The sequence below is a fragment of the Lepus europaeus genome, chromosome 20, assembly GCF_033115175.1.
Source record: "Lepus europaeus isolate LE1 chromosome 20, mLepTim1.pri, whole genome shotgun sequence".
NCBI classification, from domain to species: domain Eukaryota; kingdom Metazoa; phylum Chordata; class Mammalia; order Lagomorpha; family Leporidae; genus Lepus; species Lepus europaeus.
In genome coordinates, this window is record NC_084846.1 from 59,208,837 (window position 1) to 59,335,446 (window position 126,610).

Consider the following 126,610-nt stretch of genomic DNA (forward strand, 5'->3'; position numbering starts at 1 on the left):
TTCAGTCGTTTAAAACAACGGGCAGGTTCGCTTCAGAACTGACCAGACCTCAGACCCTCGCGGGAAGGGCGCCCCGGGCCTCTCCCCAGGTGGGGCGGCTTACTCACTCACGCTCCGGGATGCGGGGCAGTCAGCCCGCAGCCGGCCAGCACGCCCACGCCCGCGTGGCGCGGGATGAGTCGGCGGCCGAGCCGCCCTTGCTCCGCAGGGGCGGCCGCCTCACTCGCACGCTCTCCGGGAAGCCCGCCCATTGCGCAAGCCCCGGGCAATCAGCGCGCGAGCCGGCGAGCAGCGGCCCCGCGCGGCGCGGCTGATTGGCTGAGCGGGCGGGCGCCGGGCGGGGAGCGCACGCCCGCCTCGCCCGGCCGGGAGCCCCGGGCGGCCGCGCGCAGTCGAGGAGCGGCTCCGCGAAGCTCCGGGAGCCGGCCGCCGCGGTCCCTCCCCGCCGGCTGTTCGCCCTTCGCCAAGGCTGAGTGTCTTCCTGGCGGACGCGGGTCTCGGGGGCGACGTTCCCCCGCGGAAGGCTGAGGTAGCGGCGCGCGGCGCGGGGCGCCGGCGTCCCGAGCGTGGGTCCCCGCGGCTCCCTCAGGGCGGATGCGGGGTGAGGGAGCGGTCTCTGCCCAGGTCCGCGGCGGCCGCGGTCACTCAGGGGCCGCCGAGGGCTGCGTCCTGCGCGGAGCTGGGGGCGCCGGCTGCGCGCCCCGGGCTGGACTCGGCGGGCTGCGGGCGAGGTGCGGGAGCGGCTGGAGGCGCGGGGCAGCCCGGGCACGCAGTCGCCTTCGCCCGGCTCCCTCCCGCACGGTGGGCTTTCACCACTGAGCTTCGCTGTCCCCTCAGGTCACCATGGACTTCGAAGGGGACCGCAATGGACGACTCGGGAAGAACATGTACAAACTGAACAAGAAAAGGTGAGCTGCGGGGCGCAGCTTTGTAGTCGGCGTGGCGGCAGGGGTTGGCGGCGACCTTTCTGGAGCCCCAGTGGTGGTGGTGATTGTGGTGATGGTGGTGGTGGTGGTGACGTCAGGCCTTTCCCACCGCAGCCCGCGTCTGCAAGGTGGCCTTGGTGCGGCCTCAAGAGCGGGCCAAGGCTCACATCCTTTTTTGGTGCAGAACCTTTGCTCCCCTGAGCCCCACGGTGCTTGTGGTCGGCCCTGTGGTCCAGGCTCTTGCTTCCGGGTAAACAGCTACATCACCCCTGCGTGTCTGTGGCAAGGCACCTGGGACCTTGATTTTTTAATTTTATTTTAGCTCACAGTGAATGTCCGTATCTGAAATTGGTACTGGAACGACGTAGAGAAAATAATTGTCTTAAGGAAATTTTCACCACTGTGGAAGTTTATTTTATTCATTTATTTATGGATAATGAAAGGTAGACAGCTCTTTGGCTGTCTCCAGATGCTGTACAAGCCAGGGTTGAACACTGAGTTGGGGTCTTTCACGAGGGTGGTAGAGACTCTTGTACTTAAGCCATCACCTGCTGCCTCCCGTGGTGTAACTTAGCAGGGAGCTGGAATCAGGAGCCCACTTGGCACTCAGACCCAGGCAGTCCAGTAGGGGATACTGGCATCCCAAGTAGTGTATTAATTGTTAGTAGTGAATGTAATATGAACTTTACACTGAAGTTACTTGGTGAAAACATTATTGCTGTTAGAAATCAAGCTTTCAGTGTAAGAAAAAATACAAATGGGGAATCAAATATCTTTTTAAGCAATAATGTTACATTTGAGTTGGAAATTTTAGTATGAAGTCATGAACTTGTAGTATTTCGTTTTCCACTCCATTGAAAGCAGGTAACATGTGAGCATGCTTTGTACCAGCTCTTGGTTTCTAAATACCTTTCCTCACTAAAAGGAACAAGCACCCTATAGAAAAATAACAAATTACAGCCAGGCCTGGGCATCTGTGGTGCCAGGGAAAAAGGAAGTCAAGTTTAACATAATAATAATGGTTTAATCTGGATAAATTACATCCTTATAAGATGTCCTTTCAATTTTCAGATAAACAGAAAAAGACTCCCTAGAACAGAGGGAGGATATTCCACTTTGGATTTTAACTTTTGGTTTTTTCCCCTTGGTAGTGTAGAGTTACATACTGATGACATAAGGAATGGCTGAGGGCATCAAGGGGGAAATAGTAAAGAAAAAGGTTTGATCACATGTGTGTCTTCATTTTATTATTGGTTGTTATCATGGCCTGCAAATTCCTTCACACCAAGAATCCGTTTTTAGTTTAGGTGTTGCCATTACTCTCGTCACCACTGATGAGCAGTGTGCTAGTGTGTGCTGTGTAAGCTGTGTGCTTGTGCCAATGAGGACAGTGAGTAGTCCGGTAAGGGTGAGAGTTTGTATGGAACTGCATTTCTGCGAAACATGCTAGCAGAAGGCTGAGGCACACGGTAGTCTTGGTGGTCATCACATTGCGGTTTAAATACTGACTTTGTTCCAGTTGTCAGACCTTGGAAGAGTTAAATTAACTCCTCCCTCTTGTGCAGTTTTCTCATATCCAAATGAAAGGACAAAAATGTGCTTTCCTCATGGAGTTGTTTACAAATTGTGTATGGGAAGTTCTTAGTGCCTGGAACATTGTAAGTACAGTGTTGAGTCTGAAAAAATAAATACAAAGCTTAGAGCTAAAACTCAACTATTTAGGCTTTTTCTCCTCTCATCCTGATTCCAAGGATACTTGAAACCATACCCTTACTGGGAATGGGATGGGAACCAACCTGAAGAGTTATATTTGTGTGTTTAACTTGTTTTTATGTCCATCTAACAGAATTCCAAAGCCAAATAGAGGCAAACTCCAGATTTTTTAGAAGTGTCTAAACTGTTTTCACCTCTTTTGACCTCACTTAGTGTAAAGAGAAAAGACAAAGGTGAATTTACTTTTTGAATTTAAAACATTATGCAAAAGCAATTCTTTTCCCTGATGGTCTTTTTTAAATTTTTTTTTAATTTTTTTTTTTGACAGCAGAGTTAGACAGTGAGAGAGAGAGAGAGAGACAGAGAGTTATGGACAGCGAGAGAGAGACAGAAAGGTCTTCCTTCCATTGGTTCACTCCCCTAATGGTCTTTTATACATAGAAAAATAGATGAAGATAAGGCTGGTTTGTCATGGTTTGTCGGCCTTTGTGTCCTAGGTGGCAGTTACATACTATGAAAAACAAGCAAGCAGAATTAGATTCACTTGAATCTGGGCTCAAAATAGTATCTGACCTTTTATGCCTGAGGACAGCCTTTGACAGTTCACAGAACATTTTTGGCTGTAGTTTCTAGATTGCATTTATTTTTATAATGATTCATTTAGAGCTCTAGACATCCTTTCAGAATTAGATTTGCTTAGAGAGCACCCCCCTCCCTTTAGGCTGGTTACATCCAGCATCTGATGGTCAGAGCTGTCTGTTAGTAAAGGGAATGATTAAGAATAATACCTGGGTATTAGAGTATTTACTGCTAGAATCACTGGATGGTCACTGAGAAGATTAATTTCAGAGAGCATAAGTGATTTTCTGATTAGAATAGGATCAAGAAACTTCCCTTTTTAATAGATATTTTTTCCTGACCGAAAACATGTCTGTGTATTTGTCATAGAAAAATTAGGAAATGCCAAGGTCAAAAGGAAAAAAATATTTTTATATGAATACCATTACCCAGTGATAAATAACACTTGTAAATATTTCTATTTAAACTTCATAAACTATACTATTATTAACCTGCTTTTTACTAAAAACATAGACAATTTCTTTGTCCTATTTCTAGTTAACTATAAGATATATAAATTGATAGTTTTAAATATTTGAGTACTAAAGCAATGAGTAAGTGAAATTGATGTCTTTTGATTTGATTATAACCTTTGTATTCATGTGGAACAGCGGTCCGCTTACTTTAAAAAAAAAAAAGATTTGTGTAATTTTTAAAGTTTGTCATTCCATTGCTGTTTTTCAGTAAAAAAGAGAAGGAAAAGAGGCCAACTGTCAGCACATTTGCAATGGTGAGTTTTGAATCTGTTCGTTATTGGACATTTATTGGAAGTTCAGCTTCTCCTGACATAGGTGTTATTTCATCAGGTGTAGTATTTTCTTGCAGCGTATGTTTGTGGAAAGGCAAAACAAATTGGTTTGAGTTAGCTCATTGGGAACCCTGACTGCAGCTTGCCGTGTGCATTGTTCCTCAACAACCTTCCTGGCCTGCATTTCAGTTCTCTCATTGGTGAAACGTTGCATTGCCAGTGATCTACCTGCACAAACACTTCTCCTGGTGATAGCCTTTGCCATCTGGAAAGAGGAAGCCAGCCCAGGGAGTGCTGGCTTTAATGACTTTTCAATCCTGTCAGGTCAAAGTCCCCAGCACCTCTAATAACAGAAGGTAACAGTGGGCCGTGATGACTGTGACTTGGCTGTGCCACTAGTTCTCAGTGCTGAAAGCCTAGAATGTGAAAAACTGAATAAACCTTGTTACTCCTTTTTTTTAAGTTTTATTTATGTATTTGAAAGGCAGAGTTACAGAGAAAGAGATCTATGTACCATCTGCTGGTTTACTCCCCAAGTGACGGCAACAGCCTGGGTTGTGCCAGGCCAAAGCCAGGAGCTTCATCTGAGTCTTTCACCTTGGTTCAGGGGCCCAAGCACTTGGGCCATCTTCCATTGCTTTCTCAGGTGCATTAGCAGGGAGCTGGATTGGAAAAGGAGCAGCCAGGATTTGAACTGGCACCCATATGGGTTGCCAGTGCTGCAGATGGCAGCTTAAGCCACTTTGCCACAGCTTGTTACTCTTTTTACTGGCTGCATGGTAGTCATATAGAAGCTTTTCTTTAGTCACTCTTGGAGTAAGGCAGGGATTTGATCTGTTTGGCTGGTTGATGACCTGTCTACTTGGATTTTTTTTAAAAGGATTTGTTTTATTTATTTGAAAGGCAGAGACAGAGAAAGTGGTTTTCCATCTGCTGGTTCACTCCCCAAGTAGCCATAACAACCGGGGCTGGGCCAGGCTGAAGCCAGGATCCCGGAACTCTGTCTGGGTCTTCCACATTGATGGCAGGGCCCCAAGTGCCTGCTGTCCCAGGCACGTTACCAGGGAAAGATTGTAAACTTAGATGAACTCAGGTGAACTGTTAGATGAACTGTTCCAGGGTTTAGAACCTGGAAGATGGCTAAATCAATCAAGTCTTAATTCACTAAAGACACACTAGGCATTTGTTAAGTAGTGGGGAAGTTGTAAAATGGGATCTTAGTAAACTGGGTATAAAAATAGTTGTAGGTTGAAAAGCAGTCATATAACTTTTACATCAGTGACTCTGTAGTTTTCTTTTTAGATGTTTTTAAAATTTTTATTTGAGAGGCAGCAAGCCAGCAAGCAAGAGTGCTTCCCTATCTTCTGTTTCACTCCCCCAGATGGTCACAACAGCTGAGGATGGGCCAAGCTGAAGCCAGGCAGTCAGTCCAGGTCTCCCTTGTGTGTGGCAGGAACCCAAGGACCTGAGCCCTTAGTACTGCCTCCCAGAGTCTTGAGTTGATGGGAGCTGAGAATCGAACCCAGGCGCTCCAGTGGACTTCTCAACCGCTAGGCTCACTGTCCTCTCCTGTGTGGTCATCTTATGTGATCTCCATCTTGCTGTGCTACAGTTGCCCTTGTATGGCTTGTCCTTTTGTTCTGTCTTCACTCTTAAGAACTTTGGGGAAATAAGACTGTATTTCTCAGTCATTGCACTTGATCAACCAAGTGATAGTTTTGTTTTAGATTTGACTCTCGCATTCTTATATGAAAAGAAGCTTTTGTGTTAAAGTTAGGTTTATGCCCAAGGTTGTTGTTGTTTTTTTTTTTTTTGACAGGCAGAGTGGACAGAGGGAGACAGAGAGAAAGGCCTTCCTTTTTGCCGTTGGTTCACCCTCCAATGGCCACCGCGCTGGCATGCTGCGGCTGGCGCACCGCGCTGTTCCGATGGCAGGAGCCAGGTGCTTATCCTGGTCTCCCATGGGGTGCAGGGCCCAAGCACTTGGGCCATCCTCCACTGCACTCCCTGGCCACAGCAGAGAGCTGGCCTGGAAGAGGGGCAACCGGGACAGGATCGGTGCCACCCGACCGGGACTAGAACCCGGTGTGCTGGCGCCGCAAGGTGGAGGATTAGCCTGTTGAGCCACGGCGCCAGCCCTATGCCCAAGGTTTAATTGCAGTTCTCTCATTTGAAGACCACAACAATTCTGTCCTTTAAAGTTTAGTTTTCATTTTGGTTTAAGTTTTTTAAAAACCCTACAAGTCTTATAGTTTAGAAAAGTTAACAAACCTGTTATATAGAGGGGTAATCCCAATACTCAATCTGAGCTATAAAAGAACAAATGCCTGGAGTTTGAATGTGAAGTAATGACACACATAGAATATTATGTTCCTGTTTTCTTTAAAGATTTAATTTATTTATTTGAGAGGTAGAGTTACAGAGAGAGGGAGAGACAGAGAGAAAGGTCTTCCATCCACTGGTTCACTCCCCAAATGGCTGCAATGGCTGGAGCTGAGCTGACCTGAGGCCAGAAACTTCTTTGGGTCTCCCATGCAGCTGTAGGGGTACTTGGGCCATCTTCTACTGCCTTCTAGGTAGTAGCAAGGAGCTGGACCGGAAGAGGAGCAGCTGAACCACAAACCAGTGCCCATGTGGGAAGCCGGCACCACAGGTGGAGGCCTAGCCACAGCGCCAGCCCCACCTGGTGGTGTTCTGAATAGTTTGTATGAACTTGTTTAATCCTTGCAGCTACCTTTCTGATAGTGGATAGATAGACTGATTGATGGATGGATCAGTCATGGTAGTCGGGGGAAGGACAGCTGCTGGGTCTTAGTCCACCCGTACAAGGATGGACTGGGTCCGAGGAAAGGTAAGTGCGCCGCTTGCCCGTTCCCCAGCCTCCCGATCCCGGAGACAATCAGACGCAGCGGGGAGCCAAGTCTAGCAAGGACTCATTTACTTCGTGCAAAACAGAACCTTTTATAGCACAAAACTGCAGAGTCATTGGGGCAGGGCTAAGGACCAACCAATCACTTAAACGGTCATTTTCCGGGGGGATTTCTATAGGACTAGCCATATGTCTATACACTTGTTACTAGTTTTGTTACCTCCCCTGATGTTGCACAGCCAATTAGTTTTAGTGGTAAACAACTTTGGATTCTGCCCACCTTACTTCCTTTTTTTTTTTTTTTTTTTTTTTTTTTTTTTTTTTTAATTTTTGACAGGCAGAGTGGATAGTGAGAGAGAGAGAGACAGAGAGAAAGGTCTTCCTTTTGCCGTTGGTTCACCCTCCAATGGCCGCCGCGGTAGCGCGCTGCGGCCAGCGCACCGCGCTGTTCCGATTGCAGGAGCCAGGTGCTTCTCCTGGTCTCCCATGGGGTGCAGGGCCCAAACACTTGGGCCATCCTCCACTGCACTCCCTGGCCACAGCAGAGAGCTGGCCTGGAAGAGGGGCAACCGGGACAGGATCGGTGCCCCGACCGGGACTAGAACCCGGTATGCCGGCGCCGCAAGGCGGAGGATTAGCCTAGTGAGCCGCGGCGCCGGCCCACCTTACTTCCTTTGGGCACCATCATGTAACTAATTTCCCCACAGACAGCCGTGGTAAGAGGTATTTGGGAGCAGTTTAGAATAACCTGGCCCATGGCCGGCGCCGCGGCTCAATAGGCTAATCCTCCGCCTGCAGTGCCGGCGCACCGGGTTCTAGTCCCGGTCGGGGTGCCGGATTCTGGTTGCCCCCCTTCCAGGCCAGCTCTCTGCTGTGGCCCGGGAGTGCAGTGGAGGATGGCCCAAGTGCTTGGGCCCTGCACCCCATGGGAGACCAGGAGAAGCACCTGGCTTCTGCCTTCAGATCAGCGCGGTGCGCCAGCCGCAGCGTGCTGGCTGCGGCTGCCATTGGAGGGTGAACCAACAGTAAAGGAAGACCTTTCTCTCTGTCTCTCTCTCTCTCACTGTCCACTCTGCCTGTCAGAAAAAAAAGGAACCTGGCCCAGGCTTCTGTAGTACTGTTCCAGTGGAGTCCCACAGCTCACACTTAATTTCTGCCTACGACGAGTTTGTCAGTATATTGGAATGCTACATAGCAGAAAAAGGTGCTTGACTTTATAAGTACGTCCAAGATTCTTACTGGAGGCTGAGCATGTAGGCACCCTTCCCCTAGCATGTACCAAAATTGCAGACTCACAGCAGGATGGCAGGTACTCAGCATAAACCTCAGCATTTATGGCCGTACGTAGATTGGTGCTAACTCCTAAAATCCAGTATCTGGATGCCAGCCAGGGGCCAACCTTGTGCAGAGGCCTTTGTAAACATGGCCACCTCAGTTAACTCTCTTCTGCACACAATGTCTCTTAACTCACAGGGATTTCTTCCATGAGAGACTTCTTAGCAGTCTTGAGCAAGTAATGAAAAAAGGAAGAAATAGGTCTTCATTTTTTACCAGCCTTTATTATATCATATTTGTAAGTTTCAACATTTATAAAAATGCAAAAATAGAATAAGAGCAACGAGGAAGTGGGCAAAGGGAAATAAGGGCGGGAAGATTCCAAGTTGGTCTACAGGTCCTGCATGGTCCTACACACGGGGCCCTCCCTGATGACCATGTGCTCCAGCCAGCAGTGCTGCACATGCAGCTGTGAGCATGGACTGCAGGCATCTCTGCTCGCGTCTCACTGAGCCATTCATTTCTGTCTAAATAGCTAATAGCTAAATGTGATGAATGTTTCCACTGAACCAGGCGTTTGTGTAACAACCCGCATGTACCAAGTTACTTCAGAAAGCTTACAGAAAAGTGGAATTAAAAGGAACTTCATTTTGTTGCAAAGTTGTTTTTAAATCCATGACTGATTTTCCTATAGTGAGTACTTTCCATCAACTCTTCGAAGGTCCATCACATGCATGAGTTCCAAAATTTTTCTGCAGCAAAGTGTACTTATCTTTTAATTCCGTTTTCCACGAAGTCTTTGAAGTGCCCTCGTGTTGTTCAACTTAGTTCTCACAGTAGCACTGAGACGTGGGAACTTGGGTTATCCTCAGGTTCTAAATGAAGCAGTGGACCCAGAAATTAAGCAGCACATTCAAATGCCGAGTCATCCGGCTCCTAAGGTGGGCAGGCCTGGATCTCACCCAGAGTTGCCCGGTTGTTTTGGGAACTGCTGCACTCTGAGTTCATGATTGAACGGTGTATGCCCAGGACTGAAGGGCCCTCTGCTGATGCTGTTATCTTCTGATAACCTGGGTACTAAAGGTATTGCCACTCGGTTAACTGTCACCCTTTGTATTCTCAGTGCTCCTGCCAGCCTGGGTGACTTTTATGATTGCTTGAATAACCACTCCTTGACCTTCACAGCAGCAGTAATCTTATAGACCTACCTGTATCTGGATCTGTTCGCTCCTCCTCTCTGTTACAGCAGAGGAGACATGCAGTGAACTTTGGCTGCCAACTACTGTGTCTGCTCAAGGACCTGACGTTGTTGTCCTTCTTTGCCTTTTTCAGTCTCTGAAGTGGGTGTGTTCATTTTCATGGGCATGGCAGGTGTCTTTCATTGCCTTTTTGTCCTTCTTGGAGCCGTTTCCTTCCACCTTTCCTTAACATACAGGAGTTGCCTGTGTTTCTTTCTTGGTTTTGTCTTCCAGTCATTTCTCTTTCTTTTGTAGTTTGGCTTCTCTTTCCATCACTCACTAAATTCAGTGTTGTTGTTGTTTTTTTTAAATAGGTTTTGAAATGCAGAGTTGCAGAGCAAATGAGATAGAGATCTTCCATCCACTGGGTCATTCCCTGAGTGCCTGCAACAGCCAGGGCTGGGCCAGGCTGAAGCCAGGAGCCAGGAACTCTACACTCCCACTTGGGCACCAGGGAACAAAACACATGAGCCATCACCCACCAACTCCAAGAGTGCTCATTAGCAGGAAACTAGGTTAGAGGTGGAAGCAGGATTTGATCTCAGGCACTCCATCAGGTGGGATAATGCGATCCCTAGCTGCAGCTTAGCCCAGGGTGTCACAGTGCCCACCTGCAGTGGATATTTTCAAATGCCATGTAAACCTCTCAGTAGCACTTGGCACTGTCTGTCATGTGGTTTGTTCTGTTTGCTTCTGTGATATCACAGTCTGCCAATACTGACTCCCAGATCTTTGGCTTTTTCTTGTGTTGCCTTTGCCTGCCAAGTGAGCTCCTTGACCCCTGTCTCTGGAGTCAACAGTGGTGTTCACATCCCTCTGCTTCCACAGTCATTTCTAAGCAATTTTTTCATCGTCATGTGAAAGCTCCTGTTCACTTGAGTTTTGCTCTGCAAACTTATGCTATCTTCTGTCCTTTTTGAGTGTGGTATACTTTACCAGTTTACAATTGCTAGTTATTATTCCTTCTTTCAGGGCTTTGACATTGGATTGCCTCTGCTGTTCTTGATAGTATTTTTGGTAACTTTATAAATAAGCCCAAGGTTCAACATTCTTTGCTTTGTTTCCAACAACTCCACCCATACCGCACCTTGGGAAATTACACGTGTGGGCGAGAACCTGGGCTTAGCTTCTGGGAGAGCTTTCATCTATGAAATGTGAACTCACAGATGTATCAGTCTTTGACCGCAACTTCTGATTGCTTCCAGCTGTGCCCTTCCTCTTTATTATCCCTCTTTGGACCCTGCATATTCATTTCTTACTGATGCTGTAGGAAAATGCCACCAGCTTAGTGGCTTCAAACAATGCAAACTTAGTACCTTACAGTTCTGGAGTCTGAGTTCTCACTGGGTGACATCAAGGTGTCCCAAGGACTGGGCTCCTCCTGGAAGCTCAAGGGGAGAATCTTCTTCCCTCCCCTTTTCAGGTTTTGGAGTTTCCTGGCCTCCTAGCCCCTTGTGTGTGTCACTGCAACCTCCTCCTTCAGCCACCACATCTACTACTCCTGCCTCCCTCTTTGAAACACCTTTGTGAGCAAACTGGGTCCAGTGGAGAACAGGAAAATCTGCCCATCTCAAGATCCTTGACATCTGCAGAGTCCAGTCCCACTCACTATATAAAGAGACACACGCCCAGGTAGGCTTACTGGAGGGGCCTTGACTGCACCCACCCTGCCAGCCTTGACTTTCCTGCTGTTCTTTCTTCCTAGTACCCCTCTTTCCATTTGCCCTTCCAAATGTCTACCCATAGCAGCCACATCACTGCACCTGAGTTCCTTCCTTCAAGTGTTGACATGCCTCTCCCTTCTCCGTGCCTGGGAAGTTGAGAGTCAAAGCCAAACCACTTCCTCTGACAGTAGGGCCCACATAGTCTGACCTCTGTCACCCCTGGGACTTCCCCGCAGACACGTCTTCCCCCTTGTCCTGCTTATTTTTTTGGGTCCTCCAGACACATGCAAAGGCCTTGTATTTGCTTCTCCTGCCTGCAGTGCTCTGTCCCCGGATCGTCCCATGATGAATGTACCCTTCCCATTGCCGCAGTCTCACCGCAGGTGTGACCTCCTCCTCAGAGAGATGTTCCTGCACTGTCGCTGGGGCCCGTGCCCCTGGGTGATACTTCTCCTTAGTGCCTACCTCTGTCTGGCTGCTTGTTCACACTTCTTGGTCTTCGGATGCAAGCCCTGTGGGGATGGAGTTTTTATATGTTTTGAACACGACTACATCCCAAGTGCCCAGAGCAGTGCCTGGGACTTTGCCAGGAGCTGAGATGCTGAATGTGTGTTGTGTGGATCTCTGCCTCTCCTACCTGCACTGGAGTGTAAGCTTCCTGAGAACAGGTGGCCTGCCTCATTCAGTGTCCATGCCAGTACCTGACACCAAGCCTGGCCCTTACTAGGCACTCAGTAAGTAACGCAGTGTTGAATGAATGAGCTGACCTCACTCTCCAGCCCAGGCACCACAGTCAAGTTATGTCCCCACCCAGCCTGCTGAGTGGTACCTGCACCAATGCCCTGCCCTCCTCCTCTACCTCTGTGCCCTTGGCCTTCAGCACTGGTCAGCTCCTCTCTCTTCCCTGTCAGCCTCTTACTGAACACTCTCCACTTTTTTTTTTTCCTAAAAGGCTGTAATTATAATTATTTTATACCTTTCTTCAGTTTCACCTGATGTTTTGCAGTTGTTTTTTGGTCAGCTGCTGCTTGGCTCTTAAGAGCCTGGAAAGTCTTACTAATGATTACATTTGCAAAACCAATGACAAGAACTGCTTACTTAGCATGTTTTGCAGGGTATGCTTATTAAAAGTTTCTTGGATCGTCTGCGCATTATCCTCTTGCTTTGTAAGATTGTCTCTCCCCATGGATGTTTCACTCATCCAGTAACTGGAATTTGAGGCTTCAGGTTTAAGAGGGATTTTCCTCTTAAAGTCACTCCTTGCTGGGAAGCCATAGAACCAGGACATTGATGGCAGCTTTTACCCTTCTCAGTGTTGCAGTTCCACTCTCCTCAGAGCTTCTCACCTCTCCAGAAATCAGTCTCACTTCATGTCAGAAGGAACCGTGAGGTTCTGGCCTCTGCCAGCTGTCTGTATCCCTGGAAACGTATCTGTATCAGTACATACTCTTACCTTGTTTCTTGTGGTTTGATAAAGAGACACCTTGGCCTGTTTGAGAACTATCCTTTTTTTCCACCAACTTAGTATCATGAAAACGTTCAGACTCATAAAATTCACATTCACATATGGGTTGTTTGTAGCCAGTAATTAACATTTTACCACGTTTCATCTGAAATTGCATACATAACTACCTCAATGTATATCTCAAAAAGTTTTCTGCAAAACGTTTTCCTAGTGTGCACATTTAGCCTGGGAGTTAAGATGCCTGCCTACCCACATCACAGTGCCTGGATTCAAAGCCTGGCTGCGATCCTGACTCCAGCTTCCTGCTAATGTAGACCCGGGGAGGCGGCAGTGATGGCTCAAGTAATTAGATTGCTGCCACTCACTGGGAGACTTAGATTGAGTTCCTGGCTCACAGCTTCTTCCTGGCCCAGTGCTTGCTGTGGTGTGCATTTGGAGTATTAACCAACAGATGGGAACTCTCACTTTCTTTGTGTTATTTTCTCTCTGCTACTCAAAAAATAAATAATAAACCAATTTTTCTATAAAACACAATATAGTGATGACATTTAACAAAGTAAATAATTTCTTAATATTATGTGATACTCAGCTCATATTCAAATTTTTTCAATTATTTCTGGCATGTCTTTTATGATTGACTGATTGTCAGTCAGTGCATTTGAATGTTATGTCTCCTGAGTCTAGAGCAGGTGCCTCCTCTTTTAAAATGAAACTGACATGTTAAAAACACTGGGTCGGTTGTCCTGTAGAATGTCTTACCTTTCGGACTATTTTGAGTGTTTCCTTGTGTTGTCAGCTGGTTTTCCACACTTTGTGGTTATTACATGCTGAAAGTTAGAGCTAAAGGTTTGATTACATTCAGATGAAACATTTTGGTAAGAAAATTGCATAGGGAATGCTGTGTATTTCATGTCTTCTCATATCTGGAAATACCAAATGTCAAAATACTCCAGTTGATGATGTTAAGTTTGATCACTGGGTTAAGGTGGTGACAGACCGGATCCCTTCATTGCAGAGGGAGCTCTACCCTCTTCCAGCACTGAAGGCAGCTTGGAGCATCTCTCGAATATCTTGCTTCACCTGCTATGTTGAGCTTCCACTGTGGATCCCTTGACCCTGGTTCTTGAAATAACTACTTCCTTTACTGTCTAGGACGTTGTTTCAGTTTGCTTCCTGTATTTTCACCTGTTTTTTGTCTTCTTGATTGATTTATCTGTAAGCATGACTTCATTAACTAGACCACCCTTGACCTTGCAACCCTCTCTTGTAACTATCCTTTCTCTTTTTCCTTTTGCTCCAGGGTCATCAAGAGGGCAGTAGCGTGCTAACTCTTAATTATTCTTAATCCCACACATTCCTTATCTCCTGGATAACTTTGTCTACACCTGCGGCTTCTGCTACATGTGCTAGAGTGGTAAAACTCTCTCAAACTTTGGATTCTTTCTGTGACTTCCAGGATGAACATCCGAATTGGACTGGATGAGATTTCTCTGCCCTATTTCCCCTGGAAACCTTATCTCTTCTGCCTTGCTCTGGCATAGTGAAGGGGGCCTCTTGGTCAATATGCTTTCCTCCTGCTTCCACAGTTCCCACCTGGAGCCCCACAGACCCCTGGCTCCTCTGAGAATGTCGTCATCTTTCTTGCCTCTGCGTATTGTGCCTTCTGGCTGGAACGCCTTCCTTATTAGCTAACTTGTGGATTGGTTCGTCTCCTTGGGAAATACGGGTAAGCTCCAAAACCTTGCTGTTGTGTACCACTGTGTCTTTCATGCTGCGTGATCTGTGCTCCTCGCCTGGTTTTGTATTGTTTGCCTTGACCTGAGGCTTCTTCCTCAGTTGCTTCTCTGGATTGCAGTCCTGATGCCCACAGAGGTGTGGGGCATCCACATGACGGCCCCGGCCCTGGGGTTTATGCACAGATGCCTGCACCAGGCTTGATCCTGTTTCCACTTCTGTTTTTTGTTTCATTTGACTTTCTTCAATCTGAGTGTGGTTCCTTGAGTTATGCTGGAGAGGTAGCAATTTCTCCCCAGGTAGGCCCTGGGTTGGTTCCTCCTAATATGTCCTCTTCCATCATTTTCTGGGTCCAGAGAAAACTACCTCTCCTTCCTGTGGCTCATCTGTAGTTGAATCAGTAATCAGATGTGCACTGATCATCCATGATGGCTGTGTTCTGACTTCGCAGGAAGCATGATCCATGAGAAGCATGCCTCTGACTCGTGTCTTTCCTCCTCCTCAGTATTCAGGCCTAACTATGTCAAAATTATTTTATGCTCATGCAAATTCTGTTATGTAACAAATCTTTAAGCCAGGGCACTTTCTTCAAGCAGCAAAACGTATCCTCATGGGCCCTTTGGCTTTCACATTTTTTTCCCATGAGCAGAAAAATAGCTTCTATCCTGAGAAACTGTAGCAACAAATACTTTATTCATATTATTGTACAATTAAAGACTTATGTGAGAAAAGAAGACAGGCAGAGTCCACAAATGAAGAATTAGGCCAGAACGCAATAGAAGGATCAAATGCACATTTCTGTTGGGACCCTTACAGTAGTTTAGTGAAGGCAGAGTGGCTTAGACTAGAGTGTTGGCAGTGGTAGTCTGAAAAATGTTTGGATTTTGTATATATTTTAAAGATGGGGCAATCCATCTATGAAATTGCCACTTTTGCCTGAATTCTGATTCTCTTTTTTTTCAGTTTCGCTATTCAAATTGGCTTGATAAATTGTACATGGTGCTGGGGACCTTGGCTGCCATCATCCATGGAGCTGCACTGCCCCTCATGATGCTGGTATTTGGAGACATGACGGACAGCTTTTCAAACGCAGGAAACATGATTCCAGCAAACATCAGTAATCTTACCATTAGTAAGTACTGTGTCTGAAACGGATCATGTTGGGAACTCGCAGGAAAACCAACAGCCTGGGTATTTGTGGGCCCATACTAAGCACACACTGGTGCGATTAGTGCTATGATTAGGTGTATGTTTGTCAGGAGTTTAACGAGATAATAAACATGAGGATGCACAGCAGAGAGCTGACAGAGATGTATAAGAAAAGAGAGTGTGGTGAAGTCATAAGTGTCCTAGAAAGCTTCAGGAAGAAATACAGGAACCTAAGTAGGACTCAGCTATGAGATTTCCTGGCACATTGGATATGGGCTTGAGAGAGGAATCCAGGATGGCTCTCAAGTTTTTAGCCCGTGATACTGGAAATATGAAATGTTGTCAACTGAGGTGAGAAAGGCAGAGGAGAGCCTGGGCAGTAAATACCAGGAATCTGATTTTGGACATAGTCTTGGGTTGGACCCTGAGTAAACAGATGCAGAAATGGAGAACCGGAGCTAAGAGTGTGTTTTAGGATGGAGAAAATGATGTATGTTAATGGAAAGAATGCAAAATGGAGAAAGAGTGAGGTGGTCTTTGACAGAGAGAAGGAAGAGGTTGGTAGAGTGAAGTCCTTGAGAAGAGATGGAATCGATTCAATGCTCAGGGGAAAGGTTTGCTTTAGCCAGGAACAAGGGGAGTTTGCCTACAGTAACAGGTAGGAAGAGAGAGTGTTTGACTGTCAACAGGTGGGTGAGAATTATCTAAGTGAGGCAGGAGCAAAGACCTTTGGATAATTATAAAAGAAGATGTAAAACAGCCCTGTACAAGAGTGGAAAAGTGAATAGACTGTTGACATGGTTTGAGTGTAGCACACACACACTCACATGCACTCAAATTCACACGAGTGATTGGGGATAGGCACGTTGACAGCTCTGAGCTTTCTGGGAACCTCCTGTCAAGCATAGATTATTTAAACTACTCAAAGCCTTATAACTCAGTTTGCACTCAGGTGGTAAAAATGTTTAAAATGCCTGCTTGTGAATTCACTTGGAAATTTAGTGGTGTTTCTTAGCTTAAAGTGACTTTTACTTTTGGCCCTTTGAAGCTCTGAATCATTTCCCCAGAAGGGAGGACAAAAATGTCCCTACTTACCTGGGATGCGCATAAAACAATTTTTTTAAAATTTATTTGAAAGGCAGAGATAGAGAGACAGAGAGAAAGGTCTTCCATCTACTGGTTCACTCCCCAAATGGCTGCAGCAGCCAGGTCTCCCATATATGTGCAGGGGCCCAAACACTTGGGCCATACTCTGCTGCTTTCCCAGGTGAATTAGCAGGGAGCTGGATTGGAAGTGGAGCATCCTGAACCAGCACATTTAGGATGCCAGCATCACAGGTGGTGGCTTAACCTGCTACACCGCAACACTGGCCCCCTCCCACTTTTTCAAACGAATTTATTTATTTGAAAGGCAGAGTGACAGACTTATGAAACTCTTTAAAAAATATTATTTATTTATTTGAAAGTGTGAGAGAGATATTTCTATCTGCTGGTTCGTTCGTTCCTTTTTTTTTTTTGGTTAAGATTTATTTATTTATTTGTAAGAGTTACACAGAGAGAGGAGAGGCAGAAAGAGAGAGAGGTCTTCCATCTGCTGGCTCACTCCTCAGTTGACTGCAATGGCCGGAGCTGCACTGATCTGAAGCCAGGAGCTTCTTCCGGGTTTCCCACATGGGTGCAGGGGCCCAAGGACTTGGTCCATCTTCTACTGCTTTCCCAGGCCATATCAGAGAGCTGGGTCAGAAGTGGAGCAGCTGGGACATGAACGAGTGCCCATATGGGATACTGCCAGAGCAGGCAGAGGCTTTACCCACTACGCCATAGCTCCGGCCCCTAGAAAAATTTTTAAGGCTAAATTTTTGGAAAATTGAATACCAAATAATTGAAAACAGTACTTCATATTGTATTGTTTAGTTTTGGCAGTTCATTTTTTAAGTTTGCATTAAAGTGTACAACATGATTGATTTTTCTAGAATAATATAAGCATGCTTTAAAAAGTTTGTGGGAAATTTATATTTAAAAATGTATGAATTTTGGGCTGGTGCTGTGGCTCACTTGGTTAATCCTCTGCCTGCGGCACTGGCATCCCAAATGGGCACCAGGTTCTAGTCCCGGTTGCTCCTCTTCCAGTCCAGCTCTCTGCTGTGGCCCGAGAAGTCAGTGGAGGATGGCCCAAGTGCTTGGGCACCTGCACTTGTGTGGGAGACCAGGAAGAAGCACCTGGCTCTTGGCTTCGGATCGGCTCAGCGCTGGCTGTAGCGGCCATTTGGGGAGTGAACCAACGGAAGGAAGACCTTTCTCTCTGTTTTACTCTCTCACTGTCTATAGCTCTACCTGTCAAATTAAAAAAAAAAGTATGAATTTCAAAATTTTGGTACCAAGATAAACTTATTTTTTAATTCCATTTTCCATGAAGGTTTCGAAGTATAATTTATCATCATCAGATTTGGGGGACAGGATTATTATTGGGGGGACGGCTCTTTCAAGCCAAGAAGTAGAGTAGTCATAATGTAATCTTTGCAGTGTGTTATTATAAATAGTGAGAAACAATACAGCACAGACAGTATGGGGCCCATTGTACCTGCTTAAGAAATGGAATGCAGGCCGGCGCCGCAGCTCAATAGGCTAATCCTCCGCCTTGCGGCGCCGGCACACCGGGTTCTAGTCCCGGTCTGGGCACCGAATTCTGTCCCGGTTGCTCCTCTTCCAGGCCAGCTCTCTGCTGTGGCCCGGGAGTGCAGTGGAGGATGGCCCAAGTGCTTGGGCCCTGCACCCCATGGGAGACCAGAAGAAGCACCTGGCTCCCGGCTTCGGATCAGCGTGGTGCAGTGGCCATTGGAGGGTGAACCAACGGTAAAGGAAGACCTTTCTCTCTGTCTCTCTCTCTCTCTCACTGTCCACTCTGCCTGTCAAAAAAAAAAAAAAAAAAAAAAGCATAAATCAAAGACTGAAATCTTAGAATTTTGTAGGTGAAAAAGAGACCAGGCATTATTTGGTGCAAACACTGCCATTTGCAGATGGAGGAACCACACCCAGCACATTGAAGAAATGTGGCCTCGTTGGGTCTGTTTGCTGATTGGCAGAGCTGAGGTCCTTGTATTATTTTTTTCCCACTCTACAAATGGTTTGCAAATTCTGCCTCAAGTGGAAGCAAGTCTCAGACATTTTCACTTGGTCTTTGTTTTCCTGTGGTTTGCTTTGGTGTGCTAGGCAGGTCAGCTCTTCAGGGTGGAAGTGTGACAGAGCCCATGTGAGGAGGTTGGGGACCCTGTAGTCATCTCTATCACCTGCAGTAAGCCCACCTCACAATGCCAGACGTACTGGGCATCCAGCAGGGCTCCAAAACCCTTTTCTTCCAGGGGCCATTTGGATATTTATATCATAGTTCTCAGGTCATACAAAGTTACCAGCTTAAAAAACTTGCCATGGGACTCCAAATCCCATTAAGTTGGCAGGTACCAATGCCATCTTACTAGTTAAAGTGATCAGTTTAAGTTCATAACTGATCATGAAGAAGGATTAAGTGTCAAAGGGATCACATAAACAAGACCAGGGTCTGCTAATAATAACTGATAGAATTAAAAAGGAGAGAACGATCCAACGTGGGAAGCAGGACACACAGCAGACTCATAGAATGACAAATGCCCTAAACAGCACTCTGGTCTCAGAATCAGCCCTTAAGGCATTCAGAACTGATTAAAAAGCCCATGAGAACATTTCAGGCATGGAAAGCCAAGACACTCTGGCAAAAAAAAAAATGATCTATATGAAGGATCTCTGTGAGAGAGATCCCGGTGGAAAGAAGGGGCCATCAAAGAAGGAGGTACTTTTCTCTGAAGGGAGGAGAGAACTTCCACTTTGACTATGGCCTTTTCTAAATAAGGTCGGAGTTTGTGAACTCAGGAGGCCTCCATAGCCTTGGCCGCTCATGACAAGAGCCTTGGGTGATCACTGACGTCATAAATAAGAGCAACAGCTGTTAAGTCAACAACAGGAGTCACTGTGCACTTGCTCCCCATGTAGGACCTCTGTCCTTAATGTGTTGTACTATGAGAATTAATGGTAAAACTGGTCTTCAAACAGTCCTTTATATTTTGTGTGTTTGTGTGGATGCAAACTGTTGAAATCTTTACTTAGTATAGAGTTGATCTTCTGTTTGTAAAGATAATTACAAATGAATCTTAATGAAGAATGGGATGGGAGAAGGAGTAGGAGGTGTGATGGTTTTGGGGTGGGAGGGCGGGTATAAGTTGTACTTATGAAATTTATATTTATTAAATAAAAGCTTTCTATAAAAGAAAGAAATAAAGGAATGAAAAAAAATTACCAGCTTAAAAATTAGTCTGCTATAGATTTATTGAATTTCAAGTTCTGCCTGTGGTTGACTGGGGAGGGCCAGACCAGATAATTTTGCAGGCCTCAGACAGCCCGGGAGCTGGATGGACAGTTCCCACCCCGGATCTAGGCAAGAGGCTTGATGCCTTTTGCTTGTGATGGGTGCAGCTTCCTGAACAAGGAGACTGGAAAAATTGGAATCACGGTGTTCTTGAGCCAGGAAAGGCCTTATGGATCATTTATTTGAGAGGTTTCCTGATTTGTGTGATTGGACAAGCTCCCACCTACATGACATCTGTTGTAAGAACTTACCAGGGCCGGCGCCGTGGCTCAACAGGATAATCCTCTACCTTGCGGCGCCAGCACACCGGGTTCTAGTCCCTGTTGGGGCGCCGGATTCTATCCCGGTCGCCCCTCTTCCAGGCCAGCTCTCTACTGTGGCCAGGGAGTGCAGTGGAGGATGGCCCAAGTGCTTGGGCCCTGCACCCCATGGGAGACCAGGAGAAGCACCTGGCTCCTGCCTTCGGATCAGCGTGGTGCGCCTGCCACAGCATGCTGGCCGCAGCGGCCATTGGAAGGTGAACCAACGGCAAAGGAAGACCTTTCTCTCTGTTTCTCTCTCTCACTGTCCACTCTGCCTGTCAAAAACAAAAAATAAAAAAATAAAAATAAAAAAAATAAACTTACCAGGAAAAAAGTCCCAAAGAAGCTGCCCTGGTGGGGATGTAGAGGAGGGGGTCAGAGGGCCGGGGCCTCTCCTGCCACCCAGCAGCCATGCTGACGTCACCCTTCAGGTTCCCCCAGTGTGTGTCTCCAGGTACTGCCCGTATCCAGAGCCATGCTTATACAACTCTGACTACCCAGCTGCTCACCCTGCTTCCATTCTTGCCCACATATGAACAGTCTCCTCATGCTGTCAATGTGACCTTCTACAAACCTAGTCAAGATCATCTCTCTCTTATTGGGTAGTTTTCCAAGGCAAAGAATACATGCAGATTTTTTTTCAAGATGTATTTATTTATTTGAAAGGCAGAGGTCTGTGTAGAGAGGGGGAGGTAAAGAGATCTTCTATCCACTGATTTACTCCCCAAATGACCAAAATGGTGTGGCTAGGCCAGGCTGAAGCCAGGAACCAGGAGCTTCCTCTGGGTCTCCTACTTGGCAGGAGCCCAAGCACTTGGGCCATCCTCCACTGCTTTTCCCAGGCCATTAACAGGGAGCTAGATAGGAAGTGGAGCAGCTGGGACACGAACTAGTACCCATATGGGATGCTGGCATCGCAGATGGTGGTTTCACCTGCTGCAACACGACGCTGTCCCCTGCATACAGACTCTTCCCAGTGGCCTCTGTGGTTCCCCATGGCCCTGTCAGTTCCATTACTGTTGCCTGCTCAATGTAGTGGGCTAGCACGGGCTACCTTTCTATTGCTAGAACACCTCGGTCGTCTTCTTGGAGACCAGGAACAGTCGAAGGTCTGGGCGGTTTCTCCTGCCCCAACCCTTGTTATCAGTTGCTGGTTATCGTACAGTTTTGGCTTGGAAAGGCCTTGTGTCCCCAGGCCATCTCAGAGTCACTGTAGCATATGGATTCTGTTTACTTAACTAGAGTCATTACTATAAAGTTACGTTGTTGGCTTATGGATTTACTTTTTTGTTACAGGCTCTGGAATGGGGAGAACAGCATAGGTTTAAGAGAGGGAAAAAAAAAATTCCTGGACAGAATTGTCCTGGGTGGATCAGTTATGTTAGCTTGCGATGTGAGGTCTGGGGCCTGAAAGTCAAAGGATTTTCTGCTTGACCTGAAACCCAGTGTGATCAGAAATGGTGGCTCTCGGTCCAGGTTGTCCCTGTGGTGCCCCATGGAAGATGATTTCTAAAGCACCCTTTTAATATAATCTGTTTACTAGTTAGGATATCACCAGTATATGCATGCCACATGCTCTTAATTCGTAGCTTCCCTAAGTGCTGAGTAGGTAATGTTACCAGGCATTCTTAGGCTTGTGGGTCACATGAAAATGCAGCATGCCATGACCCTCCTGTGATGTGGGGCGTTCAGGCAGTGGTGCTGGGCACAGCCTCAGGGTCAGCCCCTTTGAAGTCATGGTTGACCTTTCCAAGCAGTGTAGCGCCCGCTCGTTCGCTCTCTCTCTCTCTGTAATCTCATAATTTGTGAGAATTTACAGGCAAAACAGGAGAATAATTGGGTGGGGTATTTTGATAGTCTGGCCTGGGTGGTGGCTCTGTGCAGCTCTTTGTAAATCTTCAGGACAAATATGACTTCTGGCAGAGGAGCTGAGTGCTGGGGACACAAAGATAAAGAGAGCATAGTCCAGCTTTCTTGGCACTCACGTCATTGGGGATGGGAAGAGGAGATAGATACAACAGGCAATCAGGCTTTCTCTTCTAGCCTTGAAATCGAGAGAGAGTAAGAAGGAAGAAAGTCAGAATAGTTCGGAACAGCAAAGACCCCTTGGTGTACTTCCAGTTGGGAATTCAGGCAGATGGGGATTCTGGTTGAGGTGAGGAAGTGGCGTGAGAGAGGCGGGAAAGGTATGAAGACCCAGTGTGCAAAAAGCCTCCCTTTTTTTTTTTTTTTTTTTTTTAATGTGACAGCATCATCTCATTTTTTAGTTCCTCTTCAGCTGTTGTAGCAGAAACCCCATCTGAGTTCCTTCAGGGTGGTCCACCTTTGCGTGGAGGTGTGCCTGGGAGGCCAGCAGGGTCCCGGTCAGCATCCATTCTGTGCCCACGTCCCCTGAAATGCTCTTGTCCTTTGTCCTTGGAGCATTGGGATCATTCTGTGTCTTTTTTAAGTGCCAGGAGACTCCGGGAAGCTGTCCTGAGACCACCTGCTAAACTCACTGTGTGGTCATTCATTCCTTTTCAGCCATCTACTTCAGGAAGAGGACACAGGGCTCATCTTCCCTGGGCTGTCCAGAGCCCATACTGTCCTCTGCTCTTACCCGAAACTCTTTCTCAGCATGCAGAGGGTATTTGTTAGTCTAAGAGGGTGGAGCTCAGTCTGATGAAACTGAAGAGAAATATTTTTTCATGCTTGGTTCCCTTTCCAGCGCTGAAGGGCATAAGCTTCAGGAACACAAAAGCCAAGAAGAAACTTGCACACTCCTTTTTTTTTTTTTTTTTTTCCCTTCATATTTCAGCAGCCCTCCTTGGAGATTGCGTAGTGCCATGGCTGCTGGAATGAGGAGAAAGATGTGGGAATGAAGAATGTATCTGTAAACAGTTGGTTGCTGTTTCAAAAACATTTCACCCTGGCCGGCGCCGTAGCTTAACAGGCTAATCCTCCACCTTGCGGCGCCGGCACACCGGGTTCTAGTCCCGGTTGGGGCGCCGGATTCTATCCCGGTTGCCCCTCTTCCAGGCCAGCTCTCTGCTATGGCCCGGGAGTGCAGTGGAGGATGGCCCAAGTGCTTGGGCCCTGCACCCGCATGGGAGACCAGGAGAAGTACCTGGCAACTGGCTTTGGATCAGCGTGGTGCGCCGGCCACAGCGGCCATTGGAGGGTAAACCAACGGCAAAAAGGAAGACCTTTCTCTCTGTCTCTCTCTCACTATCCACTCTGCCTGTCAAAAAAATTAAAAAAAAACAAAAACAAAAACATTTCATCCTGTGTATGGTGGCAGGATTGCAAAGGGACCTGCGTGACTGGGGTGGATCTTGGACTTTGCCCTTTATGCAGTTGTTGAGGATCACACATGGCAGCACCAGGATTCCATTGTTGTTCCCACAGATGATCAAACATGGCAGCACCAGGATTCCATTGTTGTCCCCACAGATGATCAAACATGGCAGCACCAGGATTCCATTGTTGTCCCCACAGATGATCAAACATGGCAGCACCAGGATTCCATTGTTGTCCCCACAGATGATCAAACATGGCAGCACCAGGATTCCATTGTTGTCCCCACAGATGATCAAACATGGCAGCACCAGGATTCCATTGTTGTTCCCACAGATAAAATCTGGCGGCCATGTGAAGACCTGATTGCAGTAGAAAGGCAGTGAGGAGATTCTTGTTGCTATTCAGGGAGAGATAATGGAGACCTGAACCTGAGCATTCCTGAGGGAAGAGAGGATTTGAATGGCTCCGGGTATAGATTGTGAGTCACTGAGGCTGAGAGGCTGGCTGAGGTCCTCCTGGGAGTGTAGGTGAAATTCTAGGAAACAGCAGCAGGTAGCGAGAGGGAGACCGGATGGCACTAGGTACCTGTGAGCGAGACTAAAGGAAGAGGCAGTGTTGGAAGAATCAGGACGATGATGTTCTGGAAGCCAAAAGACAGAGTAGCCAAGGACCGAGCAAGCATTTCATTAAAATAAATGCTCTGCAAAAACTGCTGGCTCTGCTTACACCAGCCCCCCCCCCCTTGCTGTTTTCCTGCCGCTTAATAATACCCTTGGGTTTAATAGCTCTGTTAATTGCCCTCCCTTACAGCCTTTCCCTGTCCTTCCTGTTCCAATGGCCTAAAAATGATTCCTTTAACATTAGTATGGCCTATACCATTTTACCGGCAAATTGGACTGGTAGCTGTGCATATGCTATGCTTCTGCCCAATGTAGACATTATTAGTGGAGATACCCCTGTCCCGATTCCTTCCTTCGATTATATTGCAGGAAGACAAAAACGAGCTGTACAATTCATTCCTATATTGGCTACGTTGGGAATTTCCACAGCTATGGTTACAGGATCCACAGGACTGGGAGTTGCGGTCCAAAACTATAAAGATTTGTCCCAACAACTTATTAATGATGTACAATCCCTATCCTCCACCCTTCAGGACCTCCAAGACCAAATCGATTCCCTAGCGGAAGTGGTCTTACAAAACTGTAGGGGCTTAGACTTGCTTGCCTCCGAACAAGGAGGTATTTGTTTGGCTTTGTAGGAAAGGTGCTGTTTTTATGCTAACAAGTCCGGCATGGTTCGCGACATCTGGAGCGTCCCGCCATGCCATGGCTAAAAACCCCCTGTGGACAGGATTCAATGGACTGCTTCCTTACTTGCTACCACTTCTAGGCCCCATTGCTGGTTTGCTTGTTACACTATCTGTGGGTCCTTGTATTCTTAATAAGCTGATGTGGTTTGTTCGTGAACGCCTTTCAACCGTTCAGGCTCAGAGCGCTAAAAACCGCGGAATCTAGCCTGTAAATTTTAGGATTAAAATTTGTACAAAAACAAAAAGTGGGGAATGAAGGACTTCTGAAAATTTACCTGCTAAAAAACTAGGAAGTTTCAAGAAAGGTTAGTTTCTGGGAAACTGCAACTTAGCAGATAACAGGGAATAGCAGTTTGGAAACCCCCCTTGTGCAATGGTTAAGATAAGTAAAACTGATGTGTACTGAGATAAGCAGGAATGCTGTATACTAAGATAAGTGAAATTACTGTCAACAAAAACCCCCTTCCCCTTTGTATTCACTTGCTTAAGGTAACTTTGTGGTTTTTGCCTTTAAATACTGCCTGTAACCCTTGTCCAGGACCTCACTCTCTCAGGAGGGAGGGGTCCGTTTTGCGCAAAATGTAAATAAAGCCACCTCTTGCATTTGCAAAAAATAAATAAATAAATAAATAAATGCTCTGCAGAGCTTCTCTATACTGATAATTTCACTGTCAGTGCTGTATAGCCCATGGAGTTTCTGATTCTTCCCACTGAAAGACAATTTTAATTCCATTTGAATTCATTTTCTATGAACTTTTAGTGTACCCTTGCATGATCTCTAGGGTCCTTTCTGCTCAAAAGTTTGGATTCTGTGGAAACATTTTATCTTTTTAATATTTATTTATTTGAAAGAGTTACACAGCGAGGAGGCAGAGAGAGAGAGGTCTTCGATCCGATGGTTCACTCCCCAGTTGACCACAATGGCCAGAGCTGCATCGATCCTAAGCCGGGATCCAGGAGCTTCTTGGGTCTCCCACGTGGGTGCAGGGACCCAAGGACTTGGGCCATCTTCTATTGCTATCCCAGGCTATAGCAGAGAGCTGGATCGAAAGAGGAGCAGCCGGGACTAGAACCAGCGCCCATATGGGATGCTGGCGCTTCAGGCCAGGGCGTTAACCCGCTGCGCCACAGCGCCGGCCCCAGAAATGCATTTTAAGAGAAGAATTTTGTGAGGGCTTCAATAGAGGAGGGGAAAAAAATTTCTGATTCAGATACCTTTTAATGAATAATGGTTGATCAGCAGGAGTGTAAAGAACAGTGGGTTTGAATGCCCATTTCCTGTTCTAACTGATATCTTTTGACTGCAGAAGCAAAAATGCAAGGAACTTGTTGCTGTAATTTCTGGTGAATGAAACTATATGAAGGGGCCTCAAAAAGGCCCTGGGAAAATAGAATTAAAAGATAAGATTATTTTGATTAAAAATTTTTTGCGTTCATAATATGCATTTTCCATGAACTTTTTTTTTTTAAGATGTTTATTTATATATGTTTGAAAGAGTTACAGAGAGAGGGAGAGACTGAAAGAGATCTTCCATTCACTGGTTCACTCCCCAAATGGGCACAACAGCCAGGGCTGAGCCAGGCCAAAGTCAGGAGCCAGGAGCTTCATCCTGGTCTCCCACATAGGTGGCAAGGGCCCAAATGCTTGAGCCACATTCTGCTGCTTTCCCAGGCCATAGCAGTGAGCTGGATCGGAGGTGAAGCAGCCGGATACAAACCATGCTCATATAGGATGCTGGTGTTGCAGGAGGTGACTTGACTTTCTACACTACAACACTAACCTCATTTTCCTGTGAACTTTCTGAAGTACACATACATGTGAAATAGTTACAAATATAATGGAGCCAATTTTGACTTGAACATAATTTTCTACTTTTTGAAATGTAAAAAAAATGACAGTAGACTTAAAAGCTACTATTGCCCAAAAAATATATGTTTAAGTTCTCTTGGTTTCTGCTTTTTGGAGTTGAGAAAATTGGACAGGTTGAGCATTTGTAATTTGAAAACCCCAAAATTGAAATGCGGCTAAATCTGAAACTTTTTGAATATAAACACACCACTCAAAAGTTTCAGATTTTGGATCTTTGAATTCCAGATTCTCAACCAGCAAAGTTCATGCAGACATTCCAAAATTCAAAAAATTCTGAAATCTGAAATATTTCCAGTGCCAAGCATTTTGAATAAAGGTTATTTAGCTCATAGTAGTAATGAGGAGAAAACAGATACTTAGACTTGAAAATTGATCTTGATTTGGTGGTAATGCATACCAGTGACAGTTAGTAGTATCTAGAAACTAATTCCTTGACTAGATGGGAAAGAAAATGCATAATGAGAGATTTTCTAAAATTAATTTGGAGAAAAACTTACTTCACCAGATGAGAGTCAATATTCTATTGTGTTTTTAAAAATGTGGAGGAGAAGGCCGGCACCGCGGCTCAATAGGCTAATCCTTCGCCTGCGGCGCCGGCACACGAGGTTCTAGTCCCGGTCGCTCCTCTTCCTGTCCAGCTTTCTGCTGTGGCCCAGGAGTGCAGTGGAGGATGGCCCAAGTCCTTGGGCCCTGCATCCGCATGGGAGACCAGGAGAAGTACCTGGCTCCTGGCTTCAGATCATCGCAGTGTGCCAGCTGCAGCGGTCATTGGGGAGTGAACCAACGGACAAAGGAGGACCTTTCTCTCTCTCTCTCTCTCTCTCTCACTGTCCACTCAGCCTGTGGGGAAAAAAAAATGTGGAGGAGAAGAAATTGGTGCCTGCTTTTCTATGTCTCTGCATGGCTTCCTTTTCTGCCGTGTCCCTTAGTGTGGTTTCCCCAGAGTTCAGTGCATGTCTGGCTGTTTTGTCCTTTTCTGCCCTCCTGTCCTTACCCTCCAATCCTCTGAGTTTAGCTGTGCTCTGTAATGAGTGACTCCTAAGCCTCTTTGAACACAAACTGTCTCCAGAACTAGATAGCCATAGTGTGAATACTTACTGGGCATTTTCAAGTAAATATCCCAGGCACTACACAATAAAGGTGTTCAGGATAAGACTAAAAATCTCCCCTCATCTGAGCAGACCAGCTTTCTGCACTGACTTCTTATCTGCCTACCATGATACCACCAATCTTCAGATACTTACGCTTGAGCTCTGGACTGTTCTTTATTGTCTTTCTCTTCTGGTATCCCATCAGTTGCTAACCCCTGCAACTTCTTCCTCTGTGAATCTTTTGAGTTATTTGCTTCTTTGCTCACATAGACCCTTGTCCCTGCATCATTGCAGTTGTTCAAGTCCCTTAGTCTCTCCTTATTCCAGTTAATTTTATACATTGCTGGCAGCTAAGTCTGCTGAGACCATGCAGCTCGTTATATCCTGGCTGCAAACCATCAAATGACTGCTAGTCAGTTTTAGTATCCCATACTTGCAGGGCCCAGACCATCCTTCCAGCCATCTGTCCATCTCCACATCCATAACCAGGCCAAACATGCCGTAGTCTTTTGTCCATGTTGTCCACTTTGTGAAAAGTATGTTTCCTCCCCTTTCCCACACCTGTCAAGGTCAGACTCATGACAGTTCGGCCCTCTCATGTTGGAACGTGACTGCAGACTGCAGGCTTGAAAGTATGCCACCCCTTTGATCACCTAGTCCTGATTGTGGCAATTCATCCTGTAAAACAGTTACTATACATACGTATCTGACACGAGGGCTCTTGATAAACATTCATGGAAATGTGTGTTATGAAAAGGCTATGCATGGGGGCCGGTGCTGTGGTGCAACAGGTTATTGCTCTGGCCTGAAGCGCTGGCATCCCATATGGGCGCTGGTTCTAGTCCCGGCTGCACTACTTCCCATCCAGCTCTATGCTATGGCCTAGGAAAGCAGTAGAGGATGGCCCAAGTCCTTGGGCCCCTGCACCCACGTGGGAGACCTGAAGAAACTCCTGGTTCCTGGCTTCAGATCGGTGTGTCTCCTGCTGTTGTGGCCATCTGGGGAGTGTACCAGCAGATGGAAGACCTCCCTCTCTGTAACTCTTTCAAATAAATAAAATAAATCTTTAAAAAAAAAAAAAGGAAAAGCTATGCATGGATTACATAATTTTTATACCAAAATAAACTAAAAATTGTATTTGCTATGAACTTAAAAAAACTTCTAAATTTGTGTTTTTAAATTTTATTTACTTATTTTTATTTTATTTGAAAGGCAGATATATACACACAGATCTTCTATCTGCTAGGTCATACTCTAAATGCCTACAAAAGCCATGGCTGAGCCAGGCTGAAGCCAGGAGCCTGGAACTCAATTTAGGTCTCCTTTGTGGGTGGTAGGGACGCAAGTATTTGAGCCATTGTCTGCGGCCTCCCAGGGTGTTTAGGAAGCTGGATTGGAAGCAGAGAAACCAGGATTCAAATTAGACATGCCAGTATTGGATGCAGTTGTCCCAAGCAGTGACTTAACTACTCTGCCACACGCCCTCACCTCCAGGAACTTTTTGAAGTACCCTTGTATGTGTAAGATTATTTTAATGCAATAGAGCTTATAAGATACTAGAAATAACTGAACAAAATGCAAGTTAAAAAATAGATGACACATATACAGATATGCTAACATAGAAAATTGGCCGCTGAATGTATATTGTGATTTTAAAAAAATGTAGGTATATACATATTTGTGTGTTTATCCATGTGGACATAAAAAAGTGTGAAAACATGTACATAAAGATGTTGAACAGTTATTTGTGTGGGGGGGAATTTGCAAGGAACTTTTATAAATTATTTTGTCCAAAAATGATACTACTTTGCTAATAATGGGTGATAAGCTTACTGGTGTTTATTATATGATTATTTGTGATTGATATTTAAAAAAACTAAAAATGGATTTTATGAGATTAGTGTTAGAATTTAAATGTATCTTAATGTCAAGTATTTATCAGGACAAGGATGCTGTAAAACTGGTATTCCATAAAATATTTTCATTCAAGGGCAAGAACATTTCCCCTGACAGACAACTTAGTTCTTCCTAAATGTGGGTTTCTGTTGCATATAAGCTTCCTTGAATTCACACAGCCAGCAGGAAAGTGTTGGGATGAATACCATGCTGCATACACAAAATCAAAACTGAGTCAGTTGGACCTGTGTTGTACGAAGTGAGTGTCATTCTTCTTTATATGCTTTTTTAAATGCATACCAAGAGACGTAAATCATGTATGTTCATTCTAGGTAACATCAGCACTTCTGAGATCTACGAACGTCTGGAGCAAGAAATGACCACGTAATTAGACTTTTTTTTTTTCTGCTAAGCTTTTCTCCATCGATCTAGTTGTAGCAATGTTTAAAATTACCCATAAACATAGTGAAACCTCGCCAGTTTATTTTCCAAAAGGACACAGCATAGAATTTTTTTAATGGAAAGAACTTGCTGTATAAGATGTACCGAAGTTAAAGTTAAGCCTAAATGAGACTCAAGTGTGTTGGCAAATACACAGTACTCCACATGGAGGAAATGGAGTTGCTTAAAGTGACCTTTAACATGTCATTGAATTAAAGTGGCTTTGCAATTATTAATTTGCTTTTTGATTGTTTTCAGTCATGAAAACAAGATCAGCCTCCAATAATTTCTTTAACTTGGTATCTAATTTTTCTTTTAAATTTTTATTTATTTTCATTTTATTTGAAAGAGAGAGAGACAGAGAGATCTTCCATCTGCTGATTCACTTTCCAAATACCTGCAACAGCCAAGGCTGAGGACAGACTGAAGCCAAGAGCTGGAAACGTAATCCAGGTCTCTCACATGGTGACAGGGACTGGAGAACTTGAACTACTGCTGCTACCTCCCAGGGTGTGCATTAGCAGGAAACTGGATCAGGAGCAAAGCTGAGACTTGAACTTAGGCACTCTGATAGCGATGCAGGCATCCCAAATTATGTCTTGACCACTGTGCTCAAGGCCACAATTTTAAATAATGACAATAGGATTACAATTTTAAATAGGATACAGTTTTAAATAATGACATAAAACATCCAGAATAAATATAGTCACTTTAAATTTAACTCACTTCAGAAGCTTTTTGTTAATGATTTACATGTGCTGTAGAGCTCCCCAGAAGAGCATGTGACAGGTGTCCAAAGGTGTGAATTGGTGTGTATGATTCTACACTATCCCATACACAGTCTGAGAGAATTGAAGAGAATGGAGGGCCGGCGCTGTGGCGTAGTGGGTAAAGTGGCCGCCTGCAGTGCCAGCATCCCATATGAGTGCTGGTTCAAGTCCCAGCTGCTCCACTTCCAATCCAGCTCCCTTCTATGGCCTAGGAAAGCAGGAGAAGATGGCCCACATCCTTGGGCCCCTGCACCTGAGTGGGAGACCCACAAGAAGCTCCTGGCTTCAGATTGGCGCAGCTCCAGCCATTGGGGCCATCTAGGGAGTGAATCAGCAAATGGAAGACCTCTCTATCTCTGACTCTCTCTCTCTGCCTCTGCTCTCTGTAGCTTTGCCTTTCAAATAAATAAATACATCTTTTAATTTAATTCATTAATGTGCTGTACACTGTTATTTAATGCTATAACTAGTACTCCAACAGTATTTTTTCACTTTGTGTTGCTATGTGAGGGCAAACTGTTGAAATCTTTATATATACTAAACTGATTTTCTGTATACAAAGCGAATTGAAAATGAATCTTGATGTGAATGGAAGGGGAGAGGGAGTGGGAAAGGGGAGGGTTGCGGGTGGGAGGGAAGTTATGGGGGGGGGAAGCCATTGTAATCCATAAGCTGTACTTTGGAAATTTATATTCATTAAATAAAAGATTAAAAAAAATGGAGACAGGCACTTGGAAGATGAGAAGCAGATGCCTCCAGATATTCCTGTGAAGAGGCATTATTTTGGGGGAAATTTATTTTGTTTTGGGGGAAATCAAAAAGAATTTCTGTTTTAGTCCGCATACACAGATGGTTGTTAAAAATGAATTACTGATTTTCAAAGCATGAATTACACATGTTAAATGGGGTTTCCTTTTAATTATCTCTTGGTATGTCAATAACACTTGGGTAATAATTATTGAGTTATCTATTAACTAAACTTAGTTTTCCAATTACATCTCCTCTGATAAATATTTTATATATTACAAGGTTTAACATGGGGGAACTTTTGTTTACCAAGGTTTCTGATGGGTTGAGCACCACGTGGTGAGAGGCTGCTTACCACATAGCCATTTTATAGTTTCTGCATGGTTCAAACACACATTTTTATTTGAAGATGGCAAGTAATGAGTTTTTTTTAATTAATTTATTTATTTGAACGTCAGAGTTACACAGAGAGAGGGGAGGCAGAGAGAGAGAGAGGTCTTCCATCTGATAGTTTACTCCCCAATTGACCACATTGCCCAGAGCTGTGCCAATCCAAAGCCAGGAGCTTCTTCCTGGTCTCCCATGCGGGTGTAGGGGTCCAAGGACTTGGGCCATCTTCTGCTGTTTTCCCAGGTCATAGCAGAGAGCTGGATCAGAAGTGAAGCAGCCCGGACTAGAACCAGCGGCCATATGGGATGCTGGTGCTTCAGGCCAGGGCATTAACTCACTGTGCCACAGCGCCAGCCCAGTAGTGAGTTTTAAAACTAGGGATGTTGGAATTCTGCATTTCATTTAATAAAGTTTACAAGTTAATTGTTTAAGAATGCATGAGAGTTCTTGTTTTCCTTTTTCAATATGAAGATTCAACAGGGGAGAATTAACTCAACATTTCTAGTTTGGTTTTGGAAGTTGCATATGTCTTTTATTGTTAAAATAGTTTGTATTTAATGATCTGCTATTTTAGGATAGCTCATGGTGGCCAGTTGGCCAGATGATATGAAAATTAAATTTTTGGGGGCCGGTGCTGTGGCTCACTTGGTTAATCCTCTGCCTGCGGCACCAGCATCTCATATGGGCGCCGGGTTCTAGTCCCAGCTGCTCCTCTTCCAGTCCAGCTCTCTGCTGTGGCCTGGGAGGGCAGTGAAGGATGGCCCGGGTGCTTGGGCGCCTGCACCTGCATGGGAGACCAGGAGGAGGCACCTGGCTCCTGGCTTCGGATCAGCGTAGCGCCGGCTGTGGCGGCCATTTGGGGAGTGAACCAACAGAGGGAAGACCTTTCTCTCTGTCTTTATCTCTCACTGTCTATAACTCTGCCTGTCAAAAAAAATTTTTTTAAAAGAAAATTGTATTTTTAATTAACTCTTAACATCCAATCCCTGCTAGCTCAATAACCCAAAAGGCCAGTAGACCATTTTCTCTTTTGGTTCTACTTTCTTTCTTTCTTTCTTTCTTTTTTTGACAGGTAGAGTGGACAGTGAGAGAGACAGAGAGAAAGGTCTTCCTTTTTCCGTTGGTTCACCCCCCAATGGCCACTGCGGCCAGCACACTGCGGCGGGCGCACTGCACCGATCCGAAGCCAGGAGCCAGGTGCTTCTCCTGGTCTCCCATGCGGGTGCAGGGCCCAAGGACTTGGGCCATCCTCCACTGCACTTCCAGGCCACAGCAGAGGGCTGGACTGGAAGAGGAGCAACCGGGACAGAATCCGGCGCCCCAAGTGGGACTAGAACCCAGGGTGCCGGCGCCGCAGGTGGAGGATTAGCCTAGTGAGCCACAGCACCGGCCTTGGTTCTACTTTCTGACCCATTGTTTCCATCTCTCAGCAGAGACCACTCTAAAGTGCTCTTCAGCTGGTGCTGATATAAAGTAGGCATGACAGCAGTGATGGGTCTTAACTGGTGCCAGGATGCCACAGGCCCCTACTCTGTTTCGTGCACTCACTGGAGTTCTCCGTGGGCTTACTGTGTGCCAGGCACTGACCCAAGTGTATTTCATGTATTACTACATTACTATTCTTATCTCCATTTACTATGGGAAAACTGATGCTTAGAAAAATTAGGCAGCTTAGAAGGCTTAAGACTGTGGTCACACAGCAGTTAAGTGAGGAGGTGGGATTTCAACTGAAGCAGAAACTGTTCTTTCCCATTCCACTGTGTTGTCAGACATAGTTGTCTGCTTACCATCAACTCTCCTTCCTGCAAGGAGAGTTAAGGATGGTGATTTACATAGAAAACTGAAAAAAGCAAGGATGAGTGGTCTATGTGGGAAACGTGCCTGAATGAGAAGACAGAGTGTGAGCTGTGCTGTTGTTTTCCAGGTACGCCTACTACTACAGTGGAATTGGTGCTGGTGTGCTTGTTGCTGCTTACATTCAGGTTTCGTTTTGGTGCTTGGCAGCTGGAAGACAAATATTTAGAATTAGAAAACAGTTTTTTCATTCTATAATGCGCCAGGAGATAGGCTGGTTTGACGTGCACGATGTTGGGGAGCTGAACACCCGGCTCACAGAGTAAGTTTTACGTTTTGTTCAGATGTGGTCTTCTTCTTAATAAAAATGAATTCATTGTCATCAGATCAGTAGAAAAGGTTGGTGTATCGTCACTCAGGCTTCTAATTGTGAAGCTAAGCTCCTTCTGAGCAACAGCTGTGGCTGGTGCATCTGTTTTGTTCCCAATGTCCTGGCGAGGCATGAGGGTACCTGCATGACTCGCACTGAATAAGGGATTGGACTTGAGAATCTAGAAATCTGGGAGGGTGCAGCTGAGCAATGAGCAGCTGGAAGTTTTTGGGTGGAATGCTTTTTGAGCATGCTTACTGTATGTTTAGATCCTGGGCTAAAGTAGACTAGAGTCCCATTGTGAATGACAGATACCCGACTAGGAACTTTAACCCTGCCAGACAAAGCAGATACCCTTATTATCAACTAATTTATCCCATAATCAAAACAAAACTGTGTTCAGGAGAAGAGTTCTGTGTTTACAATTCTGACATCGATTTCTAACACCTTCTGTTCTTTTAGTGATGTCTCCAAAATTAATGAAGGGATTGGTGACAAAATTGGAATGTTCTTTCAGTCAATGGCAACATTTTTCACCGGTTTTATAGTAGGATTTACACGTGGTTGGAAGCTAACCCTGGTGATTTTGGCCATTAGTCCTGTTCTTGGGCTCTCAGCTGCTCTCTGGGCAAAGGTAAGTGAAGGTTGGGTATTAAATTGTGACTTTTCCCATCCCTATAGAATTATGTGTTTACCTTATGATGGCACTGGTTCTATATTTGATACTTGCATTTAAATCTTTTGTTCAGAATCAGCAGGATAAGCAGATCTGATCTTAGTGAGTGCTCCCCTTGCCAGAACTCCATGCTGTCCTTGGCCCTGTGATTGTCTGGGGAACAGTTAGAAAGAAGTACTCATCATCTACCTTCATAAAAAGGACGTGAACTCAATGCCCTATTCACATAGCAAATAGAGGTTCAAGTTCAGTGAACAGCACATGTGGCCCATGCCATTAACAGCTTTGGCATTAGCGCATTTGGGGTTTGTAGATTTTTTTTAATTTGCAAATTGATTTTACAGTTTTGCCAGCATTGTAAATCGATCTGTTACTAGATTTAAATCGGTTTTTCAAAATTATTTTAAGACAGTACATTTTTTCTAGTTCCATGTGCATGTAAATCCTTAGCCTCCAGTTGTCTCTCCAAGTAAGGAAGGTAGGATAACACAGTGGCCCTTCCCACTGTATACATCCTCCTCTGTATACATCCTTGAAGTGATTTTTTAAAACTTAATTTCCTTTCAACATGGTTCTGGGGATTTGATGTAAGGGTAGGACTGTCCCGGAACAAATGTCCCTATATATAATTTTTGTTGCGTTCAGCGTGGTTTGGAGAAGATGCTACAGATTCATGTAGTGAAAAGATGTAAGTCATGGAAAACCAAAGAAAACCAAGCCTAACACCAAGTAAGTCTGGCTGTTAGTATTTAAAAGTTTTAAAAATGTTACCCTGGAAGACAAATGTTGTTTTTGCAAACAGTACTGTTTGTTGAGTGTCTGCTCTCAGACAGACAGACACGTTGGGATTCTGAAGCATACATATTGTCTGATTTCACAGAGGAAGAAACTGAAGTTAATTTGTTACTTAGACTAGCATAGAGTTGAAGTGGAGTTCCTGGTGGTTATTGGTTAGTTTAAATATTTGGCAAAAGCTTCTAGGTGTTAATTGATTTTTTTGTTTGTTTGTTTACTAGGATATTAAGCAAGGTGCAAACTCCTCACATCAGTGCTTGTTGAAAAACTATCAGAAGTATATTGGTGTCCATTCTAATTTCAGAAATTGGACCATAATTCAGTCTTCTTATAATTAATTTTAAATTCCTTCAGATACTGTTACTTTAGTAAAAAGGAAATGATTTCAGATGGATTTCTCAAATTCTCTGGTTGTCAGCCATGTTTTTAAAAAAAAGTGAGCTTTTGTCCAGTGATTCTGAGATACTCCTCCCCAGCTGATACTTGCCAAAGCAAACAGGACCCCAGTCACACCCAGTGTCCTATCTAGGAAGTCTTCTTATACCTGTGTTCCCAAGACCCTCTTCCCCTGCCGTGAACCAACGGCAAAGGAAGACCTTTCTCTGTTTCTCTCTCTCTCATTGTTCACTCTGCCTGTCAAAAAAAAAAAAAAAAAAAAATTTTTGTACGGGTTTTTTCCCCCCTCATTCCAGTTGTGATTTTCTTAGTTCTAGGTATAAAAGTTAACTTTTGATTGTATTCTGAATTTTCTATAATGTTAGGAGATGCTGGCTTCTGTTTAAATCTTTTGCTTTAGGCCGGCGCCATGGCTTAACAGGCTAATCCTCCGCCTTGCGGCGCCGGCACACCGGGTTCTAGTCCCGGTTGGGGCGCCGGATTCTATCCCGGTTGCCCCTCTTCCAGGCCAGCTCTCTGCTGTGGCCCGGGGAGGCAGTGGAGGATGGCCCAAGTGCTTGGGCCCTGCACCTGCATGGGAGACCAGGAGAAGCACCTGGCTCCTGGCTTCGGATCAGCGAGATGCACCAGCCGCAGCGGCCATTGGAGGGTGAACCAACGGCAAAAAGGAAGACCTTTATCTCTGTCTCTCTCTCTCACTATCCAGTTTGCCTGTCAAAAAAAAAAAAAAAAAAAGCTATTTAAAAATGCCTTGCTCATCAATTAAAAATCCTTTGAAACAATAGAAAACTATCAGCAAGGAAATAAAAGTTATTAAAAAGGGCAAAAAATTTAGAAAAATGAGAGTTACAGCAAAAGAAGTAAGTCCTACTGGGTTCTATCAAGACAATCAGAAATGACAGGATAGAGTCATGAACCTGGAAATGGAGCAATAGAATTCACCCAGTCTGGAACAGAGGGAATGAAAAGAGCTGCAGGAACCTGGGGAGCAATAAAAGACGGATCCAGCATTGGGATCGTTGGCATTCCAAAGAAAAGAAATAGAATGGAGCTGAAGGAGTTCTTGAAGTCAGTGATTGCACACTTCCCATGTTTGGTGAAAGACAAACCTTCAGATCCAAGAAGTTGACCCCACCCCAAAAAGGAAGAAGCCAAAGAAAGCCATGTCCAGGCACATCACAATTAAAGTATGAAAATTAAAGGAAAAAAAATCTTGAAATAAACCACAAAGAGGACTATTAATTTGAGTAATGTCATAGTTCAAGTCAGAAGCTGTGTATGTCAAAAGGAAGTCGCCCATTGTTTTCCAAGTCTATGAAGACAACAGCTGTCACATGCGAATACTCTCTGATGAAACTGTGCTTCCGAAATGGCCATAAAGTGAAAGCAGGTTTAGATCAAATAGAACTAAAAAAGATTTTCACTAGTATACCTTCTCTAAAAGATTGGCTAAATGAAATTCTTCCATGGAAAACAAATGATAAAAAGAATTTTGAAGCTTTAAGAAGGGAAAAGGAGTAACAGATAAGGGCACAGACAGTAGACTTTGTCCCATGGTTTGCACCCCAGCCAGGGCTGGGGTCCCCCTCACAGTTTCCAGTGGAATTACCAGAGTCGCAGCAGTGGGGGACAGGAGGAAGCTGAGAGAGCTCCAGAAAGGTGGGCCCTGCTGCAGGTGAGGGTGCCCACCTTACCACATGCGCACCGTGGGGGCCAGCCCCAGTCTCACCACCCTTCTGTGCCAGGAAAGTGGTAAAGGGACCTGGCAGCCCAAGTGAACAATGTGGACCAGGGAGAGAGATGCGTGGGGTTAAAGATCACGACTCCTCAGGGTTCCTCTTCGCCAAAGATAGCTGAGAAAGGACAGCTGTGAAGAGGATAAGGAAAACCAGGAAGATGAGACCTCAGGTCAGCAGCACCCTCAGGGCTGGGACTGCTGAAACTTCAGTTACCACAAATGCTCAACAAACTCTCAGCCACAAGACAGCAAAGAGAAAACCACAGTGCATCCACCAGCAGAGGTTCACCTGCTGCCAAGGCTGAGCAAGGCAGGGTTGAGTAAACATTAGCTGTTTTCTGGTTTAGTCATCAACCAAGGAGAAGTGAGTATGAAGTTCCAGCAATACAAAATGAATAAAAGATTGAAGCTCAAGACCTCCATGCTTGCATTTTACCTGCTGATCAAATAATCAGAACTAAGTGAATTTTTTATGCAGCATTGGGCTTTTCATTTTTTTGATACAAAGATACTGCATTTTGGTAATGCCAAACATGGTTTTCAAAAAAGCATTTTTTTCCCCAGCATACCACTAAAGGCTTTTGAGCAGTCGCTTACCTGATCAAGTTGAGATTTTTGAAAACTTCATTTTTAATTTGTAATAAAGTTTTTTTTTTTTAAGATTGATTTATTTGAAAGGCAGAATTACAGAGAGGGGAAGACAGAGAGAAAGAGATCTTGTTCACTCCCCAAATGGCCACAACAGCCAGGACTGGGTCAGGCCAAAGCCAGGAGCTTCATCCAGGTCTCCCATGTAGGTGCAGGGGCCCAAACATTTTAGACCATCTTCCTCTGCTTTTCCAGGCACATTAGCAGGGAGCTGAATCTGAAGTGGAGCAGCTAGGATTTGAACTGGCACCCATATTGACTCAGTGTTGCAGGCAGTGGTTCTGCCTGCTGTGCCACAATGCCAGCCCCTGTAATAAAGGTTTTACAACTTTTTATTTTTTTCCAAGAAAGTCAAAATACAAACACCAGTTAATAAAGATGTTAGATAATTCTTTAAAAGATTTTTTATTTGAAAGAGAAAATCTTCCATCTGCTAGTTCACTTCTCAAATGGCTGCAGTGGCCTGGCTTGGTCCATGCTGAAATCAGGAGCCCCGGTCTTCCACATGAGTGGCAGGGGACTAAGCACTTGGGTTGTCATCCACTGCCATCTCAGGCACATCAGCAGGAAACCAGATTAGAAAGTGGAATAGCTGAGGCTCACAGGATGCTGACATTGCATGTGGTGGCTTAGCCTGCTGTACCACAACGTTGGCCTTGATAATGCAATTTTTTTCAAAAGAAAAAAAAGAGCCATTGATATGTTCGACTTGATCAGTGTAAAAGCTAGTTTACATTGTGAAAGCCCATATGAAGTAATAAAAAGACTGGCATGGAATGATAGGCAAACCACATATCTGACCACGAACCACTCTAGAATATGTAAAGAGCTTTCAGTACTCAACAGTGGGGCTAAGCTTCGGCCTATAGTGCGGGCATCCTGTATGGGCACCAGTTTGTTTCTAGGCTTCTCCTCTTCTGATGGAGCTCTCTGGCTGGGGCCTGGGAAATCAGTAGAAGGTGGCCCAAGTCCTTGGGCCTTTGCGCCTGCCTGGGAAACCTGGGAAGAAGCTCTTGGCTTCAGATAGGCCTAGCTCTGGCTGTTGTGTTCATTTGGGGTATGACCCAGTGGTTGGAAGAGCTTTCTCTTTGTCTTCCTCTCTCTAACTCTGCATCTCAAATAAATAAGTAAATAAATAAATAGAAAAATGCTCAGCAGTGAAGAAAAGAAGAATCCATTCAGAATGTGCATTAAATTGTAGACGTTTCCAGAAAGAGGATATACGGCTGGAATTAAGCACATGAAAAGTTGCTCAGTGTGGTTAGCCGTCATTGAAACACAGATTCAACCACAAGAAGCTGTCACTGCACATCTGTCAGGATGGCTGAATTTTTATTTTTTTGACAGAGTGGACAGTGAGAGAGAGAAAGGTCTTCCTCCATTGGTTCACTTCACAATGGCCACTGTGGCCAGCGCACCACGCTGATCTGAAGCCAGGAGCCAGGTGCTTCCTCCTGGTCTCCCATGCGGGTGCAGGGCCAAAGCACTTGGGCCATCCTCCACTGCCTTCCTGGGTCACAGCAGAGAGCTGGACAGGAAGAGGAGTGACTGGGACTAGAACCCAGTGTGCTGGTGCTGCAGGCAGAGGATTAGCATATTGAGCCGCAGCGCCGGCCAGGATGGCTGAATTTAAAATCGTGAGATAACGCATGCTGGAGAAAAGCAGAAAACTGGGATCCTTGTAGATCAACGGAGGGAACTGAAAATGGTGGAGTCATTCTGGGCGAAGGTTTTCCAGTTCTTTACAAAACTCAACGTGCAGTTACCATGTAACCAAGCAGTGACACTGCAGGCTTGTGTCTGGGAGAAAAGAAAATTTTGTTGCCATAATAACCATGTTTAGGAGAGCTTTATGGTGCTTTGTTAATAGCAACTGCCATAGGGAGACAGTCCAGACTGCCTTAGACAGGTGGGTGGCAACGAACCATCAGTTCTGGGCCTCGGAATGCTCTCCAGCCGTAGAGGGGAAGGAGCTGTTGACAGGTGCAGCACCCTGGATGAATCTCAGACTTACTGTGTGAAAAAACGCATCCTGAAAGCTCCCATACTGATGCCTGTACTTTTAAGTAATTAATAGAGATGATGAGGAAAGCAAGAGTAGACAGAGGTGGCTGTGGCTGTAAAGGTGGCCTGTGGACACCTGTGCGGGCTGTTCTCCCCTGCCTGTGGCAGCTGGTGTATGAATCTGCACAGGTAGTACTGTTGGCTTAGAGCTAAATGCATGAGTGCTTGGAAATCCGGGAAATTTGAGTAACATTGATGGGTTACATCAGTGTTAAATCCCTCATTGTGATATTGTTCAGTAGTTTTTAGATGGAACTATTGGGAGACACTGGATAAAGAATGTATGAGACAGTGTGTTTAGTTTTATATACCTGCGGGAGTCCACAACGATCTCAAATAGTGAAATAGATAAAGCACTTAAAATGATTTTAATAAAACCTATGTTAAGAAATGGAAAAATGATATAAAAATATAGTTCAAAATCTCTATGGTGGCCTAAAATATTAGTTCTGAATAGATGAGTTTGAATAACACAGACTTTCCTCTGTAAGACTTTTCAGCATATAGGAATAGTGAATTTTCTTTGTTAGGCTTTCTTACAAAACCATCAGTGTTTGGAAAAGGCATGGGTTAGTGTCCCTCATATAGTTTATGTGGATAATTAGGATAATGGAAGTATCATTAGGTTTTTTTTTTTTTTTTTAAAAAGGATTTATTTATTTGAAAGGCAGAGAGAGAGAGAGATCTTCCATACACTGGTTCACTCCCCAAATGGCTGCAGTGGCCGGAGCTGGGTCAGGCTGAAGCCAGGAGCTGCTTCGGGGTTTCTCACTTGGGTGCAGAGGCACAATTACTTGGGCCATCTTCCACTATTTTGCCAGGTGTATTAGCAGGCAACTGAATTGGAAGTAGAGCTGAATCGGAAGTAAAGTGTTGATTTACCTGCTATGCTGTAATGCCGCCACCCCCACTTTTTTTAAAAAAGATTTATTTATTTATTTGAAAGGCAATTAGAGGGGGAACGTATCATTCTGTTTGATATTAGAGGGACAGTAGAAGTTAACTTTCTTATCTCGGAATAGGTTCAAGAGTCTTTTAGCAGACAAAATCTTTGGAAAAACAAAAAGCAGAACGCTCGATAGTCTTATCTCTGCTTATAATTTTAGGAGGTAACAAGAAAAAAGGATGAAGATTTGTTGAATTCAATATGGTACCAAATATATGATACTGAAAGTAATTAAAATAGCCTGTTTTGAAACTGCCAACTAAAGAAATATTGCATAGCAACCTTACTGATGTTGGCTGCCTCCAGTGTGGGAGGTTGTGGCCTGGTGGGGAGTTGCAGAGAGGCAGTGCTGGAGCGTGTTACATGAACCTGCTGTACTCTGAAGACTTGGCTGTTCAGGCCTGGCACTGACCTTCCTGGCTCAGACCTGGCGTATTAGCAGGCAGCCCTAGGAAGAGTGCCCCAGGTGAGTCAGCGAGCTGCTGTTTCTGTACATATAGCATAATGTCTGCACAGAGCATAGTTAATGAAAGTTCACTTGCCTGCAGCCACCCCTGCTTGTATTCATCGTAACTCCTTTTACCTTCATACCCAGGTGAGGAAGGAGAGTACACTGTTAGAATAGCTGAGCTTTTGTGCCAAGAGGAAATAGACTGATAGTGCTAACAGAGTAGTCCACAACAGCCTGTGAATTATTTATTGAAAGAATGTAGTAGTGTTTACTCAGAATCTTGCTATAAATTGGTTGTGTGTAGTCTATACTGAGATGGTTGCCTGCCTTCCCAGTCCAGCTTCAGGTAGTAATCTTGGTCCTCCGCTTGCCAGTTGGTCCAGCTTTCGTCCTGCATGTGGCAGTGATTGGTCTCAGACTTGCTCCTGTGGCTGTCCCGTGAGGCTTTGAAGCTACGTGGACTCAGTCTTGACTCCTGGATATCCCACCCAATACTGAGCCTCTTCATGCTTCCATTTCCTCCGGTGTAAAGTGGGGGAAATAGTACCCACTTCTTGGGCAGTTGAGAAGCATGAAGGAGATCTTGCTCAGGAGACAAATGAAGAAACAAAGGGCATCTAGGAAACAGACCTCCCTGGTGGCCAGATGAACAGGATTCGTCCTGGAGCAGCAGCAGAGGAAACACTTCGCTTTCCCTGATGTTAAAACCTTCTTAAACCCTGTTAGCACCTGTCCCCCACCTTCCCCTGGCCGCCCACTTTAACACAAGTTATGTACCTGCTGTTGAGTGCGTATTATATTTCTTTGATAGGGTGCCTGTTTCTATATTTGTTTATGATTACAGGGTGGTAAATACTTTCTTTTCTAAAATTTTTTGGAATTTATTTTATTCTAAAATTTCACATCTTCTAAAAGTTACTTGAGTTATATTTACTTGGGAGGCTCCATGAAGTTTTCAGTAGGAAAATAAAAGTTGCAGTTAATCTGTTAAATCCCATCTCAACCCAAAATGATTTTGGGTGACTTACAGAGCTAAAGTATGAGGGTACTTCAAAAATGTATAGAAAATGGAATTATAAGGTAAGTTATTTTTGTTTAAATAATTTTCAGAATCCATTTATGCTACTTCAAAATAGAATATCATGACCAAAGACAAGTAAAAGATTTTATTCTGTGTGTATTAATCTACAGTCATCATTGTGTATATACTTTTACTTTACAAATGATAAAGTTGACATTAAAAAAAATTTAGATTTGAAATTTCATTTTTAAACAGATAATGTCTTCATTTACTGATAAAGAACTGTTAGCGTATGCAAAAGCAGGAGCTGTGGCTGAAGAGGTCTTAGCAGCAATTAGAACTGTGATTGCATTTGGAGGACAACAGAAGGAACTTGAAAGGTTTGAGTTTGTTTATTAAGTTAAATTCCTTGTTGCCCTGTATGCCCTTTAGATTGACAGTGTTCATTACAAGGGCTTTCTCTCATGCTTGTTTTCTTAAATACTTTAATGGTTATATTAATGCACTACTAATATTCTGGAGAAGTTGAAATTCTGGTTGAACTCTTTATATCTGTTAGTTCAGAGAATTTTCTGGAATTTTCCATGTGAACAATAGAAAACTAGTTTTCTAAAGTTGAATCATTTTATGTGTCTGACTCTGCGTGGGTGCATGTGTGCATGCATGTGTGCATGCCTGTTAAATTATTTGTTGATTCTCTAAGATTGAATGAGTATTTTGTGTACAATCTCTGGGGTATGTGTTCACTTGTTCATTTTTCATCTTTTATCCCTTTGGTTTTATTTTAAAAATAAAACCAAAACACATTTGTACAAAAGTTCAGGATATTTTTTATTATATATAATTTAATTATATATAAAATCCATTTAATTAGATTTCTGATAGTATAGGTGGTAATTTATTGAAGTTTATAACATTCATTAAATTCATTGATTTTTGAGAAAAGCCAGGGATTTCCCATTAAAAATTGGTTCTGACCCATTGATACTGGAATGTCTGGTAGAAGAAATGAAAACTGCTGAAGATGGATGACCTAAACATTGAAACTGAGAAGTTAGAAAAAAGAACAACAAAGTAAAGCATTAGATAGTATTTTTAAAAATTTAAAGAAAATAAAATGGAGTGGGCAGTTGGTACATTGGATAAGGTGCTGTTTGGGAAGCCTGTATCCCACATTGCAATGCTTAGATTCAGATCCTGACTCCACTTCTGATTCTAGTGTCCTGCTAGGCAGCAGAGGATAGCTCAAGAACTTGGGTCCTTGCTACCCCCATGGAAGAACTGGATCAAGTTCCAGGCTCCCGCCCCATTTGTTGGGGACATTTGTGGACCGGTGGATGGAAGATCTTTGTCTCTGCTTCTATTTCTTTATTTTTATTTATTTGTTTTGACAGGCAGAGTTAGACAGAGAGAGAGACAGAGAGAAAGGTCTTCCTTCCGTTGGTTCACCCCCCCAAATGGCCGCTGCAGCTGGCGCTGCGCCAATCCGAATCCAGGAGCCAGGTGCTTCCTCCTGGTCTCCCATGCAGGTTCAGGGCCCAAGCACTTGAGCCATCCTCCACTGCCTTCTTTACCTTTTGAACAGAATGAAAGTAAGTTGCTGGTGCTGCGGCTTACTAGGCTAATCCTTTGCCTGTGGCGCCGGCACACCGGGTTCTAGTCCTGGTCGGGGCACTGGATTCTGTCCCAGTTGCCCCTCTTCCAGGCCAGCTCTCTGCTGTGGCCCGGGAAGGCAGTGGAGGATGGCCCAAGTCCTTGGGCCCCGCACCCCATGGGAGACCAGGAGAAGCACCTGGCTCCTGGCTTTGGATCAGCGCGGTGCGCCAGCGCGGCGGCCATTGGAGGGTGAACCAATGGTAAAGGAAGACCTTTCTCCCTGTCTCTCTCACTGTCTACTCTGCCTGTCAAAAAAAAAAAAAAGAAAAAAAAAGAAAAATTTTTATAGAAAAGTAAAACAAAAAATGGAAGATTGATAAACTTATAAACTAATTCTTTGAACAAACTAATTTTCTGTTTTAAAAAATATAGCTTTATCCTAATAAATTTCAAAACCCTGATGGTATAGATAGTATGCTAGCACAACCAAATAGGAATAATATGAGAAAGGAAAATTAAATGACAATTTCACTTAAATTCATAGGAACAGAAATTTTAAGTAAAAAAATATTAGCTAAAAAGTCCATGTGAGAAATACTAGGTTAAAAAAAAAAATCCTGATTATGTTGGCTTTATCTTATGAATGCAAAGATTATTCAACATTAAGAAATCTTTTAATATAATTAATCATTTACAGATTAAAAGAAATGTTTTGATAGGTGGACTGGAAGCATTAAATATGTATGATTCATGACAGAAACTTACAAAACTGGCAAAAAACATTAACTATCTTTTTAAAAAATATATTTATTTATTCATTTCAGAGTTACACAGAGAGGAAAAGAGAGGCAGAGAGAGAGAGAGGTCTTCCATCCGCTGGTTTACTCCCCAGTTGGCTTCAGCGTTCGGAACCAATCCCAAAGCCAGGAGCTAGGAGTATCTTCTGGGTCTCCCATGTGGCTACAGGGGCCCAAAGGCTTCTTCCATCTTCCATCTTCCACTGCTTTCCCAGGCCATAGCAGAGAGCTGGATCGGAAGTGGAGCAGCCGGGACTCAAACCAGAGCCCATATGGGATGCCAGCACTGCAGGTGGTAGCTTTACCTGCTATGCCACAGTGCCAACCCCATAACTCCCTTAGCCTAATAAAAGGTTACACCCACAGGAAGACCCACAGGAAACATTTACATAATGAGAGCAATACATACAATTTTATCTGTGAATTTGAAAATAATTTTTAAAAACCCAAAAAGCAAATACGGAATGAGACCGGTATGTCTGCTAGCATCATTTTGTTTAGTCTTGCAGTACTATTGGATAAGGCCAAGGAAACTATGAAGAGTATAAATAATAGTAAAACAAAAAGAAATAGAGGTGTGAACAGAGCCATCATTTTTCTCACATGATATGATTGTCTACAAAGAAATTCCAGCGGACTCTAAGCTAACAGAGTACAATAAGATCTCTAGGACTTGATCGGTCTTCAGGATTCATGGCATTCCTATAGATGAGCGATGAACAATTAGAAAATATTTAGTACTTGTGTTTCGTCAACTCTGAGATGCTCATTTTCCCCTATAGTTCATCATTTCTGAAACTAGAATAAAGCTAACAGTGAGTGTCATCTGTCATTTGCCTGGGGTCTGGGTTGAAGTCAGGCTCTTCTAGGCAGGACTTAAGTGTGCTTCTGCCACTCAGCAGGGGCACTACTAGCCAGAGACCTTCTTCTGTTCAATTCTGTCTCTTACTGGCAGTGTAAATGCAACCTCCTACCTGCCTACGGCTGCCTCGGGGTTCAAATTCTCAGGTGCCATAGTTTTCCCTCCCTTCATCTGGTGCCAAGATTGAGAAATGTGAGCTGCCCTGCTACCCCTTACCCGGTGGCATGTGTAGCGCTTCTTATGTGAAGCCATAACCCTTTGGGTTCTAGCTCTACATGGAGTGTCCTGTCCAGCTCCTTTTGTTAGGTAGGAAGTCAGTTATGAGCTTATGTGTGTGTGACAGGCCTAAAGAGAAGACATCTATATGCATCTGCATCTCAAAGTCATCCTAACAATGTTTCAGGGGAAGCCCAGAGTTCGCATCCTGCCTGCCCTGCCCCCTTCTACCTGATAACCTGCCAGGTGGAGGCCCTCACCCCTCCTGCTTCCTGCCTGACAAATCTTCCACAATCTCCCAGGTGCAGCCTAGTATCTGCATCTCAAACACCCTGCTCCCTTCCTCGGTCTGATAACATTTGCATCCATAAAGTCCTTTGTTTCAGACCTTCAAGAGAAGTTTTTCTATTTACATCCAAAAAGCCCTTTGTTCCTAGAGGAGCAGAGGTGGGGAAGCAAGACCCATCTCCTTAAAAACCCCCAGCCTCAACTGGACTGCGCGCTCAGCTCTCTGCATCTTTGCTGAGCCGCCCGCCTGGCCTGGTCAGGTGTAACCTCTCCACTCAAACCTCCCTCCTTCTTCCCCCCCCCTCCCCCGAGTCTCTCAGGCTCTGTCTGGAGAGGTGCCCATCCATCCTTACAGATGTTCCTTCCTAATAAACCTTGCTGTTTTACCTCCCACTACTCTCTGTCTCATGCCTGAATTCTTTCTTGCGCGAAGACAAGAACCCTGCAATTTCTCCGGTAACACTTTCTTATTGCTCCAGAAATTACAACTGTACTTCTTAGAATCAGTGACATCCTAAATTTAAGGTATATGGCAATCTTTTTAAAAGGTTTGTGCAACAAAAGCAATGATGATATTTGGGTTGTAACTTGGATAAGGAAGGAAAGAACATTGTGGGAATCAAGTCCAACATTCACAACGTGTATAAATTTCATAATTTCAGTTCACTAAAGATTTAAAGGAACTCAATTTTTTTAATGGAATGCTTTAATTATCTAGGTACATAAAGATTTTCCCAGAGAAGATGGTGATAAATTTTTAATTAGAAGAATAAGTAAATAGGTTTCCATAGCTGTACTCAGACTCACTTTGTGTGTGGAACTGTTATGCCCCCCAAGTCCGTGGTCCCCCGAAAGTCACACCACCAAAGACCGAAGTTGAAGCTAATAAGCAGGGTCGTTTTTATTTCGAGTTCGAACTCGGGCCTCTCAGTGCCTCCAGGAGAGGAAGCCCTCCGAGAAGCCCCGAGCCTAATTGTTACAGAGTTTTTATTATCCCTTACAAGCAAGTGTTAAGGGGATGCTGTAGATCAAGTTGACACTTCTGATAAGTCCCGGCATCGCAGCTGCTGACTCCGGGGGTAGTGGCTAGTTGTTATCTAAAGCTTTGAACCCTATAGGTATAGATAATTGCTTTACATTCCTGGGCCTGGGTCAGGGTAGGGTCACATCTGGCCAGATGGAGGGAAGGGGAGTGTACAATAACGAGTGCCAGGAATGGGCAGCGGTTCAGATCGTACAATAATCAACTTAATATAGTTACTGGATTACTTAACTCATCACCTAACATAATACATATTATAAAGTCTAGCATTGCTTCTTTTTACTAATGGTTGCCTAACAAGCTAACGTGGTTACACTTTAGGTTACATTAAAATAATAATAACACTAGTACAATGGATAATAAAGGCATAGTAAAAACTGGTTGTGCAGGTGCCTTCTCAGAACTGTTTCTTTAAAAGATATTAATTACTTGAATCCATCTTTGGAAAGACATTCTGGTTTGGAGAATTAAAATTAGTTTTGCCTTGGAAAATGACTAGATACAAGCCTAAAACTTGATGGCCTAATGTTCTACTCTGCTTGACCTTGACCATTTAAAAAAAAACACAAGATTGATTTATTTATTTGAAAGAGTTAACAGAGACAGATATTCAATCTGCTGGTTTACTTCCCAGGTGGCCACAACAGCTGGGGTTGGGCCAAACTGAAGCCAGGAGCCTACAGCTCCATCCAGGTCTCCCATGTGGGTGGCATGGGTTCAAGTACTTGAGCCATCTTTCTCTGCTCTCTGACATGCATTAGCAGAGAGCTGAGTTGGAAGTGGAGCAGCTGGGTTTTGAACTGGAACTCATAGGAGATGCCAGTGTACAGATGGTTGCTTTACTTGTTGCGCCGCGATGCCAGCACCACTGACCACTTCTTAAAAGTTCATTCATTCAGCAAATTTGTCTAATACCTACCACAGGGGCCAGCCTATTTCACCAGCAACCATATGGGCACCAGTTCTAGTCCCAGCTGTTCCACTTCTGATCCAGCTCCCTGCTAATATGCCTGGGAAGGCAGTGGAGGATGGCTGAAGTCCTTGGGCCCCTGCACCCAAGTGGGAGACCTTGAAGAAGCTTCTGGCTCCTGGCTTCAGATTGACTGAGCTCCAGCCATTGCAGCAATTTGGAGAGTGAACCAGTGAATAGAAGACCTCTCTCTGTCCCTCTCTCTCTGTCTTTCAAATAAATAAATCTTAAAGACAACAACACCAACAACAAAAAAAACAACAACAAAAAATCACCCACCACACGCTAGGCACTGTACTGCTCTGAGTTCTCAAAAATGAGTTGGAAATCTGAGAAGCCCTCAGCCCGCATGTGATCCTCAATCAAAACAGTAAATGAATGAGAATATAAGGAAGGAGTCATCTGTGAAATGAATTAAATTGTAGATTTTTAATGTGCTCTGAAAGAATCAGAGTATGCTAATGAGGATGAGGCAGACAAATTAAATTTGGCCAGGAAAGACCTCTTGGAGGGCAGGGGTGCAGTGGGTGGGCAAGTCTCAGAGTGTCCAGAGGTGGCAGGGATTCCGTCTGTTGTGGGAAAATCATGAGGCTTGGATGCTTGGAGCTCAGTGAGTGACAGGAGGTTGGGAAGGGCAGGGGCTTGTTGCAAGCCATGGAGAAGAGTTAGGACTTGATTCCACAGGCATAGAGAAGCAGCTGCAGGTGTTAGCAGGGTCATGGCCATCCACATTGTATTTCAGGACCATTGCTCTGTCAGGGGTCTAGTGAATGCCTGGAAGCTGACGGCAGGTAGCAGCAGTGAGACCTGGCGGAAGGCAGGTATCCGATTATGGTGGCCTTATCTGGAGAGGAGGGAGGAGGAGGGGTGACAGGTACCTCGGCTGGCGGTGGAACTTGTAAGTGGAGTTGATAAGGCTGTTCTTAGGCCAAGCATGATCCTTCAATTTTCTTTCCAGTTCTTTCCCTTCCCTTCCCTTCTTTGTTTCCACACAGGAATAAAAGTCTTAGTCTGACTTTCTCTTCAAATTAACAGATGCAGGAGGAAGTTAGCTCTCTTGGAGTAGAAAATTACCTGAAAGTTAAAATGAGCTTAATTCTATAGTACAGAATAGTTTTGTTCTCCTTAATTTAAGAATGTTTTTCTCTCTTATATATGTCTTGCAAATGTTACATTAGTATTGATTGCTGCTTAATCAAAATTGTTGCTTGCTCTCTTATATGTGGCTAACTTGCATCACTGATTTTCACAATACTTAATATTTTCTGAGTATCAGTGTTTTTATTATACAACTTTAATACGTTTTGGGAACTCCTGCTTTAATTAGCATTTCCATACTAAAGTTTTTAATGAATGAATAATGATTTTTAATATCTGGTTTCATATGTGTAACATTTTATTTAAAAAACTAATTTTAATTTAAAAAATCCTATTGTAAAAGAAATATTGTTTATGTCTCATCCCGCCTTACCCTTTTTTCTTCATTTGTGTTTTCTGGTACCTTAATTATTTTCTTCCTTGTATTGCTTCTTCCTGTGCAATGTGTACCTCGGCTGCATAGGACAACTTCCTGTAAGTGAAACGGTTTCTACATTAGTCTCGGTAAGCAAGAACTGAAATAAAGGAGAGAAAGCATGAGTCATAAGCTTCAGACTGTAACCATGTGTGATATATGCCTAGTAGTACCTTCTGCCTCAGATCAGCTTATAAAGTTTTATGTGTATGAGTGTGTGTGTGTGTGTGCGTGCGTGTGTATTATATGTATGTAAATATCATCTGTTGAGCCATGGTCTTCAAAAGTAATTTCTTTGTTGAGAGATCATAATTGACAAGTTGGGAATTTACATTTGGGAAGCCTAAAATTAGTACTGGTTAATGTCTTATCACCGTGAGGTTCTGTTTAACTTTGGTCTTCGGTGCATATGGTTGGGATATACATTTCCTTTGGCTTGCTTTGTAACTGGTCAGGTAGCTGGTTATAAAACACAGTCATAATGTCAAGGAAGAGTACATGCTTGTGTGTGGCAAGACTTGCACATGCTAGTGGACAGAGTCCTCCAAGGAAAATCAGTGTAATACTACATAATATTTATATAGTCAAGTGTGTTATGGGTTAGAGACCTCATGCTTCTGTATGGAAGTAAGTTCCTTCTTTGAACAGTTATGTAAGCTCCTGCTTTCTGCAAGGCAGCTCTCGGTTCTGCAGAGAATTGTAATTAAGGAGATGAAAACAGAATGAAGGCTCAATGTAAACTCTCTATTTCTCTAATAATTTTTCCTTGGTTCTGTTTTTGCAGAATTCCTTCTTTATCTAACCCTGGGCCCTGTTAGCTTATCTCCACCTCTCCAGCTGGACAGTCGACTTTTAAGTAAAGTCAAGAGACACCGGCTCCTTTGGCTTTCACGTTAGGAACTGAGCATTGTCAGAGTTTAACTGTAATTATCTTTATGTCGTAAGAACTGGAAAAAGAAAACCTATGATCTACCATTTGTTTTACTTGCTTGTTTTTGCCCTCTTTTGTGTAATTCTCTGTACTGTGCTTGCTGTAAGACATATGAATAGGCTAATACAGGGTAGACCTTTGTGCTGTGAACAGGTTAGAGTTATAGATAGGCCGAGATTTTGATTTGCTTACCATTGAGGCAGCTGGAAAGCCCAAGCTACCGAGCCAGAGCGCCTGACTGCAAACAGGGGCTAGCCTTGGTATGATAAACACTGACAGGCTGGATGGAGGGGACGGGCCATAGGCAACCTGTGGAAAGGATGAGGGGAGGACACTGGTACCTCATGATGGGTTATTACACATTTTTCACCTAAATAATCTTGGTAGGCTAGTGATTGTTAAAACAAATATTGATGGAAATAAGGTAAATTGAATAGGTTATTGAAATGTGAAAGCTGTTAGTGATTCAACACTCTTAAAATGCTCTTAACACTTTGAACTGTTCTGTTGGTCCTTTTCACAGTCCCAAAGGGAAGCCAAGAGGGGAACAAACTGTTTCCAAAACTTCCTTAAGATTCAAAGATTTAAACGATTACTTATGTTTAGTACTTCCTAGTATTGTGTCTTCATTTGATCAGGTAATTAAAGAGTTGTGCAGATTTTAAAAGGAAGACATCAGTTTTTTTATGGTTTCTATTTTGTGTATGAAACAACACAAGTTGTGGAAAATCTGATAAATATTTCTCCACTTACTTTACTACCACTAAGACCAGAGAAGGAAGTTTTACAAACACTATCCACACACGAATAACTTAATCTCTATAAGCCTCAGTTTTCTGTTCTACAAGAAGGGGATAAGATATTACCAACATCACAGGATTAAGGTAGGAGCAATAGGAGACATTCATTCCATGTATACTGCAGGGCTCAAAAACCGTCATACTATAAGGATGCATTTCTCGGATTTGTTTGTGATAACTTCTGTTCTTTTTCCCAGGTACAATAAAAATTTAGAAGAAGCTAAAAGAATTGGGATAAAAAAAGCTATTACAGCCAACATTTCTGTGGGTGTTGCTTTCCTACTGATCTATGCATCGTATGCGCTGGCCTTCTGGTATGGAACCACCTTGGTTATCTCAAAAGAATATTCTATTGGACAAGTACTCACTGTAAGTGGTGTATTAAGAAATAAATAATAACTAGAAATGCAAATGAAATCTAGTGCTTTTTGGCTTGACTTTACAGTAATTTTTTTGGAAGACTTGTTTAATAAATAAAAATTTCAGAAGTACAGCTTTTGAATTATAGTGGTTCTTCCCCTGATAACCACCCTCCCACCCACAAACCATCCTGTCTCCTACTCCCTCTCCCATCTCATTCTTCATTAAGATTCATTTGTAATTATCTTTACATACAGAAGATCAATTCTACTAAGTAAATTTTTCAACGGTTTGCACCCACACAGACACACAAAATATAAAGGACTGTTTGAAGACTAGTTTTACCATTAATTCTCATAGTACAACACCTTAAGGACAGAGGTCCTACATGGGGAGCAAGTGCACAGTGACTCCTGTTGTTGATTTAACAATTGACAGTCTTACTTATGACGTCAGTGATCACCTAAGATTCTTGTCATGAGCTGCCAAGGCTATGGAAGCCACTTGAGTTCACAGACTCTGGCCTTATTTAGACAGGGCCATAATGAAAATGGAAGTTCTCTTCTCCCTTCAGAGAAAAGTACCTCCTTCTTTGATGGCCCCTCTTTCCACCAGGATCTCACTCACAGAGATCCTTCATATAGGTCATTTTTTTGCCAGAGTGTCTTGGCTTTCCATGCCTGAAATGTTCTCATGGGCTTTTTAATCAGTTCTGAATGCCTTAAGGGCTGATTCTGAGGCCAGAACGCTGTTTAGGGCATTTGTCATTCTGTGAGTCTGCTGTGTATCCCACTTCCCACGTTGGACCGTTCTCTCCTTTTTAATTCTATCAGTTACTATTAGCAGACCCTGGTCTTGTTTATGTGATCCCTGTGACACTTAATCCTATCTTTATGATCAATTAGTGTGTGCTAAACTATATATCTCCTCCCTCTCTTATTCCCACTCTTATTTTATTTTTATTTATTTATTTTTGACAGGCAGAGTTAGTGAGAGAGAGAGACAGAGAGAAAGGTCTTCCTTCCGTTGGTTCACCCCTCAAATGGCTGCTGTGGCCGGTGCACCGCGCTGATCCGAAGCCAGGAGCCAGGTGCTTCCTCCTGGTCTCCCATGCGGGTGCAGGGCCCAAGCACATGGGCCATCCTCCACTGCCTTCCTGGGCCACAGCAGAGAGCTGGACTGGAAGAGGAGCAACCAGGACAGAATCCGGCGCCCCAAGCGGGACTAGAACCCGGGGTGCCGGCGCCGCAGGTGGAAGATTAGCCTAATGACCGCGGCGCCGGCCCCCACTGTTATTTTTAACAGGGGTCAATTTTCAGTTGGATTTAAACCCCTAAGAATAACTGTGTTAATTAAAGAGTTCAACCAATGGTGTTAAGTAGAAAAAGAAATTTACAGTAATGTATTTTGAACAATTTCTGAATGCACTATTAGGTTGAAAAAGTGGGAAGGAAATTAGAGCCTCCAACAATCAGTTTTGTTATTTCTGCAGTCTTTTGCAGTGTTTCTCTAGTAGCCTAAATAATAGTAACCTTGCTAATCTATCTAAGGCATGAATGTTCATTTGGTAAGATTGTGCCACACTTGATGCTAAGCATTTTACTTTTACTTTTCAATTTGCTGTTCACAATAAGAAATGACAAAATACACACTTTAAACTTATTTTCATATTCTTTGGAATGACAGCTAATCATCTCACAAATTCATGGTACTATAAATTGTTATGCTTCCTAAAAAATACTCTGTAAATTTTTTACATTTTAGACCTTTTCAAAAAAATTATTAGGAGGGGTTGGTGCTGTGCCGGAGCTGGCATCCCATATGGGCACCTATTTGTGTCCTGGCTGCTCTACTTCCAATTTAGCTCCCTGCTAGTGGCCAGGGAAAGCAGTAGAAGATGGCCCAAGTGTTTGAGCCTCTGTACTCACGTGGGAGACCTGGAAGAAGCTCTTGGCTCCTGGCTTTGGATCCACCCAGCTCCGACCGTGTGACCATTTGGGGAGTGAACCAATTGATGAAAGACTTCTCTCTGTGTCTCTCTCTTTCTGTACCTCTGCCATTTGAATAAATAAATAAATCTTCAAAAAATTATTTGGAGACAGAAGCAGACAAAAAGAGTTTCTGTGTATCAGTTCCCTCCTATCGAGCCCTCAGGTGCCGTGGCTGGACTGGGGCTGAGTCATGATCAGTATTCCCATGTGGGTGGCCGGGACCCAACTACTGGAACCATCACTTCTGTCTCCTAGGGTCTGCATTAGCAAGAACCTGGACTTGGGAACAGAGCAGGAGCTCAAATGCATTTACTTCAACGTGGGATGTGGGCATCTTAACCAGTAGGCCTGGTGCCCATTCCTACGTTATAGACCTTTGAACAAGCAGAGAGGCTTGTTATTTGACATTATCCTCATTTATTTAGAGATGATGAAACAGTCAGAAACCCAAGTTTGTGCTGTATTTTGATGTAGCAGAGTGACTCATTTCCTTTTTCATAAGGGAAATACAATTAAGTTGAGTTAATGAGAGACCATATTTTATTGAAATGCTTGAAGCGGTTCTCTTTGTCAGGAACCAGGTTTGTAATACAGATACAGAAATGGCCCTTCTTGCTTTTTCAAACCGTGTGTACTCAGACATGTGTGAGGCTGTTCCCTCAGGAATGGCTTTTACCAGAAGGTATTTTCCTAGGATGGTGATGCTGCGGTGAGGTATGTTCTGTTGAACTGAAAGTTGGTGACCAGTTTAAATCCCCATTCACTGAATCCGTTCACAAACTGGAGGCACCCAGAGTAGTGACAGTGGGATTTGATATCAGTCCCAGTTGATTCAGATTCCCTCATGCCACCTGCTGGCTGGGTGACTTGCAGTGGCCATCTACACTTCTTTTTTTTTTGACAGGCAGAGTGGACAGTGAGAGAGACAGACAGAGAGAAAGGTCTTCCTTTGCCGTTGGTTCACCCTCCAGTGGCCGCCGCGGCCAGTGCATTGCGCTGACCTGAAGGCAGGAGCCAGGTGCTTCTCCTGGTCTCCCATGGGGTGCAGGGCCCAAGCACTTGGGCCATCCTCCACTGCACTCCCGGGCCACAGCAGAGAGCTGGCCTGAAAGAGGGGCAACCGGGACAGAATCCGGCACCCTGACCGGGACTAGAACCCCGTGTGCCGGCGCCTCAAGACAGAGGATTAACCTATTGAGCCGCATCTACACTTCTATGCCTCCTTTGGCTCTTCTAGCAAAGGCCATGCCAGGAGTGGTGTGCCCTGACTTCCACTGTTGTCGGAAGGAGTGGCTGAGACGATTATGTAGAGTCACTCCAGACAGTTTGATTCTTGTGTGATTTATGAAGAGACAAGTTGTGACATTGGTTCTCTTCAGCCCAAAGAAGAACAGAGTTGGGTATTTACCAGTAAGAAGCTGATTTGGGGACCGGCGCTGTGGCTCACTTGGTTAACCCTCTGCCTGCAGCGCTGGCATCCCATATGGGCGCCGAGTTCTATTCCCAGCTACTCCTCTTCCAGTCCAGCTCTCTGCTGTGGCCCGGGAGTGCAGTGGAGGATGGCCCAAGTGCTTGGGCCCTGTACCCGCATGAGAGACCAGGAAGGAACACCTGGCTCCTGGCTTCAGATCGGCACAGCGCCAGCCGTAGTGGCCATTTGGGGAGTGAAGCAATGGAAGGAAGACCTCTCTCTCTCTCTCTCTCCCCCTCTCACTATCTATAACTCTACCTGTCAAATTTTTTTTAAAAAAAAAAGCTGATTTGCATGAAACCCACAAACTTGTTTCCCAGTTCTAAGAGAGATGGCAGTGTGGGGAGGAATGGGAGATACAGCCTGATAAAGAATCATGCCATAGTTGTGTGTGCTTTGTAATTTTTAAAATTTATTTATTTTTAAAGATTTATTTATTTATTTTAAAAACAGTTACCAAGAGGCAGAGACAGAGAAGTCTTCCATCTGCTGATTAACTCTCCAAATGGCTGCAATGGCCAGAACTAAGCTAATCTGCAGCCAGGAGCTTCTCCAGGTCTCCCACTTGGGTGCAGGGGCCCAAGCACTTGGGACATCTTCTACTGTTTTCCTAGGACATAGCAGAGAGCTGGATCAGAAGAGGAACATCCAAGACACTAACTGGCGCCCATATGGGGTATTGGCACTGCAGGCAGCAGCTTTACCTGCTATGCCACAGCACTGGCCCCATATGTGCTTTATAATTTACTAAAGATTTTCATAGGTAATTTCATCCAATTCACTATGTAGAGAAAACAGAATCTTGCCAGATTTTGCAAATAAAGGAATTAAAGCCCAGAGATTCCAAGAGAATAGTATAAAGTTACGTAATAACTGGTTCATCCTAATGCAGGGTTCAGAACCCAGTCTTCTCTCTCTCCAGTGTTTGTTTCTATTTCACACTCTGATACTAAATAGAAATTCCTAGGCATTAAAGAAATACATGAATATTCTGTTAGAATATTCTGTTATATAGAACTTACACTGTTGTTTTACTGAGCAACAGAAGCTAATTACTCATTCTCAGCAGTCAGGGGGTCAGCGCTATGGCATAGTGGGCTAAGCCTCCAGCTGCAGTGTCAGCATCCCATATGAGTGCCAGTTCTAGTCCCAGCTGCTCCACTTCCAATACAGCTCTCTGCTATGGCCTGGGAGAGCAGTGGAGGATAGCCCACGTGCTACACCTGCTTGGGAGACCTGGAAGAAGCTCCTGGCTTCAGATTGGTTCTGCTCTGCCCATTGTGGCCATTTGGGGAGTGAACCAGCTGATGGAAGACCTCTCTCTCTCCTTCTCGCTATAACTCTTGCAGATAAATAAATTCTTTTAAAAAAAAGGTCAAGGAAAGTATTGAAACTTTTAAAGTGTATTTTATATTTCTATTAAAAGTTATTTTATTTTTAATTGATGAATTGTATTATCTGGAATACAATGTAATGTTTTGCTGTTATATGTATGCAGTGTGGAATGATTCAATACAGTTAATTGACAAAGCTGCCACCCCACTTACTTGACATTTTTGGCAGTGATACGTATGAGTACTCTGTTGGTTATTAACTTTTAAAATATCTTTAACGCCCATTGGTCATATGTTGCCTTGCCATTTGAAAATTGAATTAGCTCTATTGGAAGAAAAACGAAGTATAAAAATAGTTGCGCTATACATTGAGTAAATCTATAGTTTTCCTTCATATTCTTCAGGTCTTCTTTTCTGTATTAGTTGGAGCTTTCAGTATTGGCCAGGCATCTCCAAATGTTGAAGCATTTGCAAATGCAAGAGGAGCAGCTTATGAAATCTTCAGGATCATCGATAATGTAAGTCTGAGATGGCCCTTGAGTCACACATTTCAAAGATTTTCCGGTTAAAAGTCACTTTGACAGTTTACCCAGCTTTCTGTGATGTGTCACTAAAAGTCATTCTTACAACCAGGTAATATCCTAAAATTTTAATCTGTTTAGAAGCCGAGCATTGACAGCTACTCGGAGGCCGGGCACAAACCAGATAATATTAAAGGAAATTTGGAATTCAGAAATGTTCATTTCAGCTACCCTTCTCGAAAAGAAGTTAAGGTACAGTGATCTGTGGTTACTTGGTGATTAAGCAGTCGACTGGATGAGGAGTTTAGAGATTGTAGAAACACTGTTTAAACAGAATATTGATTTGAACTGTTCATTCATAAACCCATGTCTGTGAATTTCCTGCAAGTTTCTCTCTTACTTGTCCTTGTAGATCTTGAAGGGGCTCAACCTGAAGGTGCAGAGCGGGCAGACGGTGGCCCTGGTGGGGAACAGTGGCTGTGGGAAGAGCACGACCGTCCAGCTGATGCAGAGGCTCTACGACCCCACGGATGGCGTGGTGAGAGGACTCAGGCTGAGCAGTCGCTATTACAGATTGTTCCCAGGTGATTCCCACTGCCAGTGAATGACAATCCCGTCCCTCTCCCGCCTCTTTGTTTCAGGTCAGCATTGATGGCCAGGACATCAGGACCATGAACGTGAGGTATCTGCGGGAAATTACTGGTGTGGTGAGTCAGGAACCTGTGTTGTTCGCCACCACGATTGCTGAGAACATCCGCTATGGCCGAGAAGATGTCACCATGGATGAGATTGAAAAGGCCGTCAAGGAAGCCAACGCCTATGACTTTATCATGAAGCTACCTAATGTGAGTCCTTGTCCCCTTATCTCTAGAGGTGCCAAGAGCAGGGGCTGGCTGATGCATAGGAGGCTGGAAGACCACTGGCAGTTGGAAGAAGTCTTTTTTTTTTTTAATTTTATTTAATAAATATAAATTTCCAAAGTACATCTTATGGATTACAATGGCTTTTCCCCCCCATAACTTCCCTCCTACCTGCAACCCTCCCATCTCCCACTCCCTCTCCCATTCCATTCACATCAAGATTCATTTTCAATTATCTTTATATACAGAAGATCAATTTAGTATATATTAAGTAAATATTTCAACAGTTTGCACCCACACAGAAATATAAAGTGTAAAGTACTGTTTGAGTACTAGTTACAGCATTAATTCACATTGAACAACACATTAAGGACAGAGATCCCACATGAGGAATAAGTGCACAGTGACTCCTGTTGTTGACTTAACAAATTGACACTCTTGTTTATGGTGTCAGTAATCTCCCTAGGCTCTTGTCATGAGTTGCCAAGGCTATGGAAGCCTTTTGAGTTTGCCAACTCTGATCTTAATTGGACAAGGTCATAGTCAAAGTGGAAGTTCTCTCCTCCCTTCAGAGAAAGGTACCTCCTTCTTTGATGGCCCTTTCTTTCAACTGGGATCTCACTCGCAGAGATCTTCCATTTAGGTTTTTTTTTTTTTCTTTCTTTCTTTCTTTTTTTTTTTTTGCCAGAGTGTCTTGGCTTTCCATGCCTGAAATACTCTCATGGGCTCTTCAGCCAGATCCGAATGCCTTAAGGGCTGATTCTGAGGCCAGAGCGCTGTTTAGGACATCTGCCATTGTATGAGTCTGCTGTGTATCCCACTTCCCATGTTGGATCGTTCTCTCCCTTTTTAATTCTATCAGTTAGTATTAGCAGACACTAGTCTTGTTTATGTGATCCCTTTGACTCTTAGACCTATCATTATGATCAATTGTGAACTGAAATTGATCACTTGAGTTAGAAACATGCCAGGGGATTCCAATTCAGTCCCATCAAGGTGGCATGTGCCAATGCCATCTCACTAGTCCCAAGTGATCAATTTCAGTTCGCAGAAGTCTTTTCTAAGGAAGACTGTATTTTGTTAGTTTTTAAAAATTTTTACTTATTTGAGAGGTAGAGTTACAGACAGAGGGAGAGACAGAAAGGTCTTCCATCTGCTAGTTCACTCCCCAAATGGCCACAGTGGCTGGAGCTGGGTTGATCTGAAGCCAGGAGCCAGGAGCTTCTTCAGAGTCTTCCACTTGGGTGCAGGGGCCCAAGCACTTGGGCCATCTTCTACTGCTTTCCTAGCCATAGCAGAGAGCTGGATCAGAAGAGGAGCAGCTGGGACACTAACTGGCACCTTTATGGGATGCTGGTGATGCAGACGGAGGCTTTGGCTACTGCGCCTCAGCTCCAGCTCCAAGGAAGACTGTTTTCTTCAGATTTGAAAACTGTAAGAGCATAATCAACTAGTGGTGGATGTTTCAAAATTGGTGTTGGTTGAGGCTAAGTTTTGAATAACTGGGTTGTGTTGCCCGTGAACCCTGTGGTTTTAGGGGATTACTTCCCAGTGGACAGTGTGAGCTGAGATAGCGTGTTCTTTTGCTAAATCCTTCCATGTTTTCTATTGTAGAAATTCGACACTCTGGTTGGAGAAAGAGGGGCCCAGCTGAGCGGTGGGCAGAAGCAGAGGATCGCCATTGCCCGTGCCCTGGTTCGCAACCCCAAGATCCTCCTGCTGGACGAGGCCACCTCAGCCTTGGACACAGAAAGTGAAGCTGTGGTTCAGGTGGCTCTAGATAAGGTGTGTGAGCCTCAGTTCAGCCTGGCTGCTGAGCACCAGAACTTTCCACTGTTAATTCTTTTTGGTATGAATCTTAGAAGAGGAAATTTCTGATAGCTTTTGGGTGATCTCTTTAGCTGTTAAAAGCATCAGGCTTCTTTGAAGACTTTCTCTGTATTCTTATTCAGTTTGTTTATTTCTCTAAATTTTTTTAAGACTTATAATGAATAAATTATTACCTGAACTCTCCTGTAGTTCTTTTTAATTAAAAGAGAAACGTAGGTACAAATGAAAATCTGTCTTCATCATGAACATGGGTATAGGGATAACCCTGATATTTAGATTTTGAAAGCTTGTAATACCAATAAGGAGACATCTGCAAGATTTTAACTGCCACTTCTGGGGTGTAGGAAAGAGAAACCTTTTGACCCCAGGATAAAGAGAAAGAGCCTGTGATGTGGGAAATGTGCCTAAGACATGACGTCCTTGGCTACCAGCAGAGTTCGACTTTTCTGCAGTTCTCGTGTCCTGTGACTCACTTCCCAATCAGGGTTTGCATGCTCACCATGTGCCAGGCAAGCTCCGTGAGGACAGGGAGCGTGGAGATCTTTGGATCAGAGGTGCTCTGAGTCACAGTGTCTCAGCAGAGCCCAGAGATGAACCTGTTTTTTTCTAGCTCTCTCCTTCTCTTTTTATTTATTTATTTATTTATTTACTTATTTATTTATTTACAGGCAGAGTGGACAGTGAGAGAGAGAGAGAGAGACAGATAGAAAGGTCTTCCTTTGCCGTTGGTTCACCCTCCAATGGCCGCCGCAGCTGGCACGCTGTGGCCAGCGCACCGCGGCCGGCACACTGCGCTGATCTGAAGGCAGGAGCCAGGTACTTCTCCTGGTCTCCCATGGGGTGCAGGGCCCAAGCACTTGGGCCATCCTCCATTGCACTCCTGGGCCACAGCAGAGAGCTAGCCCGGAAGAGGGGCAACTGGGACAGAATCCGACGCCCTGACCAGGACTAGAACCTGGTGTGCGGGCGCCGCAAGGCGGAGGATTAGCCTAGTGAGCCGCGGCGCCGGCCCTCCTTCTCTATTAAGACAACACTGCGTGTTCCTTCCAACATCCTGCCAGTGTGATCAGTAGATTGTTGAAGAAGCAGCTCACTAAACATTGTGTGAACCTAAACAGAAGCAGATGGAATTGTGTTTGCTTTTTTCCCCCCCTTCCCTTTGCCTGTGTGTGATTTTACATCTGTGTTTTCTCACTATTTTGCTTATTTGTGTGTTGTTATTCTACTATGGAACTATGTATTAAATTATAAGCGAACGCAATTTTAAAAAGTTGTACTTAAAAATAATTTTCCTGGGGCCAGCGTTGTAGTGTAGTAGGTAAGGCTCCCTTCCATTTATTGCGTATACATTTATTGTATATGAGAACTTTGCTGCCTTACATTTGTTGTCTGACTTGATCATCCAGGTGGTTCTATGAGTTGGGACATCAAGGTTCACAGGGCTGTTTTGTACCAGCACAGCACACTGTCCTGTGTTTGTTTTCATTGGTCAGTGCCTGGGCTGTAGGGTTTTGTAATTTTTTATAAGTCCCTGATTATTACTGCAAACAGATTGATAGAGGTTAAGTAAAATACTTAAGGACATACATAGAGGCAGGTGTTGTGGTGCAGAAAGTTAAGCTTCTACTTAGGATGCCTGTATTCCATACACCAGTGCCTGGGATTAAGCCCCAGTTCCTACACTTCTGATTGAACACCTGCTAAAGCACCTGGGAGGTGGCAGATGCTGGCCTGAGTACCCATGTGGCAGAACCAGATGGAGTTCCTGGCTTCCAACTTTGGCCTGGCTTAACCCTAACTGCTGTGGGCATTTGAGGAGTGAAAGCTCTCTCTCACTCTCACTCTCACTCTCACTCTCACTCTCACTCTCACTCTCACTCTCTTTCTCTCTGTGTGTGTGTGTCTCTCTCTGTGGAATTTAAGTAAATATTTTAAAGAAAGACGTAAATCTTTTAGAAGATCTTTAGAGGTGTGTATATCAGTATGTGAACGCTGTGTCTGTGTTTAGTATAATACATTTTAAACCATTATCGGTTGAACATATATTTACTGAAGTCACAGATTATCTCAGATAGCTTTAAAGATTTATAATGTCCAAAGTGTTGGTGTTCAGTTAATATAAGTGGAATAAATGAGTTTTTTGGCATGTAATTGTTAAACATGTTCTTTAAAAATTTTCTCTCTTTAGGCTAGAAAAGGCCGCACGACTATTGTGATAGCTCACCGCCTGTCTACAGTTCGCAATGCTGATGTCATCGCTGGATTTGATGATGGAGTCATTGTGGAGAGAGGGAATCATGAGGAACTCATGAAACAGAAAGGCGTTTACTTCAGACTTGTCACAATGCAGGTGTGGTTTAACTCTAGAATTTTCCAGAATTTCCCAGTTGATAATATGATTTTGCTGGGCTCAATGCTATTAGTTGATTTTCCTTGAGAAGTAGGAAATAATACTTGAGGGATTCATGATTAGACCAGTGTTTTAAATAACTTTTCTCTTTTGAAAGGAGAAGTGAAGGATCATGAGATAGGAGTTAAAAAGGTTTAAAGTGAGCTTTTATCAACAGTAGCAACATGTGGCTGCTGAGCATTAGAAGGCCGGTTAATCTGAACTGAAATGCTGTTCAGCAGAAAATGCACTCCAGAGGTACCGGTATTTTGGCACAGCAGGTTAAGCCACTGCCTGCAATGCTGGCATCCCATATGAGTGCTGGTCCCAGTCCTGGCTGTTCCACTTCTGATCCAGCTCCCTGCTAATGCACCTAGGAAAGCAGCAAAAGGTGGCCCAAGTGCTTGGGCTCCTGCCACCCACTTGGGAGACCTGGATGAAGCTCCTGGCTCCTGGCTTCAGCCTGGCCCAGCCTCGGCCATTGTGCCCATTTGGGGAGTGAGCCAGTGGATGGAAGATCTTTCTCTTCTCCTTTTCTTCTGTAACTCTGCCTTTCAGATAAATGAATAAATATTTTAAAGAATGCTTGCTAGAATCTTAAGAATGATACTCTAAAAATAAAATATCAGTAGTTTTTAAATACCGATTATATGTTAAAATAGTATCATTGGGCTGGCGCCGTGGCTCAACAGGCTAATCCTCCACCTGGCGGCGCCAGCACACCAGGTTCTAGTCCCAGTTGGGGCACCGGATTCTGTCCCGGTTGCCCCTCTTCCAGGCCAGCTCTCTGCTGTGGCCCGGGAGTGCAGTGGAGAATGGCCCAAGTGCTTGGGGCCTGCACCCCATGGGAGACCAGGAGAAGTACCTGGCTCCTGCCTTCGGATCAGCAAGGTGCGCCGGCTGCAGCGCACCGGCCGTGGCGGCCATTGGAGGGTGAACCAATGGTAAAGGAAGACCTTTCTCTCTGTCTCTCTCTCTCACTGTCCACTCTGCCTGTCAAAAATAAAAAAAATAAAAAAATAGTATCATTGGTTATTGATAATAACTTATAAGGTTAAATAAAATATGCAATTAAGATTGATTTTACTTCTTTTCACATGTTTAATGTGACTTCTGGAAAATTTTTAAAGACGAATACAACTCATGTAGGGCTTGCTCCACATTGTTGTTGACAGCAGTGATCCAAAGCAAGCTTGATTGAGCCAGATACCCACAAGAAGGAGATGACCAGATCAGATACATGGGCTGGATGTCATGTTTTCACATACTGAGTGGGGTTCCTTCATATTTAATGGTCTTCATTTTCAAATCTGTAATAAAAAAGAGTTGGGCAGTTGGTACAGCAGTTAAGCTGTTGCCTGGAAACTTACAACCTAAATTGGAGTGCCTGGGTTTGAATTTCAACACTTCTAATTCCAGCTTCCTGCTGACATGTACCCTTGGAGGTAGCAAGTGATGACTCAAGGACTTGCGTCAGTGCCACCCATGTGGGAGACCCAAGTGGAGTCCCGGACTCCTGGTTTCCACCTGGTCCAGCCCTGGCTGTTGTGTGCATTTGAGAAGTGGACCAGCAGATGAAAGAGCTCTCTCTGTCTTTCTGTTTCTATCTCTCTGTCTCTCTACCTGTCAGATTAATAAAAATGAAACACTTTTTTAAAAATCACATATACGAAACATCACTTTACTTTCATCCTTTCCTGTAATTACTTAAAATACCATTTTCCTTGATACCTGGTGTTCACTGTTTGGTTTTTATTGGTTAACTGAGCCTTACCAGTTTACATATGATTTTTATTTATTTTAGACAGCAGGAAATGAAATTGATTTAGAAAATGCAGCTAGTGAATCTAGAGGTGAAAAAATGGATTTGGTGGAAATGTCTTCCAAAGAGTCAGGATCCAGTCTGATAAGAAGGAGATCAAGTCACAAGAGTTTTCATGGAGCTCAAGGCCAAGATGGAAAGCTTAGCACGACAGAGGCCCAGGTAAGGAGGAAGAGGTACAGTTTTATACCCTAAATTCCCTCACCATGGCTCCTTGGCCTTAATGGGTTGGGAGTGGGTAGGAGTGGATACAAGCACTGTCCCCCAGACCAGTCCTCAGCCAAAATGTGACCATTTTGGAATCAGTTTTGAATTGAAGAATGAGCATTTACAGGACAGGATATTTAGCCCTAGAATTTGTAGTATAGACTATAGTGTATCATCAAATATAAAAATTTCTATCCTGTTTATCCTTCATCGATATTCCTGTTAGGTTCTGAATGCCAGATGAGAATTCATTTTTGTGGAATCGTCACTCATTTTTTAAGATAAGTGAGCACCCTAACATTTCTGTTAGTACTTTTATGGAAGCTGAAAATCTGCCAATTGATAAGGAGTAAGAATCAGATGTGTTCCATTAGGAAACTGTGCACGTGGAAGAACTGTACATCACTTAATCAGCTCTCCATTCCTTTTTCTAATTAGTCTGTGGTGATATTTTATGTTTTCCAGGATGAAAATGTACCTCCAGTTTCCTTTTGGAGGATTATGAAGCTGAATTTAACTGAATGGCCTTATTTTTTGGTGGGTGTAATTTGTGCCATTATAAATGGAGGCCTACAACCAGCATTTGCAGTAATATTTTCAAAGATTGTAGGAGTAAGTGTTCATGTCTCTTTTTCTTTTAAATTTACTTGTGAGTTCTGGCTGAAGAATGAATGGACCTTTTGTATTTCTACCACAATACATACACCAGAAAAACCATGCACCTTCCTGTTAGACTAGCTGGCTTGGTGATATAACTGGAAGTCTGGTTTGCCATAGGAAAGCTGCCTTGTGAAACTTTGCCCTGGCACTCAATGTCTGTCCAAGGCCCTGGAGACCAGTTCCCTGAAATACTCAGTAAGACCACTGAGATGACTTTCCCATCCCCGTATATGTGTACTCACCAAGACACGAGTAAGCCTAGCATGGTCCCTCTGCAAGATGTCGTTCTCATCTCAGTTGTCAGGATGGAAGCAAAAAGGACCACCTTCCTAAAGACTGACCATGGTGTGTTGAATCTGCCCAATTTTAATGGTGGCATTTCCTTCCTTCCCTCCTCCCCTCCTCTTTTCCTCCTTTCCTTACTTCCCTCCTTCCCCCCCCCCTTTTTTTTTTTAAAAAAGATTCATTTGAAAGAGTTATAGACAAAGAGAGACTTTTCATCTCCAGTTCACTCTCCAGATGGTTGCAACAGCTAGCACTGGGTCAGGCCAAAGCAAGCAGCCTGGAATTTTATCCAAGTCTCCCATGTGGGTGGCAGGAGCCCAAAGACTTGGGCCATCTTCCTCTGCTTTTCCCAGGCCATTAGCAGGGAGCTGGATCAAAAGTGGAGCAGCTGGGACAAGAACCGGCAGCCATATGAGATGCAGCGTCGCAGGAGGCGGCTTTACCCGCCATGCCGCAACACCAGCCTAATGGTGGCGTTTCTCATGGTCAGGAATGCTCTCTGGTCCGTGACAGATGTACAGACTTTAAGCTCAAGATCCCCTTGCCATAAATGTTGAAATTGTGAAGAAAGATTGATCCAAAGATGTGTATGTCAAACACTATCTTGCATTTAGCAAAAACATGTAACTAGTCAGGTCTGCCCATGCCTGGCTGACTTTTTTCAGGTTGACATTCAAGAAATACGTTTTCAGTGCCTGTTCTGTGCCAGGCAGTTTTTCCAGGTGCTGAAATAGTAGGAGACTAAGTGTCCGATTCCATGCAGCGTGTGTCGGGGCACAGGGTCTGCAGACTTTGGGGAGACCTAGAGGGTAAATGTCTCGGGCTCCGCAGACCACGAGGTCCATGTTGCAGATACTCACCTCTGCCCTTGGAGTAAGAAAGCCAGCACATGCAGTGTGGGGACCAGCGAGCATTTCTGTGTCCCAGCAAATCTGTGTAAACATTTGGCCAGTGGCCCCCAGTTCTACAAACATACTCTGACATGTGTCTTACAGACAGGGAGGTAGAGGTATCATCAGAAAGACGAAAAATGGCAGGGGTTAGGAATGGGTTTGGCTGTGTGTAACAAACACTCAGTGTATGGATTTTACATTTTTCTTTCTTTGTTTAGCAGTAGGTCTGGAGATATGTGGTCCAGGGCTGGCACCTTAGCTCCTCGATATTAGATGTATAACCAGCCTTTTGCCTCATTGAATGAGGTGGGCTCTGGGTTAGATTGGTAAATTTTACATCTTTGAGTTATCCTTTGCTGGATGTGTTACCTTGAACAAGTCAATTAACCTCTCTGTACTTCATTTTTTTCTCTGTAAAATGGTGATAATAAAGCAAACTTCAGGGGCTAGACTCTGAGAATAAAAGGAAGAGTGTACATGAATTTGCTTGGAATCATGCCAGCACAGGATAAGAATTTAGTAATAAATTATGATTTTTGTTGGAAGAAAAATTGACCTCAGAATACTTTTTAAACAAAGAATGAAGTTGCTCAGATTGGGTTAGGCATGTGGCCACCTTACAATACTGATTGTGACTCACTGTGAAGGGAAGCGTGTGCTAACTTCCCCTGTTGAGTGCTATTCACTGTGCTCCTTGAGCCCAGGACATCCCTTTAACCCTCTGTCTCTGGAAGGTTTCATGTAGGTGGTCTGGCTGTCATTCCCAACTGGCCGTCCTACAAAGAAGGCTTGCTCAAGCACCCGCTTTGTCTTTGCAAGGCCTCTGCCAACTGAGTGGTTACTTCTCTCTAGTTCACCAAAACCACATCAGCCTAATGTCCTCAATACAGGGGGACAGTTAGAAGTGTCCGAGTTGTAGAACAATGATTTGCCACACACTGTGGTTCCCCAGAAGGGGAAGAGGAGAGTACAGTTGTGCACTGCCAAACCTACTGCAGCAAGACATGGCTTCAGAAAGCAGACACTTTTAAGGCTGGCTTCGAGAAAGCCACCCTGATGTCAGAGTGGGGCTCTCCCTCCATATACCGTGCTGGATGAGAAATGGGTTAGACCCAGAGTGGCTTCTGCTGTGACTGAACTGAAACCCCTTTAAAAACTTTCTCACAGGTTTTCACAAGAAATGATGATGATGAAACAAAACGGCGGAATAGTGACCTGTTTTCCTTGTTGTTCCTCATCCTTGGAATTATTTCCTTTATTACATTTTTCCTTCAGGTAAATGTGCACATTTTCACTTTGTTCATTTGGGGAAATGAATCATTATTCAACTGGGGAGTTATAAATGTGTGTGTGGTTTACCTTTTGTTAGAATTGCTTCTCTATTAATTTAGCTGTTAACCAATTCTTTTAAACAATTAAACGGTTGTGCAAATTGATTTTTTACTTATTTAACTAACTTATTAAATTTAGTTTTTGAAGAGATACAGAGAGAGAGAAAGGTACTGAGAGAGATCCTGTCTTCTGATGCAGTCCCCAGATGCCTACGATGGCCAAGACTGGATTTGGGGCTGGAACCAGAAGCCAGGAACTCAGTCCACGTCTCCCACATGAAAGGCAGAGACCTAGCTACTCAGTCCATCAACTGCTGTCACCCAGCTTTGGCAGGAAGGTGGAATCTGGAGCTGGAATTGGGAATTAAACCCAGGCACTCTGGTGTGGAGATGCAGGCATCTTCACTGGTGCCTCAACAGGCCAAATGCCCACCCCAAACCAATTCAAAAAATACAAATTAAAATAAGTATGTTTTGCCTCCTACAGCTCCATTGCTTACCTTTTCCTCTCCACTTGTAGCTTCCCCAAGTGGAAATATTTATGGAATCAGAGGCAACAGAGTGTTTGATCTAAAACCATGGTAGGAAATGGAAGGTGGGGACTCCGAAATGAAGTTTGGGGACCCGATAGTAAGATTGGATGTAATGCAAACACTCAAATGCCTACTTTCAAAGAAGTGACAGCAAGCAGACAAAACCCCACTTGACCCTGATTTAAGAAGAGTTTGAAGAGTTTATCTCTCAGCTTTTGCCACAGTTAGAAAGAGCCCTTTTAATGATGGTAGAGCATCAGTCCTGAAACTTAAACTGTAGGAAACGTTAGTAAAGGACGAGATGTTAGCACTTGCAGAGCGTTTGGCTGAAATGGAATTGCAGAGGAACTAAGCCAGTGGGGTTTTAGCATTAGATCCAGGTGCAAGTGTCACCAGTTTCTGGTTTTGTGTCTTAGAAAATAAGTAACTTAAACTTTCTAAGCCTCACAGTCCTTATCTGTGAAATAGGGATGATGGTGCCTGCCCACTCTTGATGATTGAAAGAGATGATGTGACAAGGTGCCCAGGACTGTGGGAGGCAGTGGTAAACCCTAAATTAATGAATGATTGACCACATGTAATTATTTTAGATAAAAGTCTGAATAGGCTTCCTTATTTCACAATTCTAAGTGTGTATTACGTTTGCATCAATAAACTGAACTCTGTTCTGGACATTGTAAGTACAGAAGAGAAAGACTGAACTTGTTCTTTATTGAGTACTCATAGTCTCACTAAGGAGTTTGACCTAGAATAAATACGACAGGCAAGCCACATAGAGGGTGGCCTTGCCAACTCTTCGGCACCACAGGTGTTTGGAGGAGATGAACTTGCTCAGGGTGACACTGGTTAAGGAGCTCGGAGGGAGCTAGGCTTTGAGCTGGTTCCTTGGTGAAGCTAAGGCCGTGCTTTTCTGTCAGGCCATGGCTTGGGAGGTGAGCTTGTTGGCTGGCTTGCTGAGGTGTGAGCAGTCTGTGAATGAGGGGGCCTCAGCCGTGGAAAGCCATGTAATTCAGACACAGTGCCTGAATTCAGCTGGGCCCTGGAGCTCAGCGAGCGGTGACGAGCTCGCCGCTGGTCCCCACTGTGCTTGGGACTCTCACAGCCCTGGATGCCGATCGTAGCTCTGCTTCCTCATTACTGGTCTCTGGGAACTTTGCAGCTTGGTAAACTTCCATTTCTTCTGTCATTAGAACTTTCTAGGGTAAAGTACAGAGTCAGAGTTAGGCTAGCTACACAAGTAACAGTAGTGGTATTCCTGAAGTGGGTGAAGTATTTCACATTTTGTTCAGCGAAATGACAGAAACCTTCGTGTGACCATTTCCAAGTAAACTTAAGAACTTGAGTAATTTTAGGCTTAAATTCAGTAAGTCTAGGGTTTCCCCCTTCTTTTCCGTTTCCCTGCATTGATATCTATATGAGGGTATTCTGAAAAGTTTGTAGAAAAATAGAATTAAATGGTAAGTTTGTTTTGGTACAAAAATAATTGAAATCCATGCATATCAAAGGTCTTCAAAAAGTTCCTGGAAAATGTGTATAATGAAAAGATTACGTATGGATTTCAAATTTTTTTTTCAGTTTTAATTATTTAAGAGACAGAGCTGCCATTCACGGACCACAACAACCACGGGCTGGGCCAGGGCCAAAACCAGGAAATGAATGTATAACCCAGATATCCCATGTAGATGGCAGGAACCCAGTTATTTGAACCATCACCATTGCCTCCTAGGATCTACATTAGCAGGAAACTGGAGTTAAGAGCTGGAGCCAGGAATTGAAACCAAGTACTCTAATGTAGGATGGGGGTATCTTAACCAGTAGTACAAATGCCTGCCCTAAGACTTTAAATAAAGTTTTTTGGCACTAAAATAATCTTTGAATTCCATGTTTCTACTAACTTTGTGAAGTACCCTCGGGTCAGCATCGGGTGGAAGGCTATGGTCTGTGGACATGGTGTGTCTCCCCTGGTGACAGCAGCCTGAGGTGGCCGTGCCTATGACCCGGCCTGCAGTTCCGTGGTCTACCCTGGCTGTCCTCTCTGTCAGGACTTCCTAGGGGAGCTGACCCTTTCGACAGGAGTGCTGTTGCCTGTGTTTCTACCCGCTCTCCGAGTAAGGCTCAGCCCACTGCTGGGAAGCATGGAGAAGCTCGGGTGACCTGGCCCTGTCTCTCGGATGACTCAAGAGGTCCGCGCCTCTGCTCCTCAGATGCACCACACGGCCATTTCCACCCTGCTTCTCCTCATACGTCACTTGTCAGGTCCAGAAAGGAAGGGGGACACTGCTGCTGCCTAGACCTGTGTCCCCAGGGTCATGGGTGCGAGGGTCCTGTGTCCTCCCTCCCGGGTGAGGCCCGCACACAGAGCAGTCACAGCTTACCTTGTTCTCCCCCTGTCACTCTGCCCACTCCTCTCAGGCACATAGGTCTATTTCCTGGAAGGGTGCGAGGACTGGTGCAGCCCATTTTGCTCCCAGCCTTCAACTTTCGTCATCTAGAAAACTAAGGATTTGATGTCTCTGTTCTCTGTATCTTCTATGCTGGAGTGTCTGTCAGTTCTTGTTTTCCCAGGTTACATCTCGGCCCCTGACATAACAATTACTAGCACCACTTTCAGCCAATGCCTAGAGACCCCTGCCTTTGGAGCAGCTCTGCTTCCTGAGGGTTGACCCTTGACCCCTGGTGAAACTAAATAGGGCTGGGAGTTGGAGCCACAGAAATGCGAGTCCTGATAACTCCTGAGAGCGCGGTTGAGAGGGGCAACAGCAGCTTCAGCATCAGCCCCAGCCGCTCCCCAGGGCAGCCTGGCATCACAGTTCCCCGCCCAAAGAGGCAGTGGACTTTGGACATCAGGGCCGCCGTGGCCTTGCCTGGTGTCCCGCCTCAGCGGGGACATCGAAAACTCTGGTTGTGTGTTGTGGGCCCTGCGCTCTCTGACAACTCCTCCATGTTCTGTTCTTGTTCTTCACAGGGCTTCACCTTTGGCAAAGCTGGGGAAATCCTCACCAAGCGCCTGCGCTACATGGTGTTCAAGTCCATGCTGAGACAGGTAGGTCGGCTGAGGATGTGTGCAGCTCCCCACACGGGCCCCCCTGTGGCTCACGGTGGGAGCTGCTGGCTTACTTGGCTTCAGGTGAGTGGTTCATCTCGGGCTCATCCCAGAGATGCTACAGGAGCAAGGCCTGCCTTCTGCTGGCTGCTGCTGGGCCCAAGGAGCTGGCTGCTTGGAGACCAGCAACATGCCCAGCCCCGGATCTCAGCTGTTGGCAGTGGAGATGGGTGTGGTCTGTAGTACCCCTCATTCGTTTCCCCTTTCTCTTTCCTTCTTTCTCCTGGGAAACCCAAGACACATGTCAAGTTTCTTCCCACCAAGAAGTGGCCTCTGCGCCCTTCCTGTCCACAAATCGAAATTCACCCTCAGTGGCCTGTTCCCTCATGTCTGCCCCATTTCTCTGTTGGAGCTAGATTGGTAGTCCTGGAATGACAGTGTTACTAGTTGATAATACCTCTTGGGTTTTGCACCTTCAAAACCCAAACAGCAGACAGGTGTGGTGTTTTTCTTGGGAGAGGGGAATAGAGCCTGGCATGGAAATCACCCAGTGCAATCCGGTTCAAGTGGGATGTTGCTTTAACAATCGTGAGTAGTGTGTAAATGACTTGGCGGTCCTCCAGAGGGCTGCCCCCATGAGCCAGGGTTCTCCTGCTAGTCAAGGAGCTTCAGTTTGCCATGAGAATTCCTGAAGAACATGCAGTTTTCCTCACTCTCTTCAGTTCCTCAATCCTTTCACACCCTTCCCACCACGACTTAAAAATACATGCTTACGGGAATTGCTGGCTGGCGACTGACTGAGTCCAATGAGTGAGAGAGAACTCTGCGACTGGCCCAGCTCTCAGAGCTTCCTCTGAGGCCAGCGCCTGACCTGGGTCCAGGCCAAGTGCCCTGTCACCCACCAGCCAGCGTTCGGGTCTGTGATGCCATGGGAGGTGAGTGCCAGTTTGTGGAACGCCCAGCCCACAGATTGTTTATCAGGGCAAGCACTCCTGAAGTGCCTCTCACTTAGAAGGCAGGGCACCAAGTGTTGTACAGCACAAACCTGGATGAGCCGTGTCTTCAAGGAAGTTACATTCCAGTGGGCAGACGCTGAAGCAGTAAGAGTACCAAACAGCCAGTTACGAATGCTGTAATAACTTACAGCACTTAATTTTTTCTTAAATATTTCAGGGACAAGTGATCGATACTGCTCTAATGCAAATCACCAGTTCAGATAACTTCTCAGGGCCATAATTATTTGTGACAAATGTAAACTTGTGCCTCAGATTTACAATCTTGTTAGTGTCTGTTCTTGAAAACGTGATTATACAAAGAAAACCGTATTTTTTTTGTTGGATGTTATATCTCAGTCTAGATTGCTTTTGTTGGTCTACTTTTAACTCGGTTCATTTATCCTGCCCCAGACTGCAGATACCCAGCTGCCTATTCAGCCTCTCTGTAGATGCCTAATACATTTCACACGTTCACATCTCCAAAGGCGAGCTGTGGACTCTCCTCTCCCAGCCACGCTTCCTCCTTCCCAGTCTTCCCCATGTCACTAAATGACAGCACCATTCTACCCACTGCTGGGGCTAAAAGCTTTGCCATCATCTTTGACTCCTCTCTTTGTGTTTAATATTAACATAGCCTCCTAACAAGTCTCATCGCCTCCATACTTACCCCAACCCAGTCGGTTGCCTGCACGGCCGCCAGTGTCATGCTTCTAACACAGAAGTCACATCACAACCCCCTTTGCAGACCCTGCTGACCATGACCCATGTCTCTGAGGGTGACATCGGGAATCTGCCATTGCCCGTAAGCCTACACCTGCTGTAGCCCCCACCACCCCTTGCACCTCAGTTCCTACAGCTCCACCCTTTCCCAGCATGCAGTCTGCTCCCTACACACTGGCTGCCTGCCTGCGTGTGGGACTGGGGTGGGGTTGAAAACAGAAATCAGTCCAGAGGCAGAGACAGCCACTACAAATGCACAAAGCTTGTTCTCAGGCCACTGGCTGCTTTTAGGGCTTTTGTGCTGTGAACAGATCAGGTGTGCCTTTGCCCAGGGCCTTTGCACACACTGTGCTTCCCTGCCCTTGGATATCTTCAGCCCTTCCTTTCATTCACTTCTCTGCTCAGATATCCTGTGAGAGGCCTTCTCTGCCCCCTCCCACTCTCAAACACAATCCCTCAGTTTTTGCCTCTCTTCTGCTTTCTTTTGCTTCATGGAATTTCTTTGTACCTGACATGTCATCTGTGAGGGTAATTCAAAAAGTTCATAGAAAAATGGAATTAAGATCTAACGCGCCTTTCCCATGAGCTTTTGGAAGACTCCTGTGTACCTTCTGTCTGTAAAACGTAGGCTTTATGAAGTCTGTCGCTTTGTTTCACCGCTGTGGAGACCCAACTCCTTAAAAATCTGGATTGGGACAAAGTAGGCACTCAAAATTGTTTTGACAAATGAAATGATCTATTCATGTGCTTGAATATTAAGTCTGTTTCTTGTCTCTCCATGTCAAATGCTGAATGCAGGGAAAATAAATGATAAAGAAGACCGACTCTGTCATTAAGCTAAGAGTCTCATAAATAGGGTTTTAAGATAATAAAAGCATTTTCTCTCGCACAGGATGTGAGCTGGTTCGATGACCCTAAAAACACGACTGGAGCGTTGACCACCAGGCTCGCCAATGACGCTGCTCAGGTCAAAGGGGTATGCACCTCCTTTCTGCTGATGTTTGTCTTACTGCCCATTTTGAACCTTAGTGTAAAACAGGTCTCTGGTTACAGGTGCAAGTCCACAGCATTAAGAAAATATTTAGCATTTGACCTAAAAATGTATCACGTGCTTTATAGCAAACCTGTAGGCTATTTGATCATCATAAAATATATAGCTAGCGTACAAGCTTTCTTTTATCATTGCTGTCATGCTATTAACAAGATGCATGTAGAAGAATTCATCCGTTTTAGGGTTCACGTAATAAGAAATTGTGATTTTTTTTTAAAGTGTATAAAAAAGATGAGTGTAGTTGCTCTAAGATAGTCTAGGGGTGTTTTAGTTCAAATAGGAAGGAAGAAAATGTTTTTAAAAATATGAAATAAATGAAAAAAATAAAAATTAAACTAAGGGTAGAAGGAATAACTATTAGACTATAAAGCATAAAACTTTACTACTGTGTGAATCTCTTATATCTGACAGGTTTATATTTTTAGTTGAAATGACAGTTTCTTCCATAACCTTTATGGTAAAAGTCTACAAGATAATGTGGAATTTGAAAAAACAAAACAAACCATATCTCTGCTGTGTCTCTTTCCTTCCCACCCTAACACTTCCCAATCTCTGTCTTTTAATCTTTCTATAAGAGAAGACTATACTAACATCTCCTTCTAATAGGTAGGCTTCTGTAAGAATGTCTTGGGTTATGAATGTGGAAGCACATGGCGTTGAGACATTGCAGTATAAATCTTAGGAATTGTTAATATAAGTCTCTGCTTAAAGTCAACGAGTCAACAAAAATTGAGCATTTCATCAAGTTGTATAGAACCTGACAGAACAGAATGTGCACTGCTTGAAACACCTTTGAGCTTTCAGAAGCAGGGGCCAGTTCTGCCATATGGAATCTGCCTGGTCTTTCAGATTGTTGTAAGAGCTGTTGGGGAATGGATCGGGATGTGGAGAAGGGGCTTGCTGGTTGTCAAGGAAAGAAGGACTCAGTGGTAGGGATAGGGTGATACCTGCAAGAGGCCTGAATAAAGGGTGCCTGGCTGGCGAGCAGTGTCTAATCACAAGATCACGACATGCAAACCCATGAGGCTGGGGCATTCCTCAGCTGCTCCCAGCGTCTGTGCCTGAGTTGAGTTCCATAGCTTTTAAAACTCTGTTTATTTTTCTAAGACAAATGCAGATTGAATTAAGTACAATCAATATCTCAAAAATAGACGTTTTTAATATCTTAATGACAAGCATTAGGCTTAAGCAAGTAGTTGGAAATGTCCACTATTCCTAGTTTAATATGATTGTCAGACTGTTACTGTGCTGATTGGTCGAGCTTGCTTGAGTAGTCATGTTTTGATTAGTGAAGATTTTCTTGGTATTAGAAAATTGGTGGGGCCGGCACTGTGGTGTAGCAGGTAAAGCCACTGCTTGCAATGCCACCATTCCATACGGGCACCAGTTCAAGTCCCGGCTGCTCCACTTCCAATCCAGCTCTCTGCTATGATCTGGGAAAGCAGTGGAGGATGGCCTAAATCCTTGGGCCCCTGCACCTGCCTGGGAGACCCAGAGGAAGCCCCTGGCTCCTGCCTTCAGATCAGCGCAGCTCCAGCCATTTCGGCTGTCTGGGGAGTGAACCAGCGGATGGAAGACACTCTCTCTCTCTCTCTCTGCCTCTGCCTCTCTGTAACTCTGCCTTTCAAATAAATAAATAAATCTTTTTTAAAAATTGGTAGAAAAAGAACCATGAGGGTACTTAAAAAATTCCATAGGAATTAGAGTTCAAAAACAGGTTAATTTTGACACAGAAAATTTTGAAGTCCGTGTATAGTTTCCCTATGATACATATTTTCAATTGGCTTTTTGATAATCTATTGTATATAATTGGCCTCTTTGTATTCAGAATCATCATTTTAGAAACCAATAAACTTAGTTTGAGTAAACTTTTATGTCTCTTTCAAGAAGATAATTAATAGATTTGCATGAGGAGAATTTTCATAATCCTTAAGAAAATGTAAGCATAGATTTTTAAGGAGAATACAAGAATGTGTCTCAAATTTGTTTGTCTGTTTTGCAGGCGACTGGTTCCAGGCTTGCTGTAATTGCTCAGAACATAGCTAATCTTGGGACAGGAATTATTATATCCTTAATATATGGTTGGCAGTTAACACTTCTGCTCTTAGCAATTGTACCCATCATCGCGATAGCTGGAGTTGTTGAAATGAAAATGTTGTCTGGGCAGGCACTAAAAGATAAGAAAGAACTGGAAGGTTCCGGAAAGGTGAGTCATACTAAATGTTACTGCTTACCCCAGAAGAGTAAACTGCTGTCATCAATATTGTTTTCTTACTGCCTGCCACTCACTGTGCATTGAGAATGTTAAAATGTTTTTATAACCATCACTCATGCATTTTTTTTTAGGCTTACTTAGCAGGTTAGAAACAAAAAGGAGCAAAACCCATCCTTAGGCTCACAGACCAAAAACCCTGCTAGACTGTCCATGTTCTAGACCGTTGTATTCCTCTGTTTAATGTTCCCCTCCCCTCCTTTGCTCAGTTCCTGCTGCCTTTCCCTTTTAATTCCCTCTCTCCTTTTGCTTTTTCCCATTCAAGCAAGCTTAAATCTGTTATTTTATTGAGAAGATTAGACCCCTGTTTTTCCTCCATAAAATGGGAAAATTTAACATGGAAAGCTCTAGATGTATTTATTCTATATCTAGCTTAAATTATTGCATTTCTTGGGGCCAGCCTTGTGGTGTAGTGAGCAAAGCTGCCACCTGCAATGCTGACATCCCATATGGGCACTGGTTCAAGTCCCAGCTGTTCCACTTGTGATCCAATTTCCTGCTAATGGCCTGGGAAAAGCAGCTGAAGATGGCTCAAGTGCTTGTGCCCCCCTGCCACCCACAAGGGAGACTGCAAGCTTTGGCCTGGTCCAACCCTGGCTGTTGTGGCCATCTGGGAGTGAGCCAGTGAATGGACAATCTCTGTGTCTCTTTTGCTTTCCCTCTCTCCTTCTAACTCTTTGAACTAACATAAAAGAAATCTTTAAAAAATCAGTGCATTTGTTCTCTCTTTCTCCTGCCTCCATCCTTCGTCCTACTGCTGTTATCCTTACTCTGATACTTTTTTTCCCCTTCTACATTCTTGTCCATTTTCCCCTATTAATTAATGCTTCTGCGGCATCTGCTGTGCTTTCTGGCAAAAGCATCCTTCTTAGGGCAACCTGGTGAGGTGGATTCTGTTATTTCCTCATTTCTCAGGTGAAGCTGAAGCACAGGTAGGTATTTCCACAGTGCTTTAGAGGTGGTCACTGGTGGAGTCAGGTTTCCAACTCAAGGGAGCTGTGCTCCAGCCTTGTGCTCCTGTCCTCTGGCATAGCATATCCTGTGACCTGGATCCTTGCAGAAATGACAGGTCAGAAAATTATATAGTCCGTGATGCCTTCAGAGGGAAACAGTGCTGTTTACTCCCTTTAAATGCTCTCCTCCTGCTGATTAGTGAGTCTGTTTAAAAAAAATCTTGGAATAAAGAAAGCTATGAGGAGGCAGCGTGTTAATTCACCCTTTTCCTAATTGCTCCATTGTGCATCAAGATGAGAAGACAGTGGTGAAGTGACTGTGTTGTTTTACTTGCCATGTCAGTTGTGTAACTCAGACTCTCACTTTCTTTGGCATATATATGCTAAAAAGCAGTGACATCCACAACCAAACAGTATACTCCTTAGAAAGTGATGCACAGAAAATAGCTTAGAACAGTTATACAGAAATTTACAGTGAAATTTGTTTTTCAGCAGACACTTTTTAGCTAATTCTGAAAACTTCTATGAGTTTGTTCAAATCCTTATAATTAAAAATATTTCTAACATGTCTTAACAAGGATTGTTTTTGGGAATTTTGACTGAAAGTGAATTTTTTCCCCTAATTTCTTGCCTTGTGAACTTTTTGGATTTTCTACTATGAGTATATATTATTTTTAAATGTTTAAAAGAAGTTTATGTATTTTAACATAAATTAAATGTGTGCATCTTCCTGACTTTCTAAGTAAAATGGTGAACATAGTTCAGTCATCTTTGCCTGCCTGCATCAAAGAACTGTATTTTAGGGGTTTTTTTGTTTTTTGTTTGTTTTTTGTTTTTTGACAGGCAGAGTGGACAGTGAGAGAGCGAGAGACAGAGAGAAAGGTCTTCCTTTTTGCTGTTGGTTCACCCTCCAACGGCCGCTGCGGCTGGCGCACCACACCAGGTGCTTCTCCTGGTCTCCCATGCAGGTGCAGGGCCCAAGCACCTAGGCCATCCTCCTCTGCACTCCCAGGCCACAGCAGAGAGCTGGCCTGGAAGAGGGGCAACCGGGACAGAATCCGGCACCCTGACCGGGACTAGAACCTGGTGTGCTGGCGCCGCTAGGCAGAGGATTAGCCTGTTGAGCCATGGTGCCAGCCTATTTTAGTTTTTAAGCGCATTTAAAAAAAAATTTATTTATTTGAAAGAATTACAGAGACAGGGAGAGACACAGAGATCTTCCATGCACTGGTTCACTATGCAAGTGACCACAACAGCCAGGGCAGATCAGGCCAAAACCAGGAACAAGGATGTTCTTCCGGGTCACCCACATGGGTGTAGGGGCTCAAACACTTGCACCATCTTCCTCTGCTTTTCCCAGGCCAGTAGCAGGGAGCTGGATTGAAAGCAGAGCAGCCAGAACTCGAACTGATACCCACATGGCATACTGGTGTCGCAGGCACCACAGCATCAGCCCTTTAAGCACATTTTTGGTTTTTAAGGATTTTTTTTTTTCTTCTGATAGATTTTTACATTAGTCTTCAAACCTGACTTAGCACATCATGAACTATTTGCTGATAGCTGTGAGGTTAGAATCCAGAGAGGCACAGGTGAGGTTTCACATAAATCACTTTGAATTAATGAGTGTAGCCTCAGTAGAGTCAGTCCTGACCAGTGTCAGGCCAGCAAGAGGGAGACCTTCAACAGCAGAGCAGCTTCTCTTGGTGACTCAGATGCCTAGAGTGAAACGGGACTTGAGACTGAGGAAGAACTCGAGAGCGAATGGTGGCTCCAGGTCCCAGGCAGGTGCCGGCCGAGTTCTCACTGTGCTAATCAGTGTCTATTATGCTTTCCACATCCCCATCCCCAGACTCCAGAAGGTGATGGGGAGGAAGGTGGCCGATCAGACAGCCTTGTTGGAACTGATCTTCAATCAGAGCTGAACTGAGTGATAGGATTCTTCTAGAAAACAGATTGACTAGTAATTTTCAGTTTTTAGAACTTCTAATAAGATAATTCAGCAAGGAAAAAAGTTTAGATACAAAGACGTTTGTTACTGCAATATTTTTTTAAAGATTTATTTATTTACTTGAGAGGCATAGTTATAGACAGGGAGAGACAGAGATGGTCTTCCATCTACTGGGTCACTCTCTAAACGTCTGCAATGGCCGAAGTTGGGTTGATCGGAAACCGGGAGCCAGGAACTTCTTCTGGGTCTCCCATGTGGGTGCAGGGGCCCAAGCACCTAGGCTATCTTCCACTGCTTTCCCAGGCACATTAGCAGGGAGCTGGACCAGAAGTGGAGCAGCCTGGACTTGAACCGGTGCCCATATGGGATGCTGGTACCACAGTCAGATGCTTAACCTACTACACCATAGCACTGGTCCCTACTGCAATAAGTTTTTTTTTAATATTTATTTTATTTATTTGAAAGACAGAGTTACAGAGAGAGGTAGAGACAGAGAGAGAGGTCTTCCATCTGCTGGTTCACTCCCCAGATGGCTGCAACGGTTGGAGCTGTGCCGATCCAAAGCCAGGAGCTAACTCCGGGTCCCACACGTGCGTGAACGGGCCCAAGGACTTGGGCCATCTTCTAATGCTTTCCCAGGCAATAGCAGAGAGCTGAATCAGAAGAGAAGCAGCCAGGACTAGAACCGGTGCCCATATGGGATGCCAGCGCTTCAGGCCAGGGTTTTACCCTGCTGCGCCACAGTGCTGGCCCCTGCAATAAGTTTTAATAAGAATTTGAAACCTTGTTGAGCTCAGTAGAGAAATTCCTAACTGTTGGGGATTTTAAGTAACTATTAAAATCCTGTATTGATGTATGTTTAATGACCTTGAGAAATGCTTTTGATACGTGATAAATAAGCAAAATGGTATGTAGCTAGTACAAAATTTTACCTGAAATTTGTTACATATGTGAGTGCTTAGGAAAAACACAAATTTGTACTTTTTACTGACTTTGTCATCCCGAGATTTTCCAGATACTCTTCAGTAGTCATGAATAACAGTTATAAAGAGGAGAATATAAATGCATTTGAAAAGTACATGTAAAATAACTATAAGCATAAGATATAACCATCAGACATAAAAGCAGTGAAATATGAAATGCTGAGTTCTCAGGTCAGTTTTTGTAAAGCTTTGTGTCTTTCAACAAATAAATGCCTTTATCCATTTAAACCTCAGCATATCTTTCTTTTTCTTTTTTTTAAATTTATTTATTGGAAAGGCAAAGTTAGATCATCCATCTGCTAGTTCTTTCCGCAAATGCCAGCATCCAGGTCTGTGCCAAGCCAAAGTCAGGAACTCTGGGTCTCTACCTGGGTGCTAGGGGCCCAAGCACTCAGGCCATCTTCTGCTATTTTCCCAGGCACATTAACAGGGAGCTGGATTGGAAGTGGAGCAGCCAGGACTCCAACCAATGCTCTTATGGGACAGCAGCATCACAGGCACTGTCATTACCCACTGTGCGACAGTGCCAGCCCCAGCTTATCTTTCTGTAAAGAGGAGATTGGGAGCTGGAGCTGTGGCATGTTAGGTTAAGCCACTGCCTATGATGCTAAGGTCCCATAAGTGTACTGGTTTATTTTTATTTATTTTTTTAATTTTTTTTGACAGGCAGAGTGGACAGTGAGAGAGAGAGACAGAAAGGTCTTCCTTTGCCATTGGTTCACCCTCTAGTGGCCACCACGGCCGGCACGCTGCGGCCAGTGCACTGCGCTGATCCGATTGCAGGAGCCAGGTGCTTCTCCTGGTCTCCCATGGGGTGCAGGGCCCAAGCACTTGGGCCATCCTCCCAGGCCACAGCAGAGAGCTGGCCTGGAACAGGGGCAACTGGGACAGAATCCAGCACCCCAACCGGGACTAGAACCCGGTGTGCTGGCGCTGCAAGGCGGAGGATTAGCCTATTGAGCCGCAGCGCCAGCCAAGTGTACTGTTTTGAGTCCTAGCTCTTCCACCTGCAATTCAGCTCCCTGCTAATGTGCCTGGGAAAGCAGCAGAAGATGGCCCAAGTGTTTCGGCCCCTGCCACTGATGCGGGAGACCTGAAAGAAGCTCCTGGCTCCTGGCTTCCATCTGGTGCAACCCTGGCCATTGAGCTATTTCAAGAGTGAACCAGCAAATGGAATATATAACTGTCTCTCTCTCTCTCCTCTCTATAACTCTGCCCTTCAAATAAATGAATAAATCTTTAAAAAAAAAAAAAAGATTGAATTAGTCAGCCTTCCTTCCAAATTTAAGTAAAACTCAGTGTGATCAGTGACTTAATATCTTTGCTGTGTGGGGAAGCTGTCCAGATTGCTAGCTCTGGCAGCATGTGTCCTAAAGTTGGAGAAGACGTTCATCAGTGATAATAAATAAAATAATTAATTCAGTTTTATTAATCTGCTTTATGGAATCCAAACTAATTGCCCCCAATTGCCATGATGCCTCATGGTGATGGTTACTGTCTTACAGATTGCCACAGAAGCAATAGAGAACTTCCGAACAGTCGTGTCTCTGACTCGCGAGCAGAAGTTTGAAAATATGTATGCGCAGAGTTTGCAGGTGCCGTACAGGTATTAACCATGGAGGACTGGGAGGGACAATGGGGAGCTTCTGAATCATCTGTTCTGTGTTCAGAGGAATTACTTAGGCCAGAAGGTAAGGAACAAGTGGAGAAACCACGAGAAGGGAACTGCTCGGGAAACATTTGTAACTATCCAAGAGAGAAATGCCAGAACTCCAAACCAGGAGAGACACCTCTCCACCAGGACTGTGAGAGCCAGGAGCAGATGGGAGTGGAGAGAACGAGCCCCTGGTGTCCATGTGGGTGCTGACCCTGTCCTTTGCTCTCATTGCCCTGAGATCTCTGGATCGTGAACCATCTGTGGGACATCAAGGGGTGGTGCCGCCTTGGCTGCCTTTTGCCCTCTCTGCTTCTTGTCCATTGGACAGCTGGCTTCCTGTGAGACAGTCACCCCAGTGAATCCAACAAAGGTTGGAAGCCTGAGCAATCCCAGCCTCTCTCAGGCCCTGTTTCTTCTCTAATCAGAGGAGAAAACTGGACCTTACTGATGGGTCCTCAAGGTTATTTTATCTAATGATAGTAGGGCCCTTTTTTTCTGAAAAGTTTAAAACCTTAATATCTTAAGCAGAATCAGTCTGATGGAAGCAGAAGTAGGAAGCCCAGGACATACCAACCAACACACTCCTATCCCTGCAGACAACTGAGTTCTGTGTAGCTCACAAAATCCTAAACCATTCACTGCTTTCGTGAAGCCGTCTTTGCCCAGATAGTAAAATGCTTCTTCATTCTTGTAATACGTAATTCGTGAAGTGCCTCCATTGCTTAAATAATCCTCTAGCTCAGCTTCTAGGTGTGTCCAGGACTAAGAACACTCCTGATTCCCCATGGCTCCCAGAATGGCTGTTGTCACTTTGTTTATATGTTTGATGAGTGAAGAATGAACGTTCCCCGCAGGGCACATATGTGTTGGAGGGGCCTTCAAAAGCTCCTGTTAAGTACATGTTATGAAACTTTATGGATTTCACGCTGTTTCACACCAAAAATGAACTTATCTTTAAACTCCATTTGAAGAACCCACACATGTCCAACTTGGGGAAAAAGGGAGTGAACTTAAAGTTATTGATCCTAACGGGCCCCTTGGGCTCAAAATCCTTTTTCTGTACCTTCTTCTTTAAAGTATAGTTAATCATGTGCTGTAGGTGAAGACATTGTGAGAGAGATCAGGCAGTTTCCCAGATTCCCACAGCTAGTTAAGTAGTAGAGTGAGGATCAAACCTAGCTCGTTGGAAACCAAACCGGTCTGTGCTGGTTACAACTCTGTGCCCCAGTCTGCCTATCAAAAGTTACCCTTTAGGGGTTAGGAATGAAAGGCTGCTCAGTTTTCCAATGCTTTCTTTCCAGAAACTCCTTGAAGAAAGCACACATCTTTGGAATCACATTTTCCTTCACCCAAGCAATGATGTATTTTTCCTATGCTGGCTGTTTCCGATTTGGTGCCTTCCTGGTGGCACGGGAATTGATGAGCTTTGAAAATGTTCTGTTGTAAGTATTTGGATAATATTACAATTGAACCCTATAGATAAAATGGGATGAATGTATCCTGCTCTGTATAAAGCCTGTATCATTCGGGGCATCAGAAACATCTTCTCCGGTGCTGACCTCGCACATGTCTGACCGTTCAGAGTCTTCCAGGGAGAGGCAGGGTGGTGATTCTGTTCAGAAGTTTCCAGAAGGCCTTGGTGTTTCAGGAAAATGCTTAATTCTGAGCAAGGAGTGTGATAGGTCTTTTTACAAGAGCCTTCTATTTAACTGTGAAACTTGTTCTCAGTGTTTGTGTGTGTGTGTGTGTGCAAATTGTTGAAATCTTAGTATGGAGTTGGTCTTCTGTGTATGAAGTTAACTGAAAACGAATCTTAATAGAGAATGGAACTGGGAATGGGAGAGGGAGAAGGAGGTGGTATGGAAGTAGGGATGGAAGGGTGGGTATGGTGGGAAGAATCTCTGTATTCCTAGTTGCACTTATAAAACTTGTGCTCCTTAAATAAAAGGTTTTTAGGGGGTTGGGAGGAAGGTCAACTGACCATATAAATCTGAGTCTGTTTTCTGTTCTGTTCCACTAATTGATTTCTGCATCTTCTTGCCAGTTCCAAGCTGCCTAGATTGCTGTACCTTTAGGATACATCTTGAAGTCAAGTAGTAAAAGTCCTCTGACTTTGCTTGTTTTTACCAAAATTATTTTTTAACTATTGTTGCTTTGCTTTTCCTTTTAAATTTCAGAATCAACTTTTCTAATTCTACAAAATCCATACCTGCTAAGATTTGAGGATTTAGGGATTGTGCTGAATTTATGGATTGATTTGGAGAGAATTGACACCATAACAATAGAGTCTTCCAGTCTGAGAATGAAGTATATCTCTCTGTTTATTTAGTTCTTTGACTTCTCTCAGCCAGGATCTTATATCAAATAAGATATGTGCAAGGTTTATGCTGTAAACTATATCTCTAAACATTTCATAGGCTTTTAGGCTCTATTATATGAGGATACTTGATAACATTCATGAAAAAAATGGAATTAAAAGATTAGTTTAGGGAGCAGGCATTTAGCCTAGCAGTTAAGATGCCTACATCTCACATTAGAGTTCCTGGGTTTGATTCCTGGCTCCAGCTCCTGACTCAATTTCCTGCTAATGCAGATCCTGGGAGGCACTGGTGATGACTCATGAAATTGGGTTCCTGCCACCCATGCGGGAGACAGGGAATGAGTTCCAAGTTCTTGGCTTTAACCTGGCCCAGCCCAGGCCATTGTGGGAATTTGGAGAATGAACCAGTGGATGGAAGCTCATCATATTCTACCAAAATAATTTTAAAAAATTTTTTAAAAGATAAGTTTATTTAAAAACCAATGTTTATGGGGGGGGGTCTTCAAAAAGTTCATGGAAAATATATGTTTAAAAAATAGATTTCAGGCCGGCGCCGTGGCTCAACAGGCTAATCCTCCGCCTTGCGGCGCCGGCACACCGGGTTCTAGTCCCGGTCGGGGCACCAATCCTGTCCCGGTTGCCCCTCTTCCAGGCCAGCTCTCTGCTGTGGCCAGGGAGTGCAGTGGAGGATGGCCCAAGTGTTTGGGCTCTGCACCCCATGGGAGACCAGGATAAGCACCTGGCTCCTGCCATCGGAACAGCGCGGTGCGGCGGCCATTAGAGGGTGAACCAACGGCAAAGGAAGACCTTTCTCTCTGTCTCTCTCTCTCTCTCACTGTCCACTCTGCCTGTCAAAAATACAAAAATAAATAAATAAATAAAAATAGATTTCAAATTTTTGAACCAAAATAAACTTTTCTTTCAATTTAATTTTCAACAGACTTTTTGAAGTACCCTAGTACATGGCATTTCTTTATAAGCTTATAAATTACTCATTACTAGTATATGGAGAGAAAATGATCTTTGAACATTTATCTTATATACTGCAACCAGGGTAAACTCAACGGTACCATTGATTTTGTATTCCTTAGGATTATCTATGTAAACGATCATACTGTCTACAAATGGGTTTATATCTTCCTTCCCAGTGTGTATGCCTTAGTTGTTTTTTCTTTACCTGTGTTGGCTTGACCACTTATATGTACACAAGATCAATATATGGCAAATATAAATATTAAAAAGTTATTTGAAAAAATAAATACAAATAAGCAGAGTATTTTGTCATAAAAATAAAAATAATAAATAAAAGAGCCTTCCAACAGCACAGCTAAAGGATGGGTATGGATGTGGTATACTAACTTGTGCAAGCCCTGGGAGTCTCCAGGATAAATTTGCTTTTCCTAAGATTTTGCCCTTTAAATTTGTAACATTACGGTTTTGCATTTAAGCCAGAATCACATGTGTATGGCAATATAATGAGTTAGTATAGTATTTCTGCTCTATTTAGACATTGTTCATGCACTGTAGTTAGGATGACCCTAACAAAAGATTTTAAATCTCCACTTAATGTGAATATGTGACCAGTGATACGCACGTGCTACTTGTGGTTATGACTTAAAGGTTAAAAGCAGACATCACTGGCGTTGGAGCCTTGATTGGATAATTGTTTGATTTATTGCTTTACTCACAGGACTTGAATTGATGGAAGCTGCTGACACTCATGCATTTAGGTTTGCAGAGTCAGTCTCCCAAGGGGGTAAAGGGGTGTCCTATCAGAAAAGCAGTCTACTTGGGAAAGATCCCTAAGCTTAGGTGATAAAAAGCCCAGGATTCCGTGAGTGTGAGTTACTTACAGCTGGTTAATAATAATGGCACCACTTGCTACTTTAGCACAGATGTAGAGTCCAAGAGGAAACAAGTGATGGACTCCCAGTGTTCTCAAAGAGTTCATAAGCATTAAGTGTTCCAGGCCCAGTATTTAAGAAAAAGAAAAGCACACTGATACAAGTGTCCAGAAGTGGGCAGAGGAAAAAGCGATCAAAGCAGCAAAGGACATTTTTAACAGTATTCCCGTACTTGAAGGGCCGTCTTATGTAAAAGGAAGTAGATTTGTCTCAGTTTGTCAAAGAACTTGTTAACAATAGACTTAATCAAACATGTTACTTCCTAAATAGGGTGGAAGGCAATTTAAGGGAAGTGTCCAGGCACAAACATTGAGCTGTATTTGAAACCTGTAAGGTCTGGCTTTGAGCTGTGATGCTTCTCATGTCAGACACTGAGAATGCAGATGTGTCTCCATCACGGCCTGGTATCTAAGTGTGCACAGCTCTGTTGCACAGTTCAGGTTTTCTGAGTATCTGAAGGAATTTAGCAGCACTGACTGTATCCATTGTCAGTTGCCACAGTGATCTTGTGTAACAGCCAACCACCGACCCAAGTGGCATGCAAGGTGAACATCTATTTTGCCCACCAGTGGGTTAGCTGTGAAGATGCTGTGCTGAGTTAGGCATTGTGAATCTCAGCTGGGCCCATTTATGTGTGTGCAGTGGGCTGCAGGATAGTTGCTGAGATCCATGCAGCTCTCTTTCATGTGTGCCTCATCCCCTGGCAGGCTAGCCTGGGCTAGGGAAGTGGGGGACATGATCCCCTGAGTCATAGGCTTAGAATTTGTAACAGTGACTTCCACCACATCCTGTTGGCCGAAGAAAGTCGCCAGGACAACCCAAATTCAAAGGGTAGGAAAACAAAGTCCACTTCCTAAGTGTAAGTGCTGCCAAGGTCACTTTCCAGTAAAGGTAAGGATAGAGAGAGAGCTGAAAAAAAATAGGCCATGTTGTGACCAGTTTGTCACAGACTCGAACTTAAAAGGAAACATTTTTCACCTTTGTTTTATGATTATTTGAGGTTGCAGAAGCGTCAGTTTTCTAGTATTTGCTAGTATTTTCTGGTATTTGTGTGTGCGTGTTTTGCCTGACTGTGTGCGTGCTTTGCCTTTGTTTTCCCAGGGTCTTTTCAGCAGTCGTCTTTGGTGCCATGGCAGTTGGGCAGGTCAGCTCGTTTGCCCCTGACTATGCCAAAGCCAAGATCTCGGCTTCCCACATCATCATGATCCTTGAGAAACTCCCCAAGATTGACAGCTACAGCACGGAGGGCCTCAAGCCAGTGAGTCTTTGTCAGCTATACCATCTGCTCCTGACACTTTAAGTATCCTAGGAGGGAATTTAATAAAATGTGCTCTTTTTTAACATGTTGATGATAAAATGAAATTTTTCTGTATCATGGGTTCATTCTGATAAGTATTAATATATATTAGTGTATACATATATATAAGTATATACATATATATATAGTGTATACATATATATATGAGTGTATACACTCACGGAATCCTGGGCTTTTTATCACCTAAGCTTAGGGATCTTTCCCAGGTATAGTGGATTAATATATATTAGTGTGTACTTATATATATATATGTATTAATATATATTAGTGTATACATATATATATGGCTAGGTATATACAAATATCCAGTACAGAGTTCCAGGGGGGCAGGAGTTCTTCCTACTTTATAAGCAAATCCTGTTAATCAGGCTTTATTGTGTATAGATGTAATGTGAATTCACAGCCTTCTCACACCTGTTGCTAGAGGGGGTTGGCTATATAATGTGCTTTCAGTATTGCAAAAATCAAAATTCCTGTCATTGTGCTCATTTTAGGGTACGTTGGAAGGTAATATGACCTTTAAGGATGTTGTGTTCAACTATCCCACCCGACCCGACATCCCAGTGCTGCAGGGGCTGAACCTGCAGGTGAAGAAGGGCCAGACGCTGGCCCTGGTGGGCCCCAGTGGCTGCGGCAAGAGCACCGTGGTGCAGCTCATTGAGCGGTTCTACGACCCCTTGGCCGGAACAGTGGTGAGCACCCTTTCTGAATTGGTTCTTTACAAGTATTTGATGGTCTCCATGCTTAGATTGTTTAATGCTAAATTATAAGCCATTGGTTTTCAAACCTCTAAACAACGGCCCCACTTAGGTCAATTCTGAAAGCCTGGCTGTGCTCTCAGACCTGCATCATACGCCCTGGTCAGTGTCTACAGCCTCTCCCTCAACACTGCCCTTCTACTCTCCTTCGTGAGCAGCCTTTGTACTGCGCATCTCCCTTGCTGTAGGTGGATTTCAGCTTACATGAGAAGAGCCAGAAAAAAGTGAAGTAGCCAGAAAAATAACAGGTGCTGGGAAAGGCAAGTGAGGTGAAAGGCAAGGCTGGGGAGTGTTCCAAGGAGGAGGGAAGTGCCAGCGAGAGCCGTCAGGCACAGGGAAGATACAGAGGGCATCCAGATCAGAAAGGAGGAAGTCCGTTTGTCACTGTTCACAGACTGCATGCTCTTCTAGGTTAGAAAACCCCAAAGGTGTCACCAAAAAAATCAGTAAAACTAGTAAGTGATTTAGCAAACCTGTAGGTCGTATACAAAATAGCATACAAAAATCAGTAGTGTTTCCTTTTTTTTTTTTTTTTAAATATTTACTTTGTTTATTTGAGAGGCAGAATTACAGAGCGAGAGGGAGAGACACAGAGACCTTCCATCCGCTGGTTCACTCCCTAAATGGCCACAACATCCAGGGCTGGGCCTGGCCAAAGCCAAGAGCCAGGAGATTCATCCAGGTTTCCCACATGTGTGCAGGACTTGAGCCCTCTTCTGCTGCTTTCCCAGGCACATTAGCAGGGAGCTGGATTGGCAGTGGAGCAGCCGGAACTTGAACCAGCACCACTAAGGGATGCCTGCATTGCAGGTGGTGGCTTAACCCATTAGGCCACATGTTGACCCCCTGTAGTGTTTCTGTATGCCAATAGTGAATTATCTAGAAAAAAAAAAAATCAAGAAAACAGTATCATTTACAATAGCTAGCAAAAACCCCCAACCTGGGAATAAATAAATTTAACCACATAAGTGAAAGATCTCTACAATGAAAACTTTTTTTTTAAGATTTTATTTATTTATTTGAGAGGTAGAGTTATAGACAGTGAGAGGGAGAAACAAAGGTCTTACTTTCATTGGTTCACTCCCTAAATGGCCACAACGGCCGGAGCTGCGCCAGTCTGAAGCCAGGAGCCAGGTTCTTCCTCCTGGTCTCCCACGTGGGTACAGGGGCATAAGGACTTGGGCCATCTTCTGCTGCTTCCCCAGGCCATAGCAGAGAGCTAGAATGGAAGAGGAGCAGCCAGAACTAGAACTGACGCCCATATGGGATGCCAGCACCGCAGGCGGAGGATTAACCCACTGTGCCATGGTGCCAGCTCCTACAATGAAAACTAAAACACTGATGAGAGAATTGAAGATAACACAAAGAAATGGAAAACCATCCATGTTCATGGATTGGAAGAATCGATCTTTAAAATACCCATACTGTCCAAAGTGATAACACAGATTGAATGCATTCTCTATCAAAATACTAATGACATTTTTTCATAAAACTAGAAAAAGTCCTAAAATTTGTATGGAATCACAAAAAAACGCTAATAGTCAAAGAATTCTTTAACCAAAAGAATAAAACTAGTGGCATTACACAATATGCCTTCAAAATACACCACAAAATGTAATCAAAACAGCCTAGTATTTTCATAAAACTAGACACAAAAACCTTGAAATAAACCCACATTTGCAACTAACTGATTTTTGAGAGAAATGCTAAGAGCATGCATCAGGGAAAGTACAGGCTCTTCAATAAGTGATGCTGGGTAAGCTGGATACCTGCATGTGGAAGAAAAAAACTAAATCCCTATCTCTCATGCAAAAACAAATCAACTCAAAATGTATTCAAAACCTAACTATAAGACTTAAAACTTGGGCCTGGCATTGTTTCACAAAGGGTTAGGTCACTGCCTGCAATGCCAGCATCCCATATGAGCACTGGTTCGAGTCCCAGCTGCTCCACTTCTGATCTAGCTCCCTGTTAATGCACCTGGTGAAGGAGCAGAAGATGGCCCAGTGCTTTTGCCCCTCCACCCACATGAGAAATCTAGATAGAGTTCCTGGCCTGGCCATTTGGGGAGTGCACCAGTGTATAGAGAATCTCCCTCTCTCTTTGTCTCTGCCTTTCTCTCTGCAATTCTGCCTTTCAATTGAATAAATAAATCTTACAGAAAAAAAAAAAATGTAGAACTTTGAAACGACTAGAAGAAAACAGGAGAAATGTTTCAGGACATTAGAATTGGTAATATTTTTTTTTATTAGGTCCTAAAAGGACAGGAAACAAAATAAAAAAATAGACAAGTGGGATTTCATCAAACTAACTTTTGCACAGCACAGGAAACAATCAGCAAAGTAAAGAGAGAACTCACGAAGAGGAAGAAAATATTTTGCAAACTGCATCTCATCAGGGGTTAGAAGCCAGAATATATAAGGAATTCAGACAACTCAATAGCATTAAAGTAAATAATGCTGTTAAAATAAATTGGCAACATACCCAATACCCAAGACATGTCTTAAAAGAAGGCATACAAGCAGCTAACAGGTTTATGGAAAAATGCTCTGCATCACTAACCATCGAGGAAATATAAATCAAGACCAAAACGAGGTGTCACTCAGCCTAGTTATGTTGGGCACTGTCAGAAAGACAGAAGACAGTGCCGATGAGGATGTGCAGCAAAGGGAACCCAAACACCCCATTGTGGGAATAGAAGTTAATAGAGCCATTATGTAAAACTAAGAATGTTTGTCAGAAAGTTAAAAATAGAACTACCGTGTGATCCAGCAGTCCCACCACTGGATACGTATCCCAGGGAAATGAAATCACTGTGTCAGACATTTGCATTCCTATGTTTATATCAGCATTATTCACAATAACCAAGAAATGGAAGTAGCATGTTACCACATGGTGAATGGAAAAAGAAAATATAATATAGATACACAAAGAAATACTCTTCAGCCATAAAAACAAATGAACTCCTGTCATTTGCAGCAATGTGGATGAAACTGGCAGTCATTGAGTTAAGTGAAACAAGCCAAGTCCAGAAAGACGAATAGTGAAAGATCTCATCTGTGCAGTCTAGAAGTATTGATCTCATAGGAACTGAGAGTGGAATAGTGGTTATCAGAGGCTGCGTTGTTTAGGAAGGAGAGAGGGACAGGGAAAGGTTGGCCAAGGGATACCAAGTTACAGTGAGATAGGGAACCTGTGTTCCGGTGCTCTGTCACACTCTGTGGCTGTAGATAATGATGCTGCACTGTAATATCTCATAAAAGCCACAAACAAATGATAAATATTTGAGAATATCGATAGGCTTACCCAACTATGAACATTACACAGTGTGTTCATGTATTGAAACATTACACGCCTTAGAAATTTTCTGTTAATATGTTTTATATAGATGATATTATATATTAATATATAAAATTATATATATTTATGAAAAAGGAAGGAGAAGGTGGTCAGTGGTGACAAATGGTGTCAAGAGGTTGGGTGAGCTGGAGACTGAAATGACATAAAATAAACTGGTAGTTAATGGGCGATTTGTGACTTTCAAGTATTCTTGGATAAGAGGGAATGGAAAAAGACAATTCAGCTTGGCTGAAGTATGGTTATGAGGTAATGAGATCTACATGCATAGAGAAGACCAAGACAATCAAAGTTGAAAGGAATGCAAAGATGAGCAGGTTGGGTCGGGAGACAGTGCAGGGAGCATCTCTGAGAGGGGAGACCTTGAGGACAAAGCCATTGATGTAGTGAGAGCACCGAACCATCCTCTAAGGGAAAGAAGTAAAAGGTTTAATAGTGAGGAGACCTTGAGGACAAAGCTATTGATGGAGTAAGAGCACTGAACCATCCTCTGGAATGGGCGCCGGATTCTGTCCCAGTTACTCCTCTTCCAGTCCAGCTCTCTGCTGTGGCCCAGGAGGGCAGTGGAGGATGGCCCAAGTGCTTGGGCCCCTGCACCTTCGTGGGAGACCAGGAGGAAGCACCTGGCTCCTGGCTTCAGATTGGCGTAGCTCCGCCTGTAGCTGCCATTTGTGGGGTGAACCAACGGAAGGGAGACCTTTTTCTCTGTCTCTCTCTCTCACTGTCTAATTCTATCTGTCAAATTAAAAATTAAAAAAAATTTTTTAAAAAAGAGTGAATGAAGAGTAGGGAGGAATGCCTTGTGGTGTTCTGATCTAAGAGCGTGAGTCAGAATTAGTGACTCAGCAGAACTTCAGAGTGCGTGTCCAGGAGTGTGTTAGCTTCAAGGGATGAAATGAGAGCCTTGAAGGGAGCAGTGTATTTAAATCATTATCATGGAGGATAGGAAAAAAGTCAAACTAGGAAAACATAAAATTTAGAGCAAGAAATTTTCTCTATATGCACATTTAATTATTGGTTATGCGGAGAGGTACGATATTCAAAATACTTGAAGACTGGAATGGCAGAAATGGCCGGTGAGAACAGATGCCGCAGTACAGATTGATGCCCACTGGCTCCACGTGGACCCTATTTGCATTAATGATTGAAATGAAGAGAATATTATAGCCACGATCCCGGGCTCTTTTTTTTTTTTTTTTTTAAAGATTTTATTGATTTTATTTGAGAGGTAGAGTTATAGACAATGAGAGGGAAAGACAGAAAGATCTTCTTTCCCTTGGTTCACTCCCCAAATGGCTGTAATGGCTGGAGCTGCGCCAATCCGAAGCCAGGAGCCAGGAGCTTCTTCCTGGTCTCCCACCTGGGTGCAGGGACCCAAGCACTTAGGCCATTTTCTACTGCTTTCCCAGGCCATAGCAGAGAGCTGGATTGGAAGTGGAACAGCCAGGGCTAGAACCAGTGCCCATATGGGTTGCCTGCACTGCACGTGGAGGATTAACCTACTGGCCACTGCACAGCCCTGATCCTGGGCTCTTTTTACTTCCCCAGAGTAACTCACATTCTTTGCTTGTACCCGAGGTCGGTTAGGCCTTCACCCAGTCTCTTCTTTAGCAGTTGTGTGAACTTTTTTCCTTGCTTTTACTTTCTTGTTTTATATTTTCTGTGAACTCTGATGGTGTGAACGCAGGACTCTCGAGGAAGTCCTTCCTGACAATCAAAATAATTAGAAGGGAAATGTTACCCTCAGACGTTGATTGTTGTCTTCTACAGACTTTGATCACTAGTGTGTTGAAAATTGTGGGGTCTGGTGTCTTCCCTCAAAGACTTTAACTGTGCTCATGGGGGTTTTCTTTCATGAGTTAGAGAAGGCAATCAGCGTAGAACAAGTCCTTCAGGGATAAGTAGAGTTTGTGTATGAGTGAGTGGTAGAGGTGGCGTTTGACTCAAGAAATAACACGAGCTGTGGTTGACACTTGGTATGTTGCCAGTACAGTAGCCAGGCTAGTTTGACTGAAATAGGGAGTTTAGATTGGTGGTTCTCCAAAGTTTGCAATTATAATCCAAGTAGGAAAGATACAGATTTCGCAGACCCTGAGTGCACCTATATCAGTTTCTGGTGGAAAAATCACTTGGTGATGACAAAGTACTGCACTTGAAAACTGCATCAGTAAATAACACAATAATTATACAAGAAGAAAGTAATTAATGATGACTCTGTGACTACCTGAACACAAGCAGAGCGTAATGAAAAGCATGTATAGTATCTGTTATAGTTTAGTGTGGAAAACAAAATCTGTTAAGATATTTCAAATACATAAGTAATGAAGGGGATCTGGTGCCTGCACCAGAAGGCTGGCCCTGGACTCCACAACACAGCACTGCAGCTGGGATCCTGTGACCAGGAGGCTGCAGAAAATGATGCAAGCATCACAACTGTTCCAAAACTTAGGGATGCGAGGTGAGAGTCTGGCTGTTGCACAGACTCCCATCTGCTGAGCACTTGTGTTGGCTTACCACTGCCACTAAAGGAAAATGAACTCTGCCTCCCAGATTCTGCGCAGTACACCCCGCTGGCAGTACCTGACTTGCTGGGAAATGGCTTTTAGCCTTTTAGTCTCTTGATATGTGGAAGGGCAGACAGAGAAAAATATGGAAGTGAATGCTGAGTACATAGGACAATTACCATGCCAGGGCAGCACTGATAATGCAGTGAAAACAAAGCATCCTCATTTATTACAAGGACACCCATCAGCTGCTGCTCCCATGTTTGCACTGGAGCTTTGGATACTGCCAAGTGGTCTACAGCAACCAGAATTCTTAGCAGAGGTGTCCCTAGTACACTCTAGAAAATGTGCCAAGTTTTGTTTATGAATATCAAAGAAACTCTTCATGACTTAGGGGGTTACTACTAATTAGTACTTATTGCCATGTAAGAATGAGTGTGGATTCGAGCCTCATTTGATCAAAAACACTGAAGAAAAGATCTGAGCCTGAAGCCCACCTTGAAGTTAGGAAGTTCTTAGAACTGTCAATGGGTGAATCATACATTGAGGAGCAAACAGAGAGCAGTAGCTCTCAAAATTTGGTGTGTATTAGAATGGCCTAGAGAACCAGCCACCCTGGGTCCTGGCCTTTTTGTTTTACGATTTTCCCAGGTAATCCTGATGCCAGCCCTAACTTGGCATGGTGAATGTAAAGGGAGGATGAGTAAGTTGTGGGGAGTCTTGAAAAATTAAGTTGCAGCACTGTGATAAGGGGAGTACCCAAGTTTTGTGGAACCTGAAGATCATACAATTTTAGAGATTCTACTTAGAAAAGAAGACAATGCTTCCACTGCAAAATCAGGTACAAAAGTGAATATTGACTGTAAATGATAAAATGTCACAGCATGGTACCAGAACCTTCAATTTTTCTGGTCCCCTTCCGAGGCAGTGTGCCATGAGTGTTTCCCAGGGGAGCTTCAACTGCCAGAGAGTTCACCTGCAGGTGAGGGCCCCTGAAGCTTCACCTTCATCGGCTTCACTGTTAAGTCTCCTCTGGCTTGAGGTTCCTCCTGGCTTCTCTCACCCCTCCTCGCCCTGCCCCACACCCTGCTGTCAGAGTCCCTTCTTTCAAATACAGTTAGAAGCCTCTCGTCAACACCTGGTTATAGCCCAGCAGGTATCTGGACCAAGATGAGGGTGGTCCATTTCCTTATCTGTGAAAAGGGGGTGAAGATCCTTGCTACCTCTTAGGGCCATGAAGATGAGCAAGGGAACAGAGTGAGGCTTGCTCACACCTCATACCGAGCCTGCGGTATCATTGGTGCCTGGTGTTTTCATCTGTTGCTATTTCAGAGTGCAGGCACACAGAAGAATATGTATTTACAGTTCGATTATGTGCGCTAGTTTAAGCAAGCCATGGATTTATAGTCTCTGCTCGGCACAGGCAGCCATTTTAGTTGGGCCTCCTGGTATTCCTTACCAGTGCCTCTGCCTTCCCGGCTGTGTTTTTCTTGAGGCCAGAATCTTTGGAGCAGTTTTCCCAGATTTCCTTGAGTTCCTAGTCTTCCCTCAGACCTCTGCACACTGGCCTTCTGAGCACAGTTTCTTTAAAGAAAGTACTCTTTGTGGTAGGTGGGGAGGAAGTCCCGGGAGTTACCATATTCATTGTTGTAAAGAAGCTCATGGAAACCTGCTGGGGTCGTCGTTCGGATTTGCCTGGGATTGTGTTGGGCAGTGTCTGTTTTTCTCACAGGTGTTATCAACCTCCAAACTAAACAAACAAACAAACAAACAGCAACAGCAAAAGACCCAGCCCCTTCTTTCCTCAGATTTCCCTTTCTTGTGTAGAATAGTCCTTCCAGCGAGTTCTGCTGTTGAGCCACACCTTGTCAAATCTGTACCGCCTCTCTCCACTCCTTACTTTACCTTCCCCCTCATTAACACTGTGAGGAAGCCTGGAGCATGGATGCCTGGAATAGTCTCCATGGCAACTGTACTTGGTACCAATAAGGTCATGGTCGTGCATTCCGTCCCTGCACTTGTGGGCTTCACGAGCATGAGCCACACTCCTGCAACAAAGCTCAAAGCTCCCCAGGCGTGGCTTTCTCCAAGGCACCTGCATATGGCTCAGTACACACTCACTACCACCACTAGAAAAGCTCCAAGCTGGGTCACTGGGTTCTTCAAAGGGGATGAATGGCTTTTGCACTGTGCCAAGTGGGGTCTTATTTAGTCTTCAGTTCTGTGAGTTTAGGAATCAGCATTGTTCCCATTTTACCTACAAGGGAATAGAGTCAGAGAAGTTCCCTGGATGAACAACTGTTGGCAGGTAGAGCAGCCACCCTCTCACCTTCGCATCTCTTGTTGAGTGCATCTGGTTCCTCAAGCTCAGGTCAGAGCAGAAACCCAGCCTACAAATATATGAGGTGGACTAAGTTGTCATCTGTTTCCTGGCCACTTTTCCTGTGCACAGTTGAGATGTAAGCATAAGAATGCAGAGTACATCCCAGAAGTCCCAGGCGTTGTGTTCGTTTCCTAAGGCTGCTGTAGCCAGTTACCTCAAATCAGTGCCTTACAGCAGCGCTCACATCTGGTTACAGTTCTGGCAGTCAGAAGTCCGAGGGAAGCCCAGCCAGCTCGACTCGGGCTCAGCAGGGCTGCATTCCCTCCGGAGGCTCCAGGGTCCATCTTCCTCTGGCCCCGTCCTCCGTGCATCACTGCTCTGATACTCTGCCACAGTTAAAGGCTCTTGGGAATACAGTGGACCCATGAGGATCATCTTATTTAAGATAATCTGGAGGAAGGGTGTTTGGCACAGTGGTTGAGACCTGGACGCCTGCATCCCATAGTGGAGTCTGGGTTCAAGTTCCAGCTCTGCTTCCGATTCCAGCTTCTGACCAGCATGCACCCTGCGAGGCAGCAGAGAGGACCTGAGTAGTTGGGTCCCTGCCACCTACGTGGCAGATCCACACTGAATTCCACCCTCCTGGCTTCGGCTTTGCCCAGGTTCAGCTCTTACAGGCATTTGGGGATTGAATCAGCGAGTGTGAGATCAATCTGTGTCTCTCTGCCTTTCAAATAAGGTGAAATAAATTTTAAACAATAGTAATAAAGTCGCCTGATGAATCCGCTGGGCTCTGTGACCTATTCACAGGTTCCAGGGGTTAAGGCACAGATATCTTGGGATTGGGGGGCCTTATTCTGCCTGCCGCATGCATGAATGAGCAGCCAGGGTTAAAACAGAGGAGACGTGACAGGTCTTCGGAGCATGTGTCGTGATCTCACTGGATTATCCTGGACTGTCTAACCTAAAAACAACACTGACAAGAGGTCCCTTAATCTCGCGGTAACGTGGCAGTTCTGCTGTGTGAAATAACACCGGTAGTACTGCCAAGTTCGGAATGTGCTGGTGCTGAGGTTGACCTGTGAACTCTTGTTTCCAGCTATTGGATGGCAAAGAAATAAATCAACTGAATGTGCAGTGGCTACGAGCCCACCTGGGAATTGTGTCCCAGGAGCCCATCCTGTTTGACTGCAGCATCGCCGAGAACATCGCCTACGGAGACAATAGCCGGGTCGTGTCCCAGGACGAGATCGTGAAGGCAGCCAAGGAAGCCAACATCCACGCCTTCATCGACTCCCTGCCTGACGTAAGTCTCTCCCAGTGAGCGCGTGGCAGCGGCCCTGGCCTGTAGTTTAGTTTTTAAAGGTGATGAGAAATGATCCCCCAAAGCACACCCCCCGCCTGGTGCATGGATCTGGCCATACCCCTGACTGGTTTAGGCAGTACATCTGATCACCTGACTCTCCTTGTGAGGAGGGGGACACAAGTGTTAGACCCCTTTAGGTTTAAGAGAAAGGAACTTTGCCTGCCAATGGCTGTCTGGGTCTCTGCCTGTGGGCATGCTGGTTCTGGCTCTGCCCGGGCAGCAGGCGTGTCTTTTCCTTTGGCCTCAAGCCTTGCTCTGTGGGATCGAGCCAGGCCAGAGAGCACCTCTCAGTGGAGCTGAGCCACAGCCATGGTGGTACCAGGCAGTCTGTCCCCATTGTACATCTCACAGGCCCCAAGCTCTGCATGGAGGGTCAAGAGTTGGAAGCTGCTGTGGGGCTCCCTGTCCTGTAGGTGCCCCCTGAAAGTTAGGTAAACTGGGCCTCTCCCCATCCTGGAGCCCTGAGTCCTTTAACTTGAAGTGCATTTCACCCTGGCTGGCCCAGCTCTCCCATAATCACCGCTGTGGGGAAAGCAAAGGTCAGTAGCCTCAAACCAGCTGGGAAAACAGTGTCCTCCAGGGGGTGAGAGCCCCCAGGAACCCGTTTCCCGAGATTTCTGCTCTCCTGCAGGCCCCAGATGGGAGGCCTCACTCCCTCCTCTGTGTTAACACCAGCCCGACTGGGTAATTGACCCTTCTCAGAGCACGAATGTTTAAAACACTACGGCCCTGTTGCCTTTGCTGTTGTGAGTCAGTGGTACTCAGTTTGGAGCCTGGAGCAGCATCACCGGGCACTTGTTCAGAAGGCAGATTTGGGCCCCACCCAGACCTGCTGAATGGGAACCATGGCAGGTGGAGTCCAGCAGTCTGTTCTGATGGCACCGTTGGCCCTGATCAGGCTCGAGTTGGAGGAACGCCACACGTGCACAGAGCACCCATTACATCTCCTGCTAAGTGCCTCTAGTCCCTCTGTGCCTGGGCTCATGGAGACAGGCTTCTCTTCCCCTGTGTGTAGACTGGAAGGAGCAGAGCCCCTGGGTTGTTGCCATCTCCAGATGCACTGCCCCGTAGTAGGACTAGCTCAGCCTGCAGGAAGCTGCTTGTTAGCGCCTCCCTGCCCAGTCAGCCACGCCAGGATCCCTATCCATCGTGCGACCTGGCCACCCTCCTGCACCCACACGGTACCCACTCTAGTGCCCCGGCCTTCTGACGCAGCTCTACTCTGGGGTGGAGCCTGTGCTATGCAGCTGGTTCCTCACCTGGAATCTCCTCATTCTGTCCATGAGGGAGACCTTGGTCCCAGCTCCATGGAACCAGACAGACCAGATAGAGCAGATCGGGACAGGGTACCCATGTGGAACATGAGAGCCCTGGGTCAGACTCCGAGAGTGAGACTCAGTGCAGCACGTTTTAGCTTGATTAAAATTCCAGCCAGGTAGGGGCCTGGCAGCCCTAAGCTACTGCTGTTTTCTGTTAAGTGCTCTGCCGTGCCCTACTTCTGCCCACTTTTCCTGACCTTGAACTCTTGTCCCTGTCGTCATGTGGAGTAGTTAGTGACAGTTAACTCTCGTGGCAAATAGTATGTCAAGAATTTTGGAAGAACTCTAAATTTTTAATAAAAAGCAATGAGAATTTAAATTTTCAAAGTAGAATTCCTTATCTGGGCATTGGAGATAGTTTTATACCAACAGGTACCCAAGGCAGCAGCCTCGGAAGAGCTCACTGTAAAATTATGCAGCGTGCTTGCGCCACCTGCTGGTTGTAAGTTTTCTTCTGTAGAGCCTGTGCAAGTCAAATGTCTTTCTGCTAATCTTCCTCTGGAATATAGCAAAACCAGAAGATGGAAAACAGTAGCATTGCTACAGTATTTTTCCTCATAAGAATGCTGGAGTTTTTACACTGAAACATATAATTTTAAGGCTCAAACATCCGTTTTCAAAAACAGATGTTAAACCTGTCATTTAGAGCCATTTTTTGGTTAACTCTCCATGAACCAGTTCTTAGTTTCTGCACCAGGATATTTTTGTGTGCATGGAAATGGTTGTCACATTTTCTGTAAGTAAACTGTGAGGACTTCGTTATGGGTTGCACTTTCATAATCCCAAACCCTGTGCACAGAAATACAACACCAGGGTGGGAGACAAGGGAACCCAGCTCTCCGGCGGCCAGAAGCAGCGGATTGCCATCGCCCGTGCCCTCGTGCGGCAGCCACACGTCCTGCTTCTGGACGAAGCCACGTCAGCTCTGGATACAGAAAGTGAGAAGGTAATGGTTTAAAGTGGGCTCCTTCCTACCTGTCAGTCATCCTTAGAAGGCTTGCATTGATGCTTTTATCATGGGAGAGAAGGATGCTGAGCCAGCGATGTTGATAGTTAGGTCAGCTTCCATGGCATTTGAATGTTTTCTATAACTTACTGCAGACAACGAGGACACCCCGGGGCATAGTAGTCTTCCGTCAGGTCCTTTGGGAAGGGCGGTTCTGCATGACGTGGTACTAACTCCAGCAGCAGTGCTCAACGGTGCCTCTCCCCTTATGTGGGCAGCATCTCCTTAGCAACTGTGTGAAAAAGTGGGAGGCCCAGGAGAGGTTAAAATCAGACTGCTTAAGGTGAATATTGGCGATCATTTTCAGTTTGAGACAAGGTTAAGAATTCAGCTCTCTGAGAGACAAACTGGTTATGAGATGCTTCCTGTCTTTAAAATAGGACAGTTTGGGGAAGCTGTGTTCAGCTTTGCTCAGACTTCCTGAATTTGCTGCAAACCAGGATTTGAGGGCTGCTGACCCGGATGCTGTGTGGCCGGGCGTGTAGGTTAATATTTTTAATCATGGGTGGATTGTGTTGAATGCTGTAACTCTGAGCATAGATAACTGTTGATGTAGAACCAAGCCCAGCTGAGGCTGAGTGATCTTTTTTCTTTCTTTTTAAAAGATTTTTATTTATTTGAAAGAGTTAGAGAGAGGGAGAGACAGTGATCTCCTGTCTTCTGGTTCACGCCCATGCTTCCCACAGGAGCCAGGAGCTTCAGTCTGTTCTCTCACAGAGGTGCAGGGCCCCAAGCACTCAGGCCATCTTCTGCTGCTTTCCCAGGCACTTTAGCAGGGAGCAGGGTTGGAAGTAGAGCAGCGGGGACATGAACCGGTGTCCGCATGGGATGCTGGTGTCACAGGTGGCAGCCTTACCTGCTACGCCACAACACTGGCCCCTCAATAACCTCTGATGTGACAGATCCCTTTCTACAGTCTGTTACGTTTCACTGACCCCATTGTGAAAGAATCTGTGAGATGCTGGAGAAATTGTGGGGCTTGTTTAGGAGGAGGAATTGGAGAACAGGGCTGCTGTTCCTGGGATTCATCTGTGCGGTCATTGAACAGGTGGTCCAAGAAGCCCTGGACAAGGCCCGGGAGGGCCGCACCTGCGTCGTGATCGCGCACCGCCTGTCCACCATCCAGAACGCAGACATGATAGTGGTGTTCCAAAATGGCAGAGTCAAGGAGTGCGGCACTCACCACCAGCTGCTGGCACAGAAAGGCATCTACTTCTCCATGGTCAGTGTCCAGGCTGGAGCAAAGCGCCAGTGAACTGCGGCCACGGGAGATGGGAGATACTTGTTTATATTTGTGTTAAATATGGCATCTAACGGAAGTTAAAGAGTCCTCACCTACTGGATTACATAGAGTTAGCTGCTTATCATTTCTTACCATGAGCAAAGTAAGCCCGTCAGAGTCCTCAGAGACGTCATCGTCAAAGGAACAGGAGGAGAGACATTGTCAGGTGGGGCAGGGTGGCTTAATTGCACTGTAAAATTTATAAAAATTCAAAGTAGATTTTTTTCAATAAAGTATGTAATTTTGTTTATATTTTCTCATTTGGACTGTAACTGTTGCTCAAAGATAAGAAAGTATTAAAAAGTATCAAACTGTTTGCATAAAGTGCCTGTAATAAAACTAAATTTTCTGTTACTGGAGTCATCGTGTCTAAATTGCCTATGAGTGTACAGTATCTTCTTCCAGTTGCAATAATGTAGATGATTTCTGCCTAACAAAAAGATTCTTTAGGACACACATTGGTTTTTGTGGGAAAGCCTAAGCAGGGTAAGTGATTCCTATGCTCTGTGTATTTCACAGTGGGTCTTTCAGAACCATCTGGAGTCATGTTGCATGAACTCCCACCCCACCGGTTCTTGTATTTCCACGTTACAATGGCTATATGGATCCATACAGATCAAGCGTTTGGGAGGTGGAGTGAGGGCCCTTGGCAGAGGGTGCTCCAGTGTCCTCAGGGACCTGATGCATGCCTGAGCATGTTGCTCAGATGCACTTTTTTTTTTTTCTTTTTTTGACAGGCAGAGTGAATAGTGAAAGAGAAAGGTCTTCCTTTTTGCCGTTGGTTCACCCACCAATGGCTGCCGCGGCCGGCACGCTGTGGCCGATGGCACATCACGCTGATCTGAAGCCAGGAGCCAGGTGCTTCTCCTGGTCTCCCATGGGGTGCAGGGCCCAAGCACCTGGGCCATCCTCCATTGCACTCCCAGGCCATAGCAGAGAGCTGGCCTGGAAGAGGGGCAACCGGGACAGAATCTGGTGCCCCGACCGGGACTAGAACCTGGGGTGCCGGCGCTGCAGGTGGAGGATTAGCCTATTGAGCCGCGGCGCTGGCCCAGATGCACTTTAAACATTTCATATTGCACTTAAAAAGGGCCCTGCAAGAATTTTAATTTTCTGTTCTTTCACTTTTAGAAAGTTCGTTACTCTTCTCTGTCTTGATCATGAATCAGTTTTCCCAATTAGTGATCTTCTCCAAAGTTGATCCTCGTGATTTTCAGGTTTGGAAAATTTACCATGCATTTGAATACCTCATGATAAACCTGATGGAAAAATAGAAGATATCACAAATTCTGCTCTTGTATAAACAAGATTAAAAGTCACAAGCTAGGAGTCATATTTGTCACATTTATTATAAACTATTAGTGTCTTTAATATATACTGAACTTCTAAAAAGATAAAAGCATCACCTCCAAGAAAAAAATGAACAAAACCTATGATCAGATAATTCTCAAAAAAAGCCTGAGAGAAAAAGTATACGATTTCAGTCATCAAAAAAAATGTCCTTTGGGTGGGCACTTTAGTGGCTAAGACTCTGGTTAAAGTACCTGCGTCCTGTATTAGAGTGCATGAATTCAGATCCCCATTCCAGTTTCTGATGCATTCCTTGGGATGCAGCAGTGAGCAACAATTGTGTCCTTGCCATTCAGATCGGAGGCCTAGATGGACTTTGTGAGCTTCTGGGAAGTGAAGTGACTTGGTGAATGAGAGCTCTCCCTCAAATAAATATAAATGAAAAAGGAGAAGCTTCAGTGAAGATTAAAACAAAATGCCCTCTTTGATAGCAACTTGAGAGTGAATGAAAAGCAATGAATTCTAGTATGATGCCGCTTATTAGTTGACTTGGTTGTGGGTACAAACTAAGTTGATCATTATTTGACAGGATAGTATATGTGACAAATTTTAAAAATGCATATCCCTTGAGACCGCAGTTCTAAATATTGAAATTTAGAGATTCATAAAGAGGTGCTTTGTTGTAGCTTTACTTACAGTATTAAAAATGGGAAAGATCTAAATATTTATCACTAAGATGATCCATTATATTTTAGTGCATTCTGAAAAGCCCATGAGAACATTTCTGGCGTGGAAAGCCGAGACACCGTGGCAAAAAAAGTCCTACATGAAGGATCTCTGTGAGTGAGACCCCAGTGGAAAGAAGTGGCCATCAAAGAAAGATGTACTTAGGGCTGGTGCTGTGGCTCACTTGGTTAATCCTCTGCCTGTGGCGCTGGCATCCCATATGAGTGCCGGGTTCTCTCTTCCAGTCCAGCTCTCTGCTGTGGCCCAGGAGGGCACTGGAGGATGGCCCAAGTGCTTGGGCCCTGCACCCGCATGGGAGACCAGGAGGAAGCACCTGGCTCCTGGCTTTGGATCAGCACAGCGCCATCGGTATTGGCCATTTGGGGAGTGAACCAATGGAAGGAAGACCTTTCTCTCTGTCTCTTTCACTGTCTATAACTCTACCTATCAAAAAAAAAAAAAGGATGTACTTTTCTCTGGAGGAAAGAGAGAATTTCACTTTGCTTATGGCCTTGTCTAAATACTGATGGAGTTTGTGATTCAGGAGGCTTCTATAGCTAGGCAGCTCATGTCAAGAGCCTGGGGTGATCACTGACGTCATATAAGAATTAATTGTTAAATTAACAACAGGAGTCACTGTGCATTTACCATGGAGGACCTCTGTCCTCAATGAGTTGTATTATGAGAATTTACTGTAAAACTTGTTCTCAATTTGTGTGTAAATTGTTGAAGTTTTTACTTAGTATAGAGTTGGTCTTCTGTGTATAAAGTTAATTGAAAATGAATCTTAATGGAGAATGGGAGAGGGAGGAGGAGGTAGGGTGGGAGGGTGGATACAGTGGGAAGAATCACTATTTTCCTAAAGTTGTACTTATGAAATCTGCACTCCTTAAATAAAAGGTTTATTTGGGTAAATAAATAAATAAATAAATTTTGGTGCATTTACAAAATAGAATAGCATATAATTATTTAAAATGAAATCAAAGAATATTACCAAAGCAGATAATTTTGTATAAAGAAACATCAGATACCAGATGGCTTAAATGATATGGTAGCTTTCTTGATAATACATACGTTTTTTATATATGTAAAACTACGTGTCAGAGACCTAGTTTGTTTCCTAAGTTTTCAGATTTGATTTTTTTAATTTTTAATATGTTAAAAAGTATGCTTATTTTAGAAAATTTAAATAACTATATACATTAGAAGCATAAAACCATGTCAGTGTTGGTTTCACTTACCAAAAATGAAAATGTTTTTATTTAACTTTTTCTATATCTACCAATAATTTTTTTAATCTTACTTTTTACATTGATTTTTAACTAACATAAAAACTGCTTTTATGGGGTACCATGGTATGTTTCCATCTGTGTACACATTGTATAATGTAAATGAGGATAAACGTACCTCTCTCCTCAAACATTTATCATTGCTTTAGGGTAAAATCATTCCAGATCCTTTTTCTTTAGAAAAATACACAGTATATTTTCAGTATCTCTTGTCACTGTGTTCCTGTTTTCTAATGGTGTCTTAGTACCCATTCATAGAAATCTTCCCATACCGCCCTACCCACTTACTACCCCCAGCCGCTGTTAATTGCTGTTTTTCAATTTCTGTGAGATCAGCGTTTTTAGAGCCTCCATCCTGCAGGCTATACTAATTTACATTCCTGCCAGTGCTGTGCTTGGGGTCCCTCTCTCCACATCCTAGCCTGCGCTTGTTACCTTTTGTCTTTGATGATGGCCAGTCTACCTGGGATGATTGACATCTGAAGGCTTTGATTTGCATTTCCTGCATGGATAGTGATGCTGAACATTTTTCCTCATATCTGCTGGCCATTTGCATGTGTTCCTTTAAGAAGTATCTGTTAAGGTCTGCCTATTTCTAATTGGATTATCTGTTTTTCATCTGTTGAGTTCTTTGGATTTTTTATGTATTCTGAGTATTAACCCCTTGTCAGATTCACACTATAAATTATTTCTCATTCTGTAGGTTGACTCTTCACTCTGTCAGTTGTTTCCTTTACTGTGCACACGTTTTTTTTTTAAGTTTGGTGAATCCCATTTGTCTATTTTCATGTTTGTTTCCTGTGCTTTTGGAGTCTGATCAAAAAAATTCTTGCCCATCCACTGTCCTAAAGCATTTCCAATATATATTATTCTAGTTGTTTCTTAGTTTCTAGTTTCAAATTTAGGTCTTTCATCCATGTTGAGATGATTTTGGTACTTGGTTAGAGTAGCCTAATTTCATTCTTCTGCATGTGAATATCCAATTTTCCCCACCATCATTAATTGAAAAGACTATCTTGCCTTCAGTGAGTGTTCTTTGTCAGAAATGAGTTAGCTGTAGATATTCGAGTTTACTTCTAGAGTATTTATGTTGTTCCTTTGGTCTGCATGTCTGTTTTTATGCCAATATCATGCTGCTTTAACTATTGCAGCTTTGTAGTATATTTTAAAGTCAGGTAGCATAATGCCTCCTGCTTTGTTCTCTCTACTTGGGATTGCTTGTTGCCTTTGCGGCTCGAGACAGAATTCACCCTTTTATCTTCTAGTTGTGTTTAGAATGTCTTTGGTATTTTGATAGGGATTGCATTGGATCTGTAAACCACTTTGGATAGTATTGACATTTTAATTATATTAATTCTTACAATCCGTGAGCATGGAATATCTTTCCATTTCATAGTGTCCTCTTCAGTTTGTTTCAACAGTGTTTTTATAGTTTTCATTATAGAAATCAGGGTACTTCCTTTACATTTTACTTTTTTACTTGGAAAAACTGTTCTTAGATATCTGTGAAAGACATCGTTAAGCTCTCTTCTCTGGTTTCTTTTACATTGACATTCCAGATGCTTCTGTAGGCTGTTTTTGTGGACTCTGGCTGAGCTGTGTTTCCTTCTGTGTTGTTTTTCTCTGGCTGGGACCACATGGAAGTGAAACTCTTCTCAGAACCTTCTGGTTTTGCTGCGTGAATGCATGGCTACACTGTGATGACCTTAGCTTCAAGGGCTGGAAGATGGGGTGCTTTCCTTAATGCTGTGTGTTTTCTCTAAATTTTCCTCATAGGGTCAGTTAACAGCTAGTAAATTCAAGCACAAAAAACCATTTTAGGGGCCAGCCATGTGGTATAGTGGATTAAGCTGCTACGTGAAGCACCAGCATCCCCTGTGGGTGCCGGTTTAAGTCCCAGCTGCTCCACTTCCAATCGAGCTCCCTGCTAATCACCTAGGAAAGCAGCAGATCATGGCCCAAGTGATTGGGCCCCTGTACCCATGTGGGAAACCCACAAGAAGCTCCTGGTTCCTGGCTTTGGGCCAGTCCCACCCCAGTGGTTGCAGCCATTTGGAGAGTGAACCAGCGGGTAGAACATCTCTGTAACTCTGCATTTGAAATAATCTTTTAAAAAATTTTTTCTTGCAAAAGAGGTCTTCAAGAAATGCACACCATTATTTTTAGCACTCAGAGTTATTCTCATGGAAATAGAGGTAGCAGTACTTGAGTTTGAGAAACATTTTGAGGGCACAATTAAAAGACTTATACAGAGGCTAGTATTTAGCGTAGGTGTTAAGACAATGGTTGAGATGCCTGAATCCCACATGGATTGATTCCTGGCTCTGGCTCCTAACTCCAGCTTCCTGCTACTGCAGATCCTGGGAGGCAACAGTGATGACTCAATTGAGTCCCTGGCACCCACATGGGAGACCTGGATTGAGGTTCCAGCTCCCAGCTTTGGCTTTGTTGAGGCCTGGCTATTGTGGGCATCTGAGGCGTCACCAGCCACTGGGACATTTTTCTCTCTCTTACTCTCAGTCTATCTCTGTCTCTTTGCCTCTCAAATCAAAAAATAAACTAATATAGAGGTGAAATGTATTTAAATACCAAACTGTGTAGCATGTCATGACTAGCAGTTAAAACTGTTGTGGCAGGAATAAGCCTAGTGAAGAGCCTGCCAGGTGAGCAGAGGGTATGTGGCCGTCAGGCTGGGTGTCATGGTCCCGTGTGTGGTCTCAGCTGTGTTCCATGTTTTGTGAGAGCTAGGTGATGCTATGTCTATCTCGGTGTCTCCCAAGGCCTGGAAACAGGGTTCTACAATGTAGTAGGCAGTCACTGATGTGGGTGAAGTAAACATGGGGATTTGGGGAGTTACCAGATGTAGGAGGGGATACATAGGGAGCAGCATAGGAGGGTTACATAGTGGTAACCAGTGAGAATGCCAGGCAGAGGAGTTCAGGTTTGATGGGAGAGAGAAGGAGCAGATAGGCTGAATCTGAATGGAAATGTGGTTGACCAAAGTATTGGTGGCAGGAGGGGTCAGAACGCGAGACTGTCGTAAGTAGAACAAGAGACCCCCGAAATGGCATATCCGCGTCCTCATCCTAGAACCTTTGGTTGCAGTCTTACTTGGAAAAGGGAGTCTTTGCAGATAAAATTTAATTACAGACACTGTGATAAGGAGATCATCCTGGGTTATCTGGCAGGGTCCTATACCCAATGCCCCGTGTCCTCATTCAAGTGAGGCAAAGGGCTGGGCGTTCGGAGCAGTGGTTGAGGTGCTTCTTGGGATGCCTGCATCCCATAGCGGAGTGTCTGGGTCCAAGACACAACTTCTCTGCCTCTGCGCCAGCTTTCTGCTAACGCTCTCTGGGCGGGGACAGATGATGGCTCAGGTGGTTGGGTCCCTGCCACCCACATTGGAGATGTGGATTGAGTTCTGGGCTCTTGGCTTGGTTCAGACATGGCTGTTGCAGAAATTTGGAGAGTATCAGCATATGGAAGCACTCTGCTTATCTGCCTTTCAAATAAACACAAATGTAAAGAATCAGAGGAGTATGGAACACAGAAGATGAGGAGGCCGTGGATCAGGGGAGCAGACCCAAGTGATGCAGCCCCAAGTGAGGGAATGCCGGCAGCCACCACTAGGTGGTGTTGTATCCCCTGGCGCCCATGACTGGAGTGCAGCCCTGCGGGGCTTTGGTTTTCTGGCCTCTGGAACTGTGGGAGGGTGTGTTTCTGTTGTTTGAAGTCACCACGTTTATGGTAATTGGTCACAACAGCTCGGGAAACAACACCAGCCTCGGAGCATGGAAGGTAAAGGAAAAACTTTTATTGAAAAGCCAGCACACAAGCAGTGAGTGCCGTGGTGCTGAGTTGGACTGCTGAGCACAGAGTGGAGTAGTGGCTCTGAGGACCTCCGTAAGCTGGAGGTAGCAGGTGGACAGGAGGGAAGCCTGGGCCAATGCTGTGGTGTGGACAGGGATGAGGAGCTCTTGGAGGAGGGTGTGCTCATGGGGTGTGCAGGTGATGGCACAGCAGGAGGGGTTTGAGACGTGGCTCTCCAGGTGCAGGCCAAACCCACACGTCCCCAGCTGTGCCGTTTGTGGACTTGAATCCTTTCCTAGCCACGGCTTCTTTATTTCCCTTCTTCCACCCCAGCTCTGCCCAGTGCTGGCCCTTCCATTCGATTCAACAGCAGCCTCTGGCTTGGGGCCAACGTGTGGGTTCATCTGCTTTGCTGCACAGAGCAGCCATTTGTCCCCAGGTCTCAGGAAGAAGTCTTTCTTTTCAGCCATGCTTTCCCACAACCTGGTTTCCGACTCTGCCTCCAGTTTGAGAGCCCTGTGCGGGGAGGACTGTGTCGCTGCTTCCCAGCGTGCTGTGTGCCCCAAAGTCCTTGGCATGTAGTCGAGGCTCCGTGCGCGTCTGTTCTTTTGCCAAGTGTTTGATCCAGTGTGTGCTCTCCTCTGCATCAGTTTGGTTTTTAGCACAAATTAACATATAAAAAATCCATTGTTAATATTAGCTCAATTAAGGAGGTTCCTTTCCTGTGATCCAACCTTACCCAATATGCAAAACTAAAGAGGAGAAAGCCATGTGTGCATGGTGTCCATTGTTCTGTAAAAGACAAGAAGCTCTTATAATTTATTTTGAAGGAATTGGAGAAGTGTGGTAACTATATTGAGCCAGTGACCATGTCCTGGGCTTGATTTTTGAACCAGTGACTACATGTTGTCATGGGTGGAAGCTGGGTCCAACATCACAGGATCCTATGTGAGATTTTTGCGACTTCCTGTGAGTTTATAATTATCTCAAGTTTTTGAAAGGTTGAGAAAGAGAAATGGGAAAACAAATGGTTAAACTTTTAAAATTTGCTGCCTTCAACAATCGATGGAGCTGAATTCTGAAAAGTGAGCAAGAGCTAGGCAGGCAGCGGGAGGGTTGGGGGACAGAGGTCATGGGGGGAGGGGGTGTTCCCAGGACAGGAAGTATGGGCCCAGGGCCACCTGCCTGGCACGTGCTGAGCAAGGCAGGGACATCTGCTTTCCTCTGGGAGTCCTGCTGGCCATGCCGAGTGTGGGGATGTGCAGGACCAGATAACTGGTGAGCTCCAGCACCGGGTGACAGCTGCCTGAGTGGCCCGGTCAGCCTCCACCTACAGCCTGTCAGCCCACGAAGCTCTAAGCATCCTAAAGACATTTGCTCCGACATCCAGAACAAAGAAGGAGCCTCAACAACCATAGCTGTTGATCTGCAGGAGTCCGCCTGACTGCCGTGTTCCCTGTACCCACACCGGGAACGTGGCACGTCCTCAGTAAAATTTTGTTATGTGGGAGAGAAGCAAACGTGATTCACTACTCTTAGGGAAAAAGGAGCTTTTCTTGGAGCACTCTGTGCAGCTGAAGTCCTTTGTCCCACTTGGCACCTGGAACACCCAGGTGACAGACCTGTGTCCTTGCAGTCTGCAGAAATCAGAGACGTGCAAAGAGAAGCGCAACAGAGCTCACCGCCCTGTGCCTGAGGCCAAGATCCGTGGTGAAACGTTTCTCCTGGGCTCTGCCAGAGGGAAACCGACCTTTGACTTGAAAACAGATGCTGTCATGTTTCTCCAAATTGGAATGTTTTCCTCGTTGATTGCTGCTTGGTGAACAGAGAAGCACCTAGGCCGTCTGGCCAGTGAAACCTGGCTTTCTGTTGGGGCTGCCAGTGCGTTAATACGTACGGTTCCCTGGGCAAGTCACTTGTTTTCTTAAAGCCTGCTTCCTCACTGGCAGATAAGGGGTTTCAATAGCTACCTCATTGGGTTACTTGAGCATTAAATATTAGATGCTCAATATGGACAGTGTAAGAAAAAATAAAGTGTTGGTTGCCTGCCTTCTCTTTCTCTTGTTCTTCACAATTACCAATTGCCTTGCGTAAAGTTCTGTCTTGCATATACATTTACATTCATGGAGCAACTATTTTGAGTCCCTGGTGGGCTTAATACTGGGAGCACAGGTAGCTCATAGTTTAGGAAGCAGGAAATGAGGTTAGTGATGTATGTTGGTGCCAAGAGGTTAGACCAATGTGTGTGTCGGAGGGTGGGGTGAGGCAAGCTGGACCAAGAAGAGAGCCATCTCTCCTCCTTGGAGTAATTTGGGAAGAAAAGAACTTCCTGTGTAGTGTAGACTTTCAGAAGGTGAGTGGATGAAAACACAGTGGTCCCTACAGGCAATGGAATATTACTCGGCACTGAAGAACTGAGCTATGAAAAGACATGGAGGAAAATTAAGTGCCTTTCACAAAGTGCAAGAAGGTAGTCTAAAAAGGATTCCAATTTTATGACATTCTGGAAAAGCCAAACTGAGGAGACAGTAAAAAGATCAGTAGTTTCCAAGGGTTAATGGAAGGAGGGATGAGTAAGCAGAGCATAGCAAATAAAATGAAAATAAATAAACATCTAAAAAATAGAGCACAGAGAATTGTTTAGGGCAGTGAAACTATTGTGTAAGGTACCACAGTCATGGATACCACACTACAGATTTGTCCAGACCCACAGAATGTCACAGACTGAGAGTGGACCCCAGTGTAGACACCAGATGAACTCTGGGCTTTGGGGGGTGATGATATGCCAGTGTAGATCCATCAGTTTAACACATGTACCACTCTGGTGGGGAGTTTTGGGAAGGGAAGGCTACACCTGCTAGGAGTCGGGAATCTATGGGAGATCTCCGAGCCTTGCACTGAATTTCACTGTGAACCTAAAACTGCTCGTGAACTAAAAGTTTCCTGGACAATGGAATGTGTGCACGTCAGATGCACAGTGGGGAGGGAGCGTGGATGTGAGGAACAGTGCAACAGCCTGGAAGGTGTGAACCACAGGTGATTTGCTGTGGTCAGAATTTTGAGTGTAGGGAAGGGTGAGTGGTGGGCACCACAGGAGTGAGACTGCGTCAGGCAGGACTTCAACCTGGAGGGATTGTAGCATGGTTATTTATTTATCTTTAAAGAATTATTTATTCAAAAGGCAGAATTGGAGAGAGAGAGAGAGAGAGAGAGAGAGAGAGAGAGAGAGAGAGAGAGAGAGAGAGAGACAATGCACTTCCATCTGCTGGTTCACTCTCCAAATGGCCATAAGGGGTGGGGCTGAGCCAGGCCAAAGTCAGGAGCCAGGAGCTTCATCTAAACCCCAACGTGGTTGCAGGGACCATAGCATGTGGGCCATCTTCTGTGGGTTTTCCCAGGCCACCAGCATGGAGCTGGATCAGAAGTGGAGCAGCTAGGGCTCCAACCAGTACTGGTGTCAAAGCAGAGGCTTAATCCTCTGTGCCACAGTGCTGACCACCCACATGTTTATTTTTCCTATGATCCAATGTGAAATAGAGTGTTGAGACATGCCTTACTAGGGTGACCTCATCCTACAAACATTCCTGTGCAATGAGATTTTATAACAGATCACATCTTATTTTCTGAAATTCCCAAATCCCATAACTAAAAAGGGAAAAGAACAAACCTTAGACCACTCGCCTTTCACCCTTTAGCATGGGGAGCCTGCAGGTGAGCTGCAGCCACTGTGGAATTTCACCCCCAGGTGCAGGGGAGGCTCCAGGTCCTCCGGTGCTGGGCGGGGAGGAGAAGGCAAAGGCAAAGGCAAAGGCAGTGAAGGGATGACCCCTTACCCCCACCTTCCTTTTCTTAGTGCAGAGATAGAGAAAATAAAATCACATCATCATTTCCAGTTTGCAGCTGAGCCTTCCTTAGTCTATCAATCTGAGTATAGCCATTTATTTTTTCATTACCAAAAGAGGTCATTGTCCCTCTTCAACTCTCTCTTATGCAAAACATCTCTATCAGCATGGACAGTGACCCCTGCACTCCCACTCTTTATAGTTGAAATGGATGACTCAGGCAGGATTTACCCATGGGTTTGCATTGTTGTTCTGGGAAAGAGCCAGCTTCAGCCAAGCCGCGGGTGAGACTACCTGAATAATCTAAAAAAAAAAAAAAAAAAAAAAAAAACTGGTGGCCCCTGTACTCTACCTCTACCTCGATAGATTAAAAAACTACATGTGGATCTTCCAGGTCAGGGATCCCAGGTCTGCAACGTGTGCGTATGGACAGAGATGAGAGGAAGAGATGATGCCCAATCCAGCTACAGTGAAAAAACTGCTATGAGGATTTGCTCTATGAGAATGCTTAGAGGGGTAGTGGGAAGTGTTGGCGGTGAAAGACAGAACACTGATGTTTCACAAAACGCAGTCTGGCATACACTTCGATTCTGAAAGCAATCTTGTTTGAATAGCTAATTTTTTTAAAATGTATTTGACAGGTAGAGTTATAGACAGTGAGAGAGAGGGACAAGAGAAAGGTCTTCCTTCCATTGTTCACCCCCCAAATGGCCGCTATGGCCGGCGCTGCGCTGATCCGAAGCCAGGAGCCAAGTGCTTCCTCCTGGTCTCCCAAGCAGGGGCCCAAGCTCTTGGGCCATCCTTCACTGCCCTCCTGGGCCACAGCAGAGAGCTGGACTGGAAGAGGAGCAACCGAGACTAGAACCCCAGCGCCCATATGGGATGCAAGTGAGCCACAGCACCGGCCCTGAGTAGCTAAATATTGAGCTGGTTAATAATGGCATGGAACTCAGTAACAGGTGAAATTTTTACATATTTTAAATCCTTGACATTTGCATTTATGTCAGAAAGGTCATCTTAGCCAACAGTTTTATATACCAGCATGTCAGATGGAGGCTAAGGTCATAGGTTTGCTACGAAGCTTTTCTGGGTTGAACGCCCCACCCCCCCCACCCCCCCATGCTTTCTGCACCTGGTTTACTTTGTATTTTGATTATTTGTGTATTTTTCTCTCTGTTTCTAGCTGTTTTTCATACCTGAGGACTGGGTTTCTGTCTTACTCTCTCCGTGTCTTCACCATGCTTCACATAATGTCTTGGGTTCCAGTGACTGCAGGAGCAACCATCCTTGTGAGTGTAACGAGTACTTCCCACAAGCTCGGGAGTCTAAATTCCCACGTGGTTTTCAGCTTCTAACGTATCAGACATCGGACATCCCTCACAGTGCCTTTATCTGCCCTTGACCTCTGCAGAGTTAAGATCTTCCAGGGCTCCACACTCCATCCCCAGTGGATGGTATTGTGTCCTTGCTCTTGGAACTTTGGAGAATATAGGTAAAGAGAATAAAAATACAGTGTTTTCAGCGGGTGTGGTGGGATGTGAGGCTGAGGGGAAGAAACGCTCGTCAACACAGCTAAATGGCATTTTCACAATACAGTGTCTTGGGTGTGTGATGTGACCCTCTGCAAGAGACTGTGCTAAGCAGCGTTTCTCAGAGTTATTTGACCATGGACACCCTGTTACCACTAAGCATGTGCTGGCATTCCAAGGATCATAGTTAGGAAAACTTGGATCTTTGGCCCTGTGGTTTGGATGTGGTTGAGTATGGCCCTAAAAGGTTCACATGCTGCAGGCTTGGTCCACAGTGTGGTAGCATCAAGGTGGTGGAACCTTTAGGATGTGCGACCTAGGGGAAGTGATTAGGTCCCTGGGAAGCACCACCCATGGAAGCCACTAATGTAATTCTCATGGGACTCAGTTATTTCTTCTGGGAGTAGAGTTGTCATAAAAAGAACAGGCCTGGCCCCTAAATCTCTCTGCTTCCTGTCTCACCTGACTGCTCACTTCCTTCTGTGCTTAGCCAGATCCTTTCCTATTTCTCTGCCAGGTTGTGACATAGCCAAGGGGACCCTCATCTGAGGCTGAACTGGTGGACCTGTCCGATCTTGAACTGTCAGCTTCCCAAACCGTGAGCTACAGAAACCTCTTTATTATTATTATTATTATTATTTTACTCTTTGAAAAAGATTGGTTGGTTGGTTGGTTTGAAAGGCAGAGAAACAGAGAAAGGGAGATACAGAGAGGTCTTCCATTTGCTGATTTACTACACAAATGGTGGTAACAGTTGGGGCTCATCCAGGTCAAAGTCAGGAGCCAGAAATTCCATCCTGGTCTCCCACATGGGTGTCAGGGGCCCAAGTATTTGGGCCATCATCTGCTGCCTTCCCAAGCGCATCACCAGGAAGCTCCATTGGAAGTGCAATTGCCAAGACTTGAACTCATTTTGATATGGAATGACTGCATCACTAATGGCAGCTTAATACACTGATACACAATGCCAGCCCCAAACTTCTTGTCTTTATAAAGTATCCAGCCTTGGATATTTTGTGATGGCGACAGAAAATGGACTGACATATGTATGCTTTCCATTCATCATTCTCTTCCTCCATCAGTATTTCTGGAACATATGCACAAATGTTTACGAATCTGTAAGAGAAGGGCAGTAGAAGGCAGGGCACCATGACCGCTTCCTTTCGATATGTTGGTGTCTGCATGTGTACACTCGCCAGAGATTCTAGGGTGGGATGGAAGGTGGCCGGCACTTCCTGCAAGCTGATTGAGGGACGGGTGGAGATTTACTGGGCTTTTAGCTCAGCAGTTCTCCAAGCCTTTAAGCCTGGATTAGTTGTAGATGCATTTCTTCCCCTGTTCTTTCTGTCCTGATTCCTGGACTAGTTGGGCATGGGAAAAGGAGTAAGAAGGAAAAGAGGGGCTGGTGCCGTGGCTCACTTGGTTAATCCTCCGCCTGTGGAGTCGGCACCCTATATGGGTGCCAGGTTCTAGTCCTGGTAGCTCCTCTCTTCCAGTCCAGCTCTCTGCTGTGGCCCGGGAAGGCAGTGGAGGATGGCCCAGGTGCTTGGGCCCCTGCACCCACATGGGCATAGCTCCGGCTGTAGCGGCCATTTGGGGAGTGAACCAATGGAAGGAAGACCTTTCTTTAAAAAAAAAAAAAAGAAAGAAAGAAAGAAAAGAGCAGTGTTTAGGGGCAGACATTTAGCATAGCAGGTGAGACAGCGTGGGATGTCTACATGCACTGTCGGAGTGCCTGGATTTGAGTTGCAGCTCCTCTCCCAATTCCAGCTTCCTGGTGACACAAATCCTGGGAGATAGCAGTGATGGCTTACGTGAGTCCCTGCCACCCACTCACATTGAGTTCCTGGCTTCTGGTTTTGGCCTGGCTCAGCCCCAGCCCAACTCTTGGGGTGTTTGTGGAGTGACAGTAGATAAGAGATCTCTCTCTCTGTCTCTCTCTGACTTTCAAATACTTTTTCAAAAGAACTATTTCTCAGGTGCTTGCATTAGTCCAAGAACTCTATTTGGTTCATCCCTTTCCCTGCATGAGTGGAAGAGAAAAGACACAAAGAATGAGCATAACTAATGTAGTTTAACATAATTAATATTTAATGCAGTGCATGCCTATATGAATGAAAGATTCATACCCTGATTTTTTAACATTGCCTCATTCTGCCTTGGCAAAGTCTGTAATTATTGGCATTTGGTTGCATATTTTACTATGGAGTGAGCTTGAGGCCAGACTGGGACAATGTACACTCACCGTGTCCTATGTGGAAAAATACACAGGTTTTTATAAACAGCCACAGCAGTCTGGATGTTAGTAGGTGAGTGAGAGAGGTGGAGGAAGGAAATGAGCATACAACTTAAGTCTGTTTACCTAGTTCTCCACAGCCCATCTTCTGTTGTTAAACCAATACAAAGATGGGCTAACTTTATTTTCTTTCCCCTCCAACTCTGCAGCTGTTGGGGATAGATGGCCTTTTAAAAAAATCAGCAACTGGGAAAATAGAATAGATATATTTTTTCCCACTTCCCTTACTAAGCACAACTAAACGCACTGCACATTATGTAGAAAACAAGTGTAGGGCAACTGAATAGCGGGACAGCAAGGTAAGCCGGCTGAAGGTCCTGGAATGTGAACGGTGACCCACAGTAGTGCGTTCCTGTCTGCTGGCCTCATGCACCCTCGACTTGGGACTCAAGAAGGCAAAATCCCAAAGACAGCAGTGCACACTAAGGGAGGTTCCTGCTGTACGTAGCCAGAGGACTGGAAAGGGGCACCCTAAAGTAGAACATTCTCAGCCAGACAGTAGTCCCTCCACTGTAGCCAGACAGTGTGGAAAAGACTGGGCACCTTAGCAAGGTAGAACATTCTCAGATAGTAGTCTCTGCACTGTAGCCAGATGGTGTGGAGAAGACTGGGCACCACCCAGACACCAGTGCGGGCCAGGTGGGGAGCCTCGGCCTCATGCTTGCTGGGTGGTGAGCAGGCACGGCTTCAGGGGTGCCCCCGCCAGGGTGCCGGCAGTGAAGGCCGAGCACAGAGCCAAGCTTTGATTCCTTACCTGGCAGGAATTAGGCACCCCTCCTCCCTCCCTCCACAGCAGTGTAAGAGGGGGCCTCCTGCCCACTGAGGACTTTGACCCCCACCCAGTGGTAGCAAGCCCGCCTCCCTGCCCACGTGGAGGCCATGTGGAGGGCAGAACCAACACACTCCCACTCTTCAGCCAGGTGGGTGTCAGCAGAGGGCTAGTGAGGAGCAGCAGTCACTTCTGCCCATTAGCGACAAAGAGCTGGCCTGGGCCTGGCCTCGGGTGTCAGCGGAAGCTGCATCGGAGCCTGCGCTTCTACTCCCACCTGCGCCCATGAGGCTGTGCAGCCCTTTCCCTACTGGACAGGGTAAAACAACAACAACAACGATGACAGTGTTCTTTGCTGTGTCTACCTGGGTAGCGTTTCCAGTGGTTCTCTGGGTATTGCCTTATCACCTACAGCAGTCTACCCTGTCCTCTTAGCTGTTTGACTAAGTATCACATTTTACCTCCCTACAGTCAGGTACCCTCTCCCAGTTATAGCAGTTGTCTTCCAGACTTCCTTTCAATATGTAGAACCACACCAGACAAAAACAATTTAGAAAACTCGGAGAAGGAAACTTTAATTATCGTTACCGGTGTTTTTACTTGCCAGTCCTTTGTGATACTCTGAAGTTCCCTCTTGTTCCCTCCTTTCTGTTAAAGAACTTCCTTCAGTCATTCTTTTAAGGTGAGCCTAATGGGATAATTTTGTTTTCTCTCACCTGAGACTTTTTCCATTTCCCCTACATTCCTAAAGGTCAGTATCATGGGATGAGGATTCTGGGCTAAGAGTTCTTATGTGCCACTTCCTTCCAGCCTTCATGATTTCTGGTGATAAATCCATTGGCTTTCAAATCATTTTTCTAATAGTTGTGTGTCATTTCTCCCTTTCCAAATTCAAAAAAGTTAGAAATTTGCCTTTCGAAGTTTGATTATAATGTTTCTTGGCATGGATTTGTTTAGGTTTATTGTGCTTAGGGTTCACTCATTGTCTTGTTTTTTGAGAGAATCACTGTCATAACTTTAGTTTGTCCTGTGGTTTACAGAAGTCTATGAAAGGTTTTTAAGAAGCACCACCTTGCCCCATCATGTTTAAAGTAGGCAGTGAGGTTGTCAACAGCTTGAATAATCATCTTGAATGTGAGAGTTTGTATATTTTGCCAAATTTGGGAAACTTTCAGCCATAATTTTTCAAATTTCTTTTGGGTTCTACTCCTTTCTCTTCTTAGTGTGGAACTCTGATGATACTAGTGTTGGATCTTTTATTCAGTTTCATAGATCCTCAGACTCTTAATTTTTTTTTCCAGTTTATTTTCTCACTGTTCAGTTTGGACAATTTCTATTGTTTTACTTTCCAGTCTGCTGTTGAGCTCATCCATTGAGTTTATATCAGTCTTCCTTTACATATTTGTCAGATATTTCTAACCTCTTTGTCATTTTAGTGTTGGCACTTACTGTCTTTCAAAAACTTAGTTTGAGATCTTTCTGGTTCTTGGCATTTGAGTATTTGAAATTTGAGTATGTTCTGACAGTGTGGATCTTATTTAAAGATTTGATATATAAAAATGAACTTATATAGAAATAAAAAACGGGATCATGGACTGAATCAAGAATTCCAAAGCCACACCCAGTTTCCAAGATTCTCTAGATGGCCTCACAGGGTTCAGCATATGGTCACACTCACAGTAAGTGTTTGGTTTTTTTCTTTTTAAGATTTATTGACTTATTAAAAAGTCAGAGTTACAGAGGGAGAAGGAGAGACAGAGAGATAAAAAGAGAGAGGTGTCTTCCATCTGCTGGCTACAATGGTCAGAGCTGGGCCAGACCGAAGCCAGGAGCTTCTTCTGGGTCTCAAATGGGTGCAGGAGCTCAGAAACTTGAGCCATCTTCTGCTGCTTTCCTAGGTGCATTAGCAGGGAGCTGGATCAGAAATGGAGCAGCCAGGACTGAAACCAGCACCCATATGAGATGCTCACACTGCTGGTGGTGGCTTAACCTGCTGCACCACAGCGCCAGGCTCACAGTAAGGTTTTACCACAGGAAAGGATCTAAAACAAAATCAGCAAAAAGAAAAGGCAGGTGGAAAAAAGTCTGGAGGAAGACAGGCTCAGATTTCCAAGAGTCCTGTGCCAGTGGAGTCACACAAGAAATGTTTATTTCCCTTGACAATTTGTGATAACCCACGTGAAATGTTGTTTACCGTGAAAGCTCACCAGAGACCTCACACCCAGGGTTTTTGTTGGAGTATGATCATGTAGCCATCCTCTGCTGAGAATGCACCAAAATTCCAGACTCCCAGAAGAAAAGCAACTATTCAACATAAGCTACATGTTTAGCACAGCTTAGGCACAATGACACATTCTCATCAATTAGGCTGATGAGAAACCTCCTGGAGTTCAAGTACCCAGATGAGGCTGCTAGCGTGTCTTTCTAAGGACATCCGTGTCAGTCCTGCCATTATAACTCTTGTCCACACATGTATGAACATAACACGATGGAGTCTAGGGCTAGGGAACGGGTTCCTGAACTCTACACCAAAAGTATGGCTCTTCAAAGGGAACAACTGATGAGTTTACTTCTTCACAGTCAAAAACTTGGACTCTGCAAACAGCCCTCTTGAAAGGAGGGAAAACAATCTACAGACTGGGAAAAAATATTTGCAAACCATACATCTAACAAAGAACTAGAATATATGAAAAGCGCTTAAAATCCAATGATAAAAAACCCCCAGTTAGAAAATGCCAAAAACAAGAATAGACAAATCACCAAAGAGAATGTACCATTGGCAAATCAGTGCATGAAAATATCTTCAGCATCAAAATGCAAATTAAGACCACAATGAGATCTCACTATGTACCTTTCAGAATGGCTAAGATAAAAACTAATGACAGCACTGCACACTGGAAGATGCAGGCAACTGGATAACACATATATTGCTGATGGGGTGAAAAATGGTGCAGGCACTCTAAAAAATATTTTATTCAGGCCGGCGCCGTGGCTCACTAGGCTAATCCTCCGCCTTGCGGCGCCGGCACACCGGGTTCTAGTCCCAGTTGGGGCACCGATCCTGCCCAGTTGCCCCTCTTCCAGGCCAGCTCTCTGCTGTGGCCAGGGAATGCAGTGGAGGATGGCCCAAGTCCTTGGGCCCTGCACCCCGTGGGAGACCAGGATAAGCACCTGGCTCCTGCCATCGGATCAGCGCGGTGCGCCGGCCACAGCGCGCTACTGCAGCGGCCATTGGAGGGTGAACCAACGGCAAAAGGAAGACCTTTTTCTCTCTGTCTCTCTCTCACTGTCCACTCTGCCTGTCAAAAAAAAAAATAAAAATAAATAAATAAATAAAATAAAAATATTTTATTCTTAGAATACAAACATGCAACTATATAAAGACTCCAAAATTACACTCTTGGCCATTTATCCTAGAGAAATTAAGGCTTAATGTGTACAGGAAAACTGGTATGGAACTCTTCATGGCAGCTTTATTCATAACAGCCGAAGTGGTAAACAACCCAGATGACCTTCAACAGGTGACAGATTAAGCAAACTGTGATACTTCCATAGGATGGAAGACTACTCACAGGAAACAAGGGAATGAACTACTGATACATAGCAACCTGGTTGAATCTCTGGCAATTATGCTGAAGAAAAAAATCAGTCTCATCATTTGCGCATTGTAAGACTCCATTTATTTTTGATATGAGAAAATTATAGAACTAGAGAACAGATTGGTGGTTGCCGAAAGTTAAGGAGAGTCCTAGAGGTGGAAGCCAGCTATGTGACAACAGAGGGCAACATGAGGGATTTTGGTTGTGAGGGAAATGTCCTGAATCTCGATCGTATCAGTGTCAGTATCCTGGTTGTAGTATTATACTATAGACTTACAATGTGTTAGTACTAGGAAAACTGAGTAAAGGAGAGAGGGCATCTCTCCATATTATTCTTACAGTTCCATGTAAACCTATAATTTATCTCAAAATGTTTAATTTTTAAAAGCCAGACAGTGGGGCAAACATGTGGCATCGCAGTTAATGCACCGTTTGGGACACCTGCATCCCATCTCAGAATGCAGCTGTGGGTTTGAGTCCCAGTTCCATTCCTAATTCCATTTTCCTGATAGTGTGCTCCCTGGGAGGCAGCAGATGATGGCTCAGGTCCTGGCGTCCCTGCCGCCCACATGGGAGACCTGGTCAGAGTTTTTGGTTCCTGACTTGGGCCTGGCTGTTGTGGGTATCTGGGGAGTAGTCCAGCAGATATTTGTCCGTATGTCTGCTGTATGTCTGTCTCTCTCTATGTGTGTGTGTGTTTCAATTAAAAATAAATGAAATAAAAATCAGACCTCAAAAAGAGGAGAGAAAGAGTAAGGAGAATCATAGAATCCATGTGATATTAGCTGAGTTCCAAAATTGTTGCAAAGATGAAGGCAGCCTCCAACTAATGTTACCCTAGTAGTTTTTGGACATTTCATAATACCCTTAAAATAGTTGAAGAACCCTTAGGATGCCTCAGTTCAAGAGCTAGGAAGTAATGCTGTAAATACCTGAGAATATAAAATGCAAACCTGATGTTACTGTTCCTTTATGTTGTATTATTGATAGATATATGGACATGGTATGAACAAATATCTGAACATGTGGCAAAGCACAGGGCGATGTTTTGAAAAGGTACGGTTTTAGAACAACTTGAACAGTGAGTCCACATGCATAACATTAAGTGTAGTGACCCGAGCTCTTGCTTATCCTGTGGCCCTCCCTGGCCACTTAACAGTCACTTAGTCTCACAAAACACAGGAATGCCATTAGGCAATGTGACCTTGGAACTCCAGTGGCCCATTAATCTACGTTGACAGAAATGATGTGACTTTGTGATCATTGGGATCAATGCAGACTCTTCGCAATCTTTGTAAAGTTTGTCATGGAACCTTGGCAAGTTGAGCTTCATTTACAGATGTGAAAGGAAGAGTGTAGTAGGGAAGAGCAAACTGAATGTGTCACACTCCTCTTCAACATCTTCATGCATTCCTTCAGGACCCTATCAAGTTAGAAGAATTTTATAATGAGCAAAAGATGAACAAAACGGAAGGGAATGAATTTTTAGGAGAAAAAAGATCAAAGATAGAGTGAAATTTTGTTTTGTTTTTCAAGCAGTGAGGTAGTTTTAAAAATTTCTTGGGTCCAGCACTGTGGCACAGCAGGTAAAGCCACCACTTGCAGTGCCGGCATTCTGTGTGGGTGCCGGTTCGGACCCAGCTGTTCCACTTCTGATCCAACTCTCTGCTATGGCCTGGGAAAGCAGTAGAAGATGGCCCAAGTGCCTGAAAAAGCTCCTGGCTTGAGATCTGTCCAGCTCCAGCCACTGCAGCCATTTGGGGAGTAAATCAACAGATGGAAGACCTATCTCTGCCTCTGCCTCTGCCTCTTTGTTAACTCTGCCTTTCAAATAAATAAATTTAAAAAAATCTTTTAAAACATTTTGCATGAATCTTATGTGCTACGTGATGACAAGAGAAAACAAGCATAATGAATTCACAAATTATATAATATACTAGAAAGGAGTAAATGCAGTGGGGGGGGGGGGCGGGAATCAGAGCAGTGAATGGGGAACTGAGAGTCCCTGTATGCAATTTTTTAAAATGTTTATTTTACTTGAAATTCAGGGTTACACACACACACACACACACAGACAGAGAGAGAGAGAGAGAGAGAGAGGTCTTCCATCCGCTGATTCACTCCCCAATTGGCCACAACAGCCGGAGCTGTGCTGATCTGAAACCAGGAGCCAGGAGCTTCTTTAGTCTCCACATGTGTGCAGGGGCCCAAGGACTTGGGCCATCTTCTACTGCTTTCCCAGGCCTTAGCAGAGAGCTGGAAAGGAAGTGGAGCAGCTGGGACTCGAACTGGTGCCCATATGAGATGCCAGCACTGCGGGCGGTGGCTTTACCCACTGTGCCACAGCGCCGGCCCCCTGGTATGCGATTTTTAACAAGGAAGTTAGGGTTGATGCCATTGAGAAGATGACCACTGAAAAGAGGCTGTGGGAGATGAGGCTGTGTGAGTACCCGGGGGAAGGGGATCTAGGGCAGAAGGAATGCTACAACCCCCTTGAAGCCCAACTCTGCCCCTCTCATTTGAGGACCAGTCTAGAGGCCGTGAGACTGGGCTGGGCGCAGGCCAGAGAGAAGCAGACATTGTGATCACGGAGGTTCCAGGTGGCAAGGGCAACCCTGCAGGCCGTGACTCTGAGTGGATCAGGGGTCACCGCAGAATTATGAGGAGTGACATATGTGACTCAAAACAACGATGCTGGCTGCTCTTTTGAGGATTAACAAAGGCAGAACAGAGACAGGGGAAGAGCAGAGAAACCACTAAAAAGCTGTTGGAGGGGTAGGCCACCTGGCATGAGGTTATGACACACTTGGGATTCCGCATCCCCATATCAGAGTTCCTGAGTTCAAGTCCCAGCTCCGCTTCTAATCCCAGCTTCCAGCTAATGCATACCCTGGGAGGCAGCAAGTGATGGCTTAGCGCTTGGGTCCTTGCCACCCTGTGGCAGATCTGGATTGCATTCAACTCCTGGCTTCAGCCTGGTTTGTCCAGTTGTGGCTGCTGCAGGCATTTGGGAAGTGAACGAGTGAATGGAAGATCTCTCTGTCTCTACCTGTCTCTATCCCTCTCCCTCTCCTTCTCCTTCTCCCTCTCCCTCTCTCCCTTCCTCCCTACCTCCCTCGCTCGCTTGCTCTCTCTCCCTCCCTCCCTCCCTATCTCCCTCCCTCCCTATCTCCCTCCCTCGCTTTCTCTTTCTCTCTCTCTCCGTATCTATCTGCCTTTCAGATAAACAAATATGAATTTTCAAAGGAGCTGTTGGTGCAAGGTGACAATGAGAAGGTGAGCGGTGACAGTGGCTTGTGTGACCACGGTGGAAGTGCAGGCGTGGGGCAGTGGTCAGGTGCTGGATGTGTTCTGAAAGTAAAGCCAATAGGATTTCCTGTCGAACTTGAAGTATGGGTACAGAAGAAAGGGGAATGCAGATGGCTGCTGTTTTTGACAGCCGGAGGCTGGAGCTGCCAGCTGAGCTGGAGGGACCAGCATGGGGGAAAGATCATGACTGAAGCTGGGCACGGTACGTTTGAGACATCCTTCAAAGATCCTCTGGGTCACCAAAGAGTCAGTTGTGTACAAGAGTGAAGAAGGGCTAGGCCAGAAATAAAAATGTGGACACTGTTGCTTGCAGATGGCCCTTCAACTGTGCACCTGGCTGGGGTGACGGAGGGATGAGAGTGGGGGAGAAGAAGTCCAAGGGAGTGAGGCTTTGGAGTATCCGATGTCCCTAAAGAAGTTGGAAAAAGAGGGAAGGTTATCAAAGGAGACTGAGAAAGAGCGATCAGGAAGGCGTAGGAACATTCAAGAAATGCATGTTGTGCTGGAATCGAGTGTCGAAGGCATATTCAGGAAGAGAGTGATGGAGCTCTCGGGTAAGATGAGGACAAAGAATTGACCTTCCGATGTGGCAATGTCGAGATTATCAGTGACCCTGACAAGAGCAGTTTCGGCAGCGAAAAAGGGCCAAACTCCTGTTTGGTTGAGAGAGGACAGGAGGACAGGAAATGGAGAAAGCGATGTAACTCTTTGAAGTTCAGCCGCAAAAGGAAGGAGAGAAATGAGAGAGGAGCTGGCAGGGGAAGTGAGTAGAGAGACATTTGTTTTTTTTAAAGATAGAGTAACAGCGTGGCTGAATGCTGCTGGATCCAGCAGGGATGGGGAAGCTGGTGACACAGGACAGAAGGCGAGGTCCTTAGAACAAGCATGACTGGCATGCATGGAGGGAGAGGCAGAGTGTTGGGCACTGCAGCTGGAAACTGGGCAGGTGTTGTGGTGGGAGAGGGTGGCCCCTCTCTTCTGAACACTTCCACTGTATCGGTGAGATGAGAAGCACAGTACCGTGGCAAAAGTGAAGACAGGGTAAGAATGACAGAAGTTCAAGGTAACAGGATGCAGGCATTAAGTATCCAGGAAAATGGAAGAGTGAACTAAGGAAACATTATATGATTTGGGGGCAGCAAATGTTGAGAGCCATCAGTGAATAAACAAAGCCTTTGTCCTTGTAAATTTTGCACACTGCAGAGTGGACAGTAGTGAACATAATCACACCAAGTACACTCAGTGTATAACGGGCAGCTGCCAAGTCCATGCAAGTCTGGTCACATGGCTTGTGTTTTCCATCAGACGTGTTCTGCTGCATGGTGTGGGCTCACAGTGGTTGGGGAACTTGAATGAGCCAGGGTTATGGTTTTCTTTTTTCTTTTCTTTTCTTTTCTCTTTTTTTTTTTTTTTTTTTTGACAGGCAGAGTGGATAGTGAGAGAGAGAGAGAGACAGAGAGAAAGGTCTTCCTTTTTGCCGTTGGTTCACCCTCCAATGGCCGCTGTGGCTGGTGCACTGTGGCCGGCGCATCGTGCTGATCCGAAGCCAGGAGCCAGGTGCTTCTCCTGGTCTCCCATGCGGGTGCAGGGCCCAAGCACTTGGGCCATCCTCCTCTGCCTTCCTGGGCCATAGCAGAGAGCTGGCCTGGGAGAGGGGCAACCGGGATACAATCTGGCGCCCCAACCGGGACTAGAACCCAGTGTGCTGGCGCCGCAAGGCGGAGGATTAGCCTGTTGAGCCACAGCGCCGGCCCAGGGTTATGGTTTTCTTAAGTAAGTCTCATAAAGGGAGAGTGCAAGGGGGTTTCCGGGCTGAGTTATGAAGGAAGAGAGGACATGAAGGGGAGGACAGGGGTGAGGAACAGTAAAATGATGACAAGTCAGTGGTTTGAGGGATGCATTGAAGAATGAATATGGGAACAGACATTTGGCCTGGAAGTAAAGGTACCAGTTAAGATGCCCATGTCCCACATCAAGGACCTAGTTCAGTTCCTGGCCCTGGCTCCCAAACCCCTCTTCCTGCTAGTGTAGACCCTGGGAGGTAGTGGTGATGGCTAAAGTAACTGGGTTCTGGCCACCCACACAGGAGACCTGGATTGACTTTCTGCCTCTTGGCTCCAGCTCCAGCCCATTTGGGGACTAAACCAACAAATAGAAGCTCTATCCATATTCTCTCCCACCCTCTCTCTCTCTGTCCTTCTTAAAAAAGGAAAATGAATATGTTGAATTATCTGATACACTTGAATTTGATCCATCTTCTCCAACCCCACATCCCTGCTCTAGTTCATGTTGTGGCTAATAATCCTGCCCAGATTAAAACTCCAGCTCCATCAATTACAAAGTTTGGATTCCATGTCCATGCCTGTTGAAACACATTATCTTAATTCCTATAGTTTCATAAGAAATATTGATGTCCAACAAGACAAATCCACAAATAACCTATACTTTTTCAAAATAAAAGTGAAATTTTCAGGAAAAAAACAGCTGAGAAAATTCATCACCAACTAAAGGAATACAAAAGAATTATTCTTTAGGGGGAAGGGAAAAGTTCCAAAACTGTAGCTCTGAGGTGTAGGAAAAAGAGAAGGCAAGAAAATGATAAGTATATAGATAAATGAGTACTAACTAAAAGTTGTAACATTCCCATCCCGTAAGATTTATAAATCTGTAGAGAATGTTAGAGTACATGGTGACAACAGTGTAGAAGTCAGAGGTTGATAAATACAGCTTAAGAGTTCTGAAATGCATGAGTTGCAGAAGAAAATAGATTAAAGACTTCAG

The 126,610-nt window shown here is 44.6% G+C and overlaps 1 protein-coding gene across 2 annotated transcripts; it reads left to right on the top strand.

The window, feature by feature from the left end:
- Positions 1–397: 397 nt before the first annotated feature.
- On the top strand, positions 398–101,724 carry ABCB1 (ATP binding cassette subfamily B member 1). 2 transcript variants are annotated; one of them, XM_062179543.1, is made up of 28 exons: positions 398–529; positions 838–908; positions 3,942–3,987; positions 15,214–15,382; positions 29,875–29,926; positions 33,815–34,006; positions 34,517–34,688; positions 43,045–43,169; positions 52,002–52,173; positions 57,365–57,478; positions 57,623–57,733; positions 57,894–58,019; positions 58,123–58,326; positions 59,956–60,126; positions 62,360–62,521; positions 64,365–64,544; positions 65,055–65,201; positions 67,595–67,702; positions 71,257–71,334; positions 73,942–74,025; positions 76,103–76,306; positions 81,762–81,862; positions 83,215–83,355; positions 87,239–87,395; positions 87,950–88,147; positions 97,497–97,703; positions 99,882–100,028; positions 101,137–101,724. In XM_062179543.1, exons 2-28 carry the CDS (start codon positions 844–846, stop codon positions 101,341–101,343), a joined length of 3,840 nt encoding a protein of 1,279 aa, XP_062035527.1. In that variant the 5' UTR covers positions 398–529; positions 838–843; the 3' UTR covers positions 101,344–101,724. The 2 variants fall into 2 exon arrangements, with proteins under 2 accessions (XP_062035527.1, XP_062035528.1); XM_062179544.1 differs by lacking the exons at positions 398–529; positions 838–908 and adding an exon at positions 14,103–14,242.
- The last annotated feature ends 24,886 nt before the right edge of the window (positions 101,725–126,610 follow it).

What these genes read in the sequence shown, in the direction of transcription:
- ABCB1 (XM_062179543.1), top strand. Translation starts at nt 844, where the DNA reads ATGGACTTCGAAGGGGACCGCAATGGACGACTCGGGAAGAACATGTAC. An exon ending in CTGTCAGCACATTTGCAATG is followed by an intron (nt 3,988 to 15,213) that starts GTGAGTTTTGAA and finishes CTTTTTTTTCAG; the next exon opens with TTTCGCTATTCAAATTGGCT. An exon ending in CATCAGTAATCTTACCATTA is followed by an intron (nt 15,383 to 29,874) that starts GTAAGTACTGTG and finishes TGTTCATTCTAG; the next exon opens with GTAACATCAGCACTTCTGAG.